General features: G+C 39.1%; 1 protein-coding gene across 1 annotated transcript; it reads right to left on the reverse strand.

Moving 5' to 3' along the window:
* Positions 1-24,420: 24,420 nt before the first annotated feature.
* LOC124776933 (PITH domain-containing protein GA19395) lies at positions 24,421-96,589 on the reverse strand. The gene is made up of 5 exons (XM_047252152.1): positions 96,317-96,589; positions 90,482-90,525; positions 75,681-75,758; positions 33,647-33,751; positions 24,421-24,754 (listed from the first exon to the last, which is right to left on the reverse strand). The coding sequence occupies exons 1-5, from the start codon at positions 96,503-96,505 to the stop codon at positions 24,544-24,546; spliced, it is 627 nt and encodes a 208-aa protein (XP_047108108.1). The 5' UTR covers positions 96,506-96,589; the 3' UTR covers positions 24,421-24,543.
* Between the last annotated feature and the right edge of the window lie 47,590 nt (positions 96,590-144,179).

Genomic DNA, 144,179 nt, shown 5'->3' on the forward strand with positions numbered 1-144,179 from the left:
TTCGTGTTCACAATGAGTTTTATTTGGACGCTGGACGTTCAGCAGCAAACCGCATGCATAAAATTGACTTAACACTGTCTCATGACTCACATAAGACTAACTTCAGACTGACCTCTAACTGGCCTCTCGTGGCATACAAATCACCTCTATTTATATGATTTTAAACAATTACTGTCATTGTTACATATCAGATTTTTAGATTTATTAAATTAAAATTTTTACATGCATCTTCCCAAATAACATAGAAATTTACATGAATTAAAAGTGAACAATTTTGTACAAAGACAGGAAAGAATATGTTTGTATCGAGATTATAAATTACATGTTTTATCATTGCAACTACATATTTCATTAATTTGCATATATCATTTTACTTACTTAAAGAATGATCACCCTATCATTTACAGGTGAACAGAGCAATTAGTTTTATAGAATGAAAGGCCTAGATTCAACTGATTCAATTTTGTACAAGTAAAACTTTAAATTCGTAAATTGTTGTAATAACAATTCCATTAACCAACACCAATTAAAATATGAGCGTGCTTAATTCTGACTGAAAAATCATCATGTAATATTTATATTGGGCATTCAAATAACTTTTTAGCTTGGAAACACAAAAGTAGCAGTCTCTTGATGACTAGGAATATTGGAACTTTAATCATTAATTATTCCATAATTACAATAGCAAAATTTTTCCAACCATGTGCATGAAGTTTGTATTATGGACAAATTGTGATAGTACATTAACTTTTAATCCAACATTTTTCCTACATTCTGCATACTGGTGAGGCCCAACATAAACATTTTCAAAACAATAGCTTAAATTAGTGCAAATTAATAATTTGCTGCAAAAAAAATCTTTGATGTATTCGAATCCTGATAACCAGAAAAGACAAAATCAAAGCAGCAGTTTAAATCGGTGTAAATCACTGATATTACACATGTGCCCTCTTTGGGAGAGTGGGTATGAGACTGGAAAAGGATACAGGATCCCAAAAGGATTGTGGTATTACACTTTCGTCCAGGGATTCCTAATTGATTTCCCAAAACATCTCCATAATATTTGGGTTGTTCGAACCTAGAGATAACAATCCTAGTAACCTGCCTCTGAATTACTTTGACATCTTCCTTTAATCTAATCTGGTGTGAATCCCAAACACGGAAGCAGTACTCAAGAATGTGTCACACTACTGTCATATATGTGGTCTTATTTACAGATGAACCACTTTTACCCAACATTCTCCCAATAAACCAAAATCAATCATTCACCTTTTCTATCTCAGTCCTCAAATGCTCATTCCACTTCAAATCACTTTTCAATGTTACACCCAGCCATTTAAATGACATGCTTTATTCAAACATTAAAGGTTTGCTTTTCCTACTCATCTGCATTAACTTACATTTTAAGCTAGATGCTATTCATCACACCAACTAAAAGTTTTGTCTAGTCGTCTTGTAACCTCCTACAGTCACTCAATGATGACACCTTCCCATACACCATCGCATCATCAGCAAACAACTGCAGATTCCTGCCCTCCCCATCTGTCAGGTCATTTAAGTATATAGAGAGAATGAGAGCGGTTCTATTATACTTCCTTGGGGCACTCCTGATGATAGCCTTGCTCTGATGAACACTCTGTATCGAGGACAACATACAGGGTTCTATTACTTAAGAAGTCTTTGAGCTAGTCTTGTATCTGGGAACCTATTCCATATGCTCATAGTTTCATTAACAATCTGAAGTAGGGCACTGCACCAAATGCTTTTTGGAAATTTAGAAATATGGAATATGCCTGTTGCTCTTCATCTATAGTTCACAGTATATCATGTGAGAAAAAGGCGAGCTGAGATTTAGATGAGTGCTGCTTTCTAAAAATACACTGATTTGTGGATAGAAGCTTCTCAGTCTCAATGAAATTTATTATATTCAAACACAGAATATGTTCAAGAATTCTGCAACAAACTGATGTTAAGGATATTGGTCTGTAATTTTCCAGGTCCATGTAACAGTGGCAGATTCCTCTCTCTCTCTCTCTCTCTCTCTCTCTCTCTCTCTCTCTCTCTCTCTCTCTCTCTCTCTCGTTTCTAACCAAGAAATTTTAGCATCTTGTGTATTAATGTTAGAATTTATTTTGTTAATTCTTTTTTCATTGTTTCTAAACCAGAAATATTTGTATCTTGTATATTAATGCTGGAAATTAATTCTGTTTTAGTGGTTTTAATCTGTCAGACAATCCTCCGTCTCTGCAAGTAAGGCCATTAGTTCCATTCCATTTTTTGCTTGGCCACAAGCTCAGAACATTAACTAAAATAAATATTTAGAACTACAGATATTTCAATACTATCAATTTGTATTAACCTCTCTACCCAATTTAACTTTTTGGGAGTGTAAACATAATGAAGCACACTAAATTTCAGTTCTGGGCTGAGGGCAGCTCAATGGATGACGAAAACAGCTCACTGCAATGTGGTGCTGGAATCAGCACATGCTTAACCAATGCAGTGTATCAATGAGCTGCACTGCAGCTGGCGTTTTGAGGCAAGCCACCATTGTGTTGATCATTGGCTGCTGTAGTAGTGTCATGGGCCACTGTGTGAGTTATAGCCCTCAGACCCGAGACACGAAATCTTCTTGCTCAAACAACGAAATCATCTTGTATTTCTATGTCTAATTTGACTTAAAAACAGTAGTATGTACCTTTACTGTATGAGCTGCTATGGACAACAAAGTATAATCCCGAAGTTTCCGTGTTTGTTCAGTTTTCTTAAATTCTTCTTTTATGTAGTATCTGAAGTTTCTTTTTTCCTTAAAGTTCAGTTTCTTATGCTACATTACAGACATTTATACTCCTTTATTGGTTGTTGATGATATCAGTTGTCCTTGGCAACAACAGTTTTTCCCAAATTATTCTGACAACATTTGCATAAAATCTTATTCTCTCTTTCTTTAGCACTGTTAACCTGCTTCCTTCATCTAGATTGCCATAATGAAATGCAACATAACCTGTTTTTGGTACATTATCAATGTTACATTTCCTACGTGTGCAATCTGTAACCATCTGATGTTTCATATCCGTAGATTATTTAATAAAAATATATCCTGGTTGCCTTACTTAATGTTTGCTGAGATGGCCCTGCTATTCATTTCCACTCAATCGTATTACAGCAGTCTTCCCTGGACTTAACAGGTGCAGACTCTATGGGGCCTGAAGGACCCTGCACCCCACCAATAATCTAAGAAAATTATTAGTTATATTATACTTTGTAAAATCACAAAATTATGGTGGCATTTTTTCTTTTCCTTGTTTGACGATAGTTACCTTTTGAAATATATTCAGCAATGAGTTAAAGCAAATAAGTACCACGGTAGTGAGTAGGTTAACTGAAAACAAGTGGTGTGACTCATGATAGTGCTAAAGGCCCACTTACAATTTGTCTTGGTGTATGAATCTTCAGGTAAAGTCTGGCGCTGGCAGGCAAACATTGCGGCCACAGTGACATCAAAAGGACTGGAGCAGCAGTACCTGGAAGTCTCCACCTTGCATCGCATTCATGCTTCGAGACATTACGATGCCACATCTATATAAAGCCCACCCTGCTGTCGCAGTCATTCAGTGAGGATAGTTTCATTTAGTGCATGATGCAGACATGTTTAGTATTCCAACTTTAGTGTCTAGTGGACTATTATATATGACAATATTATATTTGTTAACTTTAGTCTCTTAGTGTACTGTGAATTAAGTTTGCAATGGATAAATTTGTTACCAAAATTGAGCACTTGAAAGTTTATGATACTGTAAGTCAACTATTATTGTGCCATCAATTGTTTCGCCATCTTCAGGCGAGAACTGTTCACAGCCGAAACATGGACAATCCAGTAAGGGAAGATCATTTCAGAAGTCTTGGTTGATCAAATATACATGTCTCGAGTATGAAGCATCTACCAAAAAAGTTTTTTAGAAAACCTGCAGAGAGGCACATGCTAAAAATATATTACAATTTTCCTCAAAAGAAGAAGATGCATTTATTTCTGTAGGGTTTGCTGCCTGGAAAATGGCTTTGGAAAAATTCTGTCTAAATGAAAACACATTAATGCATAAAGAAGGTGTTCTGAAACTACATTCTATCACTAACCAAAGTGTGGCCTCCCAATTGAATGAACAGTTAGATAGTGATATGAAGAAAGGCCGTTTACCTCTTGAGAAAATTTTTTACTACTGTGCAATTTCTATGCCAACAAGGACTCGCAATTAGAGGGCATGAAGATGTAAACTCAAACTTTCTCAATTGTTGGAATTCTGAAAGAATGACACACCTGAGTTTTAAGATTGGTTAGGGCATTGGGGGTATAAGTGGACATCCCACAATATTCAAAACGAGATCATTGATCTTCTAGAAAAGTCTGCGTTGAGAAAGGTATTAGCTTCAGTCAAGAGGACTGAACATTTTTCTGTTATTGTTGACGAAAAAAGTGATTCTTCAATTCACGAACAAGTCTCATTTTGTATTCGTACTGTCGGTGATTCCTTGAAGACTTTATTGGCTTATGCGAGACCCCCAACATTGAATCACAAACTCTGTTTAGCATTTTAAAAGATGGTTTTGCTTGTCTTGATTTGTCAATGGATAACGTAAGAGGACAGTGATATGATGGTGCCTTGAATATGAGAGGTAAGTTCAAAGGACTAAAAAAGTTAGTTTTGAATATACAACCAAAAGCACTTATGTGCACTGCACTACTCACAGTTTCGACTTGACAGTTGTAGACAGTCTCTGCCATCTTACGTCTATGAGGGATATTATGGCTTTAGCCAAGGACTTAATAAACAACGTAAGGGAATCCAACAAAAGGATAGGACTTTTCAGAAGCATACACCATGAGAGCACCAACAACCAAGCTGGTCTACAACCCCTTTGTCTGACTCAAAGGACATTGCGAGCTTCTAATATCTTGAGAAATTGAAAAGCTTTGAAGAACTTCTAGAGTTTTTTGAACAGTTTCTGTAGAGGACAAAACAGAGGCATGTTACAAATATGCAGGCTACCTAGTGTCAATGTTACAGTTCAAGACTTATTTCTTTTTACATCTTTATTGCCATGCAACGAACCCAGTAGTGGATGTCAATGAAAAAATTCAATGCCCTCATCTAAGTGTTGCTGATCTGGAAAAAACATATGAGGGCTTCATTTGTGTATTGAATGGAAGGCATGATAGTTTTGAACACTTTTGGGAATTGTGTTTAAAATGAAAACCTTCACAACTTGATGATCCTTCGTCTCTTCGGAATTGAAGTGTACCAAAGAAGTATGAAACAATGAATCCAGCTCACCACACACTTTCAAAACCCCAAAGTAATACTACAAAGCTATTTACATTGAAGTTTGTGAAATGGTGCAATCTTGCATTGCTTACCAGTTTGCTTCAACTGGACCCACACAGGTCACTGCAGTTGAACAAGAGGGCTTGTGTTTAGTAAACAGTGGTAAAACAAATTTGGAAAAATTAACTGAGTTATTCAAAAATGACTTATACTTTGAGAGACTGCACTTACACTTGAATGTGTTAGCCGATATCACTAATAAAAAGCAACTGGTCTTATAAAACATGTGCGATGTAAGAAAGTACATTACACAAGAGCCTGCAGTTGGGGAAATGTTATGTGAAGTAGTGAAGTGCATTAAGCTTCTCCAAGTAGTTCCAATCACAACAACAACAGCAGAACAGTCATTTAGCACCCTTAGATGTCCTCTGATCAACAATGGGACAGAAGCGATTGAACAAATTGGCTCTTCTTCATGCCCACCGAGATGTTTTGGATGCATTTGATATGCGGCCAGTCATCAACGACTTCATATTCAGTAATCCCGTCAGACGGTCAACATGTGCACCTTTCTAAAGACACTCTAGCCCTAATAATACCATTTAGAGCAATATTAAAAATCTTTATAAAATAGAGAATTAAATACAAAGATAATGTTAAATGTTAGAGAAGGAAAGTTGCTACTCACCATACAGCGGAGATGCTGAGTCATGATGGGCACAACAAAAACATTCACACAATTACAGCTTTTGGCCATTAAGGCCTTTGTCAGAAGTCAACACACACACACTCATGCAAACGCAACTTGCACACACGTCTGCAGTCTCACAGAACTGAAACCACACTGCGAACAGCACCTCCAGTGCATGATGGGAGTGGCGACTTGGTGGGGGTTAGGAGGAGGCTGGGGAAGGGAGGGGGAGGGATAGTATGGTGGGAGTGGTGGATAGTGAAGTGTTGTAGTTTAGACGGAGGGCAAGAAAGAAGGTGCAGAGGGGGAAGTGGGTAAGTAGTGGAAGGGAGAGAAATAAAAAGAAATTAAAAGACTGGGTGTGGCGGTGAAATGATGGCTGTGTAGTGCTGGAATGGGAACAGGGAAGGGGCTGGATGGGTGAGGACAGTGACTCACGAAGGTTTCTCTTCTTTCCGCTACTTACACCCTTCCCCCTCCGCACCTTCTCTCCTGCCCTCTGTCTAAACTGCAACACTTCACTGCCCGCCACTCCCACCATACTATCCCTCCCCCTCACCACCCCGGCCTCCTCCTTACCCCCACCCAGTCGCCATTCCCATCATCCAGCATTCCCAGAACCAATCACAGTCCTCTGGTTTGGAGCCGAGTGGAAGGCTTAAACCAGAGGCTCAGATGATTCTGCAGAGACATGGGGTGCAAATTTCTCGACCTCTGCTATCGGGTGGAGAAATGTAGGGTCCCTCTGAATAGGTCAGGTGTGCACTACAAGCAGGAAGTGGCTACAAGGGTAGCGGAGTACGTGTGGAGTGCACATGTGGGTTTTTTAGGGTTAGAGAATTCCCTCCCTAGGTGCGACAAGACGCCTCCTGAGACACAACAAGGTGGTAGCAGCAGGCAAAACACAACAGGGAATGACAATATTAATGTGGTAATAGTAAACTGCAGGAACATCTATAGAAAGGTCCCAGAACTGCTCTCATTAATAAATGGTCACAATGCCCACATAGTACTAGGGACGGAAAGTTGGCTGATACCAGATATAAACAGTAATGAAATTCTAAACTCAGATTGGAATGTCTACCGCAGAGACAGGCTGGACAGTGAAGGGGGAGGCGTGTTTATAGTGATAAAAAGTGCAATAGTATCAAAGGAAATAGACGGAGATCTGAAATGTGAATTAATTTGTGTGAAGGTCACAGTTAAAGCAGGCTCAAACGTGGTAATTGGATGTCTATGTCTCTATAGGCCCCCTGGCTCAGCAGCTGTTGTGGCAGAACAACTGAATGAAAATTTGGAAAATATTTCAAGTACATTTCCTGACCATGTTATAGTTTTGGGAGGAGATTTTAATTTACCAGATATAGACTGGGAGAATCAAACATTTAGAATGGGTGGCAGGGACAAAGAATCCAGTGAAATTTTTTAAGTGCATTATCTGAAAAGTACCTTCAGCAGTTAAACAGAGAACCAACTCGTGGTGATAACACATTAGACCTTCTGGTGACAGATCCGAACTATTTGAAACAGTTAATGCAGAACAGGGAATCAGCGATCATAAAGCAGCTACAGCATTGGTGATTTCAGCCATAAATAGAAATATTAAAAAAGGTAGGAAGATTTTTCTGTTTAGCAAAAGTGACACAAAGCATATTTCAGAGTACTTGACAGCTCAACACAAAAGTTTTATCTCAAGTACAGATAGGGTTGAGGATCAGTGGACAAAGTTCAAAACGATTGTACAATTTGCATTAGATGAGTATGTGCCAGTCAGGATCGTAAGAGACGGAAAAGAGCCACCATGGTACAACAACCGAGTTAGAAAACTGTTACGGAAGCAAAGGGAACTTCACAGCAAACATAAACATAGCCAAAGTCTTGCAGACAAACAAAAATTACATGAAGCGAAATGTAGTGTGAGAAGGGCTATGCAAAAGGCGTTCAACAAATTCAAAAGTAAATTCTGGCCTTCTGTCCAAGCGGTAGGTGGATCAAAACAAAATGTCCAGACACTCTGTGACCAAAATGGTACTGAAACAGAGGATGACAGACTAAAGGCCGACATACTAAATGTCTTTTTCCAAAGCTGTTTCACAGAGGAAGACTGCACTGTAGTTCCTTCTCTAGATTGTCGTACAGATGACAAAATGGTAGATATCGAAATAGATGACAGAGGGATAAAAAAACAATTAAAATCGCTCAAAAGAGGAAAGGCCGCTGGACCTGATGGGATACCAGTTTAATTTTACACAGAATACATGAACGAACTTGCCCGTCTTCTTGCAACGGTATACCATAGGTCTCTAGAAGAGCATAGCGTTCCAAAAGATTGGAAAAGGGTGCAGGTCATCCCCGTTTTCAAGAAGGGACATCGAACAGATGTGCAGAACTATAGAGCTATCGATCAGTTGTAGAATTTTGGAACACGTATTATGTTGAGTATAATGACTTTTCTGGAGACTAGAAATCTACTCTGTAGGAATCAGCATGTGTTTAGAAAAATACGATTGTGTGAAACACAGCTCGCGCTATTCATCCACAAGACTCCGAGGGCCGTACACACGGGTTCCCAGGTAGATGCCGTGTTTCTTGACTTCCGTAAGGTGTTTGATACAGTTCCCCACAGTCGTTTAATGAACAAAGTAAGAGCATATGGACTAACAGACCAATTATGTGATTGAAGAGTTCCTAGATAACAGAATGCAGCATGTCATTCTCAATGGAGAGTGATTTCAGGTGTGCCGCAGGGGAGTGTTGTAAGACCATGACTATTCACAATATATATAAATAACCTTGTGGATAATATTGGAAGTTCACTGAGGCTTTTTGCGAATGATGCTGTAGTATATCGAGAGATTGTAACAACGGAAAATTGTACTGGAATGCAAGAGGATATGCAACAAATTGACACATGGTGCAGGGAATGGCAATTGAACCTCAATGTACACAAGTGTAATGTGCTACGATTACATAAAAAGAAAGATCCTTTATCATTTAACTACAATATAGCAGGTCAGCAACTGGAAGCAGTTAATTCCATAAATTATCTGGGAGTAGGCATTAGGAGTGATTTAAAATGGAATAACCTTATAAAATTAATCGTCGGTAAAGCAGATGCCATGACTGAGATTCATTGGAAGAATCCTAAGGAAATGCAGTCAGAAAACAAAGGAAGTAGGTTACAGTACACTTGGTCACCCACTGCTTGAATACTGCTCACCAGTGTGAGATCCATACCAGATAGGGTTGATAGAAGAGATAGAGAAGATCCAATGGAAAGCGCGCTTCGTTACAGGATCATTTAGTGATCACGAAAGCATTACGGAGATGATAGATAAATTCCAGTGGAAGACTATGCAAGAGAGACGCCCAGTACCTCGGTACAGGCCTTTGTTGAAGTTTCAAGAACATACCTTCACCGAGGAATCAAGCAGTATATTGCTCCCTCCTACGTATATCTCGCGAAGAGACCATGAGGCTAAAATCAGAGAAATTAGAGCCCACACAGAGGCATACCGACAATCTTTCTTTCCATGAACAATATGAGACTAGAATAGAAGGGAGAACCGACAGAGGTACCGCCACACACTGTCAGGTGGCTTGCGGAGTACGGATGTAGATGCACTAGTGCTGCTGCTCGCTGTGTGGTTTCACTTCTCTGAGAGTGCAGGCATGTGTGCAAGTTGCGTTTGCGTTTGCGTGCGTGCGTGCGTGTGTGTGTGTTTGTTTTGTTGTGCCTATCGCGACTCCACATCTCCGCTATATGGTGAGTAGCAACTTTTCTCCTCTGGTATTGTCACATTCTATCCTGGATTTTCCATTGTTTGATTTAATGTTAAATTTTCAGTTTCAAAAAATTAGTACTAGTTCAGTACTTATTACTTTATTAATATAATACTGTATTAGTTATTTTCAAATACTTAAATATGTTTAGGGTGTAAAACCCAATAAAACCCATTATGAACATACTTTTTGACTGAAAGTTTTAGGCATACTGTATTAACTTTATTATTTGTATAAAAGCATTACCTTTGAGATATTGTTTTATTTAATGAATCCTGAGCCTTATTCAAAGTAAGCTTAAATTAGCTATTTCACTTATTAATCAAAGTGCTATTTTTGTGCGACAGCAATATTTTATGTTTTATTCTTTTAATGATAGTTTAGGATTTATTTAAATATAATTTCAGTCTTTTCAGAGCTATATATTCTCTGCTCTGTAATAGTCTATAAGCATGATTATTACTGTAAATTAAGTTAGGTTTTTACGACAATACCATGTGTGTTTATGTTTTGTTTCTTTTTTCAAAGCCAAGAAATGTGTCAGTCTTGTCGAGTTTCCCATGGTATCGAATTACGGACAGTCAAGTTTTCAGGGTTCTAATGTTGATCATATGACTCTAAAATGCTTAAAGAGAATTTAAAATTCACAATTTTTCATCTACAATTTAGAAAATTTCCCAGAGCAAGATACCCCCGTATGCCCGCCTCCATCCCCCCACCCCCCCCCCCCACTACTTTTTATCAGTTTTATAAGTCGGTGCCCCTGCTGGACTTCATCTCCTTGTGTGTGGATGGGAGCTGAGAGAGAGCATTAACTGTCTTCCATGCTACTTGAATGATATCAATGACTGAGCTTTAAACCTGTTGTATTCATAGTCTCTCTTACTAAAACAATCTCAGATACAAAGTGGATTGACAGATCATCTTGCAAAAGCAAGACAAGAAGCCAATGACAAGAAGCCAATGACAAGAAGCCAATTAGAAAGTAATTTGTCACAGCATACACTGTATACATTGCTTTGCTCTCTTTTTCTCCTTGTCTTCCTAATACCTTCAAACTAAGGCACCAAGGAACAAGCAGCCACACTCAGGAAATGGAGAAGCTTGCTGATAATCTCCCATTGTTGACATGACAGGTTCAAGATGTTCTCCCATTTGCATATATCATAACAATATCTTCCACAGTGGGATGTCTTGACACTTACTTACTTACTTACTACTAAATGTCATGAACCTCTTTCACTGTCTCAGAAGTCTGGAAGTGAAACATGCCAACCTAAAAATTTGATGTCACACTTCATTTCAGTGACAACCTGTGTTACCTGGATCTCTTAGCCCAACACCAACTTCTCCAGTTTACACGGATGAAAATTATTCTTGCAACACATTATTGAATCCTATAATCCTCCTGGCCTCAATCTTTGCTAGCTCCAATCTGACACCCATCCAAGACCTCATGGCCTTAATTTCACACCTCCCATACTTACATCATCCTCTTCATATTCTCCCCTTCCTCTGTTCTATCTCCCTCTCCTAAGCTACTTTTCCCTTTCCTTTTGGACTACACACAACTCCCCTGCCTATGGCCATTACAAGCTCACTGGTTCCACGTTCCTATCCTGTGTGCCTGCTACCTGGGCTCTCAGCTGTCTTTTTCCAAATGTCCCTCCCACTCAGCCTTCTTTCTTCCCTCACTCACTATTGTTTGAAACAACCTGTCATCCCATAAGAGCCGCAGTGCTGGTACAATGCCATCGGCGAGGACAGTTTAGCTAAGCAGGTGCGTGCATGCATGCATGTATGTGTGTGTATGTGTATGTGTAGCCTATTAGCCATGAAGAAAGATTCAGCTAAAAGCTATCAACATTCTCAGTCTTCTTCATGGCCTGTTAATAGTCCAACACCTCAACTATATGGCAAGTTGTTACTTTTGCTCATTGATTATTTATGTTTCACCACAGATTTTCCATTAACATATTTGTCACATTTTTTGTGTGATGGGTGGAATACTCTTATTTTCAAGTCATTTTGAAACTTCTCTTCTTTCCATCAGTTTAATTAGTGCCTCTCATGTACTTTAAAATGCCTGCTGGAAGATTTCTCATGGAATTTAGGCAAGAAATTTCTTCCTGTATTTTGCTTTAAAAAATTCTGTATTGGTCAGTGTTGTCCATTAAGTTTTTTGAAGCTGCTGAAATTATCTGCTTATTCATTTCTATAGGTTTATTTCATCAACAGTACTCATCCTATAATTTTGTGTTGGAGTACATCCAAAGCTGCTTTCACAGCTAGCAACCTCCCGAGTTCCGGTTGAAGAGTAGTCTTCAGGCCTGTCACTTAGCTGGTATGATATTCCACAAACTTGAATTTTGTACACTATCTAATAATACATAGCTGTCAGCTTGACAAATTCCTTCCAGAATTCAAATAACATGGCATCAACTTGGGGGAAGTTATTTGCTAACTTCTGGTCCTGATGGACAAATAGTGTGGACCGAGTTGCATCCAATTGCTGTTTGATGGTCTGTCGTTCCTCACCTGCCATATTTTGCCAGATTTAGCCCCATTTGACTGTTTCCTATTGCTGCCAATGGAAAAAACACTAAAAAGGAAGTATTATATCCTGAGGAGACAGTAAAAGTAGCTTCATAAAGGGCACTGGACAATATCAAAGTTGAAGTGTTCCAGAAATGCTTCAAACAGAGGGGAAAAAAGACTTGATAAGGGTATTGCACCTAGGGGAGAGCACTTTAAAGGTGACTGAAGGAATTTTGTAAATAGGTTCATGAATAAATTGTTTATAACAAAAACACGTTTCCCCCAATTTTATGGAGCATGGCAAGAATGATTATTTAAATGCCTTCATGCTAATTACGCTAATTTTGTCCTCACGGTCCCTACAGGAGTGATATGTAGGAGGTTGTTGTATATTCCTAGCATCATTATTTACAGCTAGTTCCTGAGACTTTGTCAGTAGGCTTTTTTGGGATAGTTTGTGTCTGTCTTGAAGAGTCTGCCAGTTCAGTTTCTTCATTATCCTACTCTCCCATGAGTCAACTAATCTGTCACTATTTGTGCTTCATGGGTAGCACACTGGACTCACATTCGGGAGGACAATGGTTCAATCCCACGTCCGGCCATCCTGATTTAGGTTTTCCGTGATTTCCCTAAATCACTCCCGGCAAATGCCGGGATGGTTCCTTTGAAAGGGCGTGGTCAACTTCCTTCCCTGTCCTTCCCTAATCCGATGAGACCGATGACCTCACAGTTTGGTCTCTTCCCTCAAACAACCCAACCTAACCCTACTTGTGCTTCACTTCTCTGTACACTTTCAATATTCCCTGTTAGTCCTTCATGGTATGGGTCTCACACACTTTTGCAATATTCTAGAACGCATCACACAAGTCATTTGTAAGGAATCTTCTTTGCAGACTGATTGCATTTCTCCAGTATTTTACCAAAAAACAGAAGTCTGCTACCTGCTACACCCGCAACTGAGCCTGTGTGAGCATCCATTTCATATCCCTACAAAGTGTTACATTAAGGTATTTGTACGAGTTGGTCAATTCCAACAGTGACTATTGATATTATAGTAATGGGATCCTATGTTTCTTCGCCTTGTGAAGTGCACAGTTTTACATTTCTGAACATTTAGGGCAAGTTGCCAATCTCTACACCATGTTGAAATCTTATCAAGATTTGACTGAATCTTTATGCAGCTTCCTTCAGACAGGGCTTCATTATAGATAAATGCATCAGCTGCAAAAAGCCTAAGGTTACTATTAATATTGTCTGCAAGGTCATTAATATACAACATTAACAGCAATGGTCCCAACCCACCAGGTTAGCCAAGAGTGCTAATGCGCTGCTTTTCCGCGCCGGCCCCAGATTGAATCCACCCGGCAGATTACCGGTGAAGGCCAGTGTGCCAGCCAGCCTGGGTGTGGTTTTTAGGCAGTTTTCCACGTCCCACTAGGTGAATACTGGGTTGGTCCCTACGTCCCGCCTCAGTTACACAACTTGCAGACATCTGAACACGTTCACACTATTCTATGGATTACACTAGATACAGACAGCTGGGGTACACTAATTCCATCCCAGGGGGTACAGGGTGGGAACAGGAAGGGCATCCAGCCATTCCTTAAATTAACCTTGCCAAATCCAACCCTAAGCATACCAACCCTACAAAAGCGCGGGACAAAGGCACAAGCAAAAGAAGATTAACAGCAAGGGCCCCCACACACTTCCCTGAAGCACACTTGAAGTTACTTCTACATCTCTCAATGACTCATGATCCAAGATAACATGCTGCTTCTTCCTTACCAAAAAATCTTCAGTCCTGTCACAAATTTCACTTGAAACCACGTACTATCATACTTTGGATAATAAGTGTAGATGCGGTACTGAGTCAAATACTTTTCAGAAAACCCGAAATACTCGATCTATTTACTGCTTTGATCCAAAGTGTTCAGTTTCTCAATTGTGAAAAGTTCAAGTTGAGGTTCACTTGAGCAATGTTTTTGGTATCCACATTGGCTGGCATCACAGAGGTTATTCTGTCAGGGATACCTCATTATCTTTGAGCTGAGAATATGTACTAAGATTCTTCAACCAATCGGTGTCATGGATACTGGATGGTAGCTTTGGGGGTTGCATCTCGTACCAATTTTGTAGATAGGTGTGACCTGCATTTTCTTTCGACTACTTGGCATGACTTTTTGTTTGATGGATCTACAACAGATTATCTACATCTGCATCTACATCTACAGCTATACTCTGCAAACGAACCAGTTATTAGGGTTTCTTCCCATTCTCTTCACGTATGAAGCACAGGAAGAATGGTTGATCGAATGCCTTTGTGCATGCAGTAATTATTTGAATCTTATCCTCATGATCCCTATGTGAGTGATACATAGGTGGCAGTAGCATATTCCTGGAGTCATCATTTAAAGCCAGTTCTTGGAACTTTGTTAATGGACTTTCTCGGGATAGTTTACATCTACCTTCATGAGTCTTCCAGTTCAGTTCCTTCAGTGTCTCTGTGACACTCTCCCATATGATCACAGAACAAGTTTATTGCAGTATTCGCAAATTTTTGACATTTTGCAATATACCACAATACAAATAGGTACTGATACAATCACTGAAAGATTACACAGAAGTAACATGAACAGTAAAATATGCAAATCTAGAACTTTAAATTGGCACACAAATCTTGTACACGTGGTCTCACACAAAGCAAAATTCCAAATTTGGCTTTTATATGTAAATAAATGTGAGTATTACATAGTTAAAAGAGGGTCTAACACAACACAAATTCACTATAGCACGTGATAAGGATTTTCATCTGTTCTCATACCTTTACGCACTACCCCATAGAAACATACAAGTGCCCCCCCCCCCCCCCCCAATTCAATTATTTAGCTGCATCACATTAGTACCTGTCTTATTTTGCTTATGTGGCATATCTTTATCCCGTATGACTTTCCTGAAAATTATTGTAATGGGATGCAGAAAAAGGTTCAAATGGCTCTGAGCACTATGGGACTAAACATCTGAGGTCATCAGTCCCCTTATGACACATGAAATGCTGTTTGTAGAATCCTTCAATATTCAGACAGATAAAAAGCTACAACAGGGTCCAAAAGTCACACACCCAAAAGCTCACTTCATGGACATAAAGGGTGTTAGTACAAAAGTTAGATGAGGAGCAAAGGTTAGTCATCTCTTCTTCTCTTGCCTCCAAGTTCTTTCCCAAATCATATTTTAGCTCTTTTTTGTGGGCCTGTTGTTTTGAAGCTACCACAACATGTCATCCTGGCCCCTGTACAGATATTATTAAGGGATTCTTTCACTTGGACAAGAAGCTGTAATTGGTAGACTATTATTATTATTATTATTATTATTATTATTATTATTATTATTTGTCCCTCCTCATTTTACGAATCACAGCTCTTAACAATGGCCCAAAATTCAACTGCACAAGATATAGGCCAGATGTGGGTTGAACAGGTGTACAACTGATATACAGAAAATAATTACAGCTTTATTCCCATGAATACATACATTTCAAATGAAAGAAAAGTAGCTCAAGTTGAAAGTATATCAATCTTTAATACGTTCAGCTGCACTGTATGGTGCTGAATGCTTCAACAAAAGAACTGGAACAACAAGCTGCTGTCATCAAAATGAAGATGATCAGGTGGACATCTAGATTAACACTGCATGATCACATCACAAATGATGGAAGTTCATAAGTTATACAGAGTAATACCAATAGTAGGTAAGATGAAAGAAAGCTGTCTATGGCATTACAGCTATGTTCTTTGAGCATACAAAACAATAGTGACAAATACTGGTTTCTGTCTTAGAGTAAGTGGTAAACAGCCAGCAGGATGACCTAAGCAGTGATAGTTTGACAGCCTACATGAAGATCTCAGGCCTGCACCCTGATCAGGCACAAGAGCAGACAAAAAGGTGGCAGTCACAACAGTTGACATCAGCAGCATTCAGGAAGAGGAAGAGGAATAAGAAGAAGAAGAAGAAGAAGAAGAAGAAGAAGAAGATAGTTCCTAAGAACTACATCTCCACTGCTGAGGAGAAGAATATGATGGTTCTTAAGAACTCCATCTCCACTGCTTAGTCACATTTTCGTATTACTGGTATGTGTAAGTATTGACGCTTTTGCTTAGTTACCTGTATCACAGCAAAACCAAATATTCAATAACTGCATGATGTCAGAAAAGTCATCTGCAGAAGGTTGGGTATCAGAAGTATCAAATGATGTGCATGACTTAAACCCGAATGATGATCAGGGTGTTTTTATTAATTTTCTGGTTAGCTTGCTAATTCATTTGTTAACATATTGTCCAGCATTGATGTTGTTGCTAATTGTACCAAATCATTTCTCACATCCTTTGTACTTCCATGCCAGAAGATTTTATGACATTTTCACAGCAGTTTAGTTCCAGTCCATTTACATATGGGTCAACATACAGACAAACTACTCTAGAAACAAATGCAGCCAGCACATATAAACTGCTTACTAAAGAAATATAATCAGTAAGACAGAATAGTACTGAGGTTTACACTAAAAGCAGTTTAAGGTGAACTGTGATTTACAAAATTTGATTCAAACAATAAAAATAATTTCCATATAGATTTTGTACTTTCACCTGGAGTTCATGTTCTGTTTTCTACTTCAAACTTTCAATAGCAAATACTATAAGACAAAAATTAAGAAATTAGGCATTTGTACCAACTTACCTGATTTTCTGCTGTTTCTACAAATTTATCTGATTATCTAAATCCAGCATTTGAAAATTTGTATTAGCGGTATATATAAATATTCTTATTAGTTTCTGTTCCAGTGATCCATGTCATGAATATCTATGACTCAACATATTTTCTATACAGTTAGTAGCAGTTTATTCTTTTCATAATACTGTTATCAATAAATACTAGGCATTCATGGCTCCACACAGTGTAGCTATAGGATCAATTGACACATTTAAGCAAGCTGTACTTTGAGTACCTGGTTTATGTGCAGGTGAACTATACCAGTCACACATAACATGGCCTGTACATCTCATAGTGGTATGCCAAAACCTTTGGGATTTAGGATACTGCAGAGGATTGGGAATGTAAGGCTGAACTTTCATTAAAATGTAATGATTTTCATAATATTGTTAACTCCCAGCATACCATTCCACAGTGGTTACTGAAACATACCCAAAGTTTAAGGTGCCACGTTATCTTGTGGCACTTAGCAGTGCCCTGCTCAGAAACTTACGTTCACTCTGTCCATACCCAATCTTGACTGATTGTGTCCCTGAGGAAAGTATACAGGACAGTCAGAGATTAGATTTGCAGTACTGAAACAAAAACAGTACTTCAATGTCTCATGGCCCATGTCCTCAAAGTACATGCTCACAATAGATTTTAGCCCCTATGGGGAAGTGGTGGGGAGGGGGGAGGTAGGAGGAGGGGTGGCTGTCACAGGGGGATTGTGGCACAGTGAAAGAAGGAATTCCACAATGGCTCTAGGGTCCCATGCTGGAGAGTTCCACGCTTGCTATACACCAACCCATGAGAAATGAGCATGAGCTCGCTGGAGGAGTAATCTGGTTTTTGTAGTGTTGCAACGCACCATCAGAAATCAAATCTTACACTTGCAGCAAAGTGGAGTGTTTGCTTCTTTTAATTCTTTGAAATTAACTATTTACAGAGTGCACAAAAAAACATTATCCTTATAAACTGCGTAATTTTTTTTTATCAGATACTTCTTCCTCAATAATCTTTTGACCACAGGAAGACTAAAAACAGGAACGTGTGTAATGAAGGTAAAAGCTTATCTGCAATAACAGTGTAGTACAGTCTGCAGTGTTTCCAATGGTGACCAGGACAGTGCAGCTTAAGTATACTGTACAGTCATAAAACAAGCATTTAAGGCTCATTTCAAGCTCAGACAACATGTGTATTGTAAATTTATGGATTGTAAGCACATTAAGCTACCCATCAAACTGATGTACACCACAATGACATTATTCAAACATTCAACCACTACAACGAGAAATGAATATTTGCATCATGATAGCTGGCTGCAGTCAACAACACTAGCTGATGATCACCACCTGCAAATTGTAGCTTGTCAGTGCCCTAAGGAGAATTCACCAGGACCTGCACTGCCTTTTTGGAGACAGCTGGCTAGGCTGTGTCAACAAAGATGGTACTCAACTATCCCCACATGGTTCCAGAATGACATTCGGTAAACGTCCCCCAGGCTGTAGCTAAGCCATGTCTCCACAATACCCTTTCTTCCAAGAGTGCTGGTTCTGCAAGGTTCGCAGGAGAGCTCCTGTTACGTTTGGAAAGTAGGAGATGAAGTACTGGTGGAAGTAAAGTTGTGAAAACCGGGTGTGAGTCGTGTTTGGGTAGCTCAGATGGTAAAGCACTTGCCCGCGAAAGGCAATGGTCCCGTGTTCCGAGTCTCAGTCCGGCACACAGTTTTAATCTGCTAGGAAATTTCTTATCCCCACATGATCCATCAGGCCATTAGACAGCATCACAAACATCACTACAAATCTTCCCTTTGCTGCCCCAATGGAACACCTCCAATGGAACCTAGATCAATTGCATCACAATCTCTTCACCCAAGAATGTAGTATCTGTGTGATGCCTGCTGATCATCATCGAAGAGCTGCAGACAGGCGGAACAAAAAGACTACTATACATTTAAGCTTTCAACTAAAAGGCCTTCTTCTAAGTAGAAAACACACACATTCACGCAATCACAACTCGCACACATTGTCCACTGTCTCTGGGCACTGAGGCTGCACTGAAACAACTGCCTCCTTGGGAGAAGTGCTCCGCGGGCAGTGCAGTAACAAGGTGGCTTGGGTGGGAAGGGGGAGGGTTAGCACAGTAGGGGTGGGGGAAGGTATAGTGTTGTTTGTGGGAGCAAGCAAGGACATGCTGGGGACAGAGTAGGGCTGCAAGATGCAACTGGTAGGTTTGATGGGGGAAATAAGTGAAGGGGAGGGGGGGGAGGGGGAGTGGAAAGGGAGAGGGGGGGCAAAAAGACTAGTGGATGCTCTGGTGGAATAGAAAGCTGTGTAGTGCTGGAATGGAAGCACTGAAGGGGGGTGAAGGACAGGCACTAGCATAGGTAGAGGCCAGGGGATTCAGGAACATGGCATATATTGAATGGGGAGTTTCCATCTGTACAGTTGAGAAAAGCTGGTATTAGTAGGAAGGATCCAGATGGTGCAGGTTATGAAGCCATCATTGAAGTGAAGCACATTTTGTTGGTCAGCATATTCAGCAACTGGGTAGCCACAGTTTGTTGGTGACCACTCATGTGGACAGACAGCCTGTTTGTTGTCATGTCCACATAGAAAGCAGCACAGTGGTTGCAGCTCAATTTGTAGAGCACATGATTGCTTTCACAGGTAGCCCTGTGTTTCATTGGATAGGTAATGTCTGTGACTGAACTGGAGTAGATGGTAATGGAAGGATGTATGGAACAGGTCTTGCATCTGGATCTGTTGCAGGGATATGAGCCATGATGCAAGGGTTTGGGAGTAGGGGAGGACTAAGGATGGACAAGGATGCTGCGTAGGTTCTGTGGGTGGCAGAATTCCACTGTGGGAGGGGTGTGGAGAATAGTTGGTAAGATATTCCTCATTTTAGGACATGAAGAGAGGTAGTTGAAACCTTGGCATAGAATGTGATTTATCTGTTCCAGTCCTGGGAGATGGTGAGTCACAACGATCGTGCACCCTTGTAGCCAGATGGTGGGAATTTGGGAGATGATAGGCAACTGTATGAACAAGGCACAGGACAACTTTTTAAGCCAGCGGCTGATTCACTCAATATACTGCAATTACCATAAAAACTTTATATACTGACACCTCATGTTCGTCTAATAAATTACCAGCAAGTAGTGTCATCAGCAAAGATGGTGAATTTACAATATTCTGTACAAACTGTATAGCATTAATAAAAATTAATGAAAAGAACTGAGCTCTAAGGCCTGCCACATGTGATGATACCCCAGCCCGATGCTGCTGACATACCTTCTCCGCTAGCCAGTACAACATCCTGCTTTCTTTTGTAAATGTAAAAACCAAGGTCACTTTGATGCTGCAGCACTTATATCTGGATACCTCCCTTTGTGTAAAAATATTTGGTGACTGATACAGTCAAACACTTTTTAATGGACTCCAAAACATTGGCAGCAAATGCAAATATTGCATCTTCTGCTGCCAACCCTTTCTACAATCCAAACTGACATTTGTTGATGGACAATACGGCCACTAAGGTGCTTAACAATCTTGGCATGCACTGGTTTCTCTAAAACCTTGGAAAACTTGCACACAGTGCTTTTACAATTGCTTATTTGAGCCTTTCCAGAACTGTTAGTTTTTAAATGATGCATCAAAATTGTTGGAAATGATTATCCTTACATAGCTGTGACAGAGTTTTAAAAACTTACTAGATAAGATGTAACTGCAGAGTGACTATTGTACTTTGCAAAGTACTCTAGAGTGTTGAAAATTCATGGCTTCATCTACGGAGCCTCATGATCTTATTGTTCTGTTACTGTTTTCGCTGAATATATCAGAAACTGTTTTTTGATAACTAACAAGATTATACTCACTTTTTATTAAGATAGTTTCTCTACAAACTGCACTTTTTACTGTTTCCTTCATGAAATTCGATATAGTTTTTAATTGATTGTATTTCTGTCTTCAAGAATATGTTCTTTGATGACTGTACGGTCTTGTTAAAAACATTATTGTGCAATAACAAGCTGTAATTGATGATTGAAGTTTTCCATAGTTTGTCTGGTTTGAATCCTCTAGTTCTTCCAAAGGAAATTTACCTTTCTCTCTAGATTTACTTTATTTACGGTGAGAATAGTCCATTACATTAAGAAAGACTACATAGAATATTTTTGTCAGTTAAATTATTATATCTAATCTTGTCTATAATTATGGTATGAATTATAGTACTCCTCTGATTGTTATCCTAGTTGGAGCATCTTCCACTTGTATTAAGTCTTAAGAGCATATCAGATGGTCAGGATCTGTTCAATTTATATTATCTGTTAAGAAGTTCACATTTAAGTCACCCGTTACAATGAATGAATTAGTTTTTCTACACAGATGCGATAAGAGTGATTCATTGTGTCTTAGAGAACATACAGATTTCCAGCACGTGCCCAGCAAATTGACAGCACAATAACTGTTTCACTACCTGCTGTTAACTCAATGCCACAGATCTCAAAGTGCTGTCCAGCACAGTGGTTGCTTAAAATCTTGATATCAATATACTATATACTCTGCAGATCCCTGTGAAGTGTATGGCAGACCAATAATCATTGTGCAACAGTATCTATTATTATAGCTTATAAATAAATTTTGTTTAACAGATACCAAAATGGTTTGTAAATATGAAGCTTGCAGTATCTAATGTAATGGATGAAGAAACAACCTTTTTTAAGATAGTGGCTTTTCTGCAATTTTCCTTTGTTAAGTTTACCTTGCATTAACACAAACAGGACAGAGTAGAAATATGCAAATAGGATATTATGATCTTCATTTTAAATGTGTAAATAGAAATAGTACATAGCAGGTTAGTACTTTGCTATTTTTAACGCACTGCACAAAACTAATTTGTGACAACTGATTTTTTGTTAATAAATACTTTGACTGGTTACATGCTCCTTATGATAATCCTTCTACAGAGCATGATGAATAAATGCAAAAAATTACATTAATGAATTTTATTTCTAATTTTGTCACAATTCTGGTTCCAAAATTAATCCTATTCCCATTATACCATTTTCTGCTGCTGCTGATATTATCCTACAAGTGTCTGGCCCAAAATTCTTCACTTCTTTTCTACTATATTATAATAATTAAATGTTTAGTTGGTAACACAATTCCAATTAAGTGTTCCCAACTGCTTGTTAAGAAATCTCTTCAATTGAAGTGTTCTAGCAGCAAAAATAATTTCACAATTACAAAGTTTTATTTTTTTCTTTATGTAATAATACACTTTATATTCAAACACTTGGCTGTTTACATAGAGCATTTAAGAATTAATGATTTAACATCCTGGAACATAGCAGTAGCGCAATTGGTAATACTGTTTCCAGCCTGATTAATGTTCTCATTGCACTCACACAGAAAATATCTGTTTCCCAAGTACAGGGTGACAATTATTGAACTATATATAAAAAAACATAAATTAGTTACAAACTACGGCGTGCACACACTTTATTCAACATGTATAGGTCACTACAGATATTCGGATTTAGGTTATGACATATTCGATATGCCTGCCATCATTGGCGATGATGTGGCAGAGATGAATAGCGAAATTCTGCATGACCCGTTGAAGTGTTGGAACATCAAAGCTGTCGATGACCTGAATGGCTCCTGAATGGCTCTTTTCAGCTCAGCAATGGTTTTGGGGTTATTGCTGTACACCTTGTCTTTAATACAGCCCCACAAAAAGCAGTAGCATGTGTTTAGATCCGGAGAATATGGTGGCCAATCAAGGCCCATGCCAGTGTACTCTGGGTAGCTCAGACCCAGAAGGCGGTCCCCAGAGTGCTCCTCCAGAACACCAAACACTCCCCTGCTTCAAAGGGGTGAGCTCCGTCTGGCATGAACCACATCTAGTTGAAATCAGGGTCACTTTGGACAATGTGGATGAAATCATCTTCCAAAACATTCACGTACTGTTCGGTTGTCACTGTGTCATCAAGGGATATTGAACAGATTATTCCGTGACTGGAAATTGCACACCACACAGTCACCCGTTGAGGCTGAAGAAACTTATTGATAATTGTAATCCTGTAAATTATAATACAAGTACATTAACCACGAAAAATGCCGAAATGGTACCAATTTTTTGCAATAAGTTCACATTTATCTATCATGCTAAACCCACAGAGCTTAGCTGGCACAGTACGTTGTTGCTGTTTGAATGGTGGGTGGAATCAACAACACTGGCTTGATTTCATGCTCTCTCAGTATCCCACCACTGTGGACAAAGCAATATGCTTTATAACATCCCTGTGAACAAGATAACGGTTATCCCATGCTGCCACACATTGGATGGTCCAGTACCCAATTATATGTAGTCCAGCAACCATTTGTCACTGCATACTTTCTTCACTCCACTGTTTCCAAATGTGTATTACTTGTAATAGCATACACCATACAAGTTGGAATATCACACTTCAGTAAATTCATTTTCAAGACATCAATCGCATGCCCCATTCAAAGTTCTTCATTTTACAAATCTCCCGTGCAGACACCTCTTCAGCTGGTCCTATTTTTGACAAATAAATGTAAGAAAATGGGGTTCGCATAAACATTTCTAACGTCAAAAGAGTAACTGTATTCATATACAAAGCAAGACAGAAAAATTATTTCAAACATTCAGCAAGAACATTCTTGTGGATATCTTTTGGGATAAGAATGCTTCTGCAACATGAGAACATGGCTTGACAAACAGAAGGCACACTGTTTTGCTGATGGGAAAGGAAAACTGGGACATCATTACAACATATGTCTCTACCACTATCATTATTTAAACTTAAACATATTAAACTTGAGTGTAGTGAATAAATTTATTTTGTATTGGTATGTAGAGCCTTTCTGATGTCTGCACTTGATTAACTACTTACAATCTTAGAGATTGGTATAAGGTGGCAGGGAACTTCGTATTTACACAAACTTTTCACCATTGGAAGGACAAATAACTGGAATGTAAATAACATCCAGGTAGCAAAACTTTTCTTTGCTTTGTTCTTCTAACCATATATTCAGTCATATATATCTCTCTCTCTCTCTCTCTCTCTCTCTCTCTCTCTCTCTCTCTGTGTGTGTGTGTGTGTGTGTGTGTGTGTGTGTGTGTGTGTGTGTGTGTGTGTGATATATATTCCTGTTCACTTGCTTTCTGAACATATTACATTCGCACTGAAGCCATTTTATGGAAACTAAATTGTGACAGGTCCACTTATTTCTGTTTTGAAATACATTAATTTCCACAACATAAGCATATTAATGTTTATGTAAAGGAGTAATTCCAATTTTAAACATGAAAGATGTTAACAAACCATTTATTTTCAACAGGCATAGCATACTTTATTTACTGAAGTATAAATTGAAGTATAAATACTTATTATTATGAAACAAAACAATTACTTCACAGTCAATAAAAATCTCTTCAGTGCACTTCATGAGACATAGTCTCAGGTAACTCAGCCTTGCAGTCAGCAGGATTTGGCCTTGCTTCATATGTACATATTGTTACTCCATGCCTGTGTGCTTCTGAATACTCTCCTCTTAGTCCAATATAGTATATTTTTGTGGTTTCACTTCCAAAATTCTTTGGGAAATGTAGAGTTAAATGATGAACAGAAGAGAACTTCACGACTCTGAAAGTCACAAAAAAAAACCAGATTAAAACTAATAAAAGCTCTTATGATTATTAGAGTATTGTCAGACCTGAATATGGATTTCAATCACTTTCTTTTATTTTATGCTTGCCTTAAGAGCATAGCACAACTCATCAAGTTGCTACAAAGAATAAATTTCACTTAACAAGTAACTTGCTCACATAATAATCCAGTTTTACAATCTTGATAGTTGCATTTGCATTATTCACTAGTTTTAAAAATACAAGATCTATGTCAAATTAGTCATTTCATTTACTGTATGAAACGCTTCCACAAAGTTCCAGCTTATCTGCTGTTGAAGCAAGGTAAGTTAAAATAAAAAATAAATAAAAAATAAAAAAAACAGAAACAAATATGGATGACTAAATTACATGCTGATATTGAAAGAAATTTTGTTTCTGTGATGAAATTAAAATGTTAGTTACTATTTAAACTCTGTACTCTGATTTCAAAATGCGGTCTAGCAGATATTACACTTTTACATCACTGTTGACAAACTGTGCTTTGCAGCACCAGACCTGAAGATGATTTAGAGCAAAAATTGAACGCAGTAATTGGTAATACAAAGCTGTGATGTAGATGGTGTCTATTTGTTATAACAAAAGACACAAGGTTCCCAACAAAAGGCATAAAAATTATGAGACAGAAACTTGTTCATTTTGTATTAACCTAGTACTAAAGAAATTACGTGCAAATTGAATTCGCAACAGCAAAATCACGTAAATAACAAAAGTATGTTATTATACACAGGTTTCATATCACTGGGTGGACAGCACTAGAGTGAAAAACATTCTAAAAGGAAGACTGTCTGCAAACAGACTTCTAAAGTTAGATACGCATGTAGTGTGTTCACAATGGCAGGCTATGTGTAAGTCTGAGGCATACAATGCCCCATACCACAAACCACAAATAAAGTAAAAAATATCAAAACAGCAGAAAGCACTACAAAAACAAGAACAGGATGAAATTCACAAATGGCACCTAATATGAGCTAAAACCACAAAGACTGCACAAAAAAAAGAGTAGAAACAGGTACAAACATAGACATTTCATTAAAAATCTAAATATAATTAAAAACATTACAACAGTGGATGCAGTAAGAGTCTTCTCAGACAGCAACTAAACAATCTTCGCATGTATTAATATGTCAAATGGAACAACTGAAAGTCAGAAACTGAGGAATGATCATGTACAGCACATGCATTCCAAATGTTCGCAGACATCAAAGCAACTGAGATGGCTTATGGTCTCCAAGCCACTCTGTTCTTAACAGTTTCTTGAGTCACTGTATTTGTCGACGACAAAACATCTCTGCTGAAGGTGGCTAATGGGAAATATGTAAAACCTACAGGAAGATGTACCATTCGTGTGGGTACAAATGGCCATACACAGCCCTTAGAATTCATTGCCTTACAAGAGTGTAGTCATGATGTCATTCTCGGATGGGACTTTTTGAAAGCTTCTCAAGCAATTTTAGACTGTGGTCGCTCGAAGATTATGCTAGACGAGATGAGATACTGTGGACAGGAAGATGCTCATCCAAGTGCGTGGAGACTATGTGTGCTGGATGAAGTTATCATTTCTGCAGTCAGTGCTAGAAAGGTAACTGTCATGTAGTGGAATGTACGAGAAGCATACCACTGAAGAATAACTTGATCATCCCAGCCTCTGGCGTCTCGTTTAAGAACAGATTCGGTGAATTGTGGATTGTTAACTGTCACCAAGAACTGCAGATCCTTCCAAGACGCATGTTCGTAGCAAAAGCTGAGCTGTTAACTGCAGAACAGCAGAGTGTCATAGAAACCTCCCATGCCAAGTCTGTGGGCGAAATTAGAGCTACCACTGCGAGTCAAGATCTTCTAGCTTGACTATCACCAGATATCACTAAGGAACAACAGAAGAAGCTACCTGCCGTTCTTCAAGAGTTCTCCAAATGCTTCAATCCACAGGTGAAGAGCAAATTAGACAAATTGACAGTGAAGCACCAGATTAGCACTAGAGACCATCAACCAATAAGCCAGAGAGCATACCATGTGTCAGCAACGGAACATCGAATAATTCACGTTGAGGTAGAGAAAATGATGAAGAATGACATCATTCAGCCTTCGCAAGAGCCCATGGTCATCACCAGTGGTCCTCGTCATCAGGAAGAAGGATGGCAGTTGGCACTTTTGTGTTGATTACAGGAAGCTTAATAAGATAACTAAAAGGGACGCTTACCCTCTTCCACAAATTGACAATACTCTAGATTGTCTGAAGGGGGCTAAGTTTTTCTCAACCAGAGACCTTTACTCGGGATACTGGCAAATCAAAGTAGATGAGGCTGATCATAAGAAAACTGCATTCATCACCCCTGGGGGCCTGTATGAGTTTAAGATAATGCCATTTGGTTTGTGTAATGCACCAGTAACTTTTGAATGGATGATGAATTATCTTCTAAGGCACCTGAAGGGTACAATGTGTCTGTTATTTAGATGGCATAGTGTTCTCAGAGATATTTGATGAACATATAAAAAACTGAGGGCTAATGAAATATGATTTCATCAGCAGTATACATCAGGAAAGCCTACATTCAAAGACTGAGAGCTGTTCTTAAGTGTCTCCAACAAGGTAGTCTGAAACTTAATCCAAAAAAGTGTGTCTGAAGCAAAAGCAATCAAAATACTTGGACACCTTGTGTCAAACAAAGGTGTGAGGCCAGACCCAGTCAGAAGCTTCCTCCGATTCTGTTCTTACTACCGTTGTTTTATCAAATACTTTTGCATCAAAGCCAGGCCACTCCAAGAGCTGTTAAAAGCTTATGCTAAATTTATCTGGGCTCAACAAAATTCTTTCAATGTGCTCTGAAGAGCTCTGACGACTGACCCTGTACTTGGTCTGTACGATGAGAGATCACCTACAGAACTACACACAGATGCCAACGGGTATGGGATCAGTGCTGTTTTGGTGCAAATTTCGGATGGAGAAGAGAACGTTGGGAGCTCTGATGACTGACCCTGCACTTGGTCTGTATGATGAGAGATCACCTACAGAACTACACACAGATGCCAGCGGGTATGGCATTGGTGCTGTTCTGGTGCAAATTTCGGATGGAGAAGAGAAGGTTATAGCCTATGCTTCTAGGACACTTACAAAAGCCAAGAGCAACTACTCAACTACAGAAAGAGAATGTCTTAATGTGATCTGGGCCATGTGCAAATTTCGACAGTATCTCGATGGAAGGCCATTCACAGTTGTTACAGACAATCATTCACTTTGTTGGTTGACAGGTCTTAAGGATCCAACAGGAGACTCGCCAGGTAGGCAATACATCTTCAAGAGCATGACATTACCATAGTGTACAAAAGTGGAAGAAAACACCAAGATGCTGACTGTCTCTCAAGAAACCCTGTGCAAGACCATCAAGACTTTGATGAAGATAGTGACTATCTCTTTGAACTTCAGGATCTCTCTGCTGAGCAGAAGGATGCCAAGATATCTCAAATTATGCTTGCCTTAAATTGGTCAGAGGATGTGAAAGGACAATTTAAAGTAGTTAATGGATTACTTTGCAACAAGAACTTTGATTCATTTGGAAAGAAGTGGCTACCAGTGATTCCTAAACACATGCGCTTAGATGTTCTACAGAAATTCCATGACATACCTGAGGCTGGACATTTAGGATTTATTAAGACATACAATAGAATTTGCAAGAGGTTTTTCTGGCCAGGTTTATTTAGGAGTGTCCATCACTATGTGTTGCACTGTCTAGAGTGCCAGGGGAGAAAGGCAGTTCCTCAGAAACCACCTGGCCGACTCATACCAATTCCACCAGCTGAAACGCCTTTCCAGCGTGTTGGGATTGACCTCCTCGGACGAGTTACAACATCTGCTAGTGGTAACAGATGGATTATTGTTTGCACTGACCATCTGACATGCTTTGCCATTACAAAAGCCTTGAAAACAGCTGAAGCATCCGAGGTGGCCAAATTCATCGTGGAAGACATTGTATTAAAACACTGTGCCCCAAGGTTATTAATTATGGATTGAGGGAACTTTTTCAATCGAATCTTGTGACAAAGATAAACTGTCGGTGCAACATTACCCATCACATGACGACTGCCTACCATCTGCAAACTAACGGGCTTACTGAATGCCTTAATAAGACCTTGGCCGACATGCTATCAATGTTCATCAATGTTGAGCAGAGCAGCTGGAATGAGGTGCTATCTTTCCTGATGTTTACCTACAACATCACCAAACAAGACACCACAGGATTTACGCCATTTTTCCTGGTGCATGGGTGTGAGGCGACTACGACAATGGACACTGTGTTTCTGTTACATCCTGATGATGTGGACTACATCAGCCAGGTGTTAACCAGAGCTGAGGAAGCTTAGCAGTTAGCTTGACTCCGCACGCTGCAGGCTCAAGAAAACGATCGCCGAAGGTGTGATGTGAGCCACTGCCCTGTTGTCTACCAGCCTGGTGACCTCATCTGGATCTTGACTCTTGTTCAGAAGGTTGGTCTCTCTGAGAAGCTCCTCAGGCACTACTTTGGACCTTATAAGGTTGTAAGACATTGTTGTCTGATATTACTTGTGAAGTTGAAGATTTAGACCCCAACACAAGATGACGAAAGATCAGAGATATGGTCCACATCCTTCGAATGAAGCCCTATAAGGATCCTGCAACCCAGGGTAAATTCGAAGCTCCAGCGACAGACAACAAGTGGAAAGGTGACCAAGAGCGTAGCGGCAAAAGAAGTTCTAAAAAGATCACCGCTAGGGTGAGAATCAGTCATCAGGAGTCAGAGTATGCAGGACCAATGACTCGTTCCTGAACTAAGACGATGTAACATCGAGCCACTGTTCTCTTAAGGAGGGAAAAAGTCACAGAAGAAGCTGAGTATCATCGTGGTGTAGTGGTTATTATACCGAACTGTTGCATGGAGGGTCATGAGTTCAAAACTCACCTGGACTGTACAATTTTAATTTCCAGTACATTCTAGAAGTATCCATAAATGTCAAGAATCATTGTATTGGAATGTTCTGTAGCTGTATATATACTGTGTGTGTTCTTGCCGGAGGCAGTTTGCTCTGCACTCTTGTATGTGCAAGTGCTGAAAAAACCTTCGTTAAGTGAAGTTAGTATTCGTCATTTGTCTAATTACACCTTCTTCTACATGGCAATATTATCTGACATTATGATATGTAGTTCAATACCACAAAAAATGAAGCAATCAAAAATCATAGCAATACTCAAGCCCAGCAAGGCTCTGACTAGCTTAAGAACTATTGCTCAATTGCACTACGGAGAACAATTTGTAAGTTCCTTAAAATACAATCGGTTTAGTCTTTCAAAAACTTCCTACTGAGCAAGTTGGATTCCGACCAGGATGGAACTGATCAAATCTTATCTTTAACAACATTTATTGAAGCAGGATACCAAATGAAGCATTTTGGGATCACGTTAGATAGGACACTTTCTTATAAGGAGCATTTAACTCAACATCAGTTGCTTTCGTTGATCTAAGTGCAGCATATGAGACAGTTTGGAGGCATGGATTGCTTTATAAATTATCACAACTTGTCCGATACAGACGGACAACAAAACTAATTGATAACATGTTAACTGGAAGGACATTTACATTAACTACAGGAAGACACACTAGCTGTCCAAAAGTATTGAATAATGGCTTACCACAGATACCAGTCCTGGCTCCTCTGTTGTTAAATTTATATGTATCAATATTCCTCCAAAATGGTCGAGACAGTTTGGCTCTATGGATGACTTAGCCTTAGCCATACAACACAGGCCTTTGAAACAACTGAAGAAATCCTAACTTCTGATCTAGACACTTTAGGCCAATATTTCCATAAATGGAGGTTACAACCAAACTCAAATAAAACAGAAGTTGCCTGTTTTAATCTGTCCAACAGTTTGGCACACAGAGCTCTTGATTTCTATTTTCAGGGGAAGAAACTTCATCACGACATGCTCCCAAAATATTTTGGGACCACGTTAGTTGGGACACTTTCTTTTAATGAACATCTGCTAACCTCAGAAGCAGAAAAACACTCTCCATAAACTCTGTGGCATTAGTTGTTGATCGTCAGCAAACACTCTCCAAGTATCGGCACTCAAATTGGTATGAGGGTTGAAACTTAAATAGTGACAACTATTTATTCATAATCGATACAAAAGAGTCACATGTTTGAACCTGTTACTGTCCTTCAAAGTAGTCACCAGCATTGTGTAGAACCTGTTGCCAGCAATGTGGAAGGCATAGTATACCGTTAGCGGAGCCTGTTCTGCTGACGGTGTGAATGGAGCGGTCTACTGCCTGTCAAATCACTGGAACAGTTCTGAAGTGAATGCCACAAAGTGGTTCCTTCATCTTCAGAATCAAATGCACAGTATTAGTGATCTTTTTTGGAGCATCACCTGCAACCAGCTTTGCGAAAGAAGCGGTGACACTTTCTGTGCAACCTACCCATCATTCTGCACGACAATGCGCAGGTGCACACAGCGCAAGCTATGGCTGCTCTGTTTGGTTGATGGGACTGGGAAGTACTGTACCATCCACCATACTCCCCAGAATTAAGTCCTTGTGACTTAGATTTGATTCTGATGATGAAGGAACCACTTCATGCCATTCACTTCAGAACTGTTCCAGCGATTCGACAGGCAGTAGACTGCTCCATTCGCACCATCAACAGAACAGGCTCTGCTAACAGTAAACTACGCCTTCCACATCGCCGCCAACGGGTTCTACACAACACTGGTGACTACTTTGAAGGACAGTAACAGGTGCAAACATGTAACTCTTTTGTATCAGTTGTGAATAAATAGTTGTCACTATTTAAGTTCCAACCCTCGTATAATCAACAGTAGAGTAGTTTGCACTGGTCTGGCTTAATAGCCCATACGTAAAAAAGGTAGGTGTGCAAATCAACTAGGCCATGAGTATTGTTAGTAGGTCAGTACAATCTGCTCCAACATAATGGTTACCGATCTTAAGACACATTCCATCTCCTGATGTCAAATGGAAGAGTATGCTACTGCGTGAATACCAAAAGACTGCTAATAACACTGACCTCCATACACTGAACAATGTGTTCCCGCATAGTGAAAAAGACTACGATCAAGACATCCCACTCTTATCACAGCCACGACGCTCACGGAAACTGAATTCAATACCATCAATGAATAAAAATTCTGCTGGCAACATAACTGTCCTCTACACTGTCTGAAACTGCCATGCATCTGGAAGAAACCCCTGGTTTTGACCAGCCTTGGACAACTTTGGATTACCCTGAACTGCATCTGAACAGGCCATGGAATATGTGCAGACACACTCTAAAAGTGGGGGAAATCTTTATCACCATCATTTCACGGCGGTGTGGAATAACAGACAACTGCTCATGTCGTACCAACATGTCCCATCCATGCCTACAAGGGTCCTTTTGAAGATTTCCTGCCAGCAATGAGTAGTGTGATAAAATACATAGAAGACCTTGATATCCATATACAGCTGTTGTTATTTGTGCTATTTTATGCTGGAGAGCTGTGTTTAAATGTTGATATGGAGTAGTTTTGTAATCTTTGTATATGTATTACCATGTGATAAATAATAAGTAATAAATTGGATGAGATAATGACTCAGATGGCAGAAAAACCTGAAGAAGACAAGATGAAAGCAATGGTGTTCATGGATGACTTCATGATCAGGGAAGACAGGGAGGAGGAGATTCAGGAACAGCTGGATTATGAGGAAGAAAGTATGAGACAAATGGTTCAAATGGCTCTGAGCACTATGGGACTTAACTTCTGAGGTCATCAGTCCCCTAGAACTTAGAACTACTTAAACCTAACTAACCTAAGGACATCACACACATCCATGCCCGAGGCAGGATTCGAACCTGCGACCATAGCGGTCGCGCGGTTCCAGACTGTAGTGCCTAGAACCGCTCGCCCAAAACTATGAGACAAAATGGAATGAAATTTAATGTAAACAAATGTGTGGTCATGGTTACAACTAGAAAGAAAGATAGACCAACTAGTGCAGTAAGGACTGGAGGTGAAAAATTGAGAAAGGTAGAAAGCACCAAGTACTTGGGAAACATGACAGAGGAAATGAGAAGAAATGAGAAAGAGATAAGTGAATGTAGCAGGTGGGCAGAAGCATTCCTACTCAGCATCAGGAGCCTGGTTTGGAACAAAGATGTCCCACAAAAAGCCAAAGAAGTAATATATGGAAGTTTTTAAATCCCAATACAAACCTATGCATCTAAAACTACATCCCAACACTGCCCTCTGCATCCAAAACATGGGTAATGAAAAAGAAAGAGATGTAAGCAGAATTACAGGCATAATTAAGATAGGAATGAGAAAGAGAGAGAAATTAAGGTATGAAAGGGTAAGGGGAATGGTGAAAGAGGAACCCTTACAGAACGGGACACAAACATCACTACTAAGATGGTATATGCACTTAAAGAGAATTGAAAACAAGAGGACTCCCAAGAAGATATGTGAAATGGAGATGTGAAGGAAATGACCATGAGGAAGACCAAGGGATAAATACAGTGCAATAACAGGACTAGACAGCGAGGCTTATGTTTCTAACAGACCTAGCCTGGGGCTGGAAACAATTCAAGATGATGATCATTCCTCCGCATGTAATTTTATAAGAAAATAAAAAGATATTCTGCTGTTGCAAAGAGGATGAATATTTTTGTATTTTGTATGGAGAAAATTAATAATTCAACCAACAAATGCACTACAAATTAATATATAATGATGTTTAGAGCAAAAACGAAATCTACTGTCCACTAAATTAATTTACTTTCCCAAGTAAGAGCTAAAAATGCATTAAACATATTTTCTTACTTAATTGAGTATTCTAACGTTCCGTTCTGGTCTGGATGAAGTTCAAATTCTTGATCAGGCTCTGCACTAACATCATCAAATGACATATTTGGACGATTCTTGTATCTGCAAAATAACAAAAACATGCACTGTACCATGTATTGCTAAATTGTCATATGAAGCGTACAAAAAGTATACAAATAATAGCAAAATAAACAGAAAATATTTATAAAACCTAAACTGTGGTTACAACATACAGCATCCTTTTTTAAAAAGGGGGGGGGGGGGATGCACAAAAGAGATGAGATCATTAAGTGCCTATATCTTAGCTTGAACTGGATTGTTTTTCAGGAAAAGCACTATGTTGTTCTTGAAGTTAATCAACCACATAAAGACATAAGTGGCATAATGAATTATGACAGTGAACTTAAAATGCTTGTTAAAGGCTAACAAAGTAGAAAGGTAAAATTAAAGTTACAAAGTTCATCCTTTCTTATGAGGCCATTCAGTATGAATTTCAAGGATAACCGGCATCCATGCTCAAAAATTAAATCTCTTTCACCATGTTGCTACAGCAAGTAAAGCATTCTACAAGCTGTACAGTTATCAATTGAAGAGAGAAAAGTCTGAAAATGAGTCCATAATCATATTTTTGATACTTTATTTTACAGGTCCATCTTGATCACACGAACTTTTACACTTTACTATTACCGGCTTGGGCTACTGCCATCTTCAGATCTGTTACAAACAAAAACAGTGTGTAACCAACTAAGTTCAGTTTGCTGATGCTACATCTGTAAAAGTCCTGGTGCTACATAAGAAAGATAAAAAGCGTTTACATGATTAACAGACATCTATACCAGACATATATACCATAAAATATTCTGATGTATAAATGTCAAACTAAACATGTAGGTACATAGTAAGTGCTAGTGATGCTCAGAATGTGTCTAGTATTTATACAAGGAAACTGAGGCCAGCAGAGGGCACTATAGTTAGGGTACATGATTAACCAGTATCGCAAATGTAACGGTTAAAATGCAATATGCTTAGTCATTAATTAAAATTACTTCACATGGCAAAATGAGTGTCTGGCAATAAAAGATGTACTGACATACTATACAAGAAATTGGATTCATGCTTAAAATCCACCTAAAAAGTGCAAATATTAATAATGTGTGCCTTTCAAGGTAAAACATACAATTGTATAAAAGCCAGTATAAAATGTGTAAGATTAAAAACATCTATACAATAAAATCTTCCGCCTGACAGATCAATTACTGTAAATGTAGTTGTACAGTAATTAACAAATGGTAAGGTAATTAACCTGTACGGGATCTACTAAAAACTTCAATAGCTAGATGACAAATGTACATTTAAGTCTAAGGGGTTAAAAAAATTAACATTGTGTTAGAAAGCAATGCACCATCAGTGATTCAAAACAGTTAGATAAAAAGCAATGTGGGATTGTTTAAAAGATGATTATGGTTGAAAAGACTGCCGAACACACAATCTAGTGTGTTCCTTCATTAACAGGTGTGGTGTACTTTGTACTCCATATCAATTTGTCACTTATCCATCACTTCAATAGAGGTGTACTTACAAATACCTCATTTATTAGTATGATGATATTATTTCAAGTTGCTTAATCAACAATCTTTGCTACATATGGCATGCTTATAACAGAATTACATAATGGGATCCTTAATACATAAGTCTGTCAACTGTATGAGATAAAGTATTTTGGTTTTATATTTATAATTAGATGGTTTCTTTAGTTAAGATCACAATATCTAACTTTTTTATAATAAACAAAAATGTTTTTATAATGTTTTTTTCTTGTGACATTGAAGATTTTCTTCCATTTACTCTGTCTATTTGTGAATCATGGCCACTATAGACAATGCTTTCTTCTTCTTCATCAGAACTGCTTTCATTCCCTTCTGAATGCTCTGCTTCAGCATTGGGATTCGTATTGTATAGTTCATAAAGTTTGTCAGTTGTCATGTTTTTATGCGATTTGAACAAGAAAAACATATTTTGTACTTTACAGACAATGTGAAATAAAACCAGATGCAAGACAGTAGCTATGTTAGTGAAAGTAGAAAAACTAAACAGAGGAAATTCCACTTCAGCAACCAGATTTTTTACGTGAAATGAGACACACTCACTTTTAAACTTCTCACAGATGCACTACAGGTGTTTGAGAATGCACACAACCTATCAGCACAACAGCCGAAACACTAATGAAGGAATAGCTGTTTGTCCAGACCCGACAAAGGATGTAAGCTCACAAAAATTGAACTTAGTTTTCATATGGCATACTTTATATGCCAGCATGCCCATACCGTCGTCTCCTCATGACAAGATGGATGAGAGGAAGTTACCCTAGCCATATAGAGGGATTTAATCTCCCCGAGGGAAGATGCCCATCGTTCGTGCCAGTATGATAGAACATTGCTATGTATAACAACACTGAAAACATTCAACAAAACAGAATAGCTAAAATGCCTGGGTAGTAGAGTTGCAGCCTTCGCAGCAACATCAGCAGTCTTATTCCTCAAAATGTCCCTTCTCCCTGTTACATGATTTTTGGTGTTCCTTTTTCTGCCTGCAATGATTGAATTTCTGTGACCTTGGGCTGTTAGAAATAATTAAAAATTTTACATGAAAGTACCTTTGTAAGAATGAACTGCTTTTGTTTCAAAGGAACTTATTTTCCCTTTTTCTGTTGTCAGAGAATGGCAACAGGGTTTTGTCATTGCATCTTTACTGTGTGATAGCTCATTCTACTTTTAAATGTGCCAATTTCCTGTTCAATACCTTTTCTGTCTACATCTACACCTATAATCTGCAAACCACAGTGAAGTGCTCGCCTATAGGTTCTTCCCATTGTATCAGTTATCAGAGCTTTTTCCCACTCCATGCATATATGAATTGTGGGAAGAATGATTGATTATACCCCTATGTGTGCATTGTAATTAGTCTAATCTTGTCATCATGATCCCAATAGGAAGGTTGTACTATATTTCTAGACTCTTCAGTTAAAGTTGATTCGAGGAACGTTCTGAGACAGCTTTCAAGGTATATTTTACATCTGTCTTCAAGAATATACCAGTTCAGTTCTTCCAACATCTCTGTGACACTATCCCACAAGGTCAAACAAATCTGTGACCATTTGTGCTACCTACTTTGTATACATTCAATACTCTCTGTTAGTCCTATTTGGTACGGATCATGCACACCTGAGCAATATTCTAGGAGTGGTCACACAAGTGATTTGTAAGCACTCTCCTTTGTTAACTGATTGCACTGTGATATTTTACCAATAACCTGAAGTATGTCACCTGCTGTACCTACAACTGAAGCTATGTGACTATTCCATTTCATATCCCTGCAAATTGTTATAACTAGTATTTGTACGAGATGATCAAGCATTCAAATCATAGGATAGTATGTTTTCTTCAGCTCATGCAGTGCAATATTTAACTTTCTGACATTCAAAGTTAGCTGGCAGCCTTTGCACCACTTTGAAGTCTTGACAAGATCAGACTGAATATTTGTGCAGCTTCCCTGCCCCCCCCCCCCCCCTCCTCCCCAAACAGTACTTCATGACATATAACTTTATCAACTATGCAAAGCCTATGGTTACTATCAATATTGTATGCAAGGTCATTAATATAAAACAAGAACAGCAAGCATCTCATCACATTTCATTTGGGCACACCTGAAGTTTCTTCTGCAATTATCGATGACACACTATCCAAAATGACATTCTATTATTCCACCAAGAAATCCTCAATCCAGACACAAATTTTGCTTGGTATCTCATATGATCATATTTTCGACAACAAGCTTCGGCATGGTGTGTGAAATGCCTTTAGGAACTCAACAAACACTGCATCTACCTGACTCTCATCCCCCATGGTTTTCAGAAAGTCGGGGGAGAAAGAATGAGTGGGTTTCAGCATGATCTGTTTTTTTCAGAATGGATGCTGGTTGGCATGGAAGAAGTCATTCTGCTGCGATAATTCACTACATTTGAGCTCAGAATACATGCTGCGATCCTACAGCAAATGGATGTCAGGTATACTGGACAGTTGTTTTGTGGCTTAGTTGTGCTGCCCTACTAGTAGATGGGTGTAACTGTTTGCTTTCCTTCAACCTCTGGGAACATTTTTTGTTCACAGGATCTTCAGTATATTATGGTTAAAAGATGGGCTAACTTTGTTATAGAATCTGATAGGGATTCCATTAGGCCTCTATGTAGAGAGTAACAACTACTAACCTGTTTCACACTGGTGTTACAGCACTGTACATATTACTATGTGATGCCTCCATACGTAACTCATTCTTGTCATCTACCTTTTTTAAAGATGACTACAGTATCTTTGTACTTCTTTCGTAATCACACTTCAGTTTGACAAAAAAATTATGCACACAATTTTTTTCACATATCTATTTTAGATCTTTCAACCCATATCTTCATGTCAAACATGCTATCTCACTAAAATTACTCTTCCCAATTTTTCTTCTGTAGAATAATTTCTTTAAAGGCATTATTTACCTCCTCATTCCCCCTCAAATAAAGCCTTTTTCTGTGTGGAACTTGTCTTTCTATTGCTGTTCTGTGTTGCTGAAATGAAACTAATCATGGATTAAAATAGAAAACGCACAAGTTTTTCAAAGCTAATTATCAGGTGCATTAGCACAAAACCTTACACAAGCCACAATTTACGTGAACATGCTGCATGTATCAACTTGTCTTTTACAGAGGCTGGCTCTGTCTTTAGATTCAGACCACATGCAGAATCCAGACAAATTTATTCTTATTCCTATTGTAAGTCCCCAATTGGCATCTCATTCAATTGCTTTTTACGCAGGATGTTGCAAAGGAAAGGAGTATATTAGGGTTTAACATCCTGTCGACTTTGAGGTCATCAGAGACAGCATAAGCTCAGAATATTTCAATGATGGAGAAGGAAATTGGCCATGCACTTTTAAAGGAACCATCTGAGCATTTGCATGGAGTGATTTAGAGGAAACACAGAAAACCTAAATCTGGGGTGACCTGACACGAGTTTGAGCCATTGTCCTCTCAGCACTGCGAAGATTTCCTCCCATTGTAGTTAGTTAATCATGTAGAAACAGCAGGTACAAATTTCTCTGCAAACGTGGATGACTTACATTATATGCCACAACTTTAAGGCCCACCATATTCTATGGGAATTTCCAAACAGAGATGCTACTGGAACTAATTCATAACTGTTATATAGGACAAACTGATTAGTAACAACGAGACTTCAGAATGCACAGATCATGTGTCGAACAAATCTTTAATCTGAAACTGGTAACTGTGTATAAAAAACAGAGGAGCAAGAATTTCGTACTCACATTTGTAGAATTCAAGAAAGTCTGTGATTTAGTAGATAGATAACACTATCCCAAAGTTTGGAGGAGAGAAAATCCAGTGAACTAATTAAACAAACTTTAAGCAATACAACATCCAAAGTAAAGAGGAAAGACTTCAGAAACCATAGACCTTGAAGATCAAAACTGGAGTCAGGCGGGGAGACGTACTCTAGCTTTTGCTATTTAACTGTATATTTGATAAGGTGAACAGGGAATGGTCAATGGTGAGAAGAAATCCAAGGATTGATGGAACAAGAATCAGGTGAAAGGAAAAAAAGGAATAAGGTTGATTGTCTGGCATTCGCAAACAATACTGTTACACTGTCTGAATCATTCGATGCAAGGAGGGAAAAAAGATTAGAACTCTACGTGCCATCAACAGTGAGACAAGCTGAAGCATACCTATCAATATCTATTGAGAAAACATTGTATATGACAAACATTAAAGCAGCTCCTAGGCGGATAACAATAGAAGGAGGGAAAATTCAAAAGGTGAAGAGATTTAAATACTTGGAAGAATGGGTAAAAAGTGGTCTAGCATAAAAACAAGCAATGAAAGTGTGAATAAATAAAATGATTTTAGCACACAAACTAACTAAGAACATCTACAATATGAATAACATTTGAGTCAATGTAAATTGAGACTTGCCAGACAGTAATCTGTCCTGAAGCCTCATACATGACATAAAGTCTGAATCTGGTAAGAACATGCGTATTTAAGAGGCTAGAACCATGGAATGAAGGATACCCAGGATAACATAGATTCATCCAAGAACAGGAGATGCTCAATATAGAATGCAAGTGAACCGAGAACTGTATACCTAGATTGAGAGAATCTTGGATATCATCGTAAAAAGAAGCAGCATGTTGTTTAGACACATTCTAAGGACTGATCAGGGAAGGCTGACACATCAAATAATACAGTTTCTTGTAAACAGGAGAACCAAAGTATGTTGGATCTGTGAGATTAAAAGGCATCTGGAAGAAAAGCGAAAACAGGTAACAAATATTTACAACATGGTGATTTTCATAAAAAAATTAGGCTTTGACAGTTTTCCAGAACAGAATTAGACCCAGGGCAACATTATCATGTACAGAAGAGCACAGAATGTTGCAGAATATGAGAATGAAGGAATATTGGGCAAGGATAAAGACCAGAAGAAATGAAGCTAACATGAATTAATAAGGTCCTCAGACAGCTAAAATGAAAGGAGGAGGATTATAATATGGTTATAATTAATAATGGCTAACCAACGGTGATCCCTCCTGCAGGCAGAAGACCAACAGAATTCAATCTCATATTCATGTTACAAGATATTAAAAATGTGGCAAAATGAAAAGTAAAGTTCTACTTCTCAAAATCAGATCACTATACTCAAACATTGAAGTTACAAGTGAGGCAACATTATTCCATAAATATTATAGCAACAGCAGTTGGAAAACTGGAAATACGAGGCGTGTTATTTAAGTAAGTACCATTTTGCCACACCGCGGCCGCTGCACTATGGTCGGTGTTCTGCGCATGCACACTGTGTACCTACATCTGTTGTCTACACACTAACGCCATTACAGTTTGATTCTTCCTTGTTTACGTTGTGTACTGAGTGTTTAAGATGCCTCCGATAATCGTGAGGCCCACCGACTGTGAAGTACGGGCTGTTATAAGATTTCTTAGTGCTAAAGGCCTAAAAGCGATCAATATTCATCGTGAGATGTGTGCAGTTTACGGTGAAAACGTTATGACTGATGGAATAGTAAAAAAGTGGGTGAGAGCATTTAAAGATGGCCGCACAACTTCGTAACAACGGAGTGGTCGTCCTTTGGTCGTTAATGAAAGTTTGGTGCAGAAAGTGGACAATAAGGTGAGAGAAAACGGACACTTTATGATTTCCTCCTTGCGGGATGACTTTCCTAATATTTCTCATAGTGTTTTGTAGGCATTGAGACCAAGCAGTTGAATTACCGAAAATTAGTCGCATGTTGGGTACCGAAAATGTTGACTGATGTGCACAAAACCAAATGTTCAGACATTGCATTGACTTTCCTAGAGTGGTACCACAACGACGGTGATGATTTCTTAAGCCAAATTGTTACGGGCGATGAAACATGGGTGGCCTACGTCACACCAGAATCAAAGCAACAGTCCATGGAATGGTGGCATTCAGATTCACCCAGAAAAGTGAAGTTTAAGCAAACAATTTCTGCCTAGAAGATCATGTGCACAGTTTTTTGGGACAGAAAAGGAGTATAGCTTGTGGAATTTCTGCCTCGTAATGAGACAATCAATGCAGCAGCTTACTGTAAGACACTGCACAATCTACACTGTTCAATTCAGAACAAAAGACGTGGCAAGTTGAGCAATGGCATCATTTTGCTGCAAGACCATGCCCATCCGCATGTGGCAAATCAGACCAAAGATCTCATCATATCTTTTCGATGAGAAACTCTAGATCATCCTCTGTACAGCCCCGATTTTGCGCCCAGTGACTACAATCTGTTCCTGCACTTGAAGAAACACCTGGGCGGTCAGTTTCTTCAAGACGATGACGAAGTCAAAACAGTGATGATGCAGTGGTTAACAAGTTAGGCGGCAGACTTCTATGAGAAGGGTATTCAAAAACTGGTACAACGTTATGACAAGTGCCTCAATATTGACGGAAAGTATGTGGAAAAGTAGATTAAGGTACAGGCTTTCATGTAAAAATAAAATTATTGAGACATCTTAGCATATCTTTTTTTTAATTTCGAAACAGTACTTACTTAAAAAACACACCTCGTATTATACTAACAGCAGTTGGAAAGTGTTTGGGAGAGATACATTAACATTATGCTAAGTTAAAAAGAATCTGAAGATTGTTTTAAACACTACAGTACGTTACTAGGCATGGCCCTGTTTCAGATGTTATGTCCTTATCTTGCTTCTAACTTTGAACCGACTTAACCAGCCAGTTATAGGATAGCCTACAATTTGACATGGACTCTGAGCCAGTGCACAAATTGCCATTTTTCACATCAACAAACATTGCCAGAGGTGAAAGAAGTGCTAAGTGAAGGATAAAAATCCTAGGGTTAACTGAGGATCGAACCCAAGACCTTTGGATTTTTAATCTGTACCTTATCACTGAGCCAATGAGCCACATGTTATGTTAGAAAGAGAAAAAGCTGTTTATCTGATAGTCTCTAGTCAGGAATGCTATAAAGAACTACTCACTGCAACTAACAATGCTGTACACAACTCTACAAAGACAGATAATAGTAATCACAGACAGAAAACAGGGAATACTCTGAGGGGCCCTACAGCTCAAAGATAGTAGCATCACAAAGATTACATTAAGGTCCTATAAAAACCAACAAATCTGAGAAAATTATCCACTATACAAAGAGAAAAATGAAGGCTAAGTCAGCTATTAGAGAAGCATAAACAAGATCTGTGGGTTACTTGCAGCAACAGTAACATTTTGAAAGTGTGGAAAAATTAAAAGTGTTACAAAAGTGCTGGCAAGAAGATAATCCTGATTCAGAGAGAGAGGATGTTTAGACGAAATATTAGATGGAATAGTTTCTCCTCCTCTAGAAAGAGGTCCCATTACACATTTGACATGACAAGAACATTGGATCCACTTCCCAGTTGCGTGAAAAAAGTTAGAGAAGCCACAAATGCTATACACAACAGTAGCACCTGGTTTTGATGAAATCCACTACTCGTTCATAAATTTGAAACCACAAATAACACTGCCAATCCTGAAAACTGGAAAGGATCCAAGTAATACCTCCAAACAGAGACCCACTGCTTTCTCACCATGTACTGGCAATACTCTGGAGAGAATGATCAAATTGGTGGACAGAATTAAATAGATTATTCCCCAGAACACAATTTTCATTTTAAAGAGGGAAAATTGTTTCAGACAGTTTAACATTATCCTCCTCAGACAAAACGGCAGAGATGACAAAAGAAAACAAAGAGACTCTATTGTTCTCTGATACCAATGGGGCCTACGATCATGTACAGGTTCCAATCTTGTGACAAAAATTCAGATTATTAGGTCTTCCAGAGATATTTCATTTGTAGAATAAATTTGTATCTCATAAACTGTAAACTGTTTGTTAAATGCAAGCAATGACAATCAGGATTGAGATTAGGAACATGGGACTGCCCGAAGGGGCCACACTAAGTCTATTAAATTTACATAGGAGGCATAGAGATGTTAGTTCTGCCATCACCACATACGGGAGCCAAGTTTCTAGGTTGCAATGTTGTATTTAACCATGAACAGCGATGTCCTCAATATGTTGCAAGCATCAGTCATGGTGAGAATAGTGTTCTGTGTAGTTGCAAATGCATTATTTCGGAGCTATGTGAAGTCGAATAAGGGTTAACTGTTCGTGCTTGTATGGTGGATGCTTCTATAACAAAGCTCCAAGAGGCACCATATCAAAGACTTATATCAGATACAGAGAAAGTAGACAAACATTATCTCCCAAGTCACAACATGGAGAAAAGTATCTGTTGACTTATCATGACAGACAGTAATGGAAGAGGATTGTGGCAGAAAATAAGAAGACAACAGTTGCCGAAGTCACTACAGAACTGAACATTGCACGCACAAAACCTGCCAGCACCAAATCAAATCAACACAAAGGGAACTCTATAAGCAGGGAATTCAAGGGTGAGCTGGAATTCCAAACCCACGCATCAGTGATGCAAATGCTCATAACAGGAAAATGTGGTGCTAAAATCATAAAATCTGAGCTATGTGGGACAATGGAAAAATGTCATTTGGATAGGTGAGCCTTGTTTCACACTATTTCCCTGTCCTCTCTCCCCAACAGAGGGGGAGAGACCAGGGTATGGGTAGGGGACAGTGAAATGCTGCTTGTGGGAGCATAGAGTAATATGGTGGGGAGAGAGTAGGACAGCTAGGTGTAGACAGAAGGCAGAGGGTGGGGGCAGTCAAATTATACTGTGGATGCATTGGTGGAATAGAAGGCTGTGTAGTGCTGCACTGGGAGCAGGGAACAGGATAGCTGGGTGATGGACAGGGACGAGCGTAGGTTGAGGCCAAGGGGTTATGGGAACATAAGATATACTGCAGGGAGAGTTCCCACCTGCGCAACTCAGAAAAGCTGGTGTTGTTAGAGAGGATCCAGATGGTGCAGGCTGTGAAACAGTCACTGAAGGGAAGAATGTTGTGCTGCACAGTGTGCTCGGCAACTGAGTGGTCGAGCTGTTTCTTGGCCACAGTTTGTAGTCGGCCATTTGTGCAGACAGGCAGTTCATTGGCTGTCTACATCTACATCTACATCCATACTCCGCAAGCAACCTGACGGTGTGTGGCGGAGGGTACCTTGAGTACCTCTATCGGTTCTCCCTTCTATTCCATTCTCGTATTGTTCGTGGAAAGAAGGATTGTCGGTATGCCTCTGTGTGGGCTCTAATCTCTCTGATTTTATCCTCATGGTCTCTTCGCGAGATATACGTAGGAGGGAGCAATATACTGCTTGACTCTTCGGTGAAGGTATGTTCTCGAAACTTTGACAAAAGCCCGTACCGAGCTACTGAGCGTCTCTCCTGCAGAGTCTTCCACTGGAGTTTATCTATCATCTCCGTAACGCTTTCGCGATTATTAAATGATCCTGTAATGAAGCGCGCTGCTCTCCGTTGGATCTTCTCTATATCTTCTATCAACCCTATCTGGTACGGATCCCACACTGCTGAACAGTATTCAAGCAGTGGGCGAACAAGCGTACTGTAACCTGCTTCCTTTGTTTTAGGATTGCATTTCCTTAGGATTCTTCCAATGAATCTTAGTCTGGCATCTGCTTCACCGACGATCAACATTATATGATCATTCCATTTTAAATCATTCCTAATGCGTACTCCCAGATAATTTATGGTATTAACTGGTTCCAGTTGCTGACCTGCTATTTTGTAGCTAAATGATAAAGGATCTATCTTTCTGTGTATTCGCAGCACATTACACTTGTCTACATTGAGATTCAATTGCCATTCCCTGCACTATGCGTCAATTCGCTGCAGATCCTCCTGCATTTCAGTACAATTTTCCATTGTTACAACCTCTCGATACACCACAGCATCATCCGCAAAAAGCTTCGGTGAACTTCCGATGTCATCCACAAGGTCATTTATGTATATTGTGAATAGCAACGGTCCTATGACACTCCCCTGCGGCACACCTGAAATCACTCTTACTTCGGAAGACTTCTCTCCATTGAGAATGACATGCTGCGTCCTGTTATCTAGGAACTCCTCAATCCAATCACACAATTGGTCTGATAGTCCATATGCTCTTACTTTGTTCATTAAACGACTGTGAGGAACTGTATCGAACGCCTTGCGGAAGTCAAGAAACACGGCATCTACCTGTGAACCCGTATCTATGGCCCTCTGAGTCTCTTGGACGAATAGCGCGAGCTGGGTTTCACATGACCGTCTTTTTCAAAACCCATGCTGATTCCTACAGAGTAGATTTCTAGTCTCCAGAAAAGTCATTATACTCGAACACAATACGTGTTCCAAAATTCTACAACTGATCGACGTTAGAGATATAGGCCTATAGTTCTGCACGTCTGCTCGACGTCCCTTCTTGAAAACGGGGATGACCTGTGCCCTTTTCCAATCCTTTGGAACACTACGCTCTTCTAGAGACCTACGGTACACCGCTGCAAGAAGGGGGGCAAGTTCCTTCGCGTACTCTGTGTAAAATTGAACTGGTATCCCATCAGGTCCAGAGGCCTTTCCTCTTTTGAGCAATTTTAATTGTTTCTCTATCCCTCTGTCGTCTATTTCGATATCTACCATTTTGTCATCTGTGCGACAATCTAGAGAAGGAACTACAGTGCAATCTTCCTCTGTGAAACAACTTTGGAAAAAGACATTTAGTATTTCGGCCTTTAGTCTGTCATCCTCTGTTTCAGTACCATTTTGGTCACAGAGTGTCTGGACATTTTGTTTTGATCCACCTACCGCTTTGACAGAAGACCAAAATTTCTTAGGATTTTCTGCCAAGTCAGTACATAGAACTTTACTTTCGAATTCATTGAACGCCTCTCGCATAGCCCTCCTCACACTACATTTCGCTTCGCGTAATTTTTGTTTGTCTGCAAAGGCTTTGGCTATGTTTATGTTTGCTGTTAAGTTCCCTTTGCTTCCGCAGCAGTTTTATAACTCGGTTGTTGTACCACGGTGGCTCTTTTCCATCTCTTACGATCTTGCTTGGCACATACTCATCTAACGCATTATGTACGACTGTTTTGAACTTTGTCCACTGATCCTCAACACTATCTGTACATGAGACAAAACTTTTGTGTTGAGCCAACAGGTACTCTGAAATCTGCTTTTTGTCACTTTTTCTAACCAGAAAAATCTTCCTACCCTTTTTAATATTCCTATTTACGGCTGAAATCATCGATGCCGTAACCGCTTTATGATCGCTGATTCCCTGTTCTGCGTTAACTTTTTCAAATAGTTCAGGTCTGTTTGTCACCAGAAGGTCTAATATGTTATCGCCACGAGTCGGTTCTCTGTTTAACTGCTCAAGGTAGTTTTCAGATAAAGCACTTAAAAAAATTTCACTGGATTCTTTGTCCCTGCCACTCGTTATGAACGTCTGAGTCTCCCAGTCTATATCCGGCAAATTAAAATCTCCACCCAGAACTATAACATGGTGGGGAAATCTACTCGAAATATTTTCCAAATTATCCTTCAGGTGCTCAGCCACAACAGCTGCTGGGCCAGGGGGCCTATAGAGACATCCAATTACCATGTCTGAGCCTGTTTTAACCGTGACCTTCACCCAAATCATTTCACATTTCGGATCTCCGTCAATTTCCTTCGATACTATTGCACTTCTTATTGCTATAAACACGCCTCCCCCTTCACTGTCCAGCCTGTCTCTGCGGTATACATTCCAATCTGAGTTTAGGATTTCATTACTATTTACATCTGGTTTCAGCCAACTTTCTGTCCCTAGTACTATATGGGCGTTGTGACCATTTATTAATGAGAGCAGTTCTGGGACCTTTCTGTAGACGCTCCTGCAGTTTACTATTAGCACATTAATATTGTTATTCCCTGTTGCATTTTGCCTACTCCTACCTTGCTGCGTCTCAGGAGGCGTCTTGTCGGGCCTAGGGAGGGGATTCTCTAACCTAAAAAACCCCCATGTGCACTCCACACGTACTCCGCTACCCTTGTAGCCGCTTCCGGCGTGTAGTGCACGCCTGACCTATTCAGGGGGACCCTACATTTCTCCACCCGATAGTGGAGGTCGAGAAATTTGCACCCCAGATCTCCGCAGAATCGTCTGAGCCTCTGGTTTAAGCCTTCCACTCGGCTCCAAACCAGAGGACCGCGATCGGTTCTGGGAACGATACTACAAATAGTTAGCTCTGATTTCAGCCCACGAGCGAGGCTTTCCGCCTTCACCAATTCCGCCAACCGCCTGTACGAACTGAGGATGACCTCTGAACCCAGACGGCAGGAGTCATTGGTGCCGACATGAGCAACAATTTGCAGTCGGGTGCACCCAGTGCTCTCTATCGCCGCCGGCAGAGCCTCCTCCACATCTCGGATGAGACACCCTGGCAAGCAGACAGAGTGAACACTGGCCTTCTTCCCCGACCTTCCCGCTATTTCCCTAAGGGGCTCCATCACCCGCCTAACGTTGGAGCTCCCAATAACTAATAAACCCCTTCCCCCCGTGTGCCTGCTCGGACCTTGCTGAAGGAGCAGCCACATGTCCACTCACAGGCAGAGCGGGCGATGCCACACGGCCAGCCTCCACATTGACCCTGCGCCGCGAACGCCGCTGAACCCGCCACTCCCCTTGGGGAAAGGGTGGCCCAACCACGCCCAGTACACGCAAAGATGTCTCGACAGCAGGGACAGTGGGTGAAGCATGTAACACCTGGGGTGTAACTTGCGACGCACCAGACTCCCCACTGCTACTACACTCCGAGGCAGCAGCCTGAAGACGGCTGACCACGGCCATCAACACGCTCAGCTGTTCGCGAACAGTGGCGAGCTCCTCCTGCGTCCGTACACAGCAGTCACACATCCTATCCATCCTAAGGAATCAATTTACTGAAGAGAGTTAATCAACCTTTAACTAGACTGCTAATTCACTAAAGGCGGCTGTTTATTAACTAAACTGTGGTTGCTAGGCACTACTTGTAGAAAACAATGAAAATAGCACTACCTGTCTCTGGACTGTATTGAAAACAAACACTAGAACTACTGGCACTATGGCTGACTAAAGGGACTCTCTCTGACTGTATTCAAAACAAACACGAAATCTATGGAACACTATTAATAGCACCCGACAATTAAAGGTTCCTAAAAGCAAATACACACGGAAGAAGAAGTGACAAGTAAGAAAAATACAGTTAATACTTAAATTAAGGTAGCTCGCTGCACAGCAGACGTGAAGCAGACGGCAGTTACGACGACACTGACTCTACTGGCACTATGGCTGACTAAAGGGACTCTCTCTGACTGTATTCAAAACAAACACAAAATCTATGGAACACTATTAATAGCACCCGACAATTAAAGCTTCCTAAAAGCAAATACACACGGAAGAAGAAGTGACAAGTAAGAAAAATACAGTTAATACTTAAATTAAGGTAGCTCGCTGCACAGCAGACGTGAAGCAGACGGCAGTTACGACGACACACATTGAACGCAGCACAGTGGTTGCAGCTTACCTTGTAATCACATGACTGCATTCGCAGGTGATAGGGATAGGTGCTTCTTGTGACCAGACTGGAGTGGGTGGTGCTTGGAGGTTGTATGGATCAGGTCTTGCATCTAGGTACATTACAGGGATATGAACCATGAGACATGGGGTTGGGAGCAGGGGTTATGTACACTACTGGCCATTAAAATTGCTACACCACGAATATGACGTGCTACAGACGTGAAATTTAACCGACAGGAAGAAGATGCTGTGATATGCAAATGATTAGCTTTACAGAGCATTCACACAAGGTTGGCACCGATGGCGACACCTACAACGTGCTGACATGAGGGAAGTTTCCAACCGATTTCTCATATACAAACAGCAGTTGACCGGCGTTGCCTGGTGAAACATTGTTGTGATGCCTCGTGTACGGAGGAGAAATGCATGCCATCATTTTTCCGACTTTGATAAAGGTCGGATTGTAGCCTATTGCGATTGTGGTTTATCGTATCGCGACATTGCTACTCGCGTTGGTCGAGATCCAATGACTGTTAGCAGAATATGGAATCGGTGGGTTCAGGAGTGTAATACGGAACTTTGTGCTGGATCCCAATGGCCTCATATCGCTAGCAGTCGAGATGACAGGCATCTTATCCGCCTGGCTGTAACGGATCGTGCAGCCACGTCTCGATCCCTGAGTCAACAGATAGGGACGTTTGCAAGACAACAACCATCTGCACGAACAGTTCAACAACATTTGCAGCAGCATGGCCTCAGCTTGGAGACCATGGCTGCAGTTACCCTTGACGCTGCATCACAGACAGGAGTGCCTGCGATGGTGTACTCAACAACGAACCTGGGTGCACGACTGGCAAAACGTCATTTTTTAGGATGAATCCATGTCCTGTTTACAGCATCATGATGGTTGCATCTATGTTTGGTGACATCACCATGAACGCACATTGTAAGTGTGTATTCGTCATCGCCATACTGGCGTATCACCCGGCGCGATGGTATGGGGTGCCATTGGTTACACGTCTCGGTCACCTCTTGTTCGCACTGACGGCACTTTGAACAGTGGACGTCATTTCAGATGTGTTACAACCCGTGGCTCTACCCTTCATTCGATCGCTGCAAAACCGTGCCTACAGCAGGATAATGCACAACGGCATGTTGCAGATCCTGTACAGGCCTTTCTGGATACAGAAAAAGTTCGACTGCTGCCCTGGCCAGCACATTCTCCAGATCTCTCTCCAATTGAAAACATCTGGTCAATGGTGGCCGAGCAACTGGCTCGTCACAATACACTAGTCACTACTCTTGATGAACTGTGGTATTGTGTTGAAGCTGCATGGGTAGCTGTACCTGTACATGCCATCCAAGCTCTGTTTGACTCAATGCCCAGGCGTACCAAGGCCGTTATTATGGCCAGAGGTGGTTGTTCGGGGTACTGATTTCTCAGGATCTATGCACCCAAATTGCGTGACAATGTAATCACATGTCAGTTCTAGTATAATATATTTGTCCAATGAATACCCGTTTATCATCTGCATTTCTTCTTGGTGTAGCAATTTTAATGGCCAGTAGTGTAGGATTGGCCAAGGATATTGTGAAGATTTGGTAAGTGGCGAATACCACAGTGGAAGGGATGGGAAGGATAGTCAGTAGAACATTCCTTACTTCAGGGCACAACAAGAAGTAGTCAAAATCCTGGCGGAGAATGTGATTCAGTTGCTCCAGTTCTGGGTGGTACTGAGTCACGAAAGCAATGTTCCTTTGTGGTCAGATGGTGGAACTTAGGGAGGTGGTGGGTGACTGGAGAGATAAGGCACATGAGGTCTGTTTCTGTACAAGGTTGGGAGGATAGTTTCAGTCTGTGAAGGCCTCAGTGAGACACTTCGTATATTTCAAGAGGGACTGCTCACCACATGCAATGGCCATGGGTCGCTAGGTTGTATGGAAGAGACTTCTTGGCATGGAATGAGTGGAAGCTGTCGAAGTGGAGGTATTGATCCAGGTTGGTAGGTTTGCTATGGACAGAGGTACTGATGTAGCCATCTTTGAGGTGGATATCAACATTGAGGAAGATGGTTTGTTGGGCTGGGAGGGAGGAAGAAGAAAAGAAAAAAGAAAAAGAAAACAAGTGAAGTGAATTGGGGAGAAGGTGTTGAGGTTCCAGAGAAACCCACATTTCTCCAGAACCTCAACACCTTCTCCCCAATTCGCTCAACATCGATCCAGAACACGAAGGTGTCCTAAATGAATCTGTGAAGGTTTTGGGATCTGGGTTGTTAGGAAGGATTCCTCTAGATGGCCAATGAATAGATTGGCACAGGATAGTGCCATATGGGTGCCTGCTGTCATACCATGGATCTGTTTGTATACACTGACTTCTAATGCGAAGTAATTGTGGGTGAATGTACAGTTGGTCATAGTGACCAAGAACGAGGTTGTACTGTCGGGCATTGGGAAGGTAGTATTCAATACTGGCAAGGCCAAAGGCATTAGGGATGTTAGTATGAAGGGAGGTAGCATCAATAGTGATGAGCAGGGCACATGTGTTAAAGGAAGTGGAAATGTTGAGAGTTGGTGGAGTAAACTGGCTGGTGTCTTTTATATAGCAGGGTAGACTGAAGGTAAGAGGCTAAAGGTGTTGGTCTATGAGAACAGGTATTCTCTCAGTGGGTCCACAGTAACCAGTCACAATGGGGAAGCATGTATAAGGCAGGAGTGTGGGGACTGGTAGGTGCAAGGGTAGGGAGGGAGGGAGGGAGGGAGACTCAGTGAAGAGATTCAGAGTGGGCTTAAGGATTTTAGGAGAGACTGGAGATCCTGTCGAATATCTGGAATGGGGTCACTGAGGCAGGGTTTGTAGGTGGACAAATCTAACAGCTGGTGGAGTCCTTCCACCAAGTAATCCTTGTGTTTCAAAACCACAGTGGTAGAGCCTTTGTCTGCAGATAGGATTATAAGTCAGGATCAGTTTTTAGGTGGTGAACTGCAGTTTTTTCTGTAGATGTAAGGTTAGCTTGCATGCTGAAGGATTTGGGGAATGATGGAGACGTAAGGTTTGAAGTCAAGAAATTCCAGAATGTTAACAAGGGGTGATTTGGGGGCAGTGGGGATGGATTACAATTGGGTGGAGGAGTGAAATGAGCCAGGCAGGTTAAGTAGAATATTATTATAACATGAATAAAGTGTCTTGTAAACTTAATTACACTATAGGAAGAGTCAGTGCGGTGGCTAATTTTTAAATCTGCATATTGTGGACTCTTTACAGAGAGTGCTGTTCTACGGCTGCTGACAATTGTTTTTTAAATTTTATTTCTAGTATTATACTGGTGCTAATCAGAATATATGTTCGGGTGCAGTCTCTTCACAAGCAAAATGGCTTTTACCATGTATATGTTTAGCATGGTCAGACACAAATTTTTGGAAACAAGGTATGGCACGATTTCTTATACCACATTTACCCAAAAATAACTACACTTTTCAATCCCAATTTCATAATTGAAAAGTTAGGGTGTGGCTTATATCCACTGCTTTGTCTTGTTACAAAGAATTGCTGTATAAAAATTAAGCTCATTTGCAACAGTGCAAATAGTGTCTGCAGCCAAAACTAGTGAAGAAGCACTTAATTGCATAACAGTGAGAACTTTTACCAGTGTTTTATTGGCATTACCATTTTGTAGGCCTATCAGTATTGTTTTGTTAGCTTATAATTCAGTTTTAGTTGAATACTGGTAAGAAAGCCTGATTTATGACATTATGAGTGATCAATTAGAATAAAAAGCATTATCAAGCCATAGAATTCAGTGTAGTTACAATGCAAGCTTCAAACTTACAGTTGTGCGTTATGCCAAAACTACAACCAACAGAGAGGCCAGAAGAAATTATGGACTGGATGAATCTATTTACAATGTTGGGATGCTTCAGAAGAAAAATGAAAGAAAGCAGTTTCAATGAGAAAATCATTCAGGCGACTGTAATGTGGCAAGTGTCAGGAACTTGAAGCTAAGGTTCTTTCATGCACTTAAGATAAGCAGGAAAATAGGATGCCTATCTTGCGAGAAATTATCCAACTCAAGGCCTTGGAAATCACAAGAGTCTTAAACATGTCCCAATGAAATTATCGTGACAGTACTGGTTGGTGTCATTGGTTTATGTATAGAAATGGCCTTGCTCTCTGATGAAGTACTTCATCAGCACAGAGAATACTAGCAGATTTCAAGGAGAAGCTAGTCAACATCGAGTGTCATCCAGTTGCAAAAGTGTCTCTCATACCCTTTTCATCAGATTGAGAATGCTGATGAAATGCCAATATCTTCTGACATGCCAAGCAATGTGATCGTAGACATGAAAGGGACAAAAAGTATCTCATTAAGAGGAATGGGGGGAAAAACAGAATAATTGTGATGTTAGTGGTTACAGCTGATGGCGAAAGTTACCCCCTTATATCATTCTGAAGAGAAAAACCAAGCCCAAAAGAGAAAAACCATGCCCAATGAGAACTTTCCTATGGGCTTCGTGATTCGGTGACAAGAGAAGGGCTGGATGAGAATGGAACTGATGGAGGACTGGTTGTCTACTGTTTGGAATCAGAGACCTGAGGCACTACTTGCTAAGAGAGGCATGCTAATTTTGGATGCTTTGAAGGGACATCTAACTGCTGAAGTAAAAGACTGCTGCACAAAGGACAGATCTTGTACCGGAGGAATGGCTTCAAAACTAGAGGTACTACATGTGGCCATAAACAAACCCTTAAAGGACAATCTTCCACAGTTGTACTCAGATGGACACCTGGAAAATGACCATGCCCTCACACAGTCTGACAACATTAAGAAGCTACCAGCCACACTTTCGTGCGAGATGGTCCTCAATATCATCAGACTCCATCATCAGGGGGTTCAAGAATACTGCATACTGCATGCGCTGGCTGTCAGTGGTAAGAGAATGAAGAAAATGACAGGAGTGAGAGTGAGAATGATGAACTGAATATTGATACTGATAGTAATGAGAGCAAATAAGACAAAATACATTGCCAATGTATTGCACCAAATCTCTGAACAAACGTTTATGGAATATACCTACGTCTTACATATAAGTATGAACAAATTTTTGGTGACTTTCCTCCTCTCAATCAGTGTGCGGCTTATTTTCATGCAAAACCTCTTTTTTATTTCCTCCTAAAAATTTAGGGATGCAGCTTATATGAGGTGATGACTTATTTTTGGGCGACTATGTATTTAGCTCTACATGTGAGGCTTATAGACCTTTTTCTGTGGCTAATTAGATCTGCTTTGTTTGCTGCACCCAAATTGCTAATCCATAGTTCAAGTGTGAGGATAATAAAGCATGGTGTGCAGTCATGAAGACAACTGCGTCTTTGCAAAACTAGCTAATCATATTGATTGCAAATATATTCTTAGTTAAACTACATTGAAGAGAGTCAACATATGGGCCACATTTCAGATTGCTTTCAATGGTTAAACCAAGGAATTTTACACTAAATTCTTTTCATATCATTTCATCGCCTATATGTGGTTTAATTTCATCACTGAATCTAAGTGTTGTTGAACTCCATAAGATATGTCTTACTGGTGGTAATGTTTATAAAAATAGGAAGAGAGTAGATTGTTATTCACCACACAGAGGAGGCATTGCAATGCAGACAGGCACAATGAAAAGCCTACTAAACATTTAAGCTTTCAGACAAAACATCCTTCTTCCGAAATAGAAAATAGAAAACAAACACACACACACACACACACACATTCATGTGAGCACAACTCTCCAACTACAGCAGACTGTGCCTGTGTCGGACTTGCGCAGCAATCTGGGTGGTTGGTCGATGGTAAGGGGGAGGCATGGGGGTCATCAGTGGGAGGGACAGCACTTCAGGGGTGAGGGAAGATGTTCATCAGGGTTGCTAGTCAAACTTGGAGGGTGGAAGAAAAAAGGGGGGAGGGGGGGTGTCCCCCCCTGAGAATTCCTGGTATGGGGAGGAAGCTGGCGTCATAAAAAGCTCCTGATAAGTTAATGGTGAGTGGGGGGGTGGGGGGGGAGGAGCATACCTCAATAATGACTTCTCTTTCCTCTCAGCTGGGATAGACTAGCTGCAAACAGTATTTACCAACGGTATTTAAACATTAATAATTTATGTGGAACAATATTCATATAACTAACACACTTTTTTTATAAAGTATTTTAAAATGTGTGATTTATAAAACTCAATAAAATTACATTTCAATGCTAGGTTAAGAACATATAATTCCCTGAGATTTTAAGAAATTCCTGAAATTCTTAAAATTCCTCAAGTTTTCCCAGGTATTCCCAAGTTTTTGCAGAAGAATCACCACATGTTCTGCTTTTGTGTGAAGGTGCAAAAACATAGTGGGGACATAATGGACTGCTAGGTGCACAGTTGAGAGGCTATGAGTCAAAGAGGGGGTGGGGAGGGGTGGAGAAGGATGGGGGGAGGGAGAGGAGAGATGGAAAGAAAGGGAAAAGACTGTAAACGTGTTGGGGGAATGTGTAGTGATAGAGTGGAAGCAGGTAACGTGATATATATGTACGGGAAAGACAGGGAGTAGTGAAGTTTGAGGCCAAGGGGATTATGGGAACAAAAATTTTGTTGTAGGTAGAGTTCCCACCTGTGTAATTCAGAAAAGGTGGTGGTGATAGGAAGGATCTAGATGGCGCAGGCTGTAAAGCAATTACTGAAGTTCTTAGTTCGGTGATTTTGGGAGAGGGGCCTAAACAGTGAGGTCATCAGTCCCATTGGATTAGGGAAGTATGGGGAAGGAAGTCGGCCATACCCTTTCAAATGAACCATCCCGGCACTGGGCTGAAACGATTTAGGGAAATCACGGACAGCCTAAATCAGGACAGCCAGATATGGGTTTTACCCGACGTCCTCACAAACGCGAGTGCAAAGTGTGCTAACCACTGCACCAACTCACTCAGTAACCACTCAAGTGAAGCACATCGTCAGCATGTTCAGCCACTGGGTGGTCCAGCTGTCTCTTGGCCACAGTTTGACAGTGATCATTCATGCAAACAGACAACTTGTTAGTTGTCATGTCCACATAGAAAGCAGTACAGTGGTTGCCATTTAGTTTGTAGATCACACAACTGCTTTTGCAGGCAGCCCTGTGGTAGGTGCCTGGAGAGACAAATCACAGCAAATCTGTTTCTGAACAAGGTCTCTGAAGTATAATTTCAGTATGTGAAGGCCTTGGTGAGACCCTTGGCTTATTTGGAAGGGGACTGCTCTTCACTATAGATGCAATGACCACAGTTGACTAGGATCTATGGAAGGAACTTCTTGGTATGGGACTGGTAGTAGCTGTCAAATTGGAGGTACTGCTGATAGTTGGTAGGTTTGATGAGGATGGAGATACTGATTTAGTATGTGGATCAAGATACTGATTTAGCCATCTCTGAGGCTTGTTGGGTTGAGGAGAATAAGGTAAAGCAACTTGAGAAGAAGCTATTGAGATACTGGAGGAATGGACCTTCAGTCCATATCACAAAGATGAATCTGAACTAGGTGAGGGGTTTAGGATTCTGGTGGTTAGAAAGGACTCCTCTTGATGGTCCATGAAAGGTTGGCAAAGGATGGTGCCAGGTAGGTGCACACTGCTGCACCACAGACATTTCTGTAGGTGGTGGATTCAAAGGAGAAGTAATTGTGGATGGTGACCTGGAACGCAGTTGTAGGTTTGGAGTCAGTTGGGGAAGGAGGAAAGGGAAGGAAGAGAGAAGGAACAGAGAGAAGGAGAGAAGACTATATAGACACAATAATACCTTCACTTTGACAGCTAGTACCCATTCCACACCACGAAGTCCCTTGCTTACAACCCAGCCACCTGTGGTCAACACACCAGTAATGAGGAGAAGTTCCTCTCCAAGCATGAAAAGAGTCTCACTGAGGTCTTCACAGGTTGAATTACACTCCCAACCTCGTACAGAAAAGGATTTCTCGTGCCTTTCCTTTCCAGTCACCCACCACCTCCCGAAGTCCCAACATCTGACCACAAAGGAGCATTTCCCTCATGACTCAATACCACTCAGAACTGGGGCAAGTGAATCACATTGTCTACCAGGGTCTTGACTAGCTAACATTGTGCCCTGAAATGAGGTATATCATACCCATTATCCTCTCCACCCCTCCCACAGTGGTATTCTGCCACCCCAAACTGTAGCCAGGAGACAGCTGGACCACCCAGTGCTGAACATGTTGATGATGTGCTTCACTGCAGTGACTGCTTCACAGCCTGTGCCATCTGGATCCTTCCTTACCACCATCAGCTTTTCTGATTTTCACAGATAGGAACTCTCTCTACAACATATTCTTAGTTCTCTTAGTTCCCTTGGCCTCAACCTTCCCTAGTCCCTGGGTTTCCCTTATGTATCCATCCCCTTCCTTGCTTCCACTCCAGCACTACACATTCCACCAGCATATATCCAGTCCTTTCCCCTTCTCTATGCCTCTCCTCTCCCCTCTCCCATTTGCCTCTCCCCCCTCTTCCCAAATTGTTGCCTCCCTGCTCTGCAACTAGCAGCCTAACCTGTCCTCACCATGTCCCTGCTCATTCCCACATGCAGAACTACACCTTCCCCTCAGCACTACCCTGCAATCCCTTCCAATTTCCACCCCATGCTACCTCCCTACCCTCCCCAAACCACTCCACATTGCTGCGCATGTCCGACACATACACAGTCTGCAGTCAGGCCCCCATGGCTGCAGACAGTAGCAATGTGTGTGTAAGATGTGACTGCTTGAGCGCGTACGTACGTATGCGCGCGTGTGTGTGTGTGTGTGTGTGTGTGTGTGTGTGTGTGTGTGTGTGTGTGTTCTAGTTCAGAAGAAAGACTCTTTTTTCCTGAAAACTTAAATGTTTAGCAGCCTCTTTGTTGTGCCTGTCTGCAACTCAATGTGTGCTCTATGTGGTGAGCAGCAGTCTATACTGTCATATTCATCCTGGACTTTCCACTATTTAGTGCTTACTTTTAGGTGCCTTTCATTGAAGTACTGCACAATTTCATTGGTCACATTATTACTGTGAGCATTTAGTTCATTAAATGATTCCTTTTTACACATGATTGATATTTCATCTGCTTACAGAACTACTCTGTAACTTAAAGAGCAATATTTAATGTCATTTACATAAATCAAAAACAAAAAATCATCCAATACTGAGCCCTGTGGTGCCCCATATTTAATATCAATGTTTTCAGAGTTGTGAACACTACTTTCAGTTTTAAGCAGTACAAAGTGTTTTTGGTCACTGAATTAATTAGGTCATAAGCTGTGCCTCTTATACCAGTATTCCATAGTTTATCCAATAGGATAGTAATGTTCATGTAGTCAAAAGATTTCCCAAGTTTTAGGTATATAAATGTAACATGAATTTTGTTCTTGATGCCACTAATATTTCTTCAGTTAACTGAGTTGCTGCTATGATAGTTGATTTACATTTTTTAAATCCCTTTTGATTTTCAAACATTAGATTGAGTTTGTAGAGAAACTTTATAATTCTATTATTTATGACTTTTTCTACTATTTTGGAAGAGACAGGATATATTGAGACTGGTCTGTAGTTTTCTATTTTGTATTCATCATCTTTTCTAAAGATTGTTCTTACATGGGCTACTTTTAGTCTGTCTGGGAAGGTACCTCATTCTGTTGTATTATTTATTATTGAAGACAGAGACACAGACACACTATGTGTATACACTTTTAATACACTAAAATTGAGGCCATCATGCCCTGCAGAACTGCTGGCTTTTACAGAGCCAAAGATATTCATTATACCTTTGCAGTTTGTGGAGGGTTAGATATATGCTATGCAAAGATATATTGCCTTTAAAATTTTACTGCAGGGTTTTTTTGTCACTGACAGCTTTCCCCACCGAAGGAAAGTATTCACTGCAGATGCTTGCAATTTCAAGTTGGTCTTTAATGTACATCTCATTGTGGTTAATATTAAAAGATTTGTCTCTGCATGTTCTAAAACTGTCACTTCCCGGACACCAGCAGCAACACTGTGTGAAGCTTGACACTTGTTTGCAACATAATTGCTCCTGGTCTGTAATAACAAATTTTTATAGCACTCCTTAAAAGTTTGAAGGCTTCCTTAAACTCGAGATTTCGTACAACAATTGCACTACAGAGTAACTAATGTCCCCCTCACTTCAATGGCACTATTATTAATCCAAATAGTTTTGTTTATATTTTTTGCATGTTTAACTTTTGTACCTAAAACTGGGCATGTGCCATCAAAACAGTAGTAGCGGTAGGCAGCAAAGCTGTTGTACAAAATTTATCATTGTCAAACCATGGTGCGTGTGCTAATATAGTTTGTTGTTGTTATCATTATGCATAAAAATATCAGGAAAATAAAAAAAAGTGGAAGAGTTTTGAAGCTTTCAATAGCAATAGTTAGTGAGAAATTTGGCTTTTGTCTGCCTGGTCACTATATAACCACTTGGACAGATAATCTTACAGTAAGTTGTTACAAATTAGATGTATATTCACGTAGATCCAAAATGGATATAAAGAGGTAGTTGTCATTTTCAGAAAAAATTACAAAGAAATTGGGCATGTGCAAATAAGACTTGCACACTGTCGGTTCCGTACAAACTTAATTATGTATATAGATAGTTCATCCATCCCAGGAATCCATACTCTTGGCCCTTTTTGCGTGTTATCAGTGTTGATACTGGCAAGATACAGGTCCCGGGAAGTCCACGACTGTCCCAAAATTTCTACAGTAGTTCCTGAGACTAACTCACAAGGGGAGGCCGCCAATTGTGAAATTCAGATTCGATTCATACTGCGCATAATAAAAGCTAATGGCCAGAGGTGTAATGTGGCAAAGCACCAAGATGCACTTCTCAGCCATTGTCGAGAAAATCGACAGTTAAAAGAAACCGTTGCGGTGAAATACTCTCTACGATTAATAATTTTCTACAGCGTCGTGGCGCAGCGGTAAGTGCTCGGGTTCGTAATTCGAAGGTCGCCGGATCGAATCTTGCGCCATGCAACCCTTTTTTTTAGTATTTGTTTTTTGTAATTCAAATTTATATATATATATATATATATAAACAAAGATGAGGTGACTTACCGAACGAAAGCGCTGGCAGGTCGATAGACACACAAACAAACACAAACATACACACAGAATTCAAGCTTTCGCAACAAACTGTTGCCTCATCAGGAAAGAGGGAAGGAGAGGGGAAGACGAAAGGAAGTGGGTTTTAAGGGACACATATCCATCCACACATACAGACACAAGCCATTAAACCTGTGGGAAGCGGCTAAAAATTATAAGTGATGTGGGAAAAACGGAAATGGAAATAAAGCGAAAGTTATTAGAACTGGCCGAAATGGTTGTTTAAAAGGTGAAAGGAGCTGTTTGTGAACTAGAAACGGTGGATATTATAGCGGCGGTAGTGCTGAAAGCGGCAAAAATAAATTTTTTTGGTTATGGTTTGGAAGTGGGTTACGTATTATTTAGTATATATATATATATAAAAACAAAGATGGGGTGACTTACCGAACAAAAGCGCTGGCAGGTCGATAGACACACAAACAAACACAAACATACACACAAAATTCAAGCTTTCGCAACAAACTGTTGCCTCATCAGGAAAGAGGGAAGGAGAGGGGAAGACGAAAGGAAGTGGGTTTTAAGGGAGAGGGTAAGGAGTCATTCCAATCCCGGGAGCGGAAAGACTTACCTTAGGGGGAAAAAAGGACAGGTATACACTCGCACACACGCACATATCCATCCACACATACAGACACAAGCAGACATATTTAAATATGTCTGCTTGTGTCTGTATGTGTGGATGGATATGTGCGTGTGTGCGAGTGTATACCTGTCCTTTTTTCCCCCTAAGGTAAGTCTTTCCGCTCCCGGGATTGGAATGACTCCTTACCCTCTCCCTTAAAACCCACTTCCTTTCGTCTTCCCCTCTCCTTCCCTCTTTCCTGATGAGGCAACAGTTTGTTGCGAAAGCTTGAATTTTGTGTGTATGTTTGTGTTTGTTTGTGTGTCTATCGACCTGCCAGCGCTTTTGTTCGGTAAGTCACCCCATCTTTGTTTTTATATATAATTTTTCCCACGTGGAATGTTTCCTTCCATTATATTGATATCATTAGTATATATATAGGTGGGATAAAATAGTATAGCAGATTACGGTAAAAAGGAGAAGGTGAATACAAAGTGAAACTACTGGCAAAAACAGAAAGAGGAAAATAAGACGACAGAAAAGATTTCGAAATGCAACAGTGACAATAACAAACGTAATTGTTGGATTCAAATTAATGATATCAATATAATAGAAGGAAACATTCCACGTGGGAAAAATTATATATAAAAACAAAGATGAGGTGACTTACCGAACGAAAGCGCTGCTCTGCTCCGATGATGAGATGAAAGGTGAGATTCCGCTGTTCCTGAAGGACTTGGTTGTGAGCTGGTATGACGTGGGAATTGAAAAACTGCACAATATCTTCAAAAATGCATCAACCAAGATGGTGCCTATGTGGAAATAAAAAGCATTTTCAACCCTTGAAATAGGTAACTATTATACGGAGGGCTATCTTTTGAGAGGCCAGACAAACGTGTGGTTCCTGAAGAGGGGCAGCAGCCTTTTCAGTAGTTGCAAGGGCAACAGTCTGGATGATGACAGATCTGGCCTTGTAACATTAACCAAAACGGCCTTGCTGTGCTGGTACTGCGAACGGCTGAAAGCAAGGGGAAACTACAGCTGTAATTTTCCCCAAGGGCATGCAGCTTTACTGTGTGGTTAAACAATGATGGCGTCCTCTTGGGTAAAATATTCCAGAGGTACAATAGTCCCCCATTCAGATCTCTGGGCTTGTGTCTGTATATGTGAGGATGGATATGTGTGTGTGTGTGTGTGTATACCCGTCCTTTTTTCCCCCTAAGGTAAGTCTTTCCACTCCCGGGATTGGAATGACTCCTTACCCTCTCCCTTAAAACCCACATCTTTCGTCTTTCCCTCTCCTTCCCTCTTTCCTGATGAGGCAACAGTTTGTTGCGAAAGCTTGAATTTTGTGTGTATGTTTGTGTGTCTGTCTACCTGCCAGCACTTTCATTTGGTAAGTCACATCATCTTTGTTTTTAGATACATTTTTCCTACGTGGAATGTTTCCCTCTATTATATATATATATATATAAAAACAAAGATGAGGTGACTTACCAAACGAAAGTGCTGGCAGGTCGATAGACACACAAACAAACACAAACATACACACAAAATTCAAGCTTTCGCAACAAACTGTTGCCTCATCAGGAAAGAGGGAAGGAGAGGGAAAGACGAAAGATGTGGGTTTTAAGGGAGAGGGTAAGGAGTCATTCCAATCCCGGGAGTGGAAAGACTTACCTTAGGGGGAAAAAAGGACGGGTATACACACAAACACATATCCATCCTCACATATACAGACACAAGCCCAGAGATCCGAATGGGGGACTATTGTACCTCTGGAATATTTTACCCAAGAGGACGCCATCATTGTTTAACCACACAGTAAAGCTGCATGCCCTTGGGGAAAATTACAGCTGTAGTTTCCCCTTGCTTTCAGCCGTTCGCAGTACCAGCACAGCAAGGCCGTTTTGGTTAATGTTACAAGGCCAGATCTGTCATCATCCAGACTGTTGCCCTTGCAACTACTGAAAAGGCTGCTGCCCCTCTTCAGGAACCACACGTTTGTCTGGCCTCTCAAAAGATAGCCCTCCGTATAATAGTTACCTATTTCAAGGGTTGAAAATGCTTTTTATTTCCACATAGGCACCATCTTGGTTGATGCATTTTTGAAGATATTGTGCAGTTTTTCAATTCCCACGTCATACCAGCTCACAACCAAGTCCTTCAGGAACAGCGGAATCTCACCTTTCATCTCATCATCGGAGCAGAGCCAGAATCCATTTAAATCTTACTTCAACTCAGGGAACAGCTGGTAGTTTCTCAGTGTCAAGTCAGGAGTCTATGGCGAGGGAGTGACAACGTTCCAACCAATGTTTTGATGGAGATCGACAGTTTAACGGGCAACATGTGGGCATATGTTGTTGTGGAGAATGCTTACGCAAGGGCTAACTAACCATTGAACTAACTAATTGCAAACTAACCATTGAACTAACTAATTGCAAACTAACCATTGAACAAACTAATTGCAAACTAACCATTGAACTAACTAATTGCAAACTAACCAACCACTGATCAATCAGTCCACAGGTGTTCTGCCAGTTCATAATGTCCAACGGGCACAATATTTCAGCAATGAGACATGTCACCTTCATCAAGTGTGCTGATGAACCGAACTCCTGAGGGCACACAGCCGTCTAATATCCCCTGTCCCCATCAGCCACTCTGTCCAAGGTCTGTGCTCACACGTCAGCAGATGTGGAGACACTAGCATCAGCATCTGTGAAGGCATAAATGTAAGTTCTCTGTCCGCCCTATTCGCCAGATCATTTTGTTTGCTGAGAGTCTTCTTAATCAAACTTAGTCCTGCCAGCAGATATTAGTCAGCCACACACCCTCAGTAACTCAGTTTGCCAGCATGCCAGGCAATGGCAACATGACCGATCATCAATATATTTGCCTGTTGGACACTATGAACCGGCAGTAGACTCGTGAGCTATTCAATCAAAAAATATGCCAAAGAAACTGAAGAATCTAACCAACCACTGAATTTACTATGCAGACTAAGGGTTCTAAAACTGTAAGAGAAAAAATAGTGGGGTATGCTATACTATGACCTAAAACCCATCATAAAGAACAGTATAAACATCTCCACTAAGCTACAATATGTACTACCAAAGCTCCAGTCACAATTAAAGCATTGCAGTGTACAAAAGATAGCTATGTGTCAGAGATTATTATTTCATTGCCAGACAAAGCCTACTGAAACATTTCACATTCACAATTGAAACATTTCTACAGACACACAATAAATATTGCCCACAAGGGAGAGAATGTTGGAGGAGAGGTAAAGTGTAGACTTCCTGTGTGCAAAAGCTCACTAGAATACAGAATTGATAACATTATTAAACAAGCTGCCATTATTGGTATTATTACTCACATTTCACACATGATAACATGACAATAATAGAAAAAAAGCCATAACAAAATGGAAAGATAAATGAACAATAACAACTAAAGAGTTGTATGGACACATTCAACCTAATGTTACAAGAATCCCATGGTTCCACAATGTTCTGGGGATTGTGGGCACAAAACACAGACACATTTAAACTGTATAAAATGGTTGTAAGAATAAAAATTAGAAGCAGTAGTCAGAGTCACTGTAGAGAATTATCTAAAAAACTGGGTATCCTTACTGCACCAAGTGAGTACATCTATCAGTCTATTGTGCTTATCCATTACTAAGTATTTCACTAATAGATCTATATATAATTATGGGACAAGAGCCATTTTGGACTTACATTTACCCAGGAAAAACAAATAAAAAACTCAAAACAGCAAAACTCAAAAATAATAAATTGCCCAAGCAGATGAAAAAGATCACCAAAAAAATCAGTTTGAAAAGGGTAATATTCTTCATAAGTAATGCATATCACATATTTAAAGATTACCTGAAGCACTCAGAATAGTGATTAATAACAAAAGAGCATAACTACAACAGCCAGTCACATTACAATACATGATAACAATGTAATTCTTTTGCAAGAAAATCATGTGCCAAGATCAATCATGCAAGACAGTTATGTCTTGTCATTCTCCTGAGCTCAACATCTCACTCATTATACAGGGACACTGAATCAGTTTTTCATGCGGACACAGAAGAGTACATGAAGTCGTGGATGGGTCACAGTTGCATGTTAACATTCAGTTTTTCAGTTTTCTGAGCAAACTGAAGTCAGTGCAAGGGACTTAGCAGCATGTTCATGGTCCAGAAGTCACCAGCAAGTGTTCTTCATGTGAGGAATAATGAAATGCAAAACTATTTTTCTTACTACAAGTTTCTGTAGCAAACTGTTTGTAAATCAAAAGAACACTGTATAATAAGAGCCAACCGAATGAGACAGTGCAGTTGTTAAAGAGACTGACCGACCTCATATTTGGGAGGGCAGAATTTGCTCTGTCTGGTCATGCTGATTTAGGTTTTACAAAGTTTTCCTAAATCATTTCAGGCAAATGTCAAGATGGTTTCTTCATCAAGGTCACTGCCAGCTTCCTGTCTTATCATAAAAGCACACCGATGTATCCAGTGTGGATGTATATTTTGAGCTATTTATTTTCATTGAATGATGATGACAAATCCTGTATCATTGTGAGATGATCCCTGGATCAATAAATACATAAACAGCAGGAAGATTATAACATCAATAATCAGTATGCAAGTCAATCATGGCGCTTTCCCATTTCACCTTAATTCACTGAAAATAAATGACACCAGTTTCTGTGACAGCAAAAATAGTCATTTGGAGATTTAAATCAAATTTTCTGCATTAATCGACTGTTTCATTAGTCCTCAGTGGAATGTTTTATACATAACAAAGGAAAAAACACACACCACAGGTGTAATATTCTACAGTATTCATTATTTTACAAACTGGTTTTCAGCTGTTACTTCACTCTCAGGTACAAACATAAATGTGTGTGACTATGAAATTTTTGTGCGTTTAAAGATTTTAAAATAATTCACCTAGATAACATCTAAGTTGGTTGCCAAAGATAACATTGTTAATGTCTGATTTAGGATGAAAATGAGAGGGAATTACTATAGTGAAAATGTAATGTGGAACTATTTGGCTTAGATAAAATCTGTGACACATTAAATAATTAACTGCATGATAAATTACATACAGTAAATTCTGGTGACATGTTAAAATAATCTTGTTCTTAAAATGTCCAATATTACAAACAGGTAAAATATTACATGTGAGACTGAACAGATAATTGAAACAGCTGTAATTATACAAAGTAAAATTTTGTAATAGGTAAGAGGAACAACAGCAACTGAAGAAAAAGAGGTCATGTGAGAAGCACAATACATACATAGTGTTCTGAATGGAATTATTAGCAGTATCAGAACACCACTTAATCATTCAGTTCAAAGCTTGAGCAAGTGGACACATATACTGTGCTGTAGTATGCTGGACAGCATCATCCTTGTGTGACTGTAGAAGGAAGAAGTATACAGGACAGAGAAAATTTCTATTTGGACTTACAAATTGCAGCTTGCTGTAAATGTAGAAAAATCTAAGTTAATGCAAATGAGTAGGAAAAACAATACTATAATGTCTTAATACAATATTAGCAGTGTTCTGCACAACAGTCACATCAATGAAATATGTATGCATAACTTGAATGAGAATGAGCACAACAGGACAGTGGTAGGGAATGTGAATAGCCAACTTTGGTTTATTACAAAATTTTTAGGAAAGTATACTCATCTACAAAAGAGGCCAAATACAAAGCACTTGAGCAACCCATTCTTGAGTACTGCTCAAATGTTTGGAACCCTCACCAGGTTGGATTGAAGGAAGACATCGAAACAACTCCGAAGCATGCTGCTAAATCTGTTATCAGCAGAGTCAAACAACACATAAGTGTTGCGGGTTGCAGAGATACTTCATGAACTCAAATGGGCAACTTTCTTTTTACAAAACACAATTGCGAAAGTTTAGAGAACAGACATTTGCAGATCGCTGCATGAAAATTCAATTGCTACCAATGTACATTCCACTTAAGGGGATACAGAATCACCTATCCCCGCAATGTTAATATATGCCTACTATAGGGAACATTTTCTCACAAACTACTGGAGACAGAGAGGTAAAAATTTTACTGTATGTGCATTCATATGTTACAACAATACTGAAACAACAGTTTATTGTCAAAGTATTTTCTTACAGAGATATTGTACATTTATTTTTAAGTAAATTTTTTCCATCGCTTTTTACTAGACTATCACCCCTAAGTCTTTTGTAAATCAAGTAATTAAAAAATCGTTGTTTCCGTATGTAATAGGGACCTATGTCACTACGTCATAAAAATTTCAGACTTCTAGGTTGACCAGTACCTGAGATAATGTTCCTAGATGAAGTAAAAAGTAAACTTACGGGAAACGGAGAAAGAAGATTAAAACATTCCTGATCCGTAGCTAATACCCCCTTCACAGTCTTCATAATCATCTTCAAGTCTTCTTTTGGCACCCCTCTGCACCTGTCTTGCTTTTTTCACTAATGTCTTGATTATATTATCAGCATGCCTTAGTCTGTGCTGATCTAAAAAGAACATAGCACGTACTGTACGGGAACCAACACACATACCCAACTTTTGAAGGACCTGGCATTTAGTTATATTTCCAAGATTGAAGGTTGCCACAGCATCATACACACCAAAATGTAGTGTATTAATTCCGACAAACACTGTTTTTGGGAGACGATGCCATATCACACTATTCAAGCACTCGTTGGGGTTCTGCGTTTTTCCGTGAAGACATTTCATCAGAAGACTTCTGTCAGCCAGATCTCTGAAAATGGGCTTTATTTCTGCCATGATGGCTGATGGTAGACTGTGGTGGTGAATGTATTTCTCTCCTGTTGTTAGTCCCCTATTGTATTTACACCAGCTGTTTTCACCTTTGGGGCACAAACCATGTTGTGGATGCTCATCCGTGGATGCGGTGTGGAAATATAAAGCCCATATAGCTCTCCTCATTTCTTCAAGATTGCCTGTATTTTGCCTGATTGCAAGGCCATAGCAGTTCTGAATGTGGTCTATTATGGAATCAGTCAATCTTCCTCTGCCATCCAAGGTTTTCCCATCATCTAGTTTTTTCCCTTTCATAACTGATTTTAACCTTCTCAGCCTGGCACCCATTCTCTTCTGCACATGTCCTATACATTCAAGTTTGCTTATATTTACACTGTTCCCATATGGTTTGCTTTCCAAAACTTCTTTGAATGCTTTAGAGTCACCATCTCCCAGATATTTGACATAGCGAACATTATACCACTGTGAAGAGCGATGAAAAATTTTCTTCACCCCAGCAACCTCCATGCCACCACTACTACCATAGTAATTAGCAATACAGTCATCACTGTGTTCATTTTTCAGCCTGCCTGTGCACCTACAGTATTTAGACATTATTGCAACATCAATAACCTTGCCAGTATCAACACTAGTTGCTGTTACAACACCATTGTTGGAGGTGTGGCCCCTTTTCTGCCACGTGCCATCAAACGCCACTGTGAGGTCCCGACTGCCGTCATTTTCTTCCACTGCTTCTTCCACAGCAACCTGCATTGACTTCTGTGCTACATCTTCAACTGCAGATCCTAGTACATAATTGTAAGCTTCAAACTTTGAAGGTGCACTTGGAAGATTTCGAACACCACATAGCATATCACCAGCTGCTTTGCCCTTACCAATTGCTCGCAATCCATAAACTAACCTAATATTTACACTATAAAGTTCAGTTTTCTTGTATCCATTATTTACAGTTACTGAAACCGAACTTGGAAACTTACAGCTGTATTTACAAACACTGCATATTAAATTAAACTGGGCAGCCAGGCTAACATGGGATTCTACTTTCAGAGAAACGTTTCCATGACATTTTTTGCAGCACAAACTGTTTTCAAGAGCTTCACACAATATATTCGTATCAATGAGTTCAAAAACTTCATTCCCTCTATCAAGTAAATTATATTTCTCTTCCAAATCTCTTAGTTTTTTATGAGAAGCACTGTTTTCATTTGGTGTAAGTTCGTTCGGCAAATCAGTAATAAGTGGATTCACATTTTCCAACAGTGATGATGATGAACTGCTTTGCTTTGCTAATGAATCATTATTTCTTTTCTTTTGCCAGTTCACACGCTTTTTAAATACTTTTGCTTTAGCTCTAGGCATTTTCACTGCGAAAAATGAAGCACTAAATACGAAATAACAACAACTACTTTCTTATATCACACTGTTTACAAAAGAGTCCCGCCACAAAGTCAAAGAGTAACTTGAGGAAACCAGAGAGAAACATTTTCGGGCAACTAGTGTATAAATAGTCGCTGGAAACCGGGATATTTGAATTCATGTCACTTTAAAGGTACTGCCAAAAAGTTCATGGTCAGCCACGAGAGACGTGTATAACTAAAGCGCAATACCCGATCTCACAAATATATAAAAATAAAATAGTTATAATTGTAGTAGAGCTATGTATGATACGTCATTTTAAAGAGGAAACATGGCAGAATATAATACGCCAATAAAAAAAAATTCGATTTTTTAACCCAAAATCCGATTCCGTATCCCCTTAAGGATCATAAAGACAAAATAAGATGAATTAGAGTTTCAATAGAGCCATATAGACAGTTGTTTTCCATCACTCTATTAGATGGTGGAATATGAAATGGAATGACTAGTAGTGCTAAATGGTGCCTCTGCCATAGTCATATAGTGGCTTGCAGAGTAAGTATGTAGATGTAGATATGTTTATTAACTTCCATTATTTTCAGTTAGTTCATTTTCCTCCAATTTTTGATATTATGTAAGATTTTGTGTTGCATCGTGTAACTTTGAAACATATTTTATACACACAACACTACCGGAAACTTCTTACCCAATAGTAAAGACAACTCTTTTGCTTTGGAAAACAGAAGAAAACCTCCATACACTTCTACATAAGTTTCCCAGTCATACTATAATCATTGGTGGAGACTTTAATCATCCAACAATTAATTGGGAAAATTACAGTTTTGTTAGTGGTGGGCATGATAAGACATTCTGTGGAATTTTACTAAATGCTTTGTCTGAAAACTACCTAGAACAAATAGTTAGGAACCCCACACATAATGGAAATACACTGAATCTAATGGCATCAAGTAGACCTGACCTCTTTGAGGTTATTCACATTGAAACTGGTATCAGTGACCATGACACAGTTGTGGCAGCAATGATTGCCAGAGTACAAAGGACAACTAAAACAAGCAGAAAGATAAATGTGTCCAGTAAACATGATAAACATCAGTAGTTATATCTCAATGATGAACTTGAAACTTTCAGCACAGGGCAGGAGCATATAAAGAAACAATGGCTCAAGTTTAAAAGAATAGTTGACCACGAATTTAACAGATATGTACCCAGTAGAATAGTTCATAATGTGAGGGAACCTCCATGGTTTACAGTTACTGTAAAGAGGCTTCTAAAGAAACAGAAATTACTGCATAATAGGTGTAAAAGAAAGTGTAGGTCTATAGATGGAGAGATACTGAATGAAATGCATTTGGCTGTCAAGAAAGCAATGTGTTACAATGCCTTCAATGACTACCACAGAATGACATTTCACAAAATCCAAAGAAATTCTAGTCATATGTAAAAGCTGTTAGTGGCACCAAAGTTAGTGTCCAGTGCTAGTGAATAAGAGAGGAATTAAAATTGAGGATAGCAAAGCAAAAGCTGAAATGCTTAACTCCATTTTCAAATGTTTCTTTACAAAGGGAAACCCACGAGAATTGCCCCAATCCAATCCTCGTATCACTGAAAGGATGAATGAAGTTAAGTATTAGTGGCAGTTATGTTGAGAAACAGTTAAAATCATTAGCATTGAACAGAGTTCTATGCACTGATGGCGTCCCCGTCAGATTCTATACTGAATTTGCAGCTGAGTTAGCCCCTCATCTAACTATAATCTATTGTACATCCCTTGAACAAAGAACCATGCCCAGTTCTTGGAAAAACTCAGTACCACACCTACATTTATTGCCAAAGTACAATCATATGGGGTATCAAGAGAAATCTGTGACTGGATTGGGGGCTTGTTGGTAGGGAGGCCACAGCATTTTATCTTGGATGGAGAGTGATTTTCAGATATAGAAGCAACTTTGGGTGTGCCCCAGGGAAGAGTGTTGGGACACTTGCTGTTCATTTTGTATGTTAATGATCTTGCAGACAGTATTAATAATAAAATCAGGCTTTCTGCAGATGAAGCAGTTATCTATAATGAAGTACTGTCTGAGAGAAGCTGCATAAATATTCAGTCAGATCTTGATAAGGTTTCAACATGGTGCACAGATTGGCAACTTGTAAAATTTTGCCCTTCACAAAGTGAGAAAACATAGTATGCTATGACTATAACATCAATGAGTCACTGCTGGAATTGGCCAACTCATACACACACCTGAGTGTAACTCTTCATAGGGAAATGAAATGGATTACTCACAAAGGTTCATCATGGGCAAAGCAGGTGGTAGACTTTGGTTTATTGGTAGAATACTGGAGAAGAGCAATCAATCTACAAAATAGATTGCTTTGAAATCACTTCAATCTGTGGGAGAGTGTCACAGAGTCAATGAAGGAACTGAATTGGCAGACTCTTGAAGACAGATGTAAACTATTCCGAGAAATTCTGGTACTCAGGTTTCAACAACTGGCTTTAAGTGATCACTCCAGGAATATACAACAACCCCCTATTCATCGATCAAATAGGGATCATGAGGATAAGATTAGAATGATTACAACATCCACAGAGGCATTCAAACAGTCATTCTTCCCACAGTCCATACATGAATGGAACAGGAAGAAACCCTAATAACTGGTACAGTGGGACATACCCTCTGCCATGCACGTCATGGTGGTTTGCAGAGTATAAATGTAGATGTAGAAGAATTGTAATAGTGGCAAATTCTATATAGGCCAGTCTGGTAGGGCAATACCCACCTATTTGAAGGATTGCCATAATAGCTGGAGACGTGAAAAAAGAGACTCTATTTTTGCAAAACACCTGATTAAGGAAGGCCACAATTAAAAGGTGCATTATGAAGTCTTACATTCATGAATGCAGGAAGATGAACTACCTTGAAATAATAGAAATTAATAAACATATGTCCACTTGCCCAAGCTTAGTACTGAATAGTTACACACAGTTTCCCTACTCATCAATTACAACGGCAGATACTGCTAATAATTTCATCCAAACCATTTTGTAACTTAAACCATCCTACTCATGTTGTTGTTGTTGTTGTTGTTGTTGTTGTTGTGGTCTTCAGTCCTGAGACTGGTTTGATGCAGCTCTCCATGCTACTCTATCCTGTGCAAGCTTTTTCATCTCCCAGTACCTACTGCAACCTACATCCTTCTGAATCTGCTTAGTGTATTCATCTCTTGGTCTCCCTCTACGATTTTTACCCTCCACGCTGCCCTCCAATACTAAATTGGTGATCCCTTGATGCCTCAGAACATGTCCTACCAACCGATCCCTTCTTCTAGTCAAGTTGTGCCACAAACTTCTCTTCTCCCCAATCCTATTCAATACTTCCTCATTAGTTATGTGATCTACCCATCTAATCTTCAGCATTCTTCTGTAGCACCACATTTCGACAGCTTCTATTCTCTTCTTGTCCAAACTATTTATCGTCCATGTTTCACTTCCATACATGGCTACACTCCATACAAATACTTTCAGAAATTACTTCCTGACACTTAAATCTATACTCAATGTTAACAAATTTCTCTTCTTCAGAAACACTTTCCTTGCCATTGCCAGTCTAGATTTTATATCCTCTCTACTTCGACCATCATCAGTTTTTTGCTCCCCAAATAGCAAAACTCCTTTACTACTTTAAGTGTCTCATTTCCTAATCTAATTCCCTCAGCATCACCCTACTTAATTCGACTACATTCCATTATCCTTGTTTTGCTTTTGTTGATGTTCATCTTATATCCTCCTTTCAAGACACTGTCCATTCCATTCAACTGCTCTTCCAAGTCCTCTGCTGTCTCTGACAGAATTACAATGTCATCGGCGAACCTCAAAGTTTTTATTTCTTCTCCATGAATTTTAATACCTATTCCGAATTTTTCTTTTGTTTCCTTTACTGCTTGCTCAATATACAGATTGAACAACATCGGGGAGAGGCCACAACCCTGTATTACTCCCTTTCCAACCACTGCTTCCCTTTCATGTCCCTCGACATTTATAACTGCCATCTGGTTTCTGTACAAATTGTGAATAGCCTTTCGCTCCCTGTATTTTATTCCTGCCACCTTTAGAATTCGAAAGAGAGTATTCTAGTCAACATTGTCAAAAGCTTTCTCTAAGTCTACAAATGCTAGAAATGTAGGTTTGCCTTTCCTTAACCTTTCTTCTAAGATAAGTCGTAAGGTCAGTATTGCCTCACGTGTTCCAGTGTTGCTACGGAATCCAAACTGATCTTCCCCGAGGTCGGCTTCTACTAGTTTTTCCATTCGTCTGTAAAGAATTCGTGTTAGTATTTTGCAGCTGTGACTTATTAAACTGATAGTTCGGTAATTTTCACATCTGTCAACACCTGCTTTCTTTGGGATTGGAATTATTATATTCTTCTTGAAGTCTGAGGGTACTTCGCCTGTTTCATACATCTTGCTCACCAGATGGTAGAGTTTTGTCAGGACTGGCTCTCCCAAGGCTGTCAGTAGTTCCAATGGAATATTGTCTACTCCTGGGGCCTTGTTTCGACTCAGGTCTTTCAGTGCTCTGTCAAACTCTTCATGCAGTATCATATCTCCCATTTCATCTTCATCTACATCCTCTTCCATTTCCATAATATTGTCCTCAAGTACATCGCCCTTGTATAGACCCTATCTATACTCCTTCCACCTTTCTGCTTTCCCTTCTTTGCTTAGAACTGGGTTTCCATCTGAGCTCTTGATATTCGTACAAGTCGTTCTCTTATCTCCAAAGGTCTCTTTAATTTTCCTGTAGGCAGTATCTATCTTATCCCTAGTGAGATAGGCCTCTACATCCTTACATTTGTCCTCTAGCCATCCCTGCTTAGCCATTTTGCACTTCCTGTCGATCTCATTTTTGAGACGTTTGTATTCCTTTTTGCCTGCTTCATTTACTGCATTTTTATATTTTCTCCTTTCATCAATTAAATTCAATATTTCTTCTGTTACCCAAGGATTTCTACTAGCCCTCGTCTTTTTACCTACTTGATCCTCTGCTACCTTCGCTACTTCATCCCTCAAAGCTACCCATTCTTCTTCTACTGTATTTATTTCCCCCATTCCTGTCAATTGCTCCCTTATGCTCTCCCTGAATCTCTGTACAACCTCTGGTTCTTTTAGTTTATCCAGGTCCCATCTCCTTAAATTCCCACCCCTTTTGCAGTTTCTTCAGTTTTAATCTACAGGTCATAACCAATAGATTGTGGTCAGAGTCCACATCTGCCCCTGGAAATGTCTTACAATTTAAAACCTGGTTCCTAAATCTCTGTCTTACCATTATATAATCTATCTGATACCTTTTAGTATCTCCAGGGTTCTTCCATGTATACAACCTTCTTTCATGATTCTTAAACCAAGTGTTAGCTATGATTATGTTGTGCTCTGTGCAAAATTCTACCAGGCGGATTCCTCTTTCATTTCTGTCCCCCAATCCATATTCACCTACTATGTTTCCTTCTCTCCCTTTTCCTACTCTCGAATTCCAGTCACCCATGACTATTAAATTTTCGTCCCCCTTCACAATCTGAATAATTTCTTTTATTTCATCATACATTTCTTCAATTTCTTCGTCATCTGCAGAGCTAGTTGGCATATAAACTTGTACCACGGTAGTACTCGTATGCCACATTTTTCCTTTATTTCAATTACTGCAGTTTCAGATGCCCTGTTAAGAAATTTTGTTTTGTACAATTACAGTTGTTTCACTAAGCTGCTTAGTCTCTCTTGTAGCATTTTACCTGTTTGTAATACAGACCTGCTAAGGACAATATTACCTTGTTCAGTTAACTCCTTGACTATGCCACTGAAGAACATGCCTGTACTGTTCCCCTTATTTTTCTCCTCAGAACATTTGTTGTAATGTGTCGTGTAGTTCGTTATTGAATCTCTTTTTACCTGATGATGACATGACGGCTGATAAGTGATTTGTAAAATAATACAGTTTGTTAAATATTGTAGAATGTTACACCAGTATAGTGTGTTTTCTCATTCATAACAGATTATTCTTTTGCATTAATAAGAAACTGCGTACAGAGAAAATAACCTATAAAAATTGTATATATTGTTCCCCATAGGTGTAAAGTGAGTTCCAGAACAATCCAGATCAAAGGTCTAGATGACTATTTTATTATTCCTACTACAGATCTGACAAAAAGTTAATGTTTCTTCTGTCCTTTTTCGAAGAGATTGCTATTTAATTGCCAAAAATGAATTCATCTCCCTTGATTATCACCACCTCTAGTTCCATGCACTACCTGTCAGACGATACTACAAGACCACTGCATACTGTGGACTAAGAAGACAGCAAAACCAAACAATCAACACTGGTTCCAGAATGAAATTCTCACTCTGCAGTGGAGTGTGTGCTGATATTAAACTTTGTGGAAGACTGAAAATTTGTGCCAGACCACGACTCAAAGTCAGAACCATTGCCTTTCATGGGCAAGTGCTCTACCGACTGAGCTACCCAAGCACAGCCCCCGACCTGTCCTCACAGCTTTACATCCACCAGTCCTGAGTTAAGAGTCTCAATTTGGCATACAGTTTTAATCTGCCACAAAGTTTCTAATCAACACTTGCGTTCATACTGTATGCTCATATCAAAGCACAGTTATACAGTTTCATTGATCAGACTTTTTGCTTCAGTTGGGGTGATGTGTTAATTCACACATAGTATTCAATACCATTTTTTTAACTGTTGCAGTTATCTTTGATTGTACTTAATTAAGTGTCAAAGTGAGGTTGTCAGCACTACTGCTGGTTAACTGAGCAACATAGACTTTACTATGTGTGTGTGTCTCTTTGTGTCTTAGTTTTTCAACATGTGATTTACAAATCTGAAATAAAACATAAGATACAGACAAGTGTAGTCTCTTCTTTCAGCCTAAAACTATCATAAATATTACATTAATAACAAATAGTTTGTTGTATTAAAAAAATCACAAATATCTTACATTCTCAGTCGTGAAGGATGCATGTCTTGTTCTCCTCCAATAACAATCACTCCCTTCAGTTTTACATTTCCTGTAAACCTGCAAAAAAAAAAAAAATAAATAAATAAATAAATTTGCTATTAACTATGCAGATCTCATGCATATCAACAACTGCAAAACATATTTGTTGGAAATTAATTATAAAACACAATACAAGCACAATTCAGTATTGCATAGAGTTTACCACACCAGCAGAAATAACGCATGTGGGCAAATCAACATATGAAGAAGAATATTCTAATTCTCAGGTGTATATACTGATAAGACCCTTAAATGAAAGTCATTGTAACAGTTCTTCTGAAAAGTCTAAGCTCAGCAATTTTTGTGTTTCAGATAATATCAGATTGTGGAGACAAAAATGTCAATATAATTACTCAGTTTTCTCATTTTGATTCACTAAATTTTTATGGCAATACATTCTGGTGTAAGTCATCACTGAGGGAGAAAGTGTGTTTCACAGAAGTGTAATGCAAATACTACATGGTGTCCACTCTACAGCCCCTTGTAGACAGATCTTTAACAATTCCGCATTTTGTTGTCGACAATCAATTACAATTTGAAAACAAGAGTAATGTTCAGAAACATAACATGAAAACATGATATTTACTATCCATTACTCAGCCTTAGTGTCAAACAGAAAGGCATGAGGCATTCAGCCATAAAAACCTTCAACCACTTACCCAGTGGTGTAAGGAATTTAATACAGACTACAATTAACTTCAAAGGCAAACTGGAATCATATCTGTTTGACACCTCCTTCAACTCCACACAAGAATTTATGAATTTTTAGTAGTAGTAGTAGTAGTAGTAGTAGTACATGTTTTTCAGCTAAAATCTTTTACATACCTGAAACTGGACTCAATACCATTTATGTCAACAGCATAATTTCAACTGCGGATTGCAAAAGAATGTGCAGTTTATGTACATTTTACTCAACGCAACCATTTCAGTCTGACACTTCCATGTTAACAATACCATTAGGTACTGATTGTGTTTCATTTGCATATAAGTCACAGGACTCCTGACACAGCAGGTACCATCATTCACATACAAAGCCATCAAAATGTATCACAAACACAGAAGCAATAGGCATAGTAACAGTCACATGTAACTCAAGATTCCCAGTGACATTTAAATTATTTGAAGGAACAGACACCACGCAGATCCAGCAGCTGTGAGTCACTATATGTAAATAGGGGATCACAGCAATCAGCTGCAGCGGATCATTAAGCGGAATCAGTGGTGATGAGTGGAAATGTATACTGGACCAGGGTTCAAACCTGAGACCTCCTGCTTACTAGGCAGGTGTGGTAACCATTGTGCCATCACAGAGACAGCATTATTTCAACTGCACGGACTATCTCGGTATGCCTCATGGCCAATCCACACTCTCATCGAGCGCCACCTATCTGTTGTCCCAGTGCATTATGCTCCTGTTTGCTACTTAGAGATTCCCACAGGGGGTCAGACGGATTTGTGCATTCGCACTGAAGAAAGTGGATTCACTGCCCAGCTAAGCTTATCAACTATTTTGATGCACAGTGCCCGTTCATTCGAAAGAAGAGACACCACGCAGATCCAGCAGCTGTGTAACACTACATGTAAACTGAACGGGGAACACTGCTATCAGGGACTTCAGATAGGTGGCACTTGATGGGAGTGTTGAGTGGCCATGAGGCATACTGAGATAGTCCATGCAGTTGTGATAACCCTGCCTCTTTGATGGTGCAGTGGTTACCACAACTGCCTAGTAAGCAGGAGATCCCTGGTTCGAATCCTAGTCCAGTACACATTTTTGCTCATTGTCGCTGATTCTGCTTAATGTCCCGCTGCAATTTTAATAAAGAGAACCAGCACCAATTAAAACTTGAAAATGTTCAACAAGCAGTACTGCAAAATTGTTCCTTGTGGTACCAAAAGGCAAAAACCACATGCTATGCACAAAAAATTCAAAATTCCAATAACAAGACATTAATGATTCGTAGAATTTTTAAACAGGAAACAAATACTCAACACGGCAAATTATATTCAACTCCCAGATGACAGTAACAGCAAGACAGATGATATTAAATTCATTCCAAAAATTCCTCCTAAACATTACTGTAAACACAGATCCAGTTTTTGTCTACACCACCACCACACATCAGTTTAGCCAAATCTCTAGCACATGAGATCTCAGAAATTGTAACAACACTAAAAAGAAGTAACTTTTTCGGCTATCATAGTATTTCAACAAAGGTACTAAAATCTTGTGAAAACCTGATACCACAACAGTTGAGTTACGTTTGAAACTAGTCAAAGTGTATTTCCTGAAAGACTGAAGTATGTAAAAGTAACACCAGTTTATAAAAGCAGAACTGAGAGAATGATCTCTAAATATAGTGTCATATCCTTCCTTTCCACATTCTCAAAATTTCTGAGAACATAGACTACAACAGAATATTGACCCAGCTTTCCTAGAATAATTTTCAAACATCTCAGTTGGCCTCCATAAAGGCTTCTTTAAGGAGAAAACAATACTGCAGTCTTAGTGTAGCTATGGGTAGTGATAATGTCAGGTAGTAGCATAACAACTTGGCTGACTTGAAGGATAATGACTGCAAGAGAATGTGGCTGCAACCTTGAAACTAGTATCAAAAAAATAAATAAAACCAATAAATAATAAAAAACAAAAGATAGCTGTGGAAACACTAATTCCACAAAGATATATATCCTACAAACATTTCTCTTAAAAATAAACAAGAACAATTACCCTGCTGTCATTTTCTGCAATTGTGCCACGGCCTTTGTCTAGATCATAAAATTCCACTACGGAAACTAGACTGTATAGCGATAAAGCCATTCCATTTGCAAGGATGAAGGCTTATCTTAACAACAGGAAATAAAGTGTCACATTAGCATTTGACGTAAGAGGAATAAGACAAAACTAAACTCAGAGTGGGCACATATTAAGGTCCAGGGTTTTCCTCACTAGTGTTTCTGATCTCATATATAAATGACGTATTCAAGATCCTGGAGGAGTCTTTCAAAAACTGAAAGTTTGCTGATGTCACGAGTATATTGCATAACTGATGACATGTTGTAGAAATTAGGATCGATTTTGTTATAATACATAAACAAACACCGTCTGGATGACTTCTTTTATTACCAAACACTGGTTTCAATCTGGGCTACAGAACATTGTCATGTCTAGTTGGAATAGTAAAAGAGAGGCAACAATAATAAAAAATGTGAAAGTTTATGATGTAATCACATCCATCAGAAACTGAACAATTAACAAGAAAATATTATAAGAACCAACATGTACCTGATGCCGCCTAGTGCAGTTTGTCAACTAATGTAAAATACAAAGGATGTGGGTGGGGCAAAAAGTTTTAATAGTCATGTGACATGCACATATGTCATAGGCTCGTACATTAAAACAGCTTCAAAAGGATTTCTCCATCACAAAATAAAATAGATAATGAAATTAAGAATTAAAAGACACTATTATTTATGGTGGTATGTGTGGGTTCTTATAATATTTTGTTGTTTATTGTGCAATCTCTGGGTGTAATGGTTGCTAATACTACACTTTTGCAATTTTTTTTAAATTTATTTATTTTTTTTAATTTCTTTTGTTCTTGTTCCTGCTAGACCTGAAGATTATTTGCAGCACAGGTTGAAATCAGCAGTCGGTAATAAAAGAAGTCATCCAGATGTGTTTGTTTATTTATTATAACAAGTTTATTGATAAGAGGTCCAAACAGATCCGTGCCAGACTAAGCAGAATAGTGGAACCAAGTTAAGGCAGATTCAAACCAGAGAGCTTAATTTTTCATGTGCCAAACCTCATATTATGCAATTCAAAGAAAATCAAAATTACTTACGGGGACCAGTAGTGAAGACTGAGGGGCATACACTGGATGAGCTGCAGCATGTGAAATTCTGGGTGCCCTGATGGATAATGAACTGCCATGGGATCGGCACTTGCATAAACTAACCAAAAAGCTCAGTTCTGTCCTCTTTGCACTTAGAAACCTATATCACTGTGTTGACAGTTAAGACAGGATTGCTAGCACACTTGCAGTCAGTACTGTCCTACGGCATAATCTGGGGTAATACAGCCAAGATAAAAAGTATATATTTATTTTATAGAAGTGTGCAACAAGAATATTGTATACAATCAATAACCAAACATCTTGCAGAAGCCTCTTCATGTATCTATGAATTCTTGGACTTAACTGTCATACGTAATGACTCCCTAAAAATATCTGTGATTAATAAGAAAAGTGAATTTAGGATGAACTCTGCAATTCACAATCACAATATGACAGGTAAAAGTAATTTTCTTACAGACCTTGTATCACAGCCTAGGATTCAAAATGGTTTTATACTCAGTTGGGAAATTGAAAATTTCCAAGGAAACAAAAAACAAAGTAAAAGAATACCTGAGTTTCTACTGCTCGTACAGTTTATCTACATCAACAAGACCACTCTGCAATTCACTCTGAAGTGCCTGATAGACGGTTCATCAAACATTTTCGCTTTAATTGTCTACTGTTCCACTCTTGGGCAGAATGCAGGGAAAATATAGATTTATATCTCTCCATGTGACCTTTGATTTCTCTTAGGTGGGCACCAACAAAATGTATTCACTGCAGGAGGAAAAAAGCTGGAGATTGAAATAATGTGAAAAGATGTCACCGCACTGAAAAATGCCTTCGTTTTAATGACAGTCGCCCCAACTTGCATATCATATTTGTGACACTCTCCCCTATATTTCACAACAGTACAAAATGAGTTGTTCTCTAAATTGTTTCAATGTGCCCCATCAGCCCTATCTGGTAAGGAACCCACACCACATAACAACACTACAGCAGAGGACACACAAGCTTAGTGTAGGATGTCTCTTTAGTGGATTTGTTGCAGCTTATAAGTGTTCTGCCAATAAAATGCAGTCTTTGGTTCAACTACATCACAACATTATCTATGTGATCATTCTAATTTAAGTTGTTTATAATCGTTATTCCTAGGTATTTAGTTGAATTGACAGCCCTTACATTTGTGAGATTATTATGTGACAGATCATTAGATTAATTGTTGGGTTCAAATTAATGAGATGAATATAATAGAGGGAAACATTCCACGTGGGAAAAATATATCTAAAAAGAAAGTACCAAACGAAAGGGCTGGCATGTTGATAGACACACAAACATACATACAAAATTCAAGCTTTCGCAACCAATGGTTGCTTCATCAGGAAAGAGGGAAGGAGAGGGAAAGACAAAAGGATGTGGGTTTTAAGGGAGAGAGTAAGGAGTCATTCCAATCCCGGATATGTGTGTGTGTGTGTGCGCGCGAGTGCATACCTGCCCTTTTTTCCCCCTAAGGTAAGTCTTTCCGCTCCCGGGATTGGAATGACTCCTTACCCTCTCCCTTAAAACCCACATCCTTTCGTCTTTCCCTCTCCTTCCCTCTTTCCTGATGAAGCAACCGTTGGTTGAGAAAGCTTGAATTTTGTGTGTATGTTTGTGTTTGTTTGTGTGTCTATCAACATGCCAGCACTTTCGTTTGGTAAGTTGCATCATCTTTCTTTTTAGATAGATCATTAGATTACTTGGACTCAGGGATGTAGAATCTGCAAAACTCTCATGTCTGTATCGAACACTATCTAGACTACATCAACTGCTAATGGTCTGTGTAAAGTATACATTTTGTTGGAAGTAGTTGTTGTTGTGGTCTTCAGTCCTTAGACTGGTTTGATGCAGCTCTCCATGCTACTCTATCCTGTGCAAGCTTTTTCATCTCCCAGTACCTACTGCAACCTACATCCTTCTGAATCTGCTTAGTGTATTCATCTCTTGGTCTCCCTCTACGATTTTTACCCTCCACGCTGCCCTCCAATACTAAACTGGTGATCCCTTGATGCCTCAGAACATGTCCTACCAACCGATCCCTTCTTCTGGTCAAGTTGTGCCACAAACTTCTCTTCTCCCCAATCCTATTCAATACTTCCTCATTAGTTATGTGATCTACCCATCTAATCTTCAGCATTCTTCTGTAGCACCACATTTCGAAAGCTTCTATTCTCTTCTTGTCCAAACTATTTATCGTCCATGTTTCACTTCCATACATGGCTACACTCCATACGAATACTTTCAGAAATGACTTCCTGACACTTAAATCAATACTGGATGTTAACAACTTTCTCTTCTTCAGAAACACTTTCCTTGCCATTGCCAGCCTACATTTTATATCCTCTCTACTTCGACCATCATCAGTTATTTTGCTCCCCAAATAGCAAAACTCCTTTACTACTTTAAGTGCCTCATTTCCTAATCTAATTCCCTCAGCATCACCCGACTTAATTAGACTACATTCCATTATCCTTGTTTTGCTTTTGTTGATGTTCATCTTATATCCTCCTTTCAAGACACTGTCCATTCCATTCAACTGCTCTTCCAAGTCCTTTGCTGTCTCTGACAGAATTACAATGTCATCGGCGAACCTCAAAGTTTTTATTTCTTCTCCATGAATTTTAATACCTACTCCGAATTTTTCTTTTGTTTCCTTTACTGCTTGCTCAATATACAGATTGAACAATATCGGGGAGAGGCTACAACCCTGTATTACTCCCTTTCCAACCACTGCTTCCCTTTCATGTCCCTCGACTCTTATAACTGCCATCTGGTTTCTGTACAAATTGTAAATAGCCTTTCGCTCCCTGTATTTTACCCCTGCCACCTTTAGAATTTGAAAGAGAGTATTCCAGTCAACATTGTCAAAAGCTTTCTCTAAGTCTACAAATGCTAGAAACGTAGGTTTGCCTTTCCTTAATCTTTCTTCTAAGATAAGTCGTAAGGTCAGTATTGCCTCACGTATTCCAGTGTTTCTACGGAATCCAAACTGATCTTCCCCGAGGCTGGCTTCTACTAGTTTTTCCATTCGTCTGTAAAGAATTCGTGTTAGTATTTTGCAGCTGTGACTTATTAAGCTGATAGTTGGTAATTTTCACATCTGTCAACACCTGCTTTCTTTGGGATTGGAATTATTATATTCTTCTTGAAGTCTGAGGGCATTTCGCCTGTTTCATACATCTTGCTCACCAGATGGTAGAGTTTTGTCAGGACTGGCTCTCCCAAGGCCGTTAGTAGTTCCAATGGAATATTGTCTACTCCGGGGGCTTGTTTCGACTCAGGTCTTTCAGTGCTCTGTCAAACTCTTCACGCAGTATCATATCTCCCATTTCACCTTCATCTACATCCTCTTCCATTTCCATAATATTGTCCTCAAGTACATCGCCCTTGTATAGACCCTCTATATACTCCTTCCACCTTTCTGCTTTCCCTTCTTTGCTTAGAACTGGGTTTCCATCTGAGCTCTTGATATTCATACAAGTCATTCTCTTATCTCCAAAGGTCTCTTTAATTTTCCTGTAGGCGGTATCTATCTTACCCCTAGTGAGATAGGCCTCTACATCCTTACATTTGTCCTCTAGCCATCCCTGCTTAGCCATTTTGCACTTCCTGTCGATCTCATTTTTGAGACGTTTGTATTCCTTTTTGCCTGTTTCACTTACTGCATTTTTATATTTTCTCCTTTCATCAATTAAATTCAATATTTCTTCTGTTACCCAAGGATTTCTACTAGCCCTCATCTTTTTACCTACTTGATCCTCTGCTGCCTTCACTACTTCATCCCTCAAAGCTACCCATTCTTCTTCTACTGTATTTATTTCCCCCATTCCTGTCAATTGCTCCCTTATGCTCTCCCTGAATCTCTGTACAACCTCTGGTTCTTTTAGTTTATCCAGGTCCCATCTCCTTAAATTCCCACCTTTTTGCAGTTTCTTCAGTTTTAATCTACAGGTCATAACCAATAGATTGTGGTCAGAGTCCACATCTGCCCCTGGAAATGTCTTACAATTTAAAACCTGGTTCCTAAATCTCTGTCTTACCATTATATAATCTATCTGATACCTTTTAGTATCTCCAGGGTTCTTCCATGTATACAACCTTCTTTCATGATTCTTAAACCAAGTGTTAGCTATGATTATGTTGTGCTCTGTGCAAAATTCGACCAGGCGGCTTCCTCTTTCATTTCTGTCCCCCAATCCATATTCACCTACTATGTTTTCTTCTCTCCCATTTCCTACACTCGAATTCCAGTCACCCATGACTATTAAATTTTCGTCTCCCTTCACAATCTGAATAATTTCTTTTATTTCATCATACATTTCTTCAATTTCTTCGTCATCTGCAGAGCTAGTTGGCATATAAACTTGTACTACTGTAGTAGGCGTGGGCTTCGTATCTATCTTGGCCACAATAATGCGTTCACTATGCTGTTTGTAGTAGCTTACTCGCATTCCTATTTTCCTATTCATTATTAAACCTACTCCTGCACTACCCCTATTTGATTTTGTATTTATAACCCTGTACTCACCTGACCAGAAGTCTTGTTCCTCCTGCCACCGAACTTCACTAATTCCCACTATATCTAACTTCAACCTATCCATTTCCCTTTTTAAATTTTCTAACCTACCTGCCCGATTAAGGGATCTGACATTCCACACTCCGATCCGTAGAACGCCAGTTTTCTTTCTCCTGATAACGACATCCTCTAGAGTAGTCCCCGCCCGGAGATCCGAATGGGGGACTATTTTACCTCCGGAATATTTTACCCAAGAGGACGCCATCATCATGTAATCATACAGTAAAGCTGCATGCCCTCGGGAAAAATTACGGCTGTAGTTTCCCCTTACTTTCAGCCGTTCGCAGTACCAGCACAGCAAGGCCGCTTTGGTTATTGTTACAAGGCCAGATCAGTCAATCATCCAGACTGTTGCCCTTGCAACTATTGAAAAGGCTGCTGCCCCTCTTCAGGAACCACACGTTTGTCTGGCCTCTCAACAGATACCCCTCCGTTGTGGTTGCACCTACGGTACGGCTATCTGTATCGCTGAGGCACGCAAGCCTCCCCACCAACAGCAAGGTCCATGGTTCATGGATAAAAAGAGTCACAGAGTAACATAAGAAAAGGAGCAGTGGCTTTTTCCAAAGCAGCTGTTTTCTTCCATGATATAAATATATAAAGTAATCCAGAAGTAAATCCCATATTTGTCAATGTGAGCAGATTACACTAGTCATAGTTTGTTGCTATATAATTCACAAGTAGTCAATAGTGGCTGCTTCCGCATGTTAGCCAAGGGACTTCCCATGTTGGTAACACTGATTCCTGTCCTATCAATGACATTAAGCAATAGTGGGACTGGCAGATACTTCAATGGGTGACCATCTGAGGGAAACTGGATGCTGTTGGTTTTAATAACATGCAAGTTGCTGAAGTGGCATCCAATTAGAAGACTTGCACTAAATCGTGCTGCCGCATGACCTTTTCCTTCTGCATCATGAACTTGACCACTCCTCATCTCTGAAGGCTGTCCTTCCTGACAGGATTTATGGAACAAGATGTGTGAATGAATGAATGAATGAATGAAACGAACAGGACATTTTTTTCCAATTAAACAAACATTAACACACAAGACTGAAAGCCTATCAATTTTTGTAGCTAATATGAAATGAAGAGTTCTCATTAAAAAGTGTGTAGTTAATCACATAGAAGAGGCACATAAAAGAAAGTAATGGCATCTATCATTCTCACTATGCTCAAAAACTAACAACAAAAATTGCCAATGAAAGAAATCTGAGATGCAATAATGTTAGTAAGGTAGATGATCTATCACTAGAACAGACGGACTACATAGATTTGTGTGGATTGTGCTGCTTTCATATTTGCTGTTTTCTTTTCCAATATAATGTGGCATTCCTCTAAGTCGATGCCGCTCAGTAACTCAGGTGAAATGCTTGATCTGAAAATTCAGGCCAATTACTTTTTCAGCATAACGTTTCCATAAAACCTAAAAATGAAACTGGCCTTAAAAAACTACAGTGGAAGTAAAAGAGACAAAGAATAAAACTGTTTCTAATACCATTTCTGAGATTTTGTTGAGGAATCTGTTGCAAAGTACACAAACAAAAATCAATAGCCATCAAAAACTGGATAATACAATATTGCCCAGAACAGTAGCAAACAAAAGCTCTTCAGTAGTTTATTCTTTGTTTGTTGCAAACTTGCTTTAATGTTGTATATCTTTTACACAATGAGCACATAGATCAGACTGATAAAACATCGTGGAAGATTAACAGATATGCAGTAAAATATGAGCCTAAGCATAACATTGTGTGACAAATTACAGACTTGAATTATTTTCCTAATACAATTTTTTGGCAGAATAGATAACCAAATGGAAATTATTATTGTTTGTTGGCTACTTTCCCTAGCAGGTGATTCATAACTACACCTGCCCCTTTCCACATTACATTAGCTGTCCTCCTCCAATCCCAAGTGGAGTTGTCTCTGGGATGTGTTAAGAAATCAAAGATGTACATTTAATTTAATTTAAGTGCAGTAACATTACATTACGATATTGCAGTGATAATCCTAAATATACATTAACTTAAAACATTAAATTTAAGTGTTTCAGTTAAAATAGGCATAGGAGGTTTCTAAACAAAATTCCCTAATCCAGTCAAACTTCACTACATTACCTATGCAATGTTCAATAATAATGTTCTGGCAGATCATTGAATAGATGTGTACTCATATATCTGACTACTTTCTGTACTAATGGTAATGCCCTGAGGTCTTTGCACAGGCTTGTTTTTGTCCTAATGTTACATTAATGCTTTCCACTATATTTGTGAGAAGAGAGTTATTAGTAATGATAAAGGACATTAATGAATACTTGTACTGTGAAGTAGATGTCAAAATGTCCAGTTCTTTTGAAGATGTCTATGTATTATGTTTTTAAATTGACACTTGATTTAATTCTTCCAATAGACTGCTGTGTTCTGAAAATTGTGTCCCAATAACTTGAATTTCCCCAGAAAATGATTCCTTAACTCATTAGGGGTGAATGGAAGTACGTAAATTAAACTAGTTTCTTCACTTTTAATTCTCTATAGCACAAATTATGCATACTGTAAACACAGTTGAACCAAGATGCTTTATTTATTCTAGGCAGGGACATACGTGAATGCAACCAAAATTGTGAAAAATGTTTGAATCTTCATTTACTACATGGTACTGAAATTTCAGTTCCTGAATATTACGTTCCAATTACAATCCTAAGTATGATAAAAAATAGTAATTAAAGAAGCCTATCTGGGGACACACCCCTATGCTTTTCTGTATTTCTTTATATTATTTATTCCTGAGGCATTTTCTTCCAGTTTTATGCAGTAATAATGTGGGGAATATTTCAGCAGTTCGCAGATCCACAACATCCATGGAAAAACTCAAAATGAAAGTTACAACTCTCTGATAGGAAAACTATGCCCCAAGGCAATATTCGTTTTCGCAACTGCTGATGAAGTTTCAGCATATGATGCTTGTTTAGTATATAATTGTGCTAATCTTGGCAGACTAAGGACTCTACAGAGGCCAAAATTTGATACATGAGCTTTCACACTGTCAGTTTTGGAGGAAAGCAATAACAGGAGAACTGATGCAGCTGACATTATTATTACTCAATTTGAAAATCAGGTTAACCTAAGAGGGCAAGCAAAGAACACAATGCTTGAGGATGAAGAGGAGACTGCATATGGTTTGCACTAGTTCACCCAAATAATGTAAGACCCAATACAAACACTGTCAAATCTTTGATTCAGATTTCCCATAACTTTCATTTTGGCAACTTTATGTACTTTTTCTCACAAACCACTGATATTATAGAACTTAAGTTTGGCATACAATTAGTCTACACTATAGTGAAACATTTTGTGAGTGTAATTTTGATTTATAACAATAGTAAGGCATTTAGGTATGAGAAAAGCCATAAGATTTGTTTTTTTTTTTTCCACACAAATTTGAAGAGCTACAAAAATCTAACAAAAGAAGATACCAATATTCTGTTCCACAAATGTTTGTAATAATGATATATCAATCTCTGTAGAAAAATACATTAATTTTGTTCAGACAGATTTTTCAAAAAAGAAACATTTCTATTCAACCAGTTGAAAAACTTTCAATTGTTTATAATTAAAAACTTATACCTTCAATAAGCATGAAAATGTATGTGTGTATCTACTTAACATTCCTTAACAACTGTGCCAAATCTAGTTGCACTGCCTTGAAAAACTTTGGATTGTATTGCAACTGCACATACATCCCCTTAACACTTTCTACTTTTTGATTTTAATTATCTGACAAACTTATTTTTATAGTTTTTGCAGTCCTGTGAGAAGTACTGAACTGTTTACATGGAATCTTGTCAAAATTCAATGATAATCCAATTGTCTTGAACCATCTGTTGATGTTTTCAAATATTTAATTAGCTGTCTTTTCAGTAAGAGTGCTGGTACTACACTCCTGGAAATTGAAATAAGAACACCGTGAATTCATTGTCCCAGGAAGGGGAAACTTTATTGACACATTCCTGGGGTCAGATACATCACATGATCACACTGACAGAACCACAGGCACATAGACACAGGCAACAGAGCGTGCACAATGTCGGCACTAGTACAGTGCATATCCACCTTTCGCAGCAATGCAGGCTGCTATTCTTCCATGGAGACGATCGTAGAGATGCTGGATGTAGTCCTGTGGAACGGCTTGCCATGCCATTTCCACCTGGCGCCTCAGTTGGACCAGCGTTCGTGCTGGACGTGCAGACCGCGTGAGACGACGCTTCATCCAGTCCCAAACATGCTCAATGGGGGACAGATCCGGAGATCTTGCTGGCCAGGGTAGTTGACTTACACCTTCTAGAGCACGTTGGGTGGCACGGGATAAATGCGGACGTGCATTGTCCTGTTGGAACAGCAAGTTCCCTTGCCGGTCTAGGAATGGTAGAACGATGGGTTCGATGACGGTTTGGATGTACCGTGCACTATTCAGTGTCCCCTCGACGATCACCAGTGGTGTACGGCCAGTGTAGGAGATCGCTCCCCACACCATGATGCCGGGTGTTGGCCCTGTGTGCCTCGGTTGTATGCAGTCCTGATTGTGGCGCTCACCTGCACGGCGCCAAACACGCATACGACCATCATTGGCACCAAGGCAGAAGCGACTCTCATCGCTGAAGACGACACGTCTCCATTCGTCCCTCCATTCACACCTGTCGCGACACCACTGGAGGCGGGCTGCACGATGTTGGGGCGTGAGCGGAAGACGGCCTAACGGTGTGCGGGACCGTAGCCCAGCTTCATGGAGACGGTTGCGAATGGTCCTCGCCGATACCCCAGGAGCAACAGTGTCCCTAATTTGCTGGGAAATGGCGGTGCGGTCCCCTACGGCACTGCGTAGGATCCTACGGTCTTGGCGTGCATCCGTGCGTCGCTGCGGTCCGGTCCCAGGTCGACGGGCACGTGCACCTTCCGCCGACCACTGGCGACAACATCGATGTACTGTGGAGACCTCACGCCCCACGTGTTGAGCAATTCGGCGGTACGTCCACCCGGCCTCCCGCATGCCCACTATACGCCCTCGCTCAAAGTCCGTCAACTGCACATACGGTTCACGTCCACGCTGTCGCGGCATGCTACCAGTGTTAAAGACTGCGATGGAGCTCCGTATGCCACGGCAAACTGGCTGACACTGACGGCGGCGGTGCACAAATGCTGCGCAGCTAGCGCCATTTGACGGCCAACACCACGGTTCCTTGTGTGTCCGCTGTGCTGTGCGTGTGATCATTGCTTGTACAGCCCTCTCGCAGTGTCCGGAGCAAGTATGGTGGGTCTGACACACCGGTGTCAATGTGTTCTTTTTTCCATTTCCAGGAGTGTATTTTCTATTCCTAGACTTGTGTCACCTCAAAAATTGCAAAATTTGCATATTCTGAAACTGTAAGTGGAAGATCATTTAAGTACATCACAAGCAACAAAGGATCCAAAACCTATCATTGCGGTACACCATGTCTGATTGCTTCAAATTTTGAGTGCCTATCATTATGTGATTGATAAAAAATTTCCTGCACTGCATAATTCAATCATGATTCACTTTCTTACACAATATATCTTCTTCAGACTTGAGGAAGTTATACTGAATATACTTCAGGTGAAGCATCTCAAGCATAACTTAACAGAAATACCCTAACACCAGGAAAAATTTTATTTTTCTGAAAAACATGGTTTTGCACTTTGCTATCAACAGTTCATTATTTTCAGGTGTGCATTTGCTTACTTCATATAATACATTAATTAACAGATAGCATCCTGGGTCAGGAGGAATATTCAATACTAATCATTGGCTTTGACCACTAACATAATGTTAATTGATGCTGTGACATCATCTTTTGTCACACATTTTCACAGCTTGATTGTTTGTTGGTGAAGCCAATGAATGTGAAAGCAACAAACATCACTGTGGTGATAGACTGATCTATAACTTAGCCTCTTTGAAAAATAGCCACTGATATCATGTTATAGTCACCATGTTGTTTACATCTGTTGCATGTTTCCTACATCACTGGTCAAAGCCAACAACTAGTACTGAATACTGCTCTTTATCCTGCATTTTTGGGGGTAACTCCAACCTGACTCTGCTATATGTGATGACAAAAATTAAAAACAAATTAAATTTTAACTGTATTCATGACACAAATGCTGCACTCTAAGTGAAAAATATTTACTTTTTATTAATCAAAACAAAATAAACTCCATGGAGGGCACGGCCTACATTAACTAAACTTTGAAGACTGAATTTTGCGTACTTACGGAATTTTGAACAGCAATTCTTCGTCAACATCACTTTCAACATACTGAGGGGAAAAAAGAGAAATATTATTAGTGTGGAAAAATTAGGGATGTGGTTTTTACTTTGCTGTGTGTGTGTGTGTGTGTGTGTGTGTGTGTGTGTGTGTGTGTGTGTGTGTGTGTGTGTGTGTGTGTGTGTGTGTGTAAAAAATTAAATATTAGCTATATTTGTGACAAAAAAGGCATCTACTTATGAAGTGCAAAACAGCAAGATTGTCACATGCAAATTTAAAAACTGCTTGAAATATCTGTTTTCCATTCCTCATTATTCTGACAAAAAAGTTTATTAATTCTGAAACAGATTCAACAGTACTTTTAAATGAGTGACTACACTGTAGTTAATAATGTTTCAGAAGAAGGTATCAGATGCCAATCTTTTGTCACATATACTCTTATAGTGTAGCTGTGAGAATGATGTGCACAGTAAGCAATCTGAAAATTTTACTATTTACATATACATTGATATGTAGACTAACAGTGATCACATCACGAAATGTAAATATTGTGTTTCCCATGATACAAGACATAAACGAAAGTTTCATAAAGACTACATGAAGCTCAGTTAACTGTGCCACAACATTTGTACTAAGTTTTTAACACAGTAATAGAAAATATAACATAACATTGACAACTTAAAGATATTTAAAAATAGAGCATTCATATATCAAAATAATAACTGTTTAGGTTCAAACAGTTGCGCATAGAAAGCAGCCAAGGTAAAACAAACAGGCGCGGACAGCAGCTACATCACTAAAAATTGTACAGAGAATAAGCACACTTTCATAAATATGTGCCTGTTTTTATTAAAAATGCATATTGTAATATAAAAATTGCAAATGAAGATTTCACCCACCTATAACAACCTGAAACAACTCAGCAGTAGCCTTCTCTACATATTTATTTTGCCTGCACTATTATGTGAAATACCAAAGCAAACAACATTTTGTATTAGTTTCCTGAATACTCCGTACAACAACAATCTTTAATCAATGAGAATTAAGCATGGCATGTGGGAGCAGGCTATATTTTGCCATGTACGTAGGAACTATATCACTATATTAGAGGAGGACAGTTGCTACTCACCATATAACGGAGACGCTGAGTCGCAGATACACACAACAGAAAGATTCTCACACTTATAGCTTTCGGTCATTAAGGTCTTTGTCAACGATACATGCAAACCCCTGCGATCAGCATTTCCGCTATATGGTCAGTAGCAACTTCACTTATCTAATATTGTTACAGTCCATCCTGGATTTTCCATTGTTGGAACTAAATCACTGATATAACTTCGTTACCACCAATGTAACAGTAGACAGTACTTCGTTCTGTTCACAGACATTTGTTATAGCAACATCTAATCACATCATTGCAGGTTTGTGATAATGACACTTAATTAGGATACTGGGCAATTTTCACAGAGATCTGCAAATTCTGTGCTTTCACTGCCAAGTTACTTTCTTCCTGATTTACACACTAATGATTGCAACTACGGCAATACCCAAGTGTAAAAAATTATATGCTTACATTAAATACAATTGGTAATAGCTAATGTTTACATAACATCCAATTACAAGTCATGCTCGCACTCAACTGGAGAAAAGGCATACATTTTCTCAGAATTTTCATGAGAATGTGTCATCCCGAACAAAATTTGTAAACATCTGCCTTTTAGTTACAACATGGTAATATCTGCCATGTCTGTTACAACAACCCAACATTTCACAGACACCCTTTCCTATTTCCTTCCTCAACATTTCCCATTTCCCCACTATCTCACTACATGCTTCCCTTATTTTAACAGGAGTTTGGTTTGTCTACTTTGATGCTAATAAAAATGATCCACACAGTGATTTGTTCCTGTTTTTGGGTTCACCTTGCTGTTCTACAACAGCAACTTTTGATACCCCAATGCACACTACCTTCACAATGACCAAGTGATCATGCTGTCTTAAAAGACAATTCAACAATTTCTTACGCCTACTGCTGCACCACACTTGCATCATGCATTTTCACATTACTCCCAACATAAACATTTACCATTAAACTTTCTATCCTCCTAGTACACAAGATATCAAAGAACCGTACACAATTCATACGTTACAGTCCAGGTGCCTCAAAAATAGTATACATTCCCAGTTACAAGCACAGTGTGTATAAAATAGGTGAATCACATCTTTTTCCTGCAGTAAAATTGAGTCAATATCCCTGCTAGCCCTCTAACACACCTGCAACCTAGTAACACTCCATCTACTCACAAAGACAACACTCCCAATTAACAAACTCAACGGAACTTGTACCAGGTTAAGCAAATATACAAAACTTGTTTGTCTTTAACAACTGTTCAGTATTACAGACTAATATCTGTTGGTTTCCCTGTAGTTTCTCAGTGCTAAATTTGACTAATATATTGTAGTAATGCTATCATTCGTCTTAAGAGCACACCTCAAGTTTCTAAATCAGTTAATACTGGATCCCTTCCAAAACCTACCTATTGTGTGCCACCCCCCCCCCCCCCCCCCTCAGATCACCCCTCATTTTACACATTTTCATTCAACTGTTGCTTTTACTTCTCGTATTACAGACACTTTCTTCTCAAATGTGAAGCAGCTACACATCATTCACAGGCACGCAAAAAAAAACCTTACATGTATCACGTCATCCCTTGTGTATGACACGTTTATATCGTACAAGGGTTATTCGGGAAGTAAGGAACAATCGGGCATGAAATGGAAACCACAGCGAAAATCCGATGAAGTTTTGCACAGGTGTGTTGGGTAGTGTCTCTAGTATGCCCATCAATCGCATTACGTCGTTCTTTTTAGTTCTGAGCACACATGGAACACATAAAGATAACTAGAACAATAGTGTCTCCCACCGAGTACGAGGGCCTGGTGAGAAATTTCGCCTGAGTCTATGCAATCAACACTACATAACTGTCATGTGCTTTCTTCTTCAAGACAATTCTCAGCTGCATTCTGCTGGGGCAATTCTCCTGCATAGTTTTCAATTGCAAATGTTTGATTACCCACAATACAAACCATAATTGTCTCCCTCCGAGTTTCATCTCCGCTCACATGAACCGCAGGCTATGAAGACAACATTTCGGCACAGACAATGAGCTGTACGCCAGCGTAGAGAATGGGCAGAAAAGAAAGCACTGGCAGCTGCCTTCTATAACGATGGTATTGGAAAGTCGGTACAACGCAACAACAAACGTCTAAGTCAGATCGGCGACCATGGAGATATGTAGCTGGAAGTTGTAGCTAACTGTTGCAAATAAAACAGTTTTGATTTTCAGGGTGGTTTCCATTTCACAACCTATCATTCCTTACTTTCCAAATAGCCCTCGTAATATGATTCAGTATTGTGCTGTCAGAATGCAAGATAGATCACCTCTACCAACAACATAACTTCAGCTTCCTACTTGCCTCTAAACTACTTCAGCCAACACCGTCCCCCGCATCCTCATATCCCACAATGCACACCTAATCAGAGACGTATGCTGCACTGTCCTCCCTCCTCCTCTACACAATTTACAATTGCTTGTACATGTTACCTTTTGTACCATTAACCTTTTCTTTCAAAGAATCTTACCTCTTTTCCTCATCTTTCTTCTATCCTAATAAGTCAATTGGATGCCTCAGAACTGTGGTAACCTTTCTCCTTGCTATTGATACAACTTTCTTGAAAAAAGTGGTGCCACTATTAAATAAAATTTTCTCGTTTCCTTTTGGCAATATTACATAAGTTAGCCATTAGCTGTTTTTTCCCCCTGCAACATAATTGCTGACTTGAAACTCTTTCCTGGGTATCTAAAAGAATATTACAGGTCAATGTAATACTGAACAACATAAGCAGAATTGGAGGTAGTAATTCATAACTCTTCAGTAGAATGAGAGACAGTAAATAGTTTCGTTACATGATACTACAAGTGATGGGGAAACCTTATACAGCAGTTTTCCTTCATGTATAGATGTTGCAAAGCTCTATCACTCATTAAAATGATGAACATGCTGTTCCTCAATTCACTCTTCAGAAGAGGTGTGCGCACAGAGCAGATAACAAGACAAAACTTCTTGTACTCCAAAGAAGTCACGGTATAATTGACAATAGCTGACTCAATTATTCAAAGCAGCCTCTCCAAGTTAGTTCCACTTTATTCTCAGCAGACCACATTCCACAGAATGGAAAGTAGAAACAATCCTGATACATCATCAGATCATTTTCACTAACTATGAAATAAATATACAACTGATATTGAGATTTTGAGAGATTTATTTGATGCTGATAATGAATCACATGCTAGTCATCATATTTTTAAACACTATGTATGGTTTGCTTCTGTGCTTTTCAATTGGAAAATAATTATCTATCACGTTCAGTATAACAGGTCACAGAAAAATTAACAGCTTGAGAATTTGTAACTCAGCAGAGTTGTCACAATAGGTTCATAAAGTTCCATCAGTAGGTTTAACTGTAATTCAATATCCATACAGTGTAGATGCCAAGATGAATGTTTGTATGGGAGGGTGGGGAGAGACAGATCCTGGTGTACAGAGTGTTTTTAATATTTTTGACGAGCTGTAAGCAGCTATCAAAAAATCCAGTTTCGAGCCTGTAAAAAAACTGCACAGTACCAAATCTGAAATCATTTTCACACTACACTATGTTTTTCCTTCCCCCCGAGAGCTACGGGGGTCGGTACCACAGCCCTCAGGTAATGTGAAGTTACCACTATTAATGTGTAAGCCTTTTCATCATACTGATATTTCATCATACTGGTATAATACTGTGCATCCACTAGGTGTATCCAACAAAGAACTTAAGTTTCTCTTTCCATGACTAGTCCCATGGGACAAGCAAATCTGATGTGTGTTTCACTCAGGCTGTATATAACAAGACTCCAAATATATGAAGATTTTTTTACAAACAAATACAAAATTTTACTTTAAGTGCGCCAATAGATTTATAATACAACTGCATTTATACGTTACTCTTACCCATGAGTTCCGAATAATTTATCTGTACTATTTACTAATTATCTTACTGCAAAATTACCTTTTGACAATGTTAATCGTGCAGCATACTCAGTTCATACTAAGTACAACACAGAAGGAAGACAATTGGTTTAACCAGTGTACTTCAGCACTAAATTTATTAAATACTGCTCAACATTATTTAAAAATGCTTATTTCGGTTGTGGCGCATTGCTAATCTCAACTTCTAAACTCAATCGAAAAACAGCCGCAAGTTAGATTTAACATAAAATAGACATAGGGATCAACAGGAATACGTTCCAAAGTGGTGTGGACTAATGTATTAAACTGACGTATGTCTTCCTTTAACGAAACTGTTACACGGCATCAAATCAAAATACAGACTATGAGTACCGAAAACTTAAGCATTCTATTAATTTTTATCTTTCACGTCATCTTAACGTTCCACACAGCCAGCTGATTAAAGATACCTGTCTAACAAGATTATTGATAGATGGATAAGGATGAAGTCTCACTGGAAGGTTACAACGACCAAACTGTTCACATATGGACATATACATATAGGAAACTTTTTATTGAGAAATCTAGGCACAGCATACAATTCTGATGTGAGAGCGCTTAAAAATAAATATATTTAGCGTCCGCACTTCTTGTACGCTTACGAGTCAATTAGCACGGGAACATTTAAGGCAGCCAAAGTGCACTTTTAGTTGAATTTAACAACATAAATATAAGCACAGCTTCATAAATTTTAATTATATTTCGCGGAGAACGACAACTGATGCAAATTTTATACCTTTTCGTAATCTAGTCTGTCTTCCCAAGCTTTAAACACAGTTTTGCCCGAGCCTTCAACCTTTTCATTCAAGCATTCCAGATTTTCTGTGTCTATTTTAGTGTAAAGACTATACTGCACTCCCATTTCCGGACTATCGTCAATTTCATGATCATGATCGCCACTGCAACTATGCGAATGCCGAGACATCGTGTTTTAGTCGGACCACGCCAGACACCCTGACACTCACAACATCCGCAGCCCTCCACAGCCAATATACACTAAGGTCTATGACAAAGCGCTCTCGAAGAGTCAAACAACCCATACATCTCGATTATCGCCAAGGATGTCATTATACAGACATGTCTGTGATGTATGTGACCAATGTCCTCTGATCCTCTGTGACTGACACTTCGCTGAGAGTTAAAATGTTCAAATGCGTGTGAATAACTAAGGGACCAAAATGCTGAGGACATTGGTCCCTAGACTTACACACTACTTAAACTAACTTACGCTAAGGACAACACACAAACCCATACCCGAGGGAGGACTCAAAACTCTGCGGTAGGGGCCGCACGATTAGTGACATGGCGCCTCTAACAGCGCGGGCACCCCGCGCGGCTCGCATGAGTCCTCAACGTCAATAAAATTATTAAGTATATAACCGCGAAAACGAGATTTATATATATTTTATTAACTCATATCTCTACACAAACAATAACTGTGATAATAATAAAATAAAAGGGTCACTCATTCCTACTGTTTTAAGCATTTGAGATAAAACAAGTTAAAACAACACACCACTGTGTGAAACATGTTACCTCAATACACAGCTGATAAATAAGCCTATAAATTCTTAGAAATTCTATAACCACTAATCATTAAACCACATATAACAGGATTCTTCTAAACGCAAACCTGTTTCGAATTTTTGAGTTTTGGAATATAGGGCATGATCCTATCACCGTCTATTTCCGATACGTACTGGTAGAAGCTTCTCCAGCTAACTCATAACAAACCGAAGCAAACTTCATAGCGGATATTCTTTATCAATTTTGTGTGGTAAATCGCTGAGAAGTGAACCGACGTTTCAAAACATCGACGTTTATTTGTTACCGGTGACGAAAATATGTACATACAAACACATCAGACAATATTTACAAGGCCTATTTACCTCACCCATTACGTTTATTCCTCTACGTAGGAAATAACGGAATAAATAACTAATTTTCTCCTAAAATAAAGCTGACTTTTTCACTCAGAAAAAGATAATTGAACGAAAATTGCTTCATCAATTTACGTCCTTATTTATGAACAGTGCAACCGTCAGCTCTATTTTGTTATTGTAAAACCTAAATCATTTTTCACTTTCATATGTCTTGTCTCACTTATGGAAGATCACTTAGGAAAAAATATCCAAGTTGTCACGGAAGATTTGCAGTTTGACATGAAAACAAAGAAATACGATACACTACAGATTAAGAAGAGGCAAAATCACGAAATCTATTTAACCTATATTACTAAGAGAATATTGAGAACCCCGAACCACTTGTAGGTTGCCTATCTAATACCTCCAACATGCAACAAAAATTTGATTTACAATATTTCATGACATTAATGACCGAATTTAAAAAAAATTGAATTCCTTCATAATCTACTCAATAAGAGATATAATCCTACACTCTAATACAATAAGACGAAAACTACAGTTAGAAACTGTGTGCTTATCTTGAGGGAGCCTAATTGACGGGGCGCTAATACACCGACTGTCTTCATCCAGTATTTTTTGAATCAGAGCACTTAGCGACTTACAATAAAGTTTACACATAATATCAAACCTTTGCAAAACGTTTTCTCCCTGACTTCCCCACAAAATGATGTAAGAAAAAGTTTGTCACTTACTACGTTTTCGCTGTTCCTGCAGTGAAACTTCATTATCAGATATGACGTTTTAATTTATTACTTCATTACTGCTGTCTCTATTTGCGATACGGTTTGCAGACAGTATCCACATATATCACTGAATTTACCTGCAAAATTATATCATTGAGTGAAACATAGTTTAGGAGACATGACGTTATAGACTTTTGATGCGCAAAAAACTAACTTGTGCTTAGAATGAAGCGCAGTAAATCTTCAACATAAGGCATGACGTTTTAATATATCACTACTTTACTACTAACTCTGTTCACAACATATTTTGCATCTTTACTACTAACTCTATTCACAACATATTTTGCAGATAATATTTACACATATCGCTGAATGTACCTGCAAAATTATATCACAGTATGATACATAGTTTAGGAGGGTTGACCTCATAAACATTGAGTTACGTGAAAAAGTTGCTTTTCATTAAAATGGAGCGCCAATTAGCCAGACTATATTCATCCTGTGTTTGATAAAGAGAGCACTTAACGATTTCCAACGAACATTAAGTAAATTTCAAAAAATGTCTAACACAGCAACTCGTTTGTAAAGTAATCAGGCGTTTAAAGATATTATACACATGGAAGTTCGATTCTTTAAAGAATCGGAGTTTACTGATAGACTACTGTAGCAGCAGTGAATGCAGGCAAAATAGGTTAGCAGATGACAACACAGTTCCTCCACAAACGACACAAACCTTGATGTGACGTGATGTGTGAAATTGACAGCCTGCATGAAATTCATAGTGGAATATTTTTATGTGATGTGACAGCAAATGTGATCAGAGCCATGCATCCCACCATATTTACCCGTCTGAGCCTGCCTGTGGCTGACTGCTCCGTTCTGTTGTCCCACAGTGCAGGAATGGAGTGCGCGAGCCACGATGTGCCTTCGCGGGGTCTTTGAGCGCAAGAACCAACAGAGCTTGTGCAACAGGGAGATAGCATTGGGAAGGCGAGAATAAATGACAACACAAGTATGGATTTGCTTTCTGAAGTGTCAGCACTGCTCTGAGAATCATGAAGGTTTAATATGCTAGGAAGAGGGCGTTCTTGATCCTTTGTAAAGAAAATAACTCATAATGCTTTTAAAATTATGATGTAACACAGTAATACATAATACAGCAATGAACATAGTAGAAAAAAACTTTTGTTTGTTTATACAATTCTTGCTTCCCTTTTTACAGTTCTTCATCCACAGTTGTAATATCGTCTAGAAATGTTTCAATCATCAATTTGTAGCCCCTGTTTACTACATTCTTGTTTGTATAATGTTCATGGGTCATTTTCCACAAACAAGATCTTTCACTGTGCAAGTTTATAAGTTCTTCGATATAGGCATTGGTTGACTCCTCCATGTGTTGCTGTCACATGAAATCAACAGAAAAACTTTCTGCAAGTGGTTCTCACAGAAATCCTCCAGATAACCCGTTCTAAAAGATGCAGCTGACGACCTCAAAGTCGTGTCTCCATCAACACACAGGCATAGACTTCAGGTATTCCAGAATCCATTGGAAATATCAGTGCCCTTCGCTAAAATCCGCTTGTGTGTGGCCACTTAATACAGCCCTACTCAGATAGTTCAGCGCAATACACTGAAGCGACCAAGTGTAACCAACTCCCAATTGTTTTGGTTTTCTTGTCAATGCTTTCGGCTATTGTGAGGTCGGACATGGTCTACTAGCCAGAGTAGCACTCGTCCTTGGATATCGAATAAAGAAAATGTTGATATAACATTAGTTAAATGCAGGAGCGTCTATGGCAAGGTCCCAGAATTAATCTCACTTATAAACGATAACAATGCCCACATAGAACTAGGGACAGAAACTGGCTGAAAACAGAGGTTAACAGCAATGAAATTCTAAGCTCAGACTGGAACGTTTATCACAAAGATAGATTGAAGTCAGCTGGTGGAGGTATATTTATATTAATAATTAGTACAGTAATTTGTGTGGACATAAGTGTTAAAGGTGTGTCAAACTTGCTCGTTGGTTCCTTTTGTGGACTCCCTGCCTCAGTAGCAAGAGTAGCGGAACAGTTGAAGGGAAACTTGGAGAACATTTTGTGTAAAATTTCCTGGATATGATCTAGTTCGAGTAGAGATTTTAATGAACATACAAGCTATAGATTGGGGGACTCAAGTTGTTAGGAGGGACAGTAGGGACAGAAAATCAAGTGAAATTGCATTGAATAGTTCATCACAGAACCATCTCATGAAGATAACATCTTAGACCTGCTTGCGACAAACAGACCCGAACTTTTCGACTCAGTGTAGAACAGGGAATCTTGAATTACAGAATCAAATGATATGGTTGTTAACAGGAGTACAAAGAAAGGCAGGAAGATCTTTCTGTTTAGCAAGAGACAGATATCAGATTATCTAACAGGTCATCACGAAAATTTCATCTTCATGACTGACAATGTTGAGTGTCAATGGACAAGGTTCTAGAGCTTCGTACAATATGCTTTAGACAAGAGTATGTCCAAGGCAAAAGTGTGAGGGATGAGGCTGAGAACTGTGATTTGAAAATCGTGTTAGCAAGCTGCTACGAAAGCAAAGAGAACTTTCCTGCTAATTTTAATGTAACCAAATCCTCACAGATAGCATGAGGAGAGCTATGCATGAGGTGTTCAGCAAATAGAAAAGTAAAGTTCTATCTATCAATTTAACACAAAATCCTAAGAAGCTCTGATCTTATGTTATACAATTAAATGGATCGAAGCCATCTGCCCACTCTGTGACCATAACGACACACAAAGAAAGAACTAGAATATGTAAGAACCAGGATATGTAAATGATCTGAGACTCATATTGATAATATCTTTGTAGAGAAATCTAGGGAAAAAAGTCATGTCACAAAACCAATAGTAAATGGGCTACCTGATCATGACAAGCAGCATTTTGTGTTAAATGTTGAAACTTGTCAGGATAAGAACCTATTAAATCTGTGTACAGGAGGGTAATGAATAAGTCAAAAACTGAGAAATTCAGGAAATTGTTCAAAGACATGAACTGGATAGATGTTTACAATACTTCTGACTCAAATTGAAAAAACAAAGTATTCATTAAAAAAGTTACCTCCACTTTTGAAAATTGTTTTCCCCTAAAGGTAACTCAAATCACACAGAAGTTAAGAAATAAATTGCGGATCACACAAGGAATAAATATATCATGTGGGACAAAAAGGAGACTGTGTCTACTATCTGAGAATAGCTCTGAAGTTAGCACTGTAATGCATTACAAATAATACTGCAAAATATTTAAGCAAGTAATCCAGAAATAGAGGTAGTTTTATTATGAGAAAAAGATAATTATATCAGGCAACAAAATAAAAGCTGTATCGGGTATAGTGAAGACAGAGACAGGTAGGGCCAAAAAGGAAGAACAGATAGCTCTAAAAATAAATGAGACTTTGGTAACAAGGGCATGTAGTGTTGCAAACCACTTAAACAAATACTTCAGTTCTGTTACTTACAGCTTGGGGTTATCAGGTTCAGTGATCAGTGCAGTGGAGTATCTGAGACCAGTCTTCAAAAATAAATTCAGTAAAATAGAAATGACACTCACATCTCCCAAAGAAGTAGCATTAATCACAAAATCCTTAAAATCTAATTATTCCAGTGGGTATGGTAGCATACCAATGATGTTAATCAAAGGGTGCTCAAGCAGGTTGAGTTCTGTCTTACGCTATTTGTGCTATCCTTCTCAACAATATTTGAAAAGGTTGTGTTCAAGCGCCTCCTTAAGCATCTGACTGCAAATAATATACTGTCCAAGTCACAGTTTGAATTTCTTAATGGTTGTGATATAGAGAAAGCTATTTACACTTAGAGCGAGAATGTACTTAATTTATTAGATAATAAATTAGAGGCTACAGCCATTTTTATGACCTGTCAAAAGCCTTTGACTGTGTGAACCACAGCATTCTTTTAAGTTAGTTAGAATATTATGGTGTCACTGGCAATGCTGCAAAGTGGTTTGAGACTTACCTATCTAACAGGAAACAAAGGGTGTCATTGCAAAATACCTGTGCAGTAAGCAGTCAGTCTTCATCTGATTGAGAATTAATTACATGTGGTGTTCCTCAAGGTTCCACCTTAGGTCCATTGCTTTTTCTTGTGGGCATTAATGACCTCTTGCTGTTGCAATCCCAGATGCTACATTTGATTTGTTTGCAGATGATACAAACATTGTAACAAGTGACAAGTCAAGTACAAATTTAGAAATAGCTGCTAATCGAATTTTCACTGTCATTAATAAATGATATAAAGCTAGTTCATTGTCATTAAGCTTTGAAAAGACCCTCTATATGCAGTTCATAACCTGTAAGAGACTTCCTTCCAGCATGTGTACAACATATGAAGATATGTAGATCGAAGAGGTTGACAGTGTTAAATATCGGGGATTATGACTCAATAATAAATTCAGTTGGGAAGGGCATATCACAGAATTGCTTAAGCGCCTAAACAAGTCTGTATTTGCAGTGAGAGTGATGTCAGATGTAGGAGATATAAATATAAAAAAACTTGCATACTTTCCTTACTTTCATGCTATGATGTCATACGGGATCATATTCTGGGGTAACACATCGAATTGAGCAAAAGTTTTTATGGTGTAAAAGCCAGTGATAAAATCATTTGTGGTGCAAATTCAAGAACATCATGTAGAAACCTGTTCAAGGAACTTTGTGTTCTAACCACTGCTTCTCAGTACATTCGTTCCTTAATGAACTTTTTTGCAAGTAATGTATCTCTATCTCCAACCAATAGCTCAATACATAGTATCAGTAATAGGAGTAAGAACAGTCTATATAGAGACCTCAGTCCAAAAAGGGGTCCAGTATTGAGGAATACACATTTTCAATAAATTTCCAGCAACCATTAAAAACTTGGTTTCAGACAAAGCAGGGTTTGAACAGAGTCTGAAAGACCTTTTGATAGACAACTCAACCTACTCTATAGATGAATATTTTAACAGAGACTGTAAAGCCAGCTTAACTAAAAATGTCTGTTAAATTTTACTTTTGACAGCACTTGTGTCACAACAGTCAAGATTAGGTACTATGTGTATGATAAATTTATTAATAGTGCATAACAATTTTCCATTCTGACAGTGTGTTAATTCTAAAAATATTAGCTGTTCCAGTTTACTGCATTGCATTCTCCTATTTCGACAATCTCCTGACAGATGAACAAGATAGTAAGTACTATATTCAAATGTTTTATCTTTTTATGTTATACTTTCTGTCATGTTCCACACCCACGAGAATCATCTTTTTTTTGGTCTATGGAACGAAAATCGAATCTAATCTAGTCTAATCCAATCTAACGACACAGGAAAGGCTGAAATACTAAACGTCTTCTTCCAAAATAGTTTGAGAGAGGAAGATCGTGCTGTAGGTGCTCCTTTAAATCGTTGCACAAATAACGAAATGACAGGTATCGAAATAAGTGGCCAAGGGATAGAAAAGCAACTGCAATCACTCAACAGAGGGAAGGTCACTGGACAGAGTAGGCGAAAGAACAACTAGCAGCAGTGCACTGTAGGTCTCACGAGGAGCGAAACGTTCCTAGTGATGAGAATAAAGCACATGTCAAACGTGTTTTCAGCTAAGGGTTGTCGAACAGACACAAAAAAATGTCTGATGTCGGTCTATTGCCGAATTTCGGAAAATGTTTTGTGCTGGCGTATTACGACATTTCTGGAGACTGAAAATCTCCCCTGAAGAAGCCAACAAGGGGTTGTGCGAAACCCAGCTCGCCCTGTTCATCTATGAGATCCAGAAAGCAGTATGTACAGGCACCCAAATAGATGCCATGTTTCTTTACTTCTGGAAGGCTTTCGATACAGTTACAAACTGCCACCTAATGAACAAAATAGGAGGATATGGAATATCTGACAAGCTGTGTGATTGGACTGAGGTGTTTCTAGCCAACAGAACACAGCATGTCATCCTGAATGGAGAGAAGTCTTCAGTCATAAAACTAACTTTGCGTGTGCCCCATGAGAGTGTTATAGGGCCATAGCTTTTCACAACATATTTAAGTTTGCAGTAGATAACGTTTGAAGTTCAGTGAGGCTTTTTGCGGCTGATGCTGTTGCACACAGAGAAGTCGCGATGCTACAAAATTGTAGCGAAATACAGGAATACCTTCTGAGGATCGATGCTTAGAGCTGGGAGTGACTGTTGACCCTCAAAGTAAGCAGTTGTAAGGTATTGCATATACATTGACAGGAAGGCTATTATATGATTATACAATTTCAGAACAATCACTGGAAGTAATTACATCCACAAAATCTCTAGGGGTATGCGCACAGGGTGATTTCAAGTGGAAAGACCACCTAAAATTAATCACGAGTAAGGCAGATACCAAACTGAGTTTAGTTGGAAGAATCTTCAGGAAATATAGTCCAAAACAAAGGAAACAGGTTACAAACATACTTTGTTCGACCAATACTTGAATATTGCTTGTCAGAACTGGACCTGTACCAGGTAGAACAGACACAGGAAAAAAGAAGCATGTTTCGTTATAGGTTCATTTAGTAAGTGCAAAAGCGTCACAGAGATGCTCAGCCAAATCCAGTGATAGGCGCTGCATGAGAGACATTTTGTATCACAGTATGGTGTACTGCTAAAGTTCAAAGAGTGTAGATTCTCAGATAACTCGGCAATGCTCCGTACCGTCTCTGTGAACAAGTGGCTATACTAGAGGGAACAGAAGAAAACACTTGATACTTGAAAATTTCTCGTCAGCCTGGCATCTGTAACACGTAGGATTGATAAAGAAAATACAGAAGATTCAAAGAAGAGTGGTATATTCCATTACAGGGTCATTTAGTAAGCAAAGAAGTGGCAGACACTGCAAGAGAAGAAATCTGCATCGTAGTATGGCTTACTGTTGAAGTTCCTAGAGCATACATTCCCAGAGGAGTCGGCCAATATTCAGCTTCCTCTTGAGTATATCTCAAGGAAGGAGCATCAAAATAAAAGTAGAGAGTTTCGAGTCCACATAGAGATGTAACAGCATTCGTTCCTTCCATGAGTCATACATAACCGGAGCAGAAAAAGGAGGAAGTGACACTTGTAGACAAAATACCCTCTGTGACACACCATAAGGTGGCTTGTGCAGTACAGATGTAGATACAGCCTGGACATGTAATATGACAAATGTCTCCAGTGGTCATATTATGGAAATAGACTGCTGCATATTAAATAACGAGAGGAAAAATACAAGTTAACTTAAGCTGGATTTGTCAGTACATCCTGCAGTTAGACAGCTGGATGACTTTACAATTGCTGGACGTACGCTGGATGAACTACAAAGAGACACTGAGTATCAGAAGAGAAGTTCCTACAGCAACTTCTCGTTAACCCATTTCTCTTTTTCGATTTACATGGGCCTGAGGTAGTGATTATAGTAGTTATATGCTGCCTAAGTAAATATTATAAAAGTTGCAGAGACTGTCTTAAATTTGTGTTCAAGACAATGAATGACGATTGTTGCCAGAAAATACGTGTTAGGAAGACTGTTGTAAATCAGTGCTCAGATGGGGATGTGGTCAGGTATCGTCCTACTAGAAGGATATCAATAGAAGTGAGAAAATAATTTTTGATAGGTCTAGAGTGGCTGGTAGACGTGTGACAAGTCATGCCAGTGGCGGTGTTCCTCCTTGTGGCATAGCAACAATGGACAAAGTACTTTTCACCACACACTGTAAGGTGAAGTGCGAAGTATGCATGAAGATCTAGATTACTATTATTATTACTGTCATTATTGTTATCATTATTATTGTCACATATACATACATATCCAACAGCAAAGGTCCTGTACGTGGGCAGGGAAGGGGAGAAAAGGTTGTTGGATACTGCTTACAACAACGAAAATGTACAGGAGGTCGAGCGGTCAGGACTTGTAAGTGGGCATCCAGGGCTAAAAGGGCGCGCCTACGGAGGAAGTTACCAGATTTAGGGCAGTCTAGGAGGTCGAACAACTAATTGAAATGGGCAACGGAATGGGAGGCGGTTCACGTTAATTGATGTCGGTAGCCAGTCATGGATTGCAGAGCCAGAGGCTCTGTCTCCCAAGCCGGCCGTGTGACCGAGTGGTTCTAGGGGCTTCAGTCCGGAACAACGATGCTGCTCCTGCAGTCGCACGTTCGAATCCTGCTTCTGGCATAGATGTGTGTGATGTCCTTAGGTTTCAGTAGTTCTAAGTCTAGGATACTGATGACCTCAGATGTTAAGTCCCGTAGTGCTTAGACCCATTTGAACCATTTTTTTTCTGTCTGCCAAAAAGATGTCTGTTCTGCTCGAGGTCTGGATCACAAGAGAGCGAGGCGAGGCAATTATGTTCTGCACTGCAGGATCCTCCAGCGTTCACACATGTGACCTGTACCTCAAGCACGCTATTGGCTAAAACCGATGGTGTGAATTCGCTAGCAGTTTCAACAGAGGGCTAAAGGCGTCTCTTGTCAGCAGCTTTAACTGGACAGAACGCCTCGGTTCTGGAAAACAGGCAGCTTCTGTCACAAAGGCACAGTGTAAGTTGTTCTGGGAGAAAACTTATAAAAATTTCACTGAGCCTTTGAAATAAATGATTCCAGTACTAGTACACTGCTGTGACACTTGAATACCTTGTAAAGCTTCTCCTAATAGATCAACTGTAGTAACAACCTTCCAGTATCAACAAAATCCATTGTCCTGAGAAATTTTCAAAGAATGTGTGCATGAGATCTGAAGATATTCAGCACAGCTGCAGGAGAAGGCTTTCAAGCTCTTGCACAGACACTGCTAAAATACAGGAGAACAGTACCCCACTGCAGGTACAAGAGAAGTGCTTCCTCTCCAATCAACAATTTCTCACAATGTAATAAAAGTACTGTATAAGAGCTATTGTTGCCTTCAGTGCAATAACCATTGCCTTAGGACCATTCTACAGTACACCCTTGAGGACAAATAGTTGCAGGTATATTTTCCTAATTTTTGCACATCATTGGAAGCAATGAAAAAGTCATTACTTATTTAAAATGAAGTTGGCCATGTGAAAGATGCACTGTTTCAGTGCAGGCCAATTCACACTTGCCATCACGTTACATCATGTCATCATGTCCAAACATTCCATGTGCTGTGTTGGTAGCTGAGGTGGCCACTAAATGCAATCAGACGTTTACAAAAAGGTAACATATTAATAAGTTTGATTACAATATGTAGATTAAATAACTGAGATATATGTAACTTGGAAGTGCTGTAAGTTTTTCTGTGACGCTAAGTTATATACAGTGAGAATAATGTTCTTGATAGAAACAAAGAGTATTGACTGTTGATACAATACAATAAGACAGAGTAATGCTCGATAACATCTTACTACATCAATGTAATTTCTTCACAGCAGTCTTCTGTAATAAGGTTGGTAAGTTTCTGCAGATTCACTGACTCTAGGGAGAAGCTCTGAGTCGGGCTGCTTACAAAGATGCACCAGGCAGTCAGTGTCATAGGCAGTGAGCGTATGCGAATTTCGCATCCTCTGGTGGCACATCCTCATCAGAGACAGCAAGCGATGGAAGATCAAGCTCTCCAGTGGCATGCTGGTGGGGTGTTTAAAAGTGCCATCTCCTGTGTAGCTGTGAGCATCAAGCCAGGTACAATCGATAAAGCTGACATTGACACGGAATTCCAGACTCCAAAATAGAACACTGTAGTCTCAACTGCCAGCAGACTTCCTGCACTGGTAATACCAGTTCCCATCAGATGAGCAAAGTTCATCCTGTCTGACTTGGCTAGAACTTGGATGGGTGACTGCCCAGTCTGCCAAGTGCTGTTGGCAAATGGGTTGCACTCAGCCCTTATGAGGCAAACAACTGACAAGTACTGGCTCTCTTATCGTAAACTGATGTGCAGCCAGTAGAGTGATATGCCTGTTCTGGTGCGAAGTCTGTGTTACGCTGCTGTTGATACAGTTGGTTGTGGTACAATGTCAGATATTGCCAATCAACCTGCATTCTGACATTCGTCTTGTGAACCACCGAGAACTTATGTCAAAGGCCAGAGGTAGGATGTCCATCTGATGGCACAGATGGGTGCAGCATTGACTCTGCTAGGGACGCAGAAGGTTATATGGCTGATGCAGATTCAATGTCCATGAATGCCGTCACTGCGAATTAGTGACAGGTTGTAACATGCCTCTTCAATGCTTAATATTCAATTACCTGTCTTCAAACCAGACAATGATCATTATTTCGAAGTACACTGCATCGAATCCTGCATCCACATATAAAATTCTAAGTTATTCTGATTATCTCGTTGTGGGTCTCATTGTCTTCTTTAGGCCATTATGCTGGTCTCGGATCCTGTTCCCATATGAAGAAACATTAACTGATAAAAGGGTTTTGATACTCAAGTGACTGCCAAAGATTATTAAGTAAAATAAATTTTCTGAACTTTCATATAATTAGATTCAACAATATTTCACACTCTGAACTAAAAACATAATATAAATCTGTCTTCAGCAGTTCTACAAATGCACACCAGCTTTATTTGCAACAACTTCTCGCCAAGACTATCCACTAACAGCTACACTTCCTCCAAGATTATCAGTTTACCACTATACTTCCGCCAAAACTGTCCATTTAGAACTATACTCGCGCCAACGAAGAAGAATGGAGATATAACACCTAAACCAAAATTTCCCACTCCGAATTCGAAGGAATTTAATTTGGTCACAGCGTCATAATTCCCTCCCATGGTGGTTTTTGGGTCCTTGGTGTCATTCTCCTTCTGCTTGTTGGGTGGACCTGCAGTCGGTCCCAATTATCATTTGCCGCATGTTCGACTAGATTGCCTGCACATGGAAGCCCTGTGAGCAATATGCAACCAGGTGGGCCATTTGACAACCATATGTGACAGTCGGCTTGCCACAAGCCAGTTGTCAGATGCACCTGTGTTTTCACTGGACTCTAAGGATGTTCTGGACGCTCTGTGCCAGTTGCCCTGACATATGTTGCTGTTGTTGTTTGTGGATGGCACCCAGTCGAATTTCAAGTAGACACCAGTGTGACTATCACGAATTTGGATATGCACAGGCTCTTCATCTACATCTATCTACATCTACATTTATACTCAGCAAGCCACCCAACGGTGTGTGGCGGAGGGCACTTTACGTGCCACTGTCATTACCTCCCTTTTCTGTTCCAGTCGCGTATGGTTCGCAGGAAGAACGACTGTTTGAAAGCCTCCGTGCGCGCTCGAATCTCTCTGATTTTACATTCGTGATCTCCTCGGGAGGCATAAGTAGGGGGAATCAATATATTCGATACCTCATCCAGAAACGCACCCTCTCGAAACCTGGTGAGCAAGCTACACCGCGATGCAGAGCGCCTCTCTTGCAGAGTCTGCCACTTGAGTTTGCTAAACATCTCCGTAACGCTATCACCCTTACCAAATAACCCTCTGACGAAACGCGCCGCTCTTCTTTGGATCTTCTCTATCTCCTCCGTCAACCCGATCTGGTACGGATCCCACACTGATGAGCAATACTCAAGTATAGGTCGAACGAGTGTTTTGTAAGCCACCTCCTTTGTTGATGGACTACATTTTCTAAGGACTCTCCCAATGAATCTCAATTTGGTACCCGCCTTAACAACAATTAATTTTATATGATCATTCCACTTCAAATCGTTCCGCACGCATACTCCCAGATATTTTACAGAAGTAACTGCTACCAGTGTTTGTTCCGCTATCATATAATCATACAATAAAGGATCCTTCTTTCTATGTATTCGCAATACATTCCCTGTTGCGTCAGTTACCTTGCTGATATCTAGGTAACAAGCCCTACAAGAAAGGAGCATTTACGAAACCTTCATTTGCTTTTCCAATGGCTCCTGGAGAATGGTCTTCGTTGCAGGCAGGAAAAGTGCAGCTTTTTCTCCCCAGCAGTGCATTTTTGGGTCATGTGCTTAGAAAAGATGGGCCTTTTCGGAATTTGGACCCTTTCTTGCTGTTATAGAGCCCACTCTTGGTGTGCCTGGAATGGCAACATATGCTATGTCAGGTTGTTTCTTATAATAAACAGCACATTACTCTGTAGGGGCAATTCACTGTCTCCGGGCATTATAAGAAAGTGGAATGGCAACTTAGTTTGTTAATGATCAGTTTACTGTTGGTGAAGAATATTTTTGGGCTAGACGCTTTTTCAGTTTTTAGGCTCCAGATAGTTGAAGAAGTGTATTTAAAATGCTTCAATCTGTGCCTTTTCGGAATTTGGACCCTTTCTTGCTGTTATAGAGCCCACTGTTTAAGAATACCTTGGACGGGGCAGAAAGTTGAGAAGAACACGTTTCTACTAAACCATCAGTGGTAACTAAATTTTGTCGCCCCTGCCCTGAGTCAGTGCGCCACCACTTTTGTAGTGATTCAGAAACCTGACAGCACCATGCACCTTCTCAGAAACTGTCAGTGAGCAATGTATTGTGGATTTGTATCCAATTCCGCGACCGATGAAGTTGCTGGAGGACCAGCATTTTTCATAAATCAGTTTGTGTAATGCTTGCGTGCAGTTGCCTTTGGACACAGTTTCTCAGACCTTCTTAGTCTTCAAGACCTCATCTGGGTATTTCCAGTTTAATCGCTTGCTTTTTGGAATCTTGTCTGCTCTGGGAATTCGTCAATTGTACCTGAAGTAGTTGATTAAGGAGAGTCCCTGTTGTGTCAGTTACCTTGCTGATATCTAGGTAACAAGACCTACAAGAAAGGAACATTTACGAAACCTTCATTTGCTTTTCCAATGGCTCCTGGAGAATGGTCTTCGTTGCAGGCAGGAAAAGTGCAGCTTTTTCTCCCCAGCAGTGCCTTTTTCGGTCATGTGCTTAGGAAAGATGGGCTGGTCCCTACAGACACTCCACACATCAAAGCCATTGTCAATCTGCCAGCGCCCAAGAACCAGAAGGAGATCCAGTAATTTTTAGTAATATTTCACATTATGCTCAGTTCATTCAATGGGCTGCACATATCTGTCATCCTCTTTAACAGTGTTGCCAAAAGAGATTTAAGTTGGTCTGTTCTGCAGATTGTCAATGATCTTTTCAGTTTCTCAAGTATTATTTGTGCTCCACTCATTGTCACACTTCTTTTACGCCATGTAAACCTTCAAACCCGGACTGTGATGTTTCCCAGTATGATATTACTGCAGTCCCGCCAGATGAGCAGCCGGAATTATTCACAGATGGAAAAGTATGCGCTACCTATTATTTTCAGGGTTAAAAATTTTCACGTTTTGTTGTATTGAGCCAGGTTCCTCCTCGTCATTGACCATAAGTCACTGGTTGCCTTAATTGGCCCTCATCCCAAGCTGCCCAGTAGGACTGCCCAGCAACTGCAGAGGTGGTTCTCTTTCTCAGTAGCTATTGCTATGACATTCGTTTCTACTCCACCACCCAGCATGTCAATGGTGATGCACTATTGCAGCTACGAGTGGGGCCCAATCTGGTGTTTGATCAGCAGGAAGCTTTTGTGTTTGCAATGGATGCTTTCCTTGCAGCAAACCCTGACGGATTTTCCACTGACAGCATAAGAGGTCGCGATCACCACAACCAGTCACCTGCATTTCTAGAAAATCGTTTTGGTGCGACAAGTGGGTTCTCCAGAGAGCATAACTTCGGGTGTGGATCTGGTTTGGAATACTTCTTTTTTCTCCTGTATGATAGATTCAGTGTTGCCTATGAGGTCCTCATGCTTGCCACAGAGGAACTATAATTTTGAGTGGACGCCGGCCCAGCGTTGGTGTCCTCACATACTCCAGTTACTGCGTGTGTCACATTGCAGTATTATTTGTCTGAAGACACTGGTGCAACGTCATGTCCACTGTCTTAGGCCCAATCGTGAAATAGAACATATAATGCTGGTTTGTGGGCCCTATGCACAGGACCAGACTGCATCCCACAACAGTGTTCTCCTTGGCTAGTTCTGGGACATGCTTGAGACAGGTTGCACTTCAGTATTGTGGGTCAGTGTTTTGGCAGCATGTGGTTGTTGGGGGTCGATGCTTTTTTCAGTTTCCCATACATGCCAAGCCGCCCTCTATGTCATCGACTGCCACTGTCCATGCATTTTCAATTATTTTTGCCTCTCTCAGAAACTCATATTCAATAACAGTAGGCAGTTTGCGTCGAGTTTGAAGATTTTTGCATTTGCAGTAGTATCCGGCATTTGATTATCGCCCTGTTTCACCAGGCTTCATACTTAGAGGTGGAGTACTTCATGCATATGTTCAAGACCTAGATTAAGAAGTCCATGCCTGTCTCTTCCGACAAGGATACACTGTTTGGGCACAGTCATCCAGCTGGAATCATGGGTGGCTGCCAGGTGTCATGATAGGCAGCAATGTTTGGTAGTTGTTAGTGGTGGAAGTTGGTAAGGAGCAACTAAGTCATCAAGCAAATCTGTTGCACCTGTACCCTGCTGGCGCATCAGCATTATGGTCTCCTGGTCAGCTGGGAGCCAGGATTGGTCTCATCGATGTTCCAGGAGGGGGGGGGGGGGGGCTCCCACATCATGCAGCAGTATGCCTCGCCATTCCTGTCACCTCTAAGCTTATGTTGTCCTCCCGTTGCCTGTAGCCTTGGGCTCCAATGAGGCTCATGCCTGCACCTGTTGCTGTGTAACTCAAAGATTTTGATCCACTCTTCTCCACCTCTGCTTTCTCCTCACTTTCACCAGTGGCAGTGGCCTCACATCCACTGCTGCCAGTGAACCCCCTTTTGCCTTAGTCTCCGTGCCCTTCCACACTTCTGGTGGAGCCAGCAGCATCAGCATTACCTCATTCAGTAATCAGTCCACTGCCGTATTCTCCATCTGGTATTTTGGGCCCAAACCTGGCCAGTTTCGGCCCTTCTGTCCTTTTCAATGGGAGGGCTTTAGAACTTCACAAGTAGACATCACAAAGGAGGCAGATGAGCTGGCATGTGTAGCACAGCAGAATAAGAGCAAAAACCTGCCATGAATGGCGCCTGTGACACTTAGTATGAACAGACTTGCTAGCAGAAGGCGTTTACCTGTGGGTGCCAGTAAGCCAGGCAGGACAGTGGTTATGCTTTTCTCAACTACTGTGAACCTCACCTTGCATTTCATGCTGAGTGTTGCTGAGTGCTCAGATGTCAGCTGTCCTTGCTAGCTGTGGGAGGAGTTTATCACCTTGATCATATCTTATTTCCTGTAAACTGAATTGCATGGCACATTTTCATTTCCTCTCAAAGGGTTCTGTTCTCTGGTTATTACCAGGACACCAACAGGCCATGGAGTACCCATGTCGACATTGGAGTGTAACAGCATTGGCATGCCTATACAGATAGTATTGAGATGAAATCCAACTTTTTGCATCAGTAAAAACTTTTTTTGGTTTGTCCAAAATAATCCTATTTTTACTTTTACATTCCATTCCGTGCCTAAAATGATATTGTCACTCAACTCTGGAATCAGAGGACAAACTTAAACAACCATTGTTAATTTTAAATTACAGTAATACTTGTTTTTTTTCTTACTGTTTTGCTATATCTCCCAGTAGTTTCTCTAACTTTTACCCCTATAACAGGTAACGAAATTTGAGCTGTGTTTAACTCTGTCCCTCAGTTTTTCAAAGATGTCACAGATGGAGACTGCCAGTGTCAATTAAACAGTTACCCTCCCAGTTATCAGTCTGAATGAATATATATGGACTCTCTTGGCTTTCACCATCACTTTTGATTTCAGTTTCATAAAGAAGCACTTCCTGTATTATCTGGAGCTCTAAATTCTTTACCTCATATTTGTTTTTAAGAGCTTATTATCTTGGCTGCATGCCAGTCACAGGCATATAAATTCCCCTAGTTGATCTGAATCACTTTTTATGCTCCCCACCAGTCTTGATATGTACCTTCACATACTTTTTGTAATTTAATTAATTTTGCTGCTTCAGTTGTCATTGCTATAACAGTTCCAGGATAATCTCAATATTTCATCATTTATGGATTTTATACATCCCTTTTCATTCTTGAAAGTGTTCACTGCTTTAATGACATCAACCAGTAAAATTTGATACTCAAGTACATTCCTATCATTGTTCTGGCCTACCCTGATAGTTTCATTAGTTTCCATAATTACCTTCCTCTAATGCTTCTGCTTTAACTTCCACATAAATCATACTAACTAATTCCTCACAAACATGTCTCATTTCCTGCCCTATTTTCAAAATCTTCGCCACTGACACAACTACTTCACCAGTCTCACTAGAATCATTTAAAGTGACCTCTTCACTCTTATTATTACAACTCCCCAGTTTCAACATTAGAAGTGACAGGTTCACTCACCACTTACCACACTTTGTTATTCGTTAACATATGTATGCCATATTCATTAAATTTAATGTCAATTACTTCTTCTCCCACCAAAGCTTCATTATCTGAGTCACTGTAAAAATTTGTTAGCATTTCTGCATCCAGTTGCACATCATCATTGTGAATAACTTTAATTTCTTTCTTCCCACACACATAACTTTTTTCCTAGCAAAATATATCATATTTTCCTAGCAATTTATATCCTATTCATGTGGTATTCTCTTCTATATTGCTGTCAGTAGAATCTCGAATTCTTCTCTTCTGCTATTCTTTCTTGTAACTTTTTACCTGTGTTAGTTATTTATACTTACCCCAAACTTACAGTCCCCCTATGGGACAACCTCCAACCACCATGAACATTTCCCACACTCTTGTCTTCTGTTATCAAATGGTCTATTATTCCCTACCCTTCATCTATTCCTGTTATCATGCTCTCTATACACACTCCTATTACTGTCATTCCACTGAAAATATTGTCCCTTACCTCCAACCTGATAAACGTTTCTAAAATTTCCTATTTCCCTTCCCATGGTTTGCCCCATTATAATTTTGGATCCATCCCCAATAATGATGAATTCGACAATCAGTCTGACTTAAAGTGTGTCTTTTATGTCTCTCTAGTGCCCTATCCAGCTTGCCAACATATTTTAGAAACACTTCCTTACACTGATATTCTTAAAGAGAAAATGTTTCACAAACTGACCAAGAACTGGAAACAAAGATTCACCTCAAATTACCTCAAGTGCTAAAAATTTTGATCTTACCATCAAAGATAACATCATCTGCAAAAGAAGAGTGAACATATTCTGGAAAGAGGAGGTATCAGCCACAGGATTAGTAGTGTTTCCTGCGTCAACAGCAACAGCGGTATACAGTTATCCATTACTTCATCTCTAAGCTTGAGCACTTTGCAAATGATATTTAGCCACTTCGTTTCAATTCTTGAGCCCTTTAAGTTGTTAGGATTAGGAAATGTATTTTGCAGCAAGCTAATGACATTTACAGCCACTTTTGACTGTGTTCAGATGTTGGGAGAATCGATCGCGAGTGTGTATTGATGCTAGTCCGATCTTAATGTATTGCTTAATTTATGTGTTGGACTGTGGTGACTGGTGCAACATCTGTTTACACCTGGATTAACACCCAGCTACAAATGTGTAGAATCCTTCAAGTGATTTGTGTCATTATTAACATTGAATTATCCATTCCTAAACAGACTCCTCATGGTATGATTTCACAACTTGCAGCAAATTCATCCCCATTAAAGCTAACTAATCTAAGGACATTGCACACATCCATGCTCGAGGCAGGATTCGAACCTGCGACCATAGCGCTCGCATGGTTCCAGACTGAAGCACCTAGAACCACTCAGCCACACCAGCCGGCACAGACGGACAACCATCTACATTGGATTCCAGGTAGGAGTGCACATAGACACATTTTATGTGAAGTGTGTTGGAATTGCATGCTTCCAATGGCAACCTCAGATGTATGGGCAGTCTAGGACAAATAGACGTCCTAGCACTTGTAACCTCCCCACAAAAATATATAATAAATAGTATGAGTATGATTCTAATTTAGTGTAACCTCCCCACAAAATTCTTTCTCATTTGTAACCTCCCTACAAAATTCTTTCTCATTTAAGCTAAGCTCAAAATCCATTCACATTTAGCATAACCTCAAAACAGAAAAATTCCTTAACCTCTCAACAGTAAAAATTATAATTATGTCGTTCACATTCAGTGTAACATCCCAATAATAAAATAAATTGAGTAACCTGGTAATAAAACAATGTAACTAACCTCTCAATTAAATTGTCACTCACTTATGACTTTTCAATAATTCACTGTGAATTTAACCTGGTAAATTTTGGACGACAGCAGTGCTGCGTCACGGCCCTGAAAGATCATTCCAAATAAAAAAAGGAAAAATTCTTACCTCAGTGAAGTCGCCGGATATATCTGCTCTTACAATAAATTTTTCCGGCACAGCTCTGTGCAATGCTGCCCGACCTATCTGTCATTTATGAAAGGAAGCAACTGATTTTTCTATTGCAATAATCGGGATGATCATGGATGGCAGAAATTAGTAAATTCTTTAAATTGAAATGAATGGTAGTTAAAAGTTACTTTTTATGAGGAAGATTATTATTACGAGAGTTTTAAAACATTTACATGCGATTTGAGATAACATTACTACATTGCGCGAGGCTGCTTTTTACCTTGTACAATAACACTCAGGCTCCGGCATCGCTGCACCGCGACTGGGCCAGCCAACACGATACACCATACCAGACCAGAGCAGACTCCAGACTAGCAACAACTTACTCCTACAGCTACACCATTCCTACTGTAGTCAACGCTGCTCTCTGGTCAGAGACCTTGCATATCGCAGGCAGCGCATGAGCAATACATCGAAATTACATCTGCTCGGACCTCTTACATAACCTTGCACTGGGGGGCAAAAATTTGGCAGCGATGGTGAGTCAATTGGACTTGCCATGAGCAACAAATTTTTCTAAAATCTACTGAACTAAGTTTACAGTCACAGAGTATATACATACACTCCTGGAAATTGAAATAAGAACACCGTGAATTCATTGTCCCAGGAAGGGGAAACTTTATTGACACATTCCTGGGGTCATATACATCACATGATCACACTGACAGAACCACAGGCACATAGACACAGGCAACAGAGCATGCACAATGTCGGCACTAGTACAGTGTATATCCACCTTTCACAGGAATGCAGGCTGCTATTCTCCCATGGAGACGATCGTAGAGATGCTGGATGTAGTGCTGTGGAACGGCTTGCCATGCCATTTCCACCTGGCGCCTCAGTTGGACCAGCGTTCGTGCTTGACGTGCAGACCGCGTGAGACGACGTTTCATCCAGTCCCAAACATGCTCAATGGGGGACAGATCCGGAGATCTTGCTGGCCAGGGTAGTTGACTTACACCTTCTAGAGCACGTTGGGTGGCACGGGATACATGCGGACGTGCATTGTCCTGCTGGAACAGCAAGTTACCTTGCCGGTCTAGGAATGGTAGAACGATGGGTTCGATGACGGTTTGGATGTACCTTGCACTATTCAGTGTCCCCTCGACGATCACCAGTGGTGTACGGCCAGTGTAGGAGATCGCTCCCCACACCATGATGCCGGGTGTTGGCCCTGGGTGCCTCGGTCGTATGCAGTCCTGATTGTGGCGCTCACCTGCACGGTGCCAAACACGCATACGACCATCATTGGCACCAAGGCAGAAGCGACTCTCATCGCTGAAGACCACACGTCTCCATTCGTCCCTCCATTCACACCTGTCGCGACACCACTGGAGGCGGGCTGCACGATGTTGGGGCGTGAGTGGAAGACGGCCTAACGGTGTGCGGGACCGTAGCCCAGCTTCATGGAGACGGTTGCGAATGGTCCTCGCCGATACCCCAGGAGCAACAGTGTCCCTAATTTGCTGGGAAGTGGCGGTGCGGTCCCCTACGGCACTGCGTAGGATCCTACGGTCTTGGCGTGCATCCATGCGTCGCTGCGGTCCGGTCCCAGGTCGACGGGCACGTGCACCTTCCGCCGACCACTGGCGACAACATCGATGTACTGTGGAGACCTCACGCCCCACGTGTTGAGCGATTCGGCGGTACGTCCACCCGGCCTCCCGCATGCCCACTATACACCCTCGCTCAAAGTCCGTCAACTGCACATACGGTTCATGTCCACACTGTCGCGGCATGCTACCAGTGTTAAAGACTGCGATGGAGCTCCGTATGCCACGGCAAACTGGCTGACACTGACGGCGGCGGTGCACAAATGTTGCGCAGCTAGCGCCATTCGACGGCCAACACCGCGGTTCCTGGTGTGTTCGCTGTGCCGTGCGTGTGATCATTGCTTGTACAGCCCTCTCGCAGTGTCCGGAGCAAGTATGTTGGGTCTGACACACCGGTGTCAATGTGTTCTTTTTTCCATTTCCAGGAGTGTATATATATAAGTGCAAAACACGAAATGAAATAGAGTGCACATGCACTGAGTACAGAACATATCAAGCAATGACAAAATGTATACCCAATGAGTACAAAACACATTAACAAATGACATAAAGTGCACACGCACTGTATATATTTTTTTACCATTTTACAAGAACTAGGATATGCAATGAGTACAAAACATATTAATAAATGACATAAAGTGCACACGCACTGCATATTTTTTTTTACCATTTTACAAGAACTAGGATACACAATGAGTACAAAAGATATTAACAAATGACATAAAGTGCCCAAGCACTGTATATGTCTCTACCATTTTACAAGAACTAGGAAACGAAAGGGAAGAATTGCATCATGGTTGTAGCACAGTAGGTTGCACGTAGCTGCACTGAAAGTCCATATCTTTCTACAGAAGCGCAACACCAAGTGAGACAATCTGAAGTTCTCTTCCCTGAAGTATTAATCAGTGTAGCCAAGATACTGAAATGTCGTATTAATATTCAATGTTATCGTTTTAGCAGTACATTAGTTACACCAAGCAGTGGGACCATAATAACATTTCCATTGTTCAAGGTGATGGACAGCATGATGTGGCAACACCACACTCCTGCAGAATTGATACTTTTTCACCAACGTAGAATTAGTGCAAAATCAAATATAGTGCTCCATGATCATGAGGATGGACAGGACAAACGGATATTGCAGCAATTTCTGGTAATTAGGTCAGAAGGTGAAGGACATTAAGTCTTATGCTAGTCATCGTTGAGAATTACATTAGTCTATCAACCGATTTGAGTAATTGTTGGCACTCATTGCCTAGTTACTAAATATTTCTGTACTACGTATGGAGTATTACAGAACATTATTCATAAGTCATCTGATTACACTAAATATTGGCACTCATTGGCCAGTTACAAACCATTTTTATGCATTATTCAGAAGTGATCATTCAAAGCAAGAGTTAATTAATGGCATACCATTTACATAATTCATCTAGTTATAGTAATCATTGGCACTCATTGGCCAGTTACAAACCATTTTTATGCATTGTTCAGAAGTGATCATTCAAAGCAAGAGTTAATTAATGGCATAGCATTAACATAATTCATCTTGTCATAGTAATCATTGGCACTCATTGGCCAGTTACTAAATATTTTTATGCATTATCAGAAGTGGTCATTCAAAGCAAGAGTTAATTAATGGCATAGCATTAACATAATTCATCTAGTTATAGTAATCATTGGCACTCATTGGCCAGTTACTAAACATTTTTATGCATTGTTCAGAAATCATCATTCAAAACAGGAGTTAATGAGTGTAGCATCAAGATACTGGTATTCATATATAATAGCATGTAAGTGACACAAGACAAATTTAAAATATAAGAAACAGTGGCATTCATTGACCAGTTATAAAGTATTCATATAGTTTTATAAAACATTATTCAGTATTATTCAGAAGTCGTCATTCAAAATGAGAGTTAATTATTGGCATAGCATTTATAGAGTATAACAAAAATATTATTTACAGAAATTATTGGCATAGTATTTATGCATTATTACAAAACATCATTCAGTGTTACTCAGAACTCATCATTCAAGTGACATAGGACATATTTAAAATGTAACACACTATAACTATTACTCAAGGTCTGTGGTTAGAAAACATCATTCAGTATTACTCAGAACTCATCATTCAAGTGATATAGAACATATTTAAAATGTAACACACTGTAACTATTACTCAAGGTCTGTGGTTCAATAATACATAGATATAATGGATTCAATACATCTGACAAATCTGCATTATATTTAGTACTATAAATATCTCTTAAACTAGTAGCATTATTTGGGACTGGTAATACATTTTTTTGTGTGGTAGCAATGTGTTGCGTTGGGATCGATAATTAATTGCTGGGGCATGAAAATATTTGCTTTTGACTTATCGCTGCAAATAAGGATTAGTAACGTCATTCGTCATGAGTCAGCTGTAGCAAGGTTATGAAACAAGCATTGCATATGTGATCACATTCATGAATGACACACACAAATGGGTAAAAAAAACTAAAGTACTAGAACAGGTTTAATAACTAACTGCTTATAGCACATTAATTTCATGAATAGCTTCTCCTGGAAAAAATACAAAATGGATTATTACGCTGAAAGAAGAAATGCATATTGTGCTGAAAAGTAGTGAACTTTGAATTAACAGGTAATGAAACGTGTACTCAATATATATGTACTCTAGCTGTCCTTTCCAGAACATTCAGTCATTACACCATGCGATATAAGACATACTGTCAAAACGAACTGCAACAAATACTTAAATAACTACACAGCATTTCTTAACTAGCAGTAAATATATAAACTTCATCATTATTCTCATCTGCAAAGAAAAACTTCATTATTCATATTACCATATTCTTCATATAAATATTCATCGTAATTTATTATCACTTGCAAAAAATAGACATTTCATTATTCATTATTCATATTTCAATTTACTTCATACAACTATTCATAGTATAGAGTTTCTTATTTCTAGCATATTTCATCACTAAAACTAAGATGTGTAGTTCTGTCTGACAGCCTGCATCAATCGCCTCGTATTCTGAAAGAAACAATTAGTTAAGACTGCTATCATACGATGTGTATAGTATATTCTTGTCAATGCTTGTTAATTCTGATCCATACACTCTTCATGACAAGGTATTGCATTTTATTTCGTTCATTCCGAAGGTGAAATTTCCACTTCATAGTAATCCACTGTGGTTTGTTTAATTTATTTCTTTTACACGTTATTGCTTTCTGAAAATGATGAATAAGGATTAATATCTTGCATTTAAATCATATACCCATTAAATAAAAACTTGTTTCTAGAGATATAATTAAGCATACAGCATAGCATGACAGAAAACGTATTATGTCAAAAACATAGAGAGTGCTCAGGTGCAAAAATGTACACACAGTCTCATAATGTAGTAGCAAAAAAAATGTAAAATAGTCACGATGTTGAGATATCATAAGGCAAAATGTCAAAGTCAACTGGTGTTTGTTATATCTTAAAGATTTCGTAGTGCATACAAACAAATCAGGAAAACAATCATACATACACGAAAACTGGAAAATGTGCATGGTCTGATATATAACGACAAGAAAAGCGACCTGCTAACCTTACCTTGCCGAGCACTTGCCAAGAAAAAAATATGATAATCATCAGTAAGTAGTCACATAAATATAATTGCATCATTGGTAATATAAAAATCAGAAAATGGCATTACAGAGTGATAAATCATAAAGTATGTTCATTCAATAAAGGGTTTAATATTGGAGACATGGTGATTGCCTTTACTTTTTCTGGTTCTCAGAGTTTCGACTGTAGTACATTGGGGTGAGGAATGCTGCGAATTCTGTATGGACCTGCATATAGAAGCTCAAATTTACTACATCTACGCTTTCCTCTGTTGGATAAATAATGTGTGCGTACTAATATCTTCTGTCCAACTTGAAAGTCATGGCGTGTAAAAACCTGTTTTTGCTGTCATCTACGGCGCTCTGCGGCACGTTTGATGTTGTTCAGCGCAATGTCAATTATTTCATGATGTCGTAGTCGACGAGATGTAGGAAAGGATACTAATTCTTTAATTTTGTTAGGTGGTTCAACATTTTTCAGTATAACAGTCAGAGATAACATAGTAGATTCATTTGGTATGGAGTTAAATACATCCTGGAATGACAGTATGTGTGTATCCCAATCAATATGTTTTTTCATGGCAGTATATTCTACATAGTTTACCAATTTCTTTCATTAGTCGTTCACAAGGGTTCGAAGAAGCGTGATACCTGGATATATAGATCGGAGAAATGTTTCTTGCTCGTAACATACGTGTCCATATAGCAGATCGAAACTGTGGTCCATTGTCGGAAATTACTTTCAATACATGCCCTACATGAAATAGAAAATGTTTTATAAATGCGTTCGAAACTGATTTAGCAGTAGCTTTGCGTAACGGAGTGAAGGTAACAAATTTCGAAGTGAATTCAACAGCGAAAAAAAGATGTAACAAAAACCTCTATTAGATCTGGGAATCGGACCAAAAATGTCTACAGCGGCCATGTGTCTCAATTTAACAGGTACAATGGGATGTAACGGAGGAATATGTGAAGTCGTGTATGACTTAGCTTTCTGGCAGATTTTACACGACACTAAAACTCGTCGAATACGTTTCTCCATGTTGGCAAAATAACAGTTCTGTCTCAGTATAAGAAAACTTTTCTGGCTCCGTAATGTGCGTAACTTAAATGAGTATACCAAATTAATTTGTTAACAAGTTCGTCAGGAATACATAGTAACCAATTGTTGCTGTCAGGGTGAGAGCAGCGAAACAGAATATTATTGGGTACAGTGCAATAGTTTCTGATGGCAACGTTATTCCTATCTTGCCAAAGGTGTTTGATTTCTTTCCATACGTTGTCTTTTCTCTGCTCTTGTGCTATATCTCGTAATGACGACAAAATGAAATTTTCAAATGCAACTTGTTGAATATACATGACGCTAAAATTTGCTTGGCAGAAGTTGGTTGCGATGTCTTGCTGATTGTTGCTGAGAGAACGGGATAGTGCGTCTACTACAACATTTTGTGTACCGGCAATGTGAACAATTGTAAAATTAAATTCATGTGAATAAGGTTTCCATCTGCTTAATCTGTCATGTGTAAATTTTGCGGAAAGTAAAAACTTATAGATCTATGATCTGTGTAAACGGTCGTATGTCTTCCATAAAGAAAATGCCTAAATCTCGTAAATGCCCGTACAACACATAATGTTTCAAGTTCTGTAACAGAATAATTGCGTTCAGCAGGGGACTGAATGCTAACCTAACCTAACCTAACCTAACCTAACCCTTCAATTAAATTGTCGCTCACTTATGACTTTTCAATAATTCACTGTGAATTTAACCTGGTAAATTTTGGACGACAGCAGTGCTGCGTCATGGCCCTGAAAGATCATTCCGAATAAAAAAAGGAAAAATTCTTACCTCAATGAAGTCGCCGGATATATCTGCTCTTACAATAAATTTTTCCGGCACAGCTCTGTGCAATGCTGCCCAACCTATCTGTCATTTATGAAAGGAAGCAACTGATTTTTCTATTGCAATAATCGGGATGATTATGGATGGCAGAAATTAGTAAATTCTTTAAATTGAAATGAATGTTAGTTAAAAGTTACTTTTTATGAGGAAGATTATTATTACGAGAGTTTTAAAACATTTACATGTGACTTAAGACAACATTACTACATATGCGCGAGGCTGCTTTTTACTTTGTACAACAATACTCAGGCTCCGGCATCGTTGCATCGCGACCGGACCAGCCAACACGATACACCAGACCAAACCAGAGCAGACTCCAGACTAGCAACAACTTACTGCTACAGCTACACCGTTCCTACTGTAGTCAACACTGCTCTCTGGTCAGAGACCTTGCATATCGCAGGCAGCGCATGAGCAATTCATCGAAATTACATCTGCTCGGACCTCTTACACACTCTTACTAATCTAGGGAATACGTGCAATATGACCACTGTCTCTGGCTGCTGGGGCCAGACTGTGTACAGGCAAATGCACCTGATACTAGAAGTAGTTGTTGGGTGATGGACGGAGACAGGGGTGGACAGGAGGGAAGGGGGGAGAAGGTGTAGTACTCTTGCAGGGACATGGTATGGACAGGGTACAGCTACTAGGTGCTTGGGATGTCGGGGAAGGGAGCATAAAAGGAGAGAATTACAGGAAGGTGTATGTGTTGGTGGGATAGAAGGCTGTTAAGTTCTGCAGTGTGAGTAGGGATGGGGATAGATTGGTGAAGGACAGGGTCTAGCAAAGTTGAGGTCAGGAGGGAACATAGAATCAATTACAGAGAGAGTTACCATCTGTGCAGCTTAGAAAATCTGGTATTGATAGGAAGGGTACAGATAGCTTGTTGGCTGTCATGCTCACATAGAAGTCAGCACAGTGGTTGCAGCTTAGTTTGTACACTCATGCTCATAAATTAAGGATAATGCTGATACATGGTGAAACAACGCGGGTTTAAATCTACTCAGGGTATGACCATGCAGTGCACTTAACCTGCAGTCGTCGCACGGTGGCGCTGGCAGCAGTCCACATACACAGAGGTGTGTTGGTGCAAGTCAGAGTACGGGGCACCGAGTAAGTCCTAATGTGACTGTGCGTTGAAAATGAATCAAAGAACACACATTGATGACGTTATGAGGGGTAGAATAAAAGGGCGACTGGAGGCTGGTCAAAAACAGCAGGTCGTAGCATGGGCACTCCGTTGCCACAAAGTGTGATCTCAAGATATGATAATTATTCCAGCAGTACATCACCACAAGAAGACAGATATCTCACCATCAGTACCTGCAGACGGCCAAAGAGTACTGCAGGTAGCCTTGCTCAGGACCTTACCGCAGCCACTGGAACAGTTGTCTCCAGACACACAGTCTACAGACGACTGAACAGACACCGTTTATTCACCCGGAGACCTGAAAGGTGCATTCCATTGACCACTAGTCACAGGAGATCTCGTAAAACCTAGTGTCAAGAGCACAGTACATGTTCATTGGAACAATTGTCCGAGGTTATGTTCACAGACGAGTCCAGGTATAGTCTGAACAGTCATTCTCGCCGAGTTTTCACCTGGCATGAACCAGAAACCAGAAAGGGACCTCATGGAGGTCGTGGTTTAATGGTGTGTGGTGGGATTATGATTGGTGCATGTACAGCCCTGCATGTTTTTGACAGAGGAACTGTAACAGGTCAGGTGTATCAGGACGTCGTTTTGCATCAGTATGTATGCCTTTTCAGGGGTGCAGTGGGCCCCACTGCCCTCCTGATGGATAATAATGCATGGCCCCACGGAGCTGCCAACGTGGAGGAGTACCTTGAAACAGAAGATATCAGGCAAATGGAATTGCCTCCCTGTTTTACAGACCTAAAACCAATCGAACACGTCGACGTATCGCTGCACGTCTTCAAACCCCTACGACACTTCAGGAGCTCCGAAAGGCAGCTGCTCGACCAATTGATCCAGAGTACTCCAACCCGTCGTGCGGCCTGTGTACATGTGCATGGTGATCGTACCCCATATTTATGTCGGGGTACATGAGCAGGAAACAGTGGCTTTTTGTAGCACATGTGTTTTGGGACGGTTTTCTCAACTTATCACCAATACTGTGGACCTACAGATCTGTGCCGTATGTCTCTCCTATGTGCCTATGCTATTAGCGCCAGTTTTGTGTAGTGCCACGTTGTGTGGAACCACCTTCTGCAGTTATCCTTAATTTATGAGCATCAGTGTACATTATATCACTGCTATCACAAGTAGCCCTGACTTTGATGGGGTAGGAGATGCCTGTGACCGGACTGGAGGAGATGATGGTGGGAGGATGTATGGGAAAGCTCTTTCATCTAGGTCTATTGCGGGGATATGGTGAACAATACATAAAAAGTAACAATGACATTGGGTTTCAATTGTCCTGAGACCAATAATCACAAAAAAGCAACAATGAAGTCTACTTTTAATTGTTCTGAAGTTAAAAACAGTATAAGAAACAACAATGACATTGATTTTTCGTTGCTGTTAGACTGGGGCAAGGCTTGTTTGATATGGTGTCCATCACTTCTGCTACTAGTTGATACTGAGAACATATCAGAGTATCTCAGGCGGCACAATGCACAATGCATACTTTCAGTCCAGTTATGTTTGTCATTGGAGCACCGAACATGTATCAGGTAACTCCACACCCAAAACGCACACAAATTAACATCAGATGATCTGTATGACCAGTCTCTACGGAAATGGAGGCTGATAATTCTAGAATTTCCAAAACACCTCTGCAGCAGCTGCTTCACTGGCTGTGTGTGGAGGAGCGCCATCTTGCATAAAAATGATCCCATCCACACATCCATGCTGTGGAGGGATTGAAACGATTTAGGGGTGCAAAACACTCTCTTAACATTTGCCAGTGACAGTATAGATACAGGGTGTCCAGAGAAGGGCTCCCTGATTTCAAAATCAAATATCTCGAAAACAAAGATCGATAGAGGAATGCAGTAAACGGCATGTTTATTGTGAAAGCTGTAAGAAGTTTACACAGCAGTTTGAAATAATAGTTACAAAATCTGCTAACAGATGGCGCTGTACGCTGTACAACTCATATAAGCATACTTAAGTGAAATAATTGTATGAAAACAATCTTTGCAAACAATCACATCACAATGTTTTCAAAATGTTCACCATTGGCACTACAGAGGTGGCGCAAACGAGGACTGAAATTCGCCATCACATTTCGTAGTGTCTCAACTGAAATGGATTCACATGCCATAGAGATCGCCGATTTAAGCTCGTCCAGCGTGGCAGGATGCTTCGGGTAGACCATGTCTTTCACTGTGCCCCACAAAAAAAAGTCACAGGGAGTCAAATCCGGCGAATATGGAGGCCAGTCCATGCCTGCACCAGTAAATTTGGGATATTCCAAAGCAATGACTCGATTCCCGAAGTATTCCTCAGGAAAGCGAAACACTTGTTCGGTCCGATGTGGTCGGGCTCCATCTTGCATAAACCATTCAGTACCTGGTCGATCCTCTAACGCTTGCTGTGTGGCGACAAATTGTTCCAAAATTGTAACATAACGTGCACCAGTTACCGTTTCTCGAATGGAAAAGGGGCCAATAGTGCCTGTGCTGCATACTGCAGCCCGCACAGTAACTTTAGGAGAATACAGGGGTTTCGCTTCACGCCAATATGGCTTTTCAGAACCCCAAAATCGCCAGTTCTGCTTATTCACGTATCCATTCAGGTGGAAGTGTGCTTCATCTGTAAACCAGATGCAGCCAAAATCAAATCCTTCACTATCAATCATTGTGAGCATCTGATTAGCAAAGGCAACCCTTTGTTGCACAGCTAGTACAGGTATGGCCTGGTGCGTTTGAATTTTGAATGGAAACATGTGTAGGCTCTTTCTAAGTATTTTCTGCGTGCTGGAACGCTTCAAACAAGTCTCAGATGCAATTCTACGGACGGATGATGTTGGATTTCGCTGAATAATTCTAGAAACTAAGGCGATATTTTCAGGCGTAACTGCGGTTTGCTTGCGGCCAACATGCCCCACTAGATCATCTGTTACGCTGCCTGTTCGTTGAAATTTTGCGAAGAGCGTACGAACGGTTTTCGCATCGGGTCCTTTTGGAACATTAAATCTTGCTTGAAAACTTCGCCTTGTTGCAGTAGGACTCTCTTCTAACCTGTGGTACTCTAGCACCAGAAAAACGCGCTGTTCAATGGAGTACATGGTTTTAGTCTCTTCCTTCGGACGCTAACCTCCTTTCACGTTTCAATAGTGGAACTGATCGCTGTGGGCTTCGGATCACTATTAATACTAGGCATTACATATGGCGATTACAGCGCCATCAGTTAGCAGCTTTTGTAACTATTATTTCAAACTTCTGTATAAACTTCTTACAGCTTTCACAATAAACATACTGTTTACTGCATTCCTCTATCGATCTTTGTTTTCGATATATTTAATTTTGAAATCAGGGAGTCCTTTTCTGGACACCCTGTAATAGAAATCACAGGAGCCATTCCGTCAAATAAGTAGTGCCCTGCAATAAATTATGGCTTCAACTCATGCCACAAAATTACCTTAGCGAAATGACGTGGTACCGCTCGATAAGCCAATAGATTTTCTATTGCTCATTTTCTTCAGTTCTGTGTATTGATATGCCTTGGAGGAAATGGGCAACGTCTGTAAATAGAATTTCCTATGGACATTCTTTGTTCACTTTCAGAAGAGCAAAATATTCTAGAAAAAGAATTTACCTTACTAGTTGGTCAGCATGAAGCAACTCCTCAATACAAGTAATTTGTATGGATAGCAATGCATGATGTTTTGTATAATTTTATGCACTGTGCTTACAGGCAAGTCAAAGTTTGGGCAACTCCTTGTGCACTGCATGTTGCACCCCACCATCGACCCCTCCATCAAATGTTGTGGCCACATCTTCTAGTGATGTTGGGTCAATGATTTCCTCCCTCTGCGACTTGAAACTTCCAAAGAATGTGTCATTAAAAATTTCATAATTATTTCTATCCAGACCTTTGGCAGACATCGAGTCAATGCGTGTTTTCATACACAGTCTTACGTCGTCGTCATCAGTGACACTGTCCCCAAGGACCAGTCAGCGGAGTGCGTTGCCCACTGCTGCACTGGTGACTCCTGGCATCGTCACGAGTGGCAGCGCCTGCAGGAGGCGAGCTAGACTGCGCCTCATGCTGCTAATCTCCTACCGCCTGCAGCGCCGCATGACCGAGCACGGCGTCGCATTCCCCGGGCTTCGCACATCAGCGCATCTCCACCACGACACGAGTGGGGGGGGCTGAACTACCAGAAAATATATTGGAAGAACCAACAACAAAGAGGAAGATTGCTAAAAACAGCCACCTTCTTCTACCCAGCCACGACCTACAACCCCGAAAACGTCACCCGCTCCAGTCATCCTATTACAGCGACTTGTTTTCCTATAGATACCACATATAGCTACATGAAAAAGAGTTGATGCAGTTTAACTACTAAGCACACTGATAACCTTTAACTCTAAAAGAAATGTTACTAAAACATCACTGTAGGCCCACAACAAAGAATTCAGTTCAAGTTTTTGTCAGTATGTCTTCCTGTTTCAGAAATTTTTATGTCTAAAAGTTTTTTTTAATTCTATTCCTTCATGTCTAATCCTGTTATATCTACTGTCTACAAGTTTTCCTCTTTGGAAAATTTTGTACTCTTGATTTTACTGTAAAAAAGTTATGCTTCATTAGGTAAAACTAGTATAAATACATTTCCTATTTACAGCTCTTAAGAAAAGTTTTAGTCCATGCCAGTCAAACCCTGCATTCACACTTGTTATACAATATAATCCCAGAATAAAGTCTTCATTAAGTTCATCTATAATTAAACATCCATGTATAAAAGTTGCTCATTAAATAATAGATTACTTGGTTTTTACTACTTTGCTATGTCTCCCTTTTGCACCATTTTTTCCTCCAATTACAGGCATCTTAACATAATCTAAATCATATCTCAGTTTTCTACACAATGAGTAGTAAGTGGTCACATTGAGTGCAGTTGGCATGTTTTTTTAAGCACATACTGTTTTACGAACTAATTAAATTAATTATATTACACACATGAATATCTTTTAAATAAAATAATATATTTAGCATAATATAATTAATTAGTAAAAAATTGTGTGCATAAAAAACATGTAAACTGCACTCGCTGACCCACTTAGTACTAAAGTGCGCGTCATTTATGACGGCGGCCGAGTTTAGGTTCCTTCTGCGCATCTAACATCACAAAACACATTCAGCCAATGAACAGAGAACGACGTTGCCAGAGCTCGACTGCAGTGCAGAACGGGCGAGTGTCTTCAGATTTAGAAACGTTCAGTTATAAATAAAGTAATTGAACAAAAGCAGTGTCTTGATAGCAGACTTCCTTTTATAGAAAGTTTGGAAAAAGCATTCTTTATACCAATTGGTTCATATTCTAGTAATTAATTAAACCAAACAAGCAATAAGCCCCCGAATTCAGGCGATAGCAAGGAAAGGTGTTTGTGTCATTCTCACTAACCGCTTTTTCGCAATAAAGAACAGCAGTAATTGTTTATTTCCTATTGTACTTCGACAAAACGTGAGTACCAACAGTGTTTGTCGGTTTTTTGCGTTATGTTTTAAAGTCCTCTGGGTAGTACATCGAGCGCTGAGTTGCGCTAGCGTAATGGTTAAAGTGTATGGCTGCTAAATGAAAGGTTCTGAGTTCAAACCTTGAACAGTGCTTAATATTTTCTTTATTTTAAAAACAATATCGAAGTGTCTTACTTCATGAATTTTATTCGTTTAAATGTAATTTTTTGAAATTTCTAGTGGCAACTAAAATCGACCATACGGAAAGTATACGCTATGGACTTTTACCTCTGCAAACTCTTCAAAATGTCGTGCAATGGTTTACCACATCTAATGCTGCACAATAACTGCGTTGAACATCGAAACAAAATTAAGGCATTTATGGGGGGAAAGTATCAGTCAAGAAGATGTGTAAAAATCAAATTTTTGGGCCAAATAGTTTTCATAAAATCGAATGATAAAGTGTGTCAAAGCAGTCGAAACACCATGTGTCTGCACAGACGAACAGCGCAATGATGACAAAATCGCGCACATCGCGGAATGCGAGGAGCACGTCTTTGTAGCAGCGAAAGGGTTAATGTGGCCATGGTGGCTTTACTTCATAAATTGCGCGCTCCCCCCTAAACATAAGTTTGCGAACTATACTATGGCGCTGCTTCTCTTGGCGCATACAACTGGCAACGCAGCAATCTCCCGCGTCTGGGCGGGCATGCGCGACCCGCATAGATAAAAGAATTGAACTATAATACATCCAAATCCACTTCAATTTTGAATTCTTTAGAATTAAATTTTAAAAAATAATTTGATATTCAAAATTAATCACTAAACTACAATTCAATTTTATGAATTTTTATCATCTCTAATTCAAACAATTATGTGGACCGATTCAGTGGATTTGGAGGTTATTTTTTTCATATCCCAAAAAGTGAAAAAATTATGTATATATCTGAGAAAATATAAAGCAAAAATTCTACAGCTTTAGATCACTATCTCTATCTTAAATTTCTTCATTTCTTACACCTCAGTTTAATATTCCCTCCTTGAAAAATTTGAAAACAACCTGCCACTACTAATTTCAAATAGCTGTATAATAAAATCATTTTAAATTCATTATGCAGTTCCAAGCATATTTTATCTCCATGTGTAGTATTGAAATATTCACAACTGGTGTTTATATAAGAAATTTACGTGTAACTCACTAATATTTTTAACAAATTAATATTGTTAACATTGTTGAACTTATTCAGTATATCTTCCATTTAAACAGAATGAAAATTTATTAATAAAATTTAAAATCTCTATGATACTGTACCATAATTTTTTAGAAGTATTCTTTTCTTATACTGAAAAGATAAGTCTTTCTTAATTGTTTTGTTTATTAATTTTTTTGTATTTATATCTCCATTTACTTGGTTGTATTGTAATTGTACTTTTTTTTAAACTTCATTCCCAATTATACTTAACACAGATTCACCATTCAGTTTTGAATATTCTCATATTTTAAACTGAATCCCTTTATTTTCACCTCAGTATCTTTATCATTTTTCTTACAATAATAACGTTTAGATCCAGTTGGAGCCCAATCTGTAATCAAGTTAATTCCTAATTCATCAGTCTGTTCACCTAGTATACAATCAGTTTCTACAGTATTTTCACCATTATCAGTATATACTATACTGTTTGTATCAAAATACCTAACAGCTTTTCCTAGATTATCCATTTATTAGACAATCTCAGTCTTACATTTGAGCTAGTGAATAGCATGCCAAAAATTGCCATGGCATTGATAAACAGTATTGGGTTCTTTAACAAAGCAATCTACTTTACCTCCAGCTATATTTATTTTTAGCACCCTATTTTTAGCACACAGCAATTCCTGTATTAGGTGAATCTGGAGATCTGTATATAGCCACACAAACTTCAGAAATTGTTAAATAACTGTTTTCTTACTTCTAAACAACTTCTTCATAATATATCTACGTCAGATTTACAGAATTCATTAATTTCTTTTTTCATATTGAACATATAATTTTCTATAATTTTTTGACTTTGGCCTTTGAGAAATAGTTGCTAATATTTCGATTTCATAGCTTCAGCACAATAATATTTGATATCAGGAATTGGTACAACATAATTTTTATTTCCCTGTGTATTCAATAAATAGATGAAGCAAATTTTATTTAGTTCATTCAGATTATATGTTTCTGGAAATTTACTTCGTTTTCTTGTATTAAATTCCCGCTATCTGTCATTTTTATGTGTAATTGTTTTATCTCTGATAACATTAATTTAGTTCCTGTGTAAATAGAATATGATTTTATTGGATTTTCGACACAGTACTTGAGAATGAAAATTGAATCATAATCATTAGCATAATGAGTTATATAGGTATAATTATTATGTTTATTATATATCATCCTGCTACAGATTTCATCATTTTTTTAAAAATTCATCAAGAGTATCTCCAATAAAATTGTAATGTATTATGAGATTTGAATTATGTATTCCTTTTTCTTGTTGAGCTTCATAATCAAACCACATGTATTTTTCAGCATAGGTACAAGGAATTCTCCTTCAGAATCCTTTTCTACAACACTTAAACTGTTTCCCTCTACCTACATTATGAGGCTTCAAACATTCAGAAATATAAGAAATTTTTGATTGTCAATTAAAAATAACAACCATTTTTACTACATTTTTTACTATCTTTGTGTACTCTTCACCAAATTATCTATCACACACATCACCTTTTTGGATTTTGTTTTGTATGTAACATTCATAACTTTCAATTTCTACCTGTAGATTACAGTTTGTACATTTTTCGCATATGTTCTTAAGATCTCAGACAAATCCTTTTGCATTCTTCCCATTTATAAGCTACATCACAAACTTCTTCTGTAGCTTTCATAATCACTCGCTACTTCTCATAAGGTTAAATATTTTTACATTAGCCATTTAAGTAGCTCTGTAAATGTACCCATGGACTTTCGATCCGAAGAGCATTCCCATTCAGGCAAGGGTTCCTAAGGGAAACCATGGAAAACCTGGAACAATGCTAATTTAACCTTATGTTCCACCCAGTAACATACAAATATTAATTAAAATTTAAATAACAGATCTGACATTGTCTTTTTATATGGTGTTCTTGCATTTATGGAGTCGGCTAAATGTGAAGATGTCTTGGTAGCAACGCCAGCATGACGTCTGGTGGAAGTTGCAGGACAGGTGTGTGTAGAGATGGCGAATGACCCTGTTGCTAGTATATGTGGGATGGTAGGGATGTTCAGGAACATAGTTGATCCTTAGGTAGGAGGACGGCTGGACCTCATAGGGCCTCTCATAGGGCAGTGATGTGTGAACATTAACATACACCAGAACAAGTATCAATGCTAACCATTACTGACGGGAAAGTTCTATGAGAGAATGGGTTAGTACATATACTCTTCATTCTCACGCTACTGGTCTGAATTTAGTGATTCGGAAGAAGTAATATAAATTTTATTACTCAATAATGAGGTAATCTTTAGCCACAATTATCGATTCTTTTCTCCTTTATACATTTGTTTATCAATATCACAGTACCATGTCCACACTCATTGTCCTTGGTAAGCTCTAGTGATAATTCTTATATGTGACTTCACCTTTTTCCTCAATGAAGCACAAAATCGTTTTCGAATATGTCGCACGTGAGTATATCCTTGCTTATTAGCACACAAATAACCACTCTTGCGTCTCATCACTAGTTTATTTTTATGACGCTGCACCAGCATGTGTCCATAACTTATTTTGTACCTGGAAACACACAACACTCCACGTGAAGTGTGTTGCTGTTCACGGAATCCATCACTACTCTGTACTTCTATTAGTCTGCGAAATTAGCTTTAACCTTTAAGAATATAATTACGAATTTATCTACTTCCTCCCATTCTACACAAATCCATCCCGTCTTTTCTCTTCATCATTTATCATACTTCAAATACTTCGATTTAATACCAAACACCCCACAACGATCACACATATGCCTCTCAATCTGGTCCAGCATTGTCCTTCCGAATACTTTCGTTGGTATTTTATCTCAATAAAATTTCCTGAAACTCCACCCAGTGAACTGACTTTATTCTTTAAAATAATTAATCAGCAATATTGCTGTGTCATTGCCTTGAATATATATATATATATATATATATATATATATATATATATATATTATATATATATATATATATATATTCCTATGCCTTTAACATGAATGATGATGATCGTATAATCCCTTTATATTTCTGGTCTCAGGATGTTCTAATACATATGTTTCTGGATTTGGTGTCCTAATCACTTCAAATGGCCCTTCGTATATCAATTGCCATTTTTTATTTGTCTTCTTTAGTAGCGACATCCGAATATGTGTACGTAACAACAATAATCTTTCGCCAACACCAGAGGACTGTCTGCGTAATATTCTGTCAAAATCTACCTTCATCTTTGTAGCACTTTCGGTCAGATTTATTAAAACTGTTCTTATCTTATCTTGCCATTCGATTTCTCCTTCTGATGTCTTTGGAATCTTCTCTAACCATACATTTCTTCCTCTTCTCTCGAACCTTAGTTCAGCAAGTGTAAAGTTTGTGGTCATATGAGGCAAATTGTTCATGATTTCCTCAAATGTATCGAGATATTCTATCCGTCTTGTCTGCTTCAAAAGGCAATATGTTCCCATAAATCTATTCAATTTGTGAAAAATTCTCTCGATCAGGCTCGCACCCAGCTTATACCTGAATGTTAATATTTGTGTGATGTTGGCTCGAGCTAAGGCATGCCTCCACCTATATCCAGTGAAATTTGTAGCATTGTCAGATAACACTGTGTTCGGCTTTCCAACATGCAGAATGTAGTAATTGAATAATCGGTTCAGAATTGGCAGTGCTGTAGCACTTTTCTTTGGATAGAATTTGACACATTTTCTAAATATGTACAAGAGAGCTACAATGTATTTACAGCCTCCTCTAGCCCTTAGTAATGGTACAAATACATCCACTGATAAAATAGCTAGGGGCTTTTCCGGAATAATGGAATGTAACAGGCCTTTACTGCCTCTGTTATTTGGTTTTGTTTTCTGACATATTACACATTTTCTCAGTACTTTCCATACTTTTCTACGTAAATCTGGGAAGTAACAGTACATTCTCAATTTGTTCACACATTTTGCAGCACTAAAGTGATGTGAGTATATGTTAGTAGTAACTTCTCCTCATATTCCTCAGATATACATACACACCAATTCTGACTCATATTGCACTGACGATGGAACAGTACATCATTCAATAGTTTATAGTACTGGTTTATTTTATCTTCTTGTGGATCTTCTAATTTCTGTCGAATCTTTATCCACTTTGGATCACTTTGTTGGAGTCTCGTCATATCACCACGTATCTCTAAACAGTATCTTCGGTTTACTTGATCTCTCATCAGTAATATTGGAAATTCATCTTCATTTTCGTCCAAGTCGATGCCCTCTTCTAATTCTTCTGGAAGATGGGATAATGCATCTGCTATTATATTCTCCTTCCCTTGTATGTACACACTACGAAATTGGTACTCTTGAAGAAGAACTGTCCATCTTCTTAATCTTGCATGTAATAGCTTACAAGTTTGTAAAAAGCTAACAGCTTGATGGTCACAATACACAGTGGTTCTTGCTCCATATAAATAATAATTTATCTTTTTGAATGCCCGCACAACTGCAAGAGACTTTTGTTCCATGGTAGTACACGATCTCTCGCAACTTGACAGTATCCTACTAGCGAAAGCTATTGGGTAAAAGGTGGGCTTGTCACCTATTTTTCGAATTTGAAACAAATAAATGCCCAAACCAACACATGAAGCATCTGTCCAAATTCCAAGGACATATCAGGATGATAGAGAATCTATGCATTCTACAAAGCTTGCTTGATTGGTTTGAACGCTTGTTGTGACATTCCTCAGTCCAATGCCAATGTACATAATTCCTTAATAAATTTAGTTGCACTACAGAATTCATCGACTGATCCTCTATGAACCGATGAAAGGTCTCTTTAATTTTCCTGTAAGCAGTATCAATCTTACCCCTAGTGAGATAAGCCTATACATCCTTACATTTGTCCTCTAACCATGCCTGCTTAGCCATTTTGCACTTCCTGTCGATCTCATTTTTGAGACGTTTGTATTACTTTTTGCCTGCTTCATTTACTGCATTTTCTGTTTTCTCCTTTCATCAATTAAATTCAATATTTCTTCTGTTACCCAAGGAGTCCTATTAGCCCTTGTCTTTTTACTTACTTGATCCTCTGCTGCCCTCACTATTTCATCCCTCAGAGCTACCCATTCTTCTTCTGCTGTATTTCTTTCCCCCATTCCTGTCAATTGTTCCCTTATGCACTCCCTGAAACTCTGTATAACCTCTGGTTCTTTCAGTTTATCCAGGTCCCATCTCCGTAAATTCCCACCTTTTTGCAGTTTCTTCAGTTTTAATCTACAGTTCATAACCAATAGGTTGTGGTCAGAGTCCAAATCAGCCCCTGAAAATGTCTTACAATTTAAAACCTGGTTCCTAAATCTCTGTCTTACCATTACATAATCCATCTGAAACCTGTCAGTATCTCCAGGGTTCTTCCATGTATACAGCCATCTTTCATGATACTAGAACCAAGTGTTAGCTATGATTAGTTATGCTCCATGCAAAATTCTACCAGGCGGCTTCCTCTTTCATTTCTTAGCCCCAATCCATATTCACCTACTACGTTTCCTTCTCTCCCTTTTCCTACTACCAAATTCCAGTCACCCATGACTATTAAATTTTCATCTCCCTTCACTACCTGAATAATTTCATTGATTTCATCATACATTTCTTCAATTTCTTCGTCATCTGCAGAGCTAGTTGACATATAAACTTGTGCTACTGTAGTAGGTATGGGCTTCGTATCTATCTTTGCCACAATAATGCGCTCACTATGCTGTTTGTAGTAGCTTACCCGTATTCCTATTTTCCTATTCATTATTAAACCTACTCCTGCATTACCCCTATTTGATTTTGTGTTTATAGCCCTGTGATCACCTGACCAGAAGTCTTGTTCCTCCTGCCACCGAACTTCACTAATTCCCACTATATCTAACTTCAACCTATCCATTTCCCTTTTTAAATATTCTAACCTACCTGCCCAATTAATGGATCAGACATTCCACGCTCCAATCCGTAGAACGCCAGTTTTCTTTTTCCTGATAACGATGTCCTCGTGAGTAGTCCCCACCCAGAGATCCGAATGGGGGACTATTTTACCTCCGGAATACTTTACCCAAGTGGACGCCATCATCATTTAACCATACAGTAAAGCTGCATGCCTTCAGGAAAAATTACAGCTGTAGTTTCCCCTTGCTTTCAGCCGTTCACAGTACCACCACAGCAAGGCTGTTTTGGTTAGTGTTACAAGGCCAGATCAGTCAGTCATCCAGACTGTTGCCCCTGCAACTACTGAAAAGGCTGCTGCCCCTCTTCAGGAATACGTAATGAGTTGGAATCTCAATTATTTTAAATTAGCTCTAGTGTACTCAAAATGTTCATTTTTTTCAACTTAAATTATATTTCATTCTTGTGGGCTCAAAATTGTCCTGGATTTTTATACATAGTAATAAGTGGGTACATTGAATGCACTTGGCATGTTTTATAACGTAATTCAATTAATTTAATTAATTCGTAAAAAGCTTATGCAATAAAAACGTGCCAAGTGCATCCAGTGTACTCGCTATTATTGAGGTAGCAGGATTAAATGGAAAGAAAGATTTTGAGCTAGATATTGTGAGTTACTACAATTCACTAGACTCTGATAGGACTTATTTCATTTTTGTTTTGTTTCAAACAAACCGAAAAAATAATAGTTGATTAATTCTTCGATATATGACCATGTTAAACTTAAGAATATTTATATTAAAAATGGAAGAACTGAAGTATTTCATCAAGAAATGTGGAATTTGGATCTACAAAATAATTATCTGAAGGCATATGGTGCATTTATTGAATTTAACCGAGTTACAGGATTGAAGGACGAAGTAGATATAACTCCATTTAATTTCATAAGGAATTATTATATCTATGTGATTAACATAACTCACAGAAAGAATATTGTTACCAGTCAGAAAACTACTATGAAATTACATGCAACATTCAACTATAAAATACTGGAGGACACAATCGCTTACATAATTATATATGGAAAGGAAAATATCACATTTGATGCACAACACAAAATATTAACCGAGAATTTTTGATCTGAAAAATTAACTATCTAATGATATCCAATTTTATTCATCATCATTTTTCTGTTTAGCTTTTTTTATATTAATCATGTTCGCATTTTCAGTTTTTAAAATCACCAATTATTAGCTGAGAAATAAACAAAAACTGATCTATTTAACTGTCCATGTGGCAGTTGTTGCCTAAACTCTAATCTCTAGCAGTTCTCTCATCTGTGTGAGCTGGACATGGCTGACAAGGATCTCCAGCCACACCTTCTGCTTTGCTCCACCTCCTTATCACCATTCTTTACACAGTAGCTGTGGCTTGTCACACAGTTACATTCGCAGCATTGGCACACAAGGAATTGTTTTAAATTATGATTACCAGATGTTATCTGCGTAGTGAAGTATAATACAAGGTTTTTAAGCATATTTTACCTATTTCATAACTGATATTAATGGTTTACAATTTTAACGATCACTGTTTGAGTTTCGTGCAATTATTTTCTAAATGGTTAAAGTTCATTTTGATAAATTAACACATACCATATATATTTCGACTGGCACAACGTTTGTAAACAATTTTTTCACTTCTTTTTTAATCAAGTTTCACAATTTAAACTGTGAATGTGTGCTATTTAAGTCACTTACTATCGTTTTCAATGTTTGCTGCTTGAGATATGAATGAAATTAAAATTATTTTCGATTTTTGCAGATAGCCCAGTGCCAAGATGAGTGGACTCAAATCATTCCGAGTTTCCTAGTGGTATATCATGGTTTGAACCCTGATTGAATAGTGGGTATTTTTTAAAAATCCTGGGTAGAGATGCTCACGATTTCTTTATATGAGACAGGAGGTTTTGCTGAATAAAAGTGTGATTTGAGTAGTAAATTTTCAACTAAAATTTTTTATTCGTTATGTTAATATTCCTCCTAACAATTCCAACTATTTCGAAGAAGATAGTACTAGAAATGAAAAAGAACTTTAAAAAATAATGATAATGAAATTCGTATCCTGCAATTTGTTTTAAAATTAATTCTAGTGTGCTCAAAATCGATGTGGATTTAGATATATAAATATTAAATGGGTACACTAAGTACAGATGGAATTTTATTGGACATTCTGTTTTGCAAAATTAATTAAATAAATTTTATTTCCATATAAATTAATTTAATTAATTTTATTTTAATTTTTAATTTATTTCATTTGTGAAAATTAAAAGAAAATTAATGTAATTAATTCATACTAGAGCAAAATTAATTGAATTAATTTGTCAAAAAATGGTGTCAATAAAAATATGCCAACTGTGCTCAATGTTCCCACTTACTACTATAATGCATTTGACACACCTCAAATCTAATTACATGCATCTTTCCAAGAAACAATCTATATTTTAATAAATACACTACAAATTTCATCACTTTTTTAGAACTGCCACCTTCATGTAACAAATCATCCTCCATTTCTTTGAAATTATGGCCTCCAGATTTACTATTATTTTTAATATCGTCATCTATATGATACTCTTTCGTTAAATTAACACAAGTATCACCATAATTATCAAACTCACTAAAAATTTTCGTTAATTCAACAATTCTCATCTATTTGATACTGTTCACCACTATGACATATACCTTTCAGTTGTTTTATAAAAGTGTACTTAATTCTAAGTCAATAATTAAAATACAACATTCTATACACATTGGTAATCATTTTACTGAAGTTCTTATCTTTTTTAATATTCTGCCATAAAAAGAAATAATTGACTTTTTCCCATTTTAACAGGCAATCTACCCTCACTGTAATGCCTGGTAACTAAAATATCAGGATTCTCACAGGTCCTGTGATAAGAAATTAAGTTATAGCATTCACTGGTTGTCACAATTTCATTGATATTACTTAAATCTTAAACAGTATCCTTGTGTATTTCCACAATATTTTTAGAATTACTAATATGCTCATCAATTTACAATGCCTCCAGTTCCTCTTTAAACAAATAAAATATTTCACCTTGTCATCATCTATCACCAAGTCATTACAGTGATCATTTTCCCTAATATCACGAACATGATCAGTAACTTCTTTCCTTACTCTTTCAACATTGTTTGTACATCCAGTTACATTTAAATATTCTTCAATTAACACGGTGTTCACATCTTGCTTACGTTGTTCCTTCATCAGCTCTTCAGTTTCTAAATTGTTGTGCAAATCAGTTACTATTTTCTGACAATTGATACGTTTCTGCCCATTCATGAAATGCTGCTAAGGTAATCACTTCCTCATGTTTCTCCCTAATAGATGTGTGTTCATTCTCTCTACCTGCATCATTTAGTTTGATTGCTTGATCCATTTGCTTTTCAACAGACATTACATTGATAGTGTAGTACACACTTCTTCAATAATTACTGATTATGTCCCTGCAAACTTTACATTCTACATTACTATTGTTGTTTCATTTATTACTACGTTCAGTCAACTTGTAGACTATTAATAGAGTGGACATGGTTTGTTACTGTTTGATATGATGAGTGTTATCTTCTTTCCACCTCATTGCCTCCCTGCCACTTTTGTTCCTATTATCAAAACCTCTGTTCCTTTTCCTATCCCAATTATTTCCCTGATGTCCCATTGGATAAAAGTTACTACCATTATAATTATTGTGTTCTCTCTTGAAATGATTAGTTTTTCCCAAAGTTTGGTTTCCTCACCTCTGTGGACAACTGTAGTGGTTGTAACGTAGTTTGTCCATTTTCTCCATAATTCTGTGTCGTCTAGGACACACACTAATTCTCACTGTATCTTGGATGGCAACTGTCTTTTCAAAGAATCTCTTTGTGTTAATAGATGGTTTAAGTGTGCTAACTTCTTTTTTTGATTTTTGGAAATCTGTTTTATGTTATCACATTTCTCCCTATAATATGATCAATTCAGAAATTCACTTTTTGTCACAGACAGCATAGTTTATGACTGGAACTAATATAAGAACCCTTTTTCAAATTATGAGTAAGACATGTCCACAGTAAAATTTTAATTAGCTTGTGACAATGCCTCATCTTCCAAATGTTTTTGACAAACTTAATTTTCATTCTGTCACTCATATTAGGGACATTATTTTCTTTACAGTTTTGTAAAATTTCGACAGCATGTAAACTATTTTCGTCTGTAAAGTTTCTCACTAGAATATTATGCCACATAGAACCAGTTTTGTTGAAAAGATCTAAACTTTCGATACATCATCTTTTTTGCTATTTCACTAGCTACTTTTACTTTTTCATCAAGATTACTGTCTACTGCTAAACTTGTTTCAATACTTGTTTCAACCCTATAAATGCAGGTTTGTACATTCTCATCAACATTTTTAATTCCTATGTAGTCATTTTCATTAGCAATTTTGTTTTTATGCCTATCGGTACCTATTTCCTCTTTCACTTGTTTTATTTCACTACCCAGACTTGATTTTATTTCTCCTATGTTTGTTTGTACATTCAAAATTTCTGTTTCTTCACTCGCAATTTGCTCCCCATATTTGCAAACTTCATTGTGTAATGTTTCTATGTATTGTCTCAGATCTTAAATTATTGTAGAATCTTTGTTTTTTAACATGGTCTGTTCAAACAGTTGTTCTATTGCTTTTAACATTCCTCGTTCTTGAAAGTGGTTGATTAACTGTTTTTGAGAATTCATCATTCCTTTTTTTCATAACTTTTAAAGACTGGTTTACAGACTTGACAGCTGCAGTTTGAGACGATTGTTCCATCATTTGCACCATTCTTTTTATGTCTGAATCCCACCATTCTGCTGATTCAAACACCACATCTCCTTCACCTATTTCATCCAACTCCCACACGTCTACTATTTTTCATTCCCTTCTGCTATAGGTTCTAAAGTCAGCTCTGTAATGGTCATTTCGAAGAAAATTTTTCGTTACATGTAAAATACAATAAAGAAACTATAAGAAAATATCATTTTGTCATTAACTTGTCCATGTGTTGCTGTTGACAATGGCAGTCTTTTTATTGTTCAGTATATGTCTTATATTTGCAGTCAGGCAGCTCAACAATAATATTTCTTCTCAGTTATTCTTGTAATACATACAGCATTTCAGTACATTTATACATTTATATCCCTGCTGATAACCGGCCATTGTGGCTGAGCGGTTTTAGGCACTTCAGTCCGGAACTGCTCTGCTGCTAAGGTCGCACATGCGAATCCTGCCTCAGGCATGGATGTGTGTGCTGTCCTTAGATTAGTTAGGTTTAAGTAGTTCTAAGCCTAGGGGACTGATACCCTCAGATGGTCCCTGTGATATTCGCTATTTTTGACTTCATTAAAACAGCAAATACGAGTAGTTAATACTTTCAGCCAGAAGGCAAATACTTGTTTGTAAATAATGATTAATGTATAATGAGGCGTCGCATAGCGACGGTGGAATTTTCTAGTGATGTAATTTGTCGTCTTTGGGCGGCAATATAAACAGAAAAGTACGGATGGATATGCGATCCTTCACTATTTTGTTCGCTGGAGAACAAATGAAGCCTTGAGCGCTAAGAAGACTTTTACTGTTTTTCTCGAGTAAGGCGGACGCAGATTTGTGGCGGTCTGATCTAATTATTTTTACTAAATAAATAAAAACGTGTTCCGTCTAAGTTTTGAGTGAAGTGTAGGAAGAAGAACTGTTGTAACTTACCGTGACGAAGCACGAGCGACTCAAGAGGACAATGGCTATATAAAAGAGCGCTCAATGGACATGATACGGACATAAAAAATCTACCGTCATTGTAGTACCGTATTAAGCTTAAGGTACGATATATGTTTTAGTTATAATAAATATTTGTTCTGGGAATACTGAATCATTTAGCAGTGCTCATTTCGATTATCTCCTCAGTATTATTTTCATTTTAATTATGCATTTTGCTAATATTACAGACTCCAAGATCAGCAGTCCAATGTGCGTGTTACATTGATAAAAAGAAAACTGTTTTATCGTCTTCTTGCATCAGCTTTAATATTGAATTTCTCTTTTGTGTGATGTTACAGTTGTTTTTGCGCCCTTAAGAACTTTCTGGTCCCTTAGGAAATTTTTTTGTCATAACAATAACTTCACAACCGGGTATGATCGTATCTACGATCCTGAAGTAATTAGAAAGACGATAACGCAACTTCTTAATCAATAGCACGCTAGTTGTGACTGCCTAAAGCCACGCGAAACCGCAAGTAAAAACTATTCACATCTCATAATGCAATATTTTATGACAATGGTCAATCCATGATTCTTACGCCAATTGTGATTGATAAAACAGTTAGTTAAATCTCAATTTCCAACTTTCCATTGAATAGCAACATCACTTCTATTGTGTAACATCACACTTGGCGCCCGAACAGGGACTTGACCAAAAATTAGTTCAAATTCTTGGAAAATTTTCTATGTGCTTGTGTTAATAAATGTTCTGTCGTTTCATGTACACATCGTATCTCTGTGAGAATAACGGTCAATAATGCAGTTTAATTACCGAGAGAAAAGAAAAGAAAAGAGACGTGAATTTGCTGAGACAACATAGCGGTATTCAAGCCATCAAAAAGTAAGTCAGAATTTT

Source organism: Schistocerca piceifrons, chromosome 2, assembly GCF_021461385.2.
Source record: "Schistocerca piceifrons isolate TAMUIC-IGC-003096 chromosome 2, iqSchPice1.1, whole genome shotgun sequence".
Taxonomy (NCBI): Eukaryota; Metazoa; Arthropoda; class Insecta; order Orthoptera; family Acrididae; genus Schistocerca; species Schistocerca piceifrons.

Bases quoted from the DNA above. Each gene is read 5' to 3' on its own strand.
- LOC124776933 (XM_047252152.1), bottom strand. From the start codon at position 96,505: ATGTCTCGGCATTCGCATAGTTGCAGTGGCGATCATGATCATGAAATT. The intron at 33,752-75,680 runs GTAAGATATTTG...GTTATTTTGCAG, and splicing joins CATCCTTCACGACTGAGAAT to ATACAAGAATCGTCCAAATA. The intron at 24,755-33,646 runs GTAAGAAAATAT...TGTGACTTTCAG, and splicing joins ACGTTAGAATACTCAATTAA to AGTCGTGAAGTTCTCTTCTG.